The sequence below is a fragment of the Convolutriloba macropyga genome, chromosome 2 (genome assembly GCF_964194025.1).
Source record: "Convolutriloba macropyga chromosome 2, txConMacr16.3, whole genome shotgun sequence".
Lineage (NCBI taxonomy): Eukaryota > Metazoa > Xenacoelomorpha > Acoela > Convolutidae > Convolutriloba > Convolutriloba macropyga.
The window spans coordinates 44,913,281-45,050,461 of NC_134469.1; the positions used below are offsets into that span (position 1 = coordinate 44,913,281).

The 137,181-nt window shown below is 36.1% G+C and overlaps 3 protein-coding genes across 4 annotated transcripts in view; 2 read left to right on the forward strand and 1 right to left on the reverse strand.

Moving 5' to 3' along the window:
• Positions 1-15,617: 15,617 nt before the first annotated feature.
• LOC142335305 (small ribosomal subunit protein uS19-like) lies at positions 15,618-16,532 on the forward strand. The gene is made up of 2 exons (XM_075383749.1): positions 15,618-15,978; positions 16,262-16,532. Exons 1-2 carry the CDS (start codon positions 15,661-15,663, stop codon positions 16,385-16,387), a joined length of 444 nt encoding a protein of 147 aa, XP_075239864.1. The 5' UTR covers positions 15,618-15,660; the 3' UTR covers positions 16,388-16,532.
• Positions 16,533-34,259: 17,727 nt separating this feature from the next.
• Positions 34,260-76,774, forward strand: LOC142335306 (ADP-ribose glycohydrolase MACROD1-like). Its single transcript, XM_075383751.1, has 5 exons — positions 34,260-34,567; positions 42,065-42,205; positions 56,670-56,759; positions 59,414-59,769; positions 76,165-76,774. Exons 1-5 carry the CDS (start codon positions 34,483-34,485, stop codon positions 76,558-76,560), a joined length of 1,068 nt encoding a protein of 355 aa, XP_075239866.1. The 5' UTR covers positions 34,260-34,482; the 3' UTR covers positions 76,561-76,774.
• Positions 76,775-102,287: 25,513 nt separating this feature from the next.
• The window catches only part of LOC142335307 (4-galactosyl-N-acetylglucosaminide 3-alpha-L-fucosyltransferase 9-like), a 39,589-nt gene continuing 4,695 nt past the window's right edge, over positions 102,288-137,181 (reverse strand). The window contains exons 2-4 of one of the 2 annotated variants that reach the window (XM_075383752.1): positions 129,504-129,854; positions 106,842-107,677; positions 102,288-102,781 (exon numbers count right to left, since the gene is read on the reverse strand). In XM_075383752.1, the coding sequence (XP_075239867.1) occupies positions 102,516-102,781; positions 106,842-107,677; positions 129,504-129,685 (1,284 nt within the window). In that variant the 5' untranslated portion in view covers positions 129,686-129,854 and the 3' untranslated portion in view covers positions 102,288-102,515. The remainder of the gene's footprint in view (positions 102,782-106,841; positions 107,678-129,503; positions 129,855-137,181) is intronic. The other variant, XM_075383753.1, reaches the window with a different exon arrangement.

Sequence of the window (137,181 nt, forward strand, 5' to 3'; positions counted from 1 at the left end):
AAGGTGAGACTGCATAACAAGGATAATAAAACAACAGTAAGCTTAACACAACATCAACATCACTATAAAACAAAAGAAGTTTAACAAAATTAGCAATGAAGTCCTGTCTCACCAGTTTGAGTACTAAAGTTTGTAGGTCTCTTACTCGGCCAGCCGATTCACTAGAGCTTTAAGTTTGTCATAGATCTTGTTGACGGTGTTTTTATGGGGATTTCTACCCAGTTTTTCACGAATGGTTGCCGAAATCTGCTGCTTATTCGGCGTTGTCTTTATTTGAGCAAAAAGTAAAAGTAGGCCTTTCTCCTCCGCTCTCCAATTACTTCTACCAGAGAATTTGTTTGGACTAGCAATAAACTCCTTCCTCCTCCTGTCCGGGACCACACTCTGGAATTTTCTGGCGGATACAGTGGAAGAAAACACCGAGAGATTCTCATCTACGTCTGAGAAATCTTCTTGCTGCGGGTCAAATTCTTCTTCGTCGTCCTCATCCCCCCCCTCACCATCAGACCGAAGATAGTTACTCATTTCCTCTGCTTCTAGGTCGCTGTCATCTTCCATGGCGTCGACGTGTTGTTCATGGGCTTCCACCTCAAACATAGCAGTCACGTCCTCCTCATCCATATCCGACTCATTATCACTGAGGTCCTCTCTCACTTCTCTGCTAGCGCTTGGTCCAGCCTTTTGTTCGTACAAATGGGGGAAAATGGGGTCACCGGGCTCGCTACAATTGAAATAGATGGTCTCTCTGTTCATCTCGTCGAATTCTTCAGGCGTTACGTTAGAGGGGAGGGTTCTGATTCTCTCTGTTGGTATGCGAAAAAGCTTCCCATATTCTTGCAGCACCTTCCCTGTGTTAATAAGGTCCATCACGTAGTGTCTCGATTCCGTCTTGTCCTCGTGCGCAGTCTGATTTAAATGTGCTTGGTAGAGTTGTGGATTCTTTTCTTTTTGCCCATACATGTAAGTTGATAACACTCTTCTCATTGATGTCGGGTTAAAACTTTTAGTGAGGAGGGACTTCGGTGCTACTTCAGTTAACGAGTCCTTCACGAAACGTGCGATCGACTTCTCTTTTTGGTTAAGGATGGTGGGAAATATGTACAAGGGCTCCATTCCGGTCTCCTTCCTGAATGCGGAAAACATTTTCTCGAACCATGGGACCTGGGGCACGGTGAGCTCGAATTTCACAGCAAATTGAGCACCTGTCTTGTGATCTGTTGAGTACACGGGTTCGCCTCGTCGCATTGATGCCCACTGTTCGTATTTTAAGTTGAGAATTGGTCCAGGTCTGGTACCGGATAAGGAGTGAAAGTAAAAGAAGACCAGACCCTTCAGCAAGTTGTATGAATACTTATCAGGCGTCGGACTATCAAGGTGGTCCGTGACACACTTTAACATCGATGCACATTCATCTGCTGTCGGGGTCTCTTCCTTCTTCTTGTTCATCAACAAAACTTGATCTTTCTTCATTTGGTGTCTGTAATCACTTGAAATTTCGCTCAGAACATCAACCCAAATGTCATACGGAAGTCTTATCTGTTTTTGGTTTCGCTTTATGTACCTGAGGTACTTTTTGAGAACGACAATGAAAAGAACCATACTACTAGCCTTGTAGTTCCCATTCTTCTTTATTTCGTCAATAAATTTCGCTGCTTCGTCATGTCTCTTGAACTGCCCGGTGGTAACCCACAAACGATTAAGATGGTGCTGAAAAGTCTTTGTCACGCGTTTATGAACTGCGTCCGTGCTGTTATTCTTTCTGCTAGCTTTCTTCACTAGGTCACGCACAAAATACTCAAGGAGCACTCCTCCATTCACCTTTGGCTCTCTGAGTTGAGTTAACTCGTCTTGAATGAATTCAGGCATCTCTCCTGGGTCCTTGGGGTTGTTGATACGGAATATATCACTGTCAAAGTGATCACGGAGGCTGCTGCTAGTCTTCTTATTCCTCTCGTCTCCCTTCTTTTTGTGATCAGTTTGGTTCACGAATCGACGCAAGCACAGAGTGCAATCATAAACAGGATCTTTACATGACCCGGAACGATTAAAGTGCCTCCTACAATCCAAGAGATACAGTCTCACACTCTTCGTCATCCTGTAGTGGGATTTTTGGTAGTGCTGTGCCATATCGGCCAATTTCCTTCCGCACACATAACAGCGGGACTTCTTTATCACACGATGCACTCTGGGACTATCCAAATGTTGGATCTCGTCAAGATCAGAAGCCTCTGATATCGGGTCGGCTAAAAAAAAAACTCAGAATGGATACCGTATATACATATAGCTACGAAGTCTGATCTCACTAAATAAAAACTCACTGTACATCAAGCGGCCATACGGAGTTCGGTGTGCACTTATTTGCGAGTCTAGCTGGCTGTCCTTATCATGCTCCCGATTTTCACAATTCCTCGTCTTCTTCTTGGGCGTTGGTGTTGTTAGCTGGGACCGCTTTCTTTTAGTAGTGGGAGCTGACGTGCTTGGGCCAGCAACTTCGGCAGTTGTCTCAATATAATCATGGCTTTTCAAAACAATTTCATGATCCATCAAATCAACTCTGAAATATGAAATATGTATTGCACAGACGGAAACACTAAAGGTTGCCCAAAGAGAGAGGAGCCTGCTGCTAATGGGCAAAACCCTGCAAATCCTGAATTCCCAGTACGATTGATCTAAAAACGCAAAAACAGATGATATACTAGACAAGGAGTACAACACACTGACAAAAAATGGTTTCCCAACACCCAATACCGACTCAGAACCTACTTTTCAAAAAAAAATTATTTTCACGGTATGAAACGTCGAAAACAGAAAATGCCCGACTACTTAGGGTTCTGCTACACTAGACCGGATTTCCGAAACTGTGTGTATTCAGAAAATTTTTTCTGATCGTTAGAGACCAAGACTGTCATGCGAACTTCCGGTTCGGTTCACTTATGCATCTCCGTTGTTTTTTAGCATGGATGGTCTAACTATAAATTTTACCCGCGAGGATCGTCGACTACCGACCAAATCCTAGCAGCGACGTCAAACGTCTAAGTAGTAGTAGTAGTAGTAGTAGTAGTAGTAGTAGTAGTAGTAGTAGTAGTAGTAGTAGTAGTAGTAGTAGTAGTAGTAGTAGTAGTAGTAGTAGTAGTAGTAGTAGTAGTAGTAGTAGTAGTAGTAGTAGTAGTAGTAGTAGTAGTAGTAGTAGTAGTAGTAGTAGTAGTAGTAGTAGTAGTAGTAGTAGTAGTAGTAGTAGTAGTAGTAGTAGTAGTAGTAGTAGTAGTAGTAGTAGTAGTAGTAGTAGTAGTAGTAGTAGTAGTAGTAGTAGTAGTAGTAGTAGTAGTAGTAGTAGTAGTAGTAGTAGTAGTAGTAGTAGTAGTAGTAGTAGTAGTAGTAGTAGTAGTAGTAGTAGTAGTAGTAGTAGTAGTAGTAGTAGTAGTAGTAGTAGTAGTAGTAGTAGTAGTAGTAGTAGTAGTAGTAGTAGTAGTAGTAGTAGTAGTAGTAGTAGTAGTAGTAGTAGTAGTAGTAGTAGTAGTAGTAGTAGTAGTAGTAGTAGTAGTAGTAGTAGTAGTAGTAGTAGTAGTAGTAGTAGTAGTAGTAGTAGTAGTAGTAGTAGTAGTAGTAGTAGTAGTAGTAGTAGTAGTAGTAGTAGTAGTAGTAGTAGTAGTAGTAGTAGTAGTAGTAGTAGTAGTAGTAGTAGTAGTAGTAGTAGTAGTAGTAGTAGTAGTAGTAGTAGTAGTAGTAGTAATAGTAGTAGTAGTAGTAGTAGTAGTAGTAGTAGTAGTAGTAGTAGTAGTAGTAGTAGTAGTAGTAGTAGTAGTAGTAGTCTGAAGAGTTCAGCGGAGGCTGAGCTTGTGACAGTTAGCAGCGACGAGAGGTCAGTGGTTGCTGATCTAGTGTCTACGGCGAATAAAAGATCATCTGCGGTCTCTGATGACGATAGTTGTGTATGTTCAGGTTGTAAACGTCGCTTCGACACTGCAAGAGGCTGCAAAGTGCATGAAGCCAGATTCTGCAAGTCTAAGAATTCGAAGAGGGTCGAAGACAGCGCGTCAAAGTTTGTTGGGCTAGAGAAAAGCCTCACTTGTCAGAAGTGCACTAGGAAATTCGCAACTGTGAAAGGCCGACGAATTCACGAGTCACGATACTGCGGCAGAGAAAAGGCTGGAAGATCTCGCATTTTCTCCTGCAATGTCCACGATCGAGATGGAGTGGAGTTCGAAAACGTAGAAGCTTTCAAGTATCTCGGTTCTTTTGTGAGCTTGCAACATGGTGACCTAAAAAAATCAGTGTCAAGCTGGCGGAAGGGAGACAGCGATTTGCGAGCTTTCAGAAGCTTTGGAAGAGCAAACAACTTAGTATTCCCCTCAAATGCAAGTTATACAGAGCTCTCGTGTTATCAGTGGTCTTATATAGCTCTGAAACGTGGACCATGAATAAATCAACGCAACGGAAACTTGAGAGCTTTAACACCAGTTGTCTGCGAAGGATACTATGTTTTTCATATCTGGAGAGGGTGACAAATGAAGAAGTACTGGCTAGATCACGTATGTCGACACTTTCTGCAATGATCATGATTAAACGGTTGAAATGGTTTGGTGATATCCTGAGGATGAATGACGATCGTCTAGCGCTCCGAGCCTTCACCTGGGAGCCGACAGAAAAATATCGATATGCTAAACGAGCTCCAGGGGGTCAACGCAAGACGTGGATGGATCAACTTGAAGAAGATTGCTCAAGGAACAACATGAGCTACATCACCTTACGACAGAAAGCGAAAAGAGAGTCTAAATCCTGCTTCAACAGTTTTGTCGAACAAATAAACCCAGATAAGCTCAAACTTATATGCATTCTATTAACTTGTTTGTACTTATTGTCATTGTTCCTTTATTTCTTTATGGAATTTAAGTGTTCAAACAGTAGTAGTAGTAGTAGTAGTAGTAGTAGTAGTAGTAGTAGTAGTAGTAGTAGTAGTAGTAGTAGTAGTAGTAGTAGTAGTAGTAGTAGTAGTAGTAGTAGTAGTAGTAGTAGTAGTAGTAGTAGTAGTAGTAGTAGTAGTAGTAGTAGTAGTAGTAGTAGTAGTAGTAGTAGTAGTAGTAGTAGTAGTAGTAGTAGTAGTAGTAGTAGTAGTAGTAGTAGTAGTAGTAGTAGTAGTAGTAGTAGTAGTAGTAGTAGTAGTAGTAGTAGTAGTAGTAGTAGTAGTAGTAGTAGTAGTAGTAGTAGTAGTAGTAGTAGTAGTAGTAGTAGTAGTAGTAGTAGTAGTAGTAGTAGTAGTAGTAGTAGTAGTAGTAGTAGTAGTAGTAGTAGTAGTAGTAGTAGTAGTAGTAGTAGTAGTAGTAGTAGTAGTAGTAGTAGTAGTAGTAGTAGTAGTAGTAGTAGTAGTAGTAGTAGTAGTAGTAGTAGTAGTAGTAGTAGTACTAGTAGTAATAGTAGTTTAATCGTATTAGTAGAGTAGCAGCGGCAGCTGCAGCAGCAGCAGCAGTAATAGTAGTAGTAGTAGTAGTAGTAGTAGTAGTAGTAGTAGTAGTAGTAGTAGTAGTAGTAGTAGTAGTAGTAGTAGTAGTTGTAGTGGTAGTAGTAGTGGTAGTAGCAGTAGCAGTGGTTGCAGTAGTTGTAGTATTCGTAGTGGTAGTGCACGCTGTAAGATTTTTTGAAACCATTCAATCTCAGCCACATTCTGAGTTTGTGAGTTTGTTAAATATCAGTTCCCTCTTTTGATATTTCCAGTGCAAAATGAGTGAGCCGCAGTAGCATTTCGTACTCCAAGTACGCGAATCCGCCTTCCTGTAGTTCTCAACTGCATTTGCGCTCGATATAATATTGAAAAGGAATGCGGCTCTGTTGAAAAGACTGAAATTGTTTTCATAAGGTGGGTCTTTGGGACAAACAATTTGTTTCGGTCATCTTGTCGCGTGTTGTTAACAGTTGATTGAATGAAAATTATGATTTTCATGTTCTGTGGCTTCAAAGAATTGATATCAGTAAATGGATGTCGTGGAATTAAAAATATGAAAAATTAACAGAATTTTTATCTTTTTTGTTCAATTTTTATATCTGTAATTTGTATATAGTACACAATTCCTTACGTTTTCTTTAAACTTCTTATCTATTCTTAAGATGATATTATTATGGCGAGAACCAGAGGAACCGGAAACCGATGTTGGATTCAAGTAGTCGTTTAAGCACTTAATTTAGTTGTAACTGGACACAATTTGTTTGAGCTAGGTCTAATTGAATAAAGAGAGCCTACAGACTTCTTGAATCTTTTGTGAGGATTCTTAGTCTAAGACAAATTAGAATTTATTTCAAAGCCTAAATTTTGTTGACGAATTGTTATTAATTGATTACTTCTTAATTCCGCTTGGAAGGGATCTTTGAATATGCAATAGCTTTCATTTCCTTTTGTTCAATCCCATGCAATTTTACAGAGCTTCATAATGCAACGTTGGAACAGTTTTTGTTTAAAATTGTGTGGTCTGCAGAAACAGAATTGTAATGGTGCACATGAACAAAGTACAGCTGTTGTTCACTAGAGTTTTATGGAGTTCATTTGCGTAAAGATGAAAAATGTTGGGCCCAGCACAGAGCCTTTGAGAAAATCCACTACCGGTAATCATACATTTTCCGATTTTTCCTTTTCACTCTGTCATATAGTGGTCCTATTCGTGTCAGATCCATATCATTTTGGCTTGGAATCTTGCATCAGAAGCCTTTTATTCATTAATTCTCTTATTGGTAGATTGTGGGACACACAGTAAAAGCCTTTTTGACGTCTAGGTAGAAAACCGATATGTTAGATATAGCTTGTTGGGAGAGATTCTTGTTTGACTGGTAGAGATAGACTAAAAACTGCGAGACAGTAGATCTCACTTTACGAAACCCGGATTGCAATTGATGTAATTTTTTTTAAATATTTTTGTAGAGATATTCGACAAACAGTTTTTTAAAGCTTTTGTTAGGCAGTTTGATGGACTTATAAGTCGGTATTTCTTTAATTGGCTTTTATCTTGCACTCTTTAAAAATTGGGAAAACCGGGCTTATCTTTTACTGAAATGGCTAAATAACTTTAATAGTAAACGGTTGAAAGACTGAGGACAAAGATTTTGTTAGAGAGAAGAATGGTTGTTTTAGGTGTAAATTTTTGAGGCCACTATGCCAGTTGTTTTGCTGACATCTAAGTTTTTTAAATAAATTATTGATTTGCAATGCTGGTATATTCTTTTTCTTGAACATAGGTTTGGGATAAATTTTAGCACTTTCCAATTAATGAAGTCTAGATGAAATACTACAGAAAAAATCTGTTAGTCGCATTGCACATTTCTTTATCAGTTTTGTTGCATTTTTTTTCTTACCGCATTAGAAAAAGAGGCGAAGAGGGTGTACAAACTTTGTTTCAAGATATTTCTGTATAACGCTGAACTTTCCTGCTGGAAAACGTGTAGTTCAAATTTGTGTAGATGCTTTTTGGTAGCTGACTTCAATTGTGTACTGATTTGACAATTTTGAATTTTGTAATTGAATTTGGTTTTTTGATGTTTTTGCAATCAAAAATGGTTTTTTGCTTCGTTAAATGGGATATTTCAGGACTATCTAATATGGTAGAAAAAAATTTAAATTGTGTTTTTTGGGACAAACTTATCATTTTTTCAAATATCGAATCGCACCATTGCTAGAGAAGAACGTCTAAATTATCGTATTACTAAGGAATGGACTAGTCCCATTTGAAGGAAACATTGTATTCCAGTCTGTTTCCCAAAAACAATATTTGAAAACATTTTCTTTGCGTACAGCAATGATTGCGTTAGTTCAGTTTCGGTTGTATAGGCCTTTCAATTGCGGTCATGCGACGCCTTGTCATCACTTGCGTCTGATGGCAAAAAATTTTAGCTAAGGTATGAGTGATGTTTTTTGTTGGCAAAGTTGGCTGTAATTAATCAAGTTTTTTTCTATGTTCGAAGACTTGTTCAAAGTTGTGATCGATCAAGCATTACGGAATAAAACTTGTTTCCTTCAGATGTCATTGAGTTCCAGTTTGTACTTTTCATTTCAGATCTCCAGTATTTATCATATTTCATTTGATTTTCAGAAACCGGTATAATAGTTCTTAACTGTTGATCATTTTTTATTGTAGCAACTCTCAAGAAATTCATTGTATGAAATTTTATAGGGACTATAATAGATACACCACAGAATTGTCGGACTACAATTAACGCTCTACAATTTTATGTAAACATGTTCTGAGGTTGTTGGGACAACAACAAATTGATCTGTGATCGTTTTTTTAGAGCTATTAGAGTTCCACCTTGTTTTGCGTGGTACAATCTTGTTTTTTCAAAATTGCCAAGAAGGTATTATTCGCTGGCTATATTCATAGTTAGTCATGTTTAAGTGACGCAAAGACCTTGATAATATTTTGTTGTCACAGTTGCAATGGCGAGACAAGTTTGCCTGGAGATATCGAGCAAACTACAAACATTGTAAGTTTAGTTTTTTTTTAAAATTACAGATAACATTTAGTTGTTTTTGGTTTTAGCAAAATCAATCCATTTCTTACCATCTTGGTGATGTTATTTGAGGTCTCGGATTTGTAATTTAGTTGCCAGATATAGATTTTCCAGATGTTGTCTTTTTCTAATTAACAAATACTTTCGATTTTTTGAAAGTCTTCCTCCAGACTGCGCACTTTACCTAAAGTCACCTTTCGTTGAATTCCTTATGTTTGAAAAGTAATTACAGTTTCTGTCTGTGATCGCGGGAACTGAACACTCAGAGAATAAATACTCTCGCTTTTTAATCATTGTATTTGCCATGCCGTCTCAATTCTTGAATTTGATAACTGACCTGAGGATGATTATGGATTTCATGAATAAAATTTAGATCAGCTTCTGCTCTATCTCGAACGTCTTTTGCTTTAAATTCCTGTATCCCTCTAATGTGGACCCATCGTAATTTCAAGGAAACGTTTGCATTTATTTCTGGGTTTATTATTGCAAACACTCGATCAGTTTTATTTTACTTCGCCCTTTTGAATTTCAATTTTGGTTCTTCGAATGACGTTTTGAGTGAGTGTTGACTTCTTTCTATAATTTAAATTTTGCTTTCAAGTTCAGTTTGAATTTTTTGAGATTTATCAATTTTATCAGATTGACACGTTTGTTATTACATAGTCATCGCAAATAAGCGGGATATTTTGGCAAAATTTATCTAAAACAGTAAAATTTTGTTCTGAAAGCTCTTTGCTTTTTTATGTGCAATGAATTGCCACAGATAACAAAATGCCACATACTATCACGTTCATCTATTGCTTCAAGGCGGGTTTTACATTTTTTCCGGTTTCTTTTTTTGTTAACCAGAATTTCTGCTTTTTGTACTTAGTTGATTTGCTGATGCTATGTTTACTTCAAATTTTTGTAGACCAAAGTCATTTATATATTGCTCTCATAATATTTGAAAAAACTGTGAGGATTTTTGTTAGCCCAATTTTTCTTGTTCACACAATTTTGATTTTTTGAGGGCATCACAGACTAGCATATAAGCTATGAATTTAAAGTTGTCTGCATCTAGAGTTTCAATACAAAGAGGAATTTTCGTTTTTGATTTTAATGTAAGCAAATGAAAATTTGTTTTCGGAGAGAGGTAGATAGTTTGTTAATCGTTAATTGTTTTCTAATGAAAACTCAAAGAAACTACAAAAATATTTCTTAGTAAAACAAAAAAAATTAAGAGCCATTTTATTTTTAATTTATAGCAAGCATTTTGACTGAATGCATTTCATTGTACAATTGAATGACTACCAATCAGCAATGAGTCATTCTGTGATTCTTAGACTACACTTACATTTTGAGAAAGAAATCAGATAATGCTTTTTCCCATTTCTTAAATTTTGATCACCTTTTATGCCACAAATGTTTTTCTTTCTTGTATCTTTAGTTGGAAAAGCAACAAATGAGTCGCAAAGAGCCGCGCAAATACTCCGTCAGCTATAATCGAGTTCCAATTTGATATCATTTAGACTGTTTTGTGTGCAGTCTTTTCTTAGAAAACACTTCAAAAATTTAAAGATTTTGGAGTCAATTCGAAGTCAATTTTGAGGCGCCAATCACGTAATCACACTCAGGGAACAGAGGTTTAAAAAGCATTAATTTTCAGGGCGTGATTTGCTTTTTTGAGATTAGAGAGAAATCAGTTTTTCGCTGGTTTTTGTTGAACTGCCGTGCTGTGACTGCTGCTTTTAGCGTTACCCAATTTCAATATAACACTTCTTCACAACTGTTATTGAAAAGCATCAATTTATCAACTAATATTTTTCAATAGTGAGAGATGTTCTATTTTTACATATATACATACACACACACACACACACATATATATATATATATATATATATATATATGTATATATATATATATATATATATATATATATAAGCTAACAATTTTTTTTTAAATTTTGCATCGTTACATAGAAAAAAATCTCTCAAGATGTGAAGAAGAAAACTGAAAGTTTCTTTTACAAGTCGTATGTTTTTTGCTGCAAATTGGTCCTAAATTAGACGTAAATACTTTTTAATGCTTTGTTTTTTCTTTTGATAACCATAAAACAGCATGTTTTTGGATAAAATGAAATACCATTTGTTTCGAAAACAAATCAATTGCTAATTTTGCCAGCTCCTCAGCTCATCGAAGTATTTTTCTACATGTTCAACAAGCTCTTTAATTCTCCATAACGAATTATTTTACGTGGAGAACGTGTTTAGGAACTTCAGCTCAATCTGCCTACTAATTCTATTTGTTTATTTTAAATACCGATTTCATATAGTATACCCAACATATCGATCGTAATGACGTAATTTATTCTGCTTTGTCGTTACCCAAGCACTTTTTTTAGTTTTGAAATCAATTAGTTATTTAGATTTGCAACTTCTTGAAGGTTTTTCCGGTTTGAGCTTTATACCAGATTTTGTCCGATTATGTTCATTTATTTTTCAACAAGATTATTTCGTTTCACCGGATTTTGCTGCTTGTTTATACACTTGCCTAAATTCTTATTTAGCAATGTCTTTGAAAAAACGTTCCATTAGTTTAGAGGGTGTCAGACACAATTACGCTGAATAAGAATTCCTCAATTTGACTGCAGAATTGTAAAAAAGTCTAAAAATTCTCGAAGAGAAATATAAAAGCAAGAAACCTCCATCAAATTCGGGTATTATTCAAAAGAAACCAAACTGAAACGTTTCGTGATTAGTTAGAACACGTGTCAACAATACTCTTTTGAAGGTCTCTCAATCATGTTATTTGGTTCCTTTAAAACTTCAAATATTTTTCTTGTTTGTTTTTTAAACTTCAGCTAATTAACTTTAACCATTTTTGTTTATAAAAACAATGTTTGGTGTTGATGCGAAGAAAACCTAAATGAACAGTGAAGATACTTTAGTAATTACCAATTACCAAAAAGAAAAAAAATGCTTTTTTCGGTGTTCTTTGCATTTTAGTGTTGGTGTTTTTTGTGTGATATGTGTGATGTGCTTGTGTGTTATAGCGGTTTTTCTGCCTGTGGCTTTCAAATTGCACTACATCTACATTTCCTGAATGTGTTGAATAGTTTTTTGTCAGCAACATTTAAAAAGGATTTTCAATTTAAAACTTTCTTACAGACGTTTTCGAACTCTGAGTTCATCGAACTCAGGTTATAAACAATACAAAATGCTAAAATGAAAAGCCACAAAATAAAATGCAAAGCACTAAAATCAATCATTCAAGGAATTTTAAAACGAATTTTTACATATCTAAAATCGTATCTACAAAATATTTACATCTGAGTAAGAATACTTTTTCAATTTGATGTAGCAGATGCATATCGATATGTTTTTTTTATTATAAAACCTACATATATTGCTTTAAACTTACTTTGGTTTTGTTCAATTGTAAAGTTGAATTTTTCGTTTCGTAACGTGTCTTTCGAGTTGGATTATCATCTCCAAACTAAGATATCAGTGTCAATTCTCGTGTTCGGTATTCGTCGCGCGTGTTGATGGCTGGTTTCAGTGTTCTTATATAGTGCGCCTCTAGTGTCATTAACTTGGATTGGTTGCTGCATTGCTCTAATATCTTCCACTGGAAAGCTGTTTTATCACCGTTGCACTCAATTGCATGTACTCCAATCGGTGAGTCCGCCTTGGCATGCTATGCGACCCTTGTGGTAATATGTCGGCATATCTGCCCTACATAGGTGGATTTGCATCCATTAAAAGTGAGTTCATAAACCACGTGGGATTTGAGATCCTTATCAAAGCTAGACTTGAGGCTAGGTAAACAGCTCTTAAGTTTCCGAGTGATGAAAATTGTCTGTACAGGATGAACTTTGGTCAACTTCTTTACAAATTAATTAGAGATGTTGTTTCTGTACTGTAATACAAATTGTTGCTTCTCAGTTTTTTCCTGTTGTTTTACGGCTACAGCCGCATATTATCTATGTCTTTTTCTTTGTTCTTTATTTCGCAGCTGGTTAATTGTTTCCTTGACAATATATCCTACCGAATGCCTAGAATATTGATTACCTTCCCAAATTTCATTTTTTGTCAATGCTTCATGGAACAATTCCCAATTGCTGATGGCTCGGAACAAGCGGTGTTTTGTTCCCTGTATTATGCTTTTCTTATGTTGTAGGGGTGCACAGCTAGGATAGTTCAAAATTGTTCCACTATCTGATGGTTTTTGATACCATGTGCAAAAAATGTTCCCCTCCTTTTGTACGTTAATTGAGATGTCCAGAAATGGCAAACTGTTTTTATCATCTGTTGTTTCTAATGTAAAATGGAAATTTGGATGGAGGTTATTGACCTCATCTAACAGCTCTTTTATGTCACCTCTAATTGTTCTCACAATATCGTCGACATATCTTAGAAAAACTTCAGTTTTGGACGAATGGTTAATGTCAGTCTGATCATTTTCACAACAGAATGAGCACATCCAGAACTGGTTTTCCATGCTATCATATTCTGTGTTACTGATTTGCTGACATTTTGCGTGGAACCATCTATTACAAACTTCACACTCAACACACCAAAAATGTGCTGTCACACGGTGTTAGCAATTGCGACAAGTGCTGGGTTGTGTGTTGGTTTTACATTTGGGTGTCTGTAATTTCAGTTGTGTCTCTCACAATTTCATCCAAAGGTTTGCCAAAATCACCGCCAAGGACGCACACATTGCCAGCTCATCTTTCTGACAGTACCAACTTTCAGTGCATTTGAAATGGACGTTGGTGACAGCTAATTCAAGCAGATGTTTCATTGTTGTTCTAGGTATGTCTGGTTTATCGTCCCTAGCATAAAGCGATCGCAGGGCAATGTTAATGGCTTCCTTTACGGGAACGTTGGTGTATAAACTTTTTACATCTTATGATAAGATTTGTTGGTCTTTTTCAAGCTTTAATTGCTCCAGAGTCTTTAGTGCGTCATTGGTATTAGTTTCCATGTTTGCTGCTTCAATCTTTTGGAAGAAGGGTGTTAGAAACTTGTTAGGTTAATGGTAACAACTTCCCGGGACAGAGAGAACAGGTCTCAGAGGGGTTTCTTTTTTGTGTACTTTAGCTAATCCATACAACCTTGCCGGTTGCGCTCCAGTGGACCTTAAAGCTTGGTAGACCTGAACCGGTATCTTCCATTTTTTCCTCATATCCAAAAGTTCTTTGTTTAGTTCTTTTTCATTTTTCATTACGATATTATCACAACTCTTTTCAAGTTTTCTGAACTGTTTGCAAACTAAAACTTTTTCCATTTTTTCTGCGTGCGTGCTCTTTTTAAACCCTACACCCTTATCAAAAGGAACAGCAATCAGGGCGTAGTGACGCAGATATTTTTGCACTTTTGCTAATGCTCTATCTAAAGTTGTTTCTCTTATGTTTTTTGAGTACCATTTTGCTGCCGCTTCAGTTTACATTGTTCTCACGCAGATTTCTTATCAAGCTGTCTATGTCCGCCAAGAAATGCAACTCTTTAAATTTGTCCCTTTTTGGATGCTTTGGACCAAAAGCGAGCAAGTCCCTGACGAATCCCGGCAAAATGATATTATCTAGAACCGCTACAGTCTTCTCATTAGACGCTAATATCGGCTTGTTATCCCTGCAGTCTTCGTTCAGAACTAACTACATGGTTGCGAACTCCGTTGCGCAAAACAAAAATTACGGAGGGCAATAGGTGGTTATCTAAATTCTTAAGGAGAACTTTTCGACTAGCAGCTCGCTTTTGGTCACATTTATGATGCGTGTCAGCTGCTGTGGAAATTTCCGACCGTTGCTATTTTAGTTGAAAACTATGCACCGCTTTATCTGAAAAAACATCTGTTTTCGGAACACGAAATTTATTCCGGTATTATATCTGTGCTAAGGCAATTTTTAAGTAAATTTATTCTGCTTCTGCTACTTTCATTTTTGCACACATTGTTTTCATAGTCCACGTATGGTTTCCAACAGTCTCTTTTTTGCAAAGTTTTTGCACAGTTTCCTTTTCCCCCTGTTCTTTTTCAGCAGTTTCCGTAGATTAGATTGATATTTCAACACTAACCCCAGTGATTTAAGCTCAATGTCGGGGTCCTGATGTAGTTGTAACAGTACAAGTAAATTTCTCCATAGAGGTTGCTTTCGAATAATCCTAACAGTTTCGCTGATAGAATTTAAAATTTGTTGCAACCCTGAGAGTTTTGTTCAAAAGTTCTGTGCTACGGACAGACTTGGGCGAGCAGTCTTGCTTTAAAAGGGGGGCCTTTCTGGAATAAAAAAATCAATTTAACTATCTCCTGCGTGTGCTGAAAGAGAAACTTGGTATGCCTTTCACAATTAAACATAGAAGAAAGGTTATATTTATGGAGTTTACAAAAGTGAAATTTTTACGAGGTGTCGAATTGAAAATATCAAAAACAATGGTAAAAAGTTTTCAACAATTCTATTTACGTTGTTTATTGCTGCCATTTAAAGTTTTCTGTTAATTTAAAATGTATATCTTATCTTCGTAGTATCAACACCTACAATTTAGTTTGCTTATATACCGTCGAGTGTATCGTTCGGGGTCTCTCGAGCCATAAAGCTGTACTATGGAACGGAGTAAAAACCGAGGAGCATTCAAAATTGTTTTGTTTATGCTCACTGGAATACTTCGCTCGAGTTTTTTTGGCTATGTACAACGAGCCGACAGAAACTGTACACTTGGCGGATCCTGTGTGACTGCCCCAACTGCAAGGACAAACAAAGAGCAATCTGATACGTGGACGATCGGGGAGCAGTCCCTTAGACGAAATCGTCAACAGCAACAATATGCGATTCACTGAAACTCAAAAGACAGATTAATGTTTTGAATTGTGGTCCTGAGATCTTGAACCCCCCCCCCCCCCCTCATCCATCCCTCCACCTTATTCCTCCCGTAACCCCTAAACCTCGACATCCCCTACTCTGCTCACTCCTCCCCCTCAATTGAGCTTATGCTTGCCGCCTAAGCCGCAGTTAGTGGCTGTCGTTTGAAAGCAATTAGCTCAATGTTGGTTGGCTATGTTTGAATTTATTTATTTCCGTATTAATCCTGTTCTAATTCACTGGCGAAGAAACCAGGCCGCTGCCTAAATCATACTCTACTGCTAATTGGAGTTGATTGATATATTGATTTTTTTTCAGAAAAAGACTAAATAATGTCTGACGCTCCCGTTGTTCGACAAAAGCGAACCTTCCGAAAATATACCTACCGTGGCGTTGACTTGGATGCTCTCCTGCAAATGAAACCAGATCAGCTATCGCAACTGTTTGCTTATCGACAAAGGCGAAAGATGCTGAGAGGATCTAAGCAAAGACAGTATACCAGTTTGTTGAAGAAGCTAAGAAAGGCTAAGAAGAACTGTAAGCCGGACGAGAAACCAGCGGCTGTGAAGACTCACTTGAGAGACATGACAATTATCCCGGAGATGGTCGGATCTATTGTTGGTGTTTACAATGGAAAAATCTACAACCAGGTAGGCACTCACTTTGCATTGATCGCAGGCAGTTCCTCACGACGTGCAGAAGTATTTCGCTGATCATAAAAGTGAAGCGAAACTGATAAAATACCTATCGAACTTTTCAGAAGTTTCGGGACAATAAGTTACTCTCTCTTCGCATTGACATACACAACAGGGATGTTATGGGTTTCGTAAAAACCCCCAATTAATATTATGTAGGAAATAAACCCCCCAAGGAAAAATGCCCCAACGGAAACAACCAGCTAGCAAATAGCTACGGTAAGATTACGTGTTCCAGGTTGAGATCAAAGCCGAGATGATCAGCCACTATTTGGGAGAGTTCAGTATGACATACAAACCTGTCAAGCACGGCCGACCTGGTATTGGAGCTACCCACTCATCCCGATTCATTCCCCTGAAGTAGGAGGTGCTTGGGCCACAATGATATTTCACTATGCTTTATTCATTTTAACGGAGCTACATTTACTGTTGTTGACTACTGATTGTGGTGTGCCGTAAATCTTAATGGATAATTGCAGCATTTGAATTATCAAGATTTCGAGACTTAATCTTTTATACTGCAAAGGTTAATGGAACTATAACGCCCGGGAAATCTCAACGACTATATGAAATAAGTCGAAAGACTGTCTCCAAATGTTTATGATACATAACAAAGCGCCATTAGTAGACATAAATACAATTTGAGGCTGTGGCAAAACCGATAAAGCAAGGAGTTACTCTTTTTGTCATTTGTTGTGAACCTTAATCTGCTCAAAACAACAAATTACAAAGTTGGTTCCAGATGCAACTTAAGCTTTCAGTTACTTTCCTTTGGATTTCTGTTTTAGCTTTTCAGTGATTACTAAGCAAAATTATAGGTTATGTCGAGTTTTGCGAAACAGTTCAGCAAGTTTGCCTCTTGCCTCGCAACAGTTCAGGCTAATCCCGTGCTAAACTCCTTAAACGCTATTAAAATGTTTTTTTTTTTTAATTTTCATTGTGTAATACTTAGGGAGCAATTGGTATATATGCCAAGTTTGTATGCAATGTCAGATTTCTGTTCGTAAAATGACATTTTAAAATAAATATCGAAGCGTCAATCTGTATTTTGACAGAATGTATGATGTAGAAAAATCAATTTGTATTCGCCCTTAGTGTTCCGACTCCTCTCATCCAAAAATTTTAAAACAAAAGAACGATATATTTAACGTTGGAATACTGAAGGTGATAGGCTAACACGGAAGAAATGCAGACAAAAGTGGAAAATTCAAATAAGTGTGAGAAAAATGTCAAGCCATTAAAACCATTAGCAATTCACTGAAAGTTGATTTTTTTCAGTTGTATCTGTTTTTAATGCAATTTTGACCTATCGTTATTTTGGTAATGTTACGACATATCAGAAAAGATCCACAAATACAAACAGTTATCCCCAAACTTCACAAAATTGTCATGAAAATTGTAAGGGAATCGTATAATCATTATTTAAAAAAAACTGCGTCTTCACGGGACCTTGGTTAGTTAGACTGAGCTGCAAGTTGACAATAATAAAATTAAAACTGGGGCAAAGTTTTGATTTATCGGACTAGGACTACAGAAGAGTAAAGAATGCAGGCAAAACTCAAAATTTCATTAAAATTTACAAAAACAAGAGGTTGATGCCATGAGAACTGTTCACAGTGAACAAAATGTTTGTGCATCAGTAATTGATAGAATCTTGATATGAAAAATGACTCCTCTCTAATTGAAATGATAAAAAAGCAACGATTGTGCAAAATATTTAAAAGGCGGCCCAATACAGTTTGCTCACCTTTGATTGTAAAAACCCACAAGAACAGAACTAGCCTATCATTCGCTGTACGTCTATTAACAACACGCATGTGTATCACATCTTTGCGTAATACATAATACATAACAACTATCTGTTCCAAAAAATATTAATTACGTTAAAATGAACAAAATCACTTCGAAGTATCAAATTTTTGCACGAAGAATTTCATGTTAGATAACTACTCGAATTAAAAATGAAATAAAAATTGTTATAAAGTTCTACGTTGGAGGCTTTTTTCTATTGATACCACTCACAACTCTACGATACAGCGGTATAAATTAACTGAGCAAAAAAGCAAGTGAACAAATAGTTCCTACCCTCGCCACCCGAAGTTGGATTGCGAATAACTGCTTTCAGATTTGTAAAACGTTAAGCTTTTAATTAAGCTCCGGCAAAACCGACAAATCAATTGCTGGGAATTGCTATTTCTTGTTTGTTGTAAACCTTAATCTGATCAAAAATCGTCACATTAGAAAGTTAGTTTCGCACAGATGCCACTTCAGCTTTCCGTACATTCCTTTGGATTTCTTTTATAGATTCTAACTGATTACTACTGAAAATTATTGGATTTTTTGAGTTTCGCAAAACATTTGAGCAAGGGTTTTACCTCTTGCGTCTCAACAGTTCAGGCTAATACCCTGCTGAACTCCTTAAAAGCTGTTAAACTTTTTTTATTTTCAAAAGTAATACTTAGGGAGCAATTGGTATGTATTATGTACTATATTAAGTTTTTATGCAATGCCAGATTTATCTTCGTAAAATGACATTTTTAAATAAATATTGAAGCGTCAATCTGTATTTTGACAGAATGTATAATGTAGAAAAATCGATTTGTATTCGCCCTTAGTGTTCCGACTCCTCTCATCCAAAAATTTTAAAAAGAACGATAAATTTAACGTTGGAATACTGAAGGTGATAGGCTAACAAGGAAGAAATGCAGACAAGAGTGGAAAATTCTAATAAGTGTGAGTAAAATATCAAGCCATTGAAACCATTAGCAATTCACTGACAACTTCATTTTTTTTCAGTTGCCTGTTTTTAATGCCATTTCGAGCTATCGTTATTTTAGTAATGTTACGATATATAAGAAAAGATCCTCAAATACAAACAATTATCCTCAATTCCGACAAAATTGTCACGAAAGGTTGTAAGTGAATCGTATAATCATTTTTGAAAACACAAACTGCCTAACAGACTTCACGAGAAAGACAATGGGACCTCTGGTTAATGAGACTGAGCTGAGAGTTGAGTAATAAAATTTAAACTTGGGCAAAATTTTGATTACAGACTATGAACTCAGAATATTAACCAATGCAGGGAAAACTCAAAAATTCATAAAAGTTCACAGCAACACGATGTCGATGCCATGGGACAATCACTGTAAACAAAATATATTTGCATCAGTAATTGATGGAGTCTTGATATGAAAAATGACTCTTCTGTAATTGACATGACAAAAATGCTTTAATTGTGAAAATTGTTCAAAAGGCGGCCCAATACATTTTGCACACCTTTGATTGTAAAAACTCTCAAGAACAGAACTAGCCTTTCTATTGCTGAACGTCTATTAAAAACACGCATGTGTATCATCTTTGCGTATTAAATAATACATAACGACTATGTGATCCAAAAATGTTAATTACGTTAGAATTGAACAAAATTACTCAAAGTATCAAATTTTCGCACGAAGAAATTCAATTTAGATAACTACACGAAATAAAAACGAAGTAAAAATTGTTTTGAAGTTCTACGCTGGAGGCTATCTTCTATTGATATTATTGATACCACTCGCAACTCTACGATAAAGCGGCTTAAAATGACAGCCATAAAGCAATTGAACAAGTAGTTCCTACCGCCGCCACCACCTAAGGTGGATTGCGAAATTCTTTTTGAGATGTGTAAAACGTTAAGCTTTTAATTAAGCTCCGGCAAAACCGAATAGTTGGGAGCTTTTGTTTGTTATTTGTTGTGAACCTTAATCTCACGAAAAAACGTCAACTTACGAAGTTAGTTTCACACAGGTGCATCTTCAGCTTTCCGTACATTCCTTTGGATCTGTTATAGATTCTAAATGATTACTACTCAAAATTATTGGACTTTTCACGTTTCGCAAAACTTTTGAGCAAGGGTTTTACCTCTTGCCTCTCAACAGTTCAGGCTAATTCCGTGCTGAACTCCTTAAACGATATTAGACGGTTTTGTTTAATTTTCAAAATAATAATTAGGGAGCAATTGGTATATATTATGCCTATTTTGTATGCAATGTCAGATTTCTCTTCGTAAATTGACGTTTTAAAATGAATATTGAAGCAGCAATCTGTATTTTTCCTAAATGCATAATGTGGAAAAATCAATGGGTATTCGCACTTAGTGTTCAGAATCTTCTCATCCCAAATTTTAAAACGAGAACGATATATTTAACGTTGGAATACTGAAGGTGATAGGCTAATAAGGAACAAATGCATTCAAAAATAGAAAATTCAAATAAGTCTGAGAAAAATATCAAGCCATTAAAACCATTAGCAATTCACTGAAAGTTGATTTTTTTCAGTTGTATCTGTTTTTAATGCAATTTTGACCTATCGTTATTTTGGTAATGTTACGACATATCAGAAAAGATCCTCAAATACAAACAATTATCCTCAATTTTGACAAAACTGTCATGAAAAGTTGTAAGTAAATCGTATCTTTTTTGAAAACACAGACTGCCTAACAGACTTCACGAGAAAGACTATAGGACCTTTGGTTAGTGAGACTGAGCTGCAAGTGGACAGTAATAAAATTTAAACTTGGGCAAAATTTTGATTTATCAGACTATGACTCAGAATAGTAACCAATGCAGGGAAAACTCAAAAAATTCATAAAAGTTCACAGCAACACGATGTCGATGCCATGGGACAATCACTGTAAACAAAATGTGTTTGCATCAGTAATTGATGGAGTCTTGATATGAAAAATGACTCCTCTGTAATTGACATGACAAAAATGCATCAATTGTGAAAATTGTTCAAAAGGCGGCCCAATACATTTTGCACACCTTTGATTGTAAAAACTCTCAGGAACAGAACTAGCCTCTCTATTGCTGAACGTCTATTAAAAACACGCATGTGTATCATATCTTTGCGTATTACATAATACATAACGACTATCTGATCCAAAAATCTTAATAACGTTAGAGTTGAACAAAATTACGTCAAAGTATCAAATTTTTGCACGAAGAAATTCAACTTAGATAACTACACGGAATAAAAACGAAATAAAAACTGTTTTGAACTACGCTGGAGGCTATCTTCTATTGATACCACTCACAACTCTACGATAAAGCGGCTTAAAATGACAGCGAAAAGGCAATTGAACAAGTAGTTCCTACCGCCGCCACCACCTAAGGTGGATTGCGAAAAATTCTTTTTGAGATGTGTAAAACGTTAAGCTTTTAATTAAGCTACGGCAAAACCGAAAAATTGGGAGGTTTTGTTTGTTATTTGTTGTGAACCTTAATCTCACGAAAAATCGTCAACTTACGAAGTTAGTTTCACACAGGTGCATCTTCAGCTCTCCGTACATTCCTTTGGATCTCTGTTATAGATTCTAAATGATTACTACTCAAAATTATTGGACTTTGCAGGTTTCGCAAAACATTTGAGCAAGGGTTTTACCTCTTGCCTCTCAACAGTTCAGGCTAATCCCGTGCTAAACTCCCTAAACGATATTAGAGTTTTTGTTTAATTTTCAAAATAATAATTAGGGCGCAATTGGTATATATTATGCCTAGTTTGTATGCAATGTCAGATTTCTCTTCGTAAAATGAAATTTTAAAATAAAATAAAACATTTTAAGAATGACATTTTAAAATATTGAAGCAGCAATCTGTATTTTGACGAAATGCATGATGTGGAAAAATCAACGGGTATTCGCACTTAGTGTTCCGACTCCTCTCATCCAAAAATTTTAAAACAAAAGAACGATATATTCAACGTTGGAATAGTGAAAGTGATAGGCTAATAAGGAGCAAATGCAGCCAAAAATGGAAATATCAAATAAGTGTGAGAAAAGTGTCAAGCCATTAAAACCATTAGCATTTCATTGACAACTTCATTTTTTTCAGTTGCTTGTTTTTAATGCCATTTTGACTTGCCTTTTTTTGGTAATGTTACGAGGCATCAGAAAAGATCCACAAATACAAACAATTATCCCCAAACTTCACAAAATTGTCATGAAAAGTTGTAAGGGAATCTTGTAATCATTATTTACAAAAAAAAACTGCTGAAGAGACTTCACGAGGAAGACAATGGGACCTTGGTTAGTCAGACTGAGCTGCAAGTTGATAGTAATAAATTTTAAACTGGGGCAAAGTTTTGAGTTTTCGGACTAGGACTACAGAAGAGTAACAAATGCAGGCCAAACTCAAAAATTCAAAAAAATTTATAAAAACACGATGTCGATGCCATGAGAACCATGGGACATTCACTCTAAACAAAATGTATGTGCATCAGTATTTGTTGGAATCTTGATATGAAAATTGACTCATCTGTAATTTACTTAAAAAAGCAACACTTTTTTTCAAAGGCGTTCCAATACAATTTGCACAACTTTGATTTTGAAAATCCACTAGAACAGATCTATTACAGCGCAAAACATTTATCTGATTAACAATTATCTGATCCAATAAATCTTAATTACGTTTAAATTTAACAAAATTACAAAATATTAAATTTTTGCACAAAGAAATTCAACCTAGATAACTACTCGAATTTAAACGAAATACAAATTGCTTTAATGTATTACGCTGGAGGCTTTCTTCTATTGATACCACTCACAACTCTACGATAAAGCGGCCTAAATTGAATGAACAAAAAAGCAATTGAACAAATAGTTGCTACCCCCGCGAGCTCTAACGTGGATTGCGAAAAAATAAATTCCGATTAGTAAAACGTTAAGCTCTGGCAAAACCGACAAAGCAATTGCTGGGAGTTGCTAGATTTGTTATTTGTTGTTTATCTTAATCTGATTTAAAAAAACGTTATCACAAAGTTAGTTTAAATCAGATGCAAATCCAGCTTGCCGTACATTCCTTTGGATTTCTGTTTTAGATTCCAAATGATTACTACTGAAATTTATTGGAGTTTTCAGGTTTTACAAAATATTTGAGCAAGGATTTTTCCTCTTGCCTCACAACATTTAAATCTAATCCCGTGCTAAACTCCTTAAACGCTGTTAAAAGGTTTTTTATTTTTTCAAAGTATAATATTTAGGGAGCAATTGGTATATATTATGCCAAGTTTGTATGCAATGTGAGATTTTTGTTCGTATGACATTTTTAGATGAATATTGAAGCGTCAATCTGTATTTTGCCAGAATGTATGATGTAGAAAAATCAATTTATATTCGCCCTTAGTGTTCCGACTCCTCTCATCCAAAAATTTTAAAACAAAAGAACGATATATATCGCGTTGAAATACTGAAGTTGATAGGCTAATAAGGAACAAATACCGGCAAAGAGAGAAATTTCAAGTTTGAGAGAAATGTCTAGCCATTAAAACCATTAGCATTTCACTGACAACTTATATTTCAATTGCGTCTCTTTTCAATACCATCTTGACCTGTCGGCATGGTAATGTTACAAGACATAAGAAAAGATCCACAAATACAAACAATTATCCCCAAACTTCACAAAATTGTCATGAAAAGTTGTAAGGGATTCGTATAATCATTATCAAAGAAACTGCTTAAGAGACTTCACGAGGAAGACATTGGAACCTTGGTTAGTGAGACTGAGCTGCAAGGTGACAATAATAAAATTAAAAAACTGGGGCAAAGTTTTGATTTATCGGACTAAGACTACAGAAGAGTAGAAAATGCAGGCAAAACTCAAAAATTCATAAAAATTTACAAAAACACGATGTCGATGACATGAGAACCATGGGACATTCACTCTAAACAAAATGTATGTGCATCAGTATTTGATGGAATCTTGATATGAAAATTCTCATCAGTAATTTGCTTTAAAAAGCAGCACTATTTTTCAAAGGCGTTCCAATACAATTTGCGCAACTTTGATTGTAAAAACCCACTAGAACAGATATAGCATTTCTATTACAGCGCTTCAATTGAAAGCACGCATTTGTATCACATCTTTGCGTCTTACATAATACTTAACAATTATCTGATCCAATAAATCTTAATTACGTTTAAATTGAACAAAATCAAATCAATATCAATTTTTTGCACAATGAAGTTCAACCTAGATAACTACTCGAAGTGAAAACGAAATACAAATTGTTTTAATGTTCTACGCTGGAGGCTTTCTTCTATTGATACCACTCACAACTCTACGATAAAGCGGCCTAAATTGAATGAACAAAAAAGCAATTGAACAAATAGTTGCTACCCCCGCCACCTCTAACGTGGATTGCGAAAAAATAAATTCGGATTAGTAAATCGTTAAGCTCTGGCAAAACCGACAAAGCAATTGCTGGGAGTTGCTATGTTGTTATTTGTTGTTTATCTTAATCTGATTAAAAAAAAACGTTATCACAAAGTTAGTTTAAAAGATGCAAATCCAGCTTGCCGTACATTCCTTTGGATTTCTGTTTTAGATTCCAAATGATTACTACTGAAATTTATTGGAGTTTTCAGGTTTTACAAAATATTTGAGCAAGGGTTTTTCCTCTTGCCTCACAACATTTAAATCTAATCCCGTGTTAAACTCCTTATACGCTGTTAAAAGGTTTTTTTTTATTTTTTCAAAGTGTAATACTTTTGGTATATATTATGCCAAGTTGGTATGCAATGTGAGATTTTTGTTCGTATAATGACATTTTTAGATGAATATTGAAGCGTCAATCTGTATTTTGCCAGAATGTATGATGTAGAAAAATCAATTTGTATTCGCCCTTAGTGTTCCGACTCCTCTCATCCAAAAAATTTAAAACAAAAGAACGATATATATCGCGTTGAAATACTGAAGTTGATAGGCTAATAAGGAACAAATACCGGCAAAGAGAGAAATTTCAGTTAAGTTTGAGAGAAATGTCAAGCCATTAAAACCATTAGCATTTCACTGACAACTTTATATATTTCAATTGCGTCTCTTTTCAATACCATCTTGACCTGTCGGTATTTTGGTAATGTTACAAGACATCAACAAAGATCCACAAATACAAACATTTATCCCCATACTTCACAAAATTGTCATGGAAAGTTGTAAGGGATTCGTATAATCATTATTAAAAAAACTGCTTAAGAGACTTCACGAGGAAGACATTGGAACCTTGGTTAGTGAGACTGAGCTGCAAGTTGACAATAATAAAATTAAAACTGGGGCAAAGTTTTGATTTATCGGACTAGGACTACAGAAGAGTAGAAAATGCAGGCAAAGTTCAAAAATTCATAAAAATTTACAAAAACACGATGCTGATGCCATGAGAACCATGTGACATTCACAGTAAACAAAATGTGATAAAACAAAACAACCTCTATAATTGAACTGATAAAAAAGCAACGATTGTGCAAAATATTTAAAAGGCGGCCCAATACAGTTTGCACGCCTTTGATTGTTAAAACCCACAAGAACAGAACTAGCCTATCTTTCGCTGTACGTCTATTAAGATCACGCATGTGTATCACATCTTTGCGTAATACATAGTACATAACAACTATCTGATCCAAAAATTCTTAATTGCGTTAAAATTGAACAAAATCACTTCAAAGTATCACATTTTTGCACGAAAAATTTCATGTTAGATAGCTACTCGAAATAACAACGAAATGAAAATTGCTATAAAGTTCTACGCTGGAGGCTTTGTTTTATTGATACCACTCACAACTCAACGACAAAGCGGCATAAATTAACTGAGCAAAAAGTAATTGAACAAATAGTTCCTACCCCGCCACTCCGAAGTTGGATTGCGAAAAAATGTTTTCAGATGTGTAAAACGTTAAGCTTTCAAATAAGCTCTAGCAAAACCGACAAAGCAAGTGCTGGGAGTTGCTATTTTTTGTTGGTTATCTGATGGAGAAACGTCAATTTAGAAAGTTAGTTTCACACAGTTGCATCTTCAGCTTTCCGTACATTCCTTTGGATCTCTGTTATAGATTCTAAATGATTACTACTCAAAATTATTGGACTTTGCAGGTTTCGCAAAACATTTGAGCAAGGGTTTTACCTCTTGCCTCTCAACAGTTCAGGCTAATCCCGTGCTAATATTAAAAGCTATTAAACCTTTTTTTAATTTTCATAAAGTAATACTTAGGGAGCAATTAGTATATATTATGCCAAGTTTTTATGCAATGCCAGATTTATCTTTGTAAAATGACATTTTTAAATAATTATTGAAGCACCAATCTGTATTTTGCGAGATTTCATGATATAGAAAAATCAATGTGTATTCGCACTTATTGTTCCGTATCGTCTCATCCAAAAATTTTAAAACAAAAGAACGATATTTTTAACGTTGGAATACTGATGGTGATAGGCTAACAAGGAGCAAATGCCGGCAAAAAGGGAAATTTCTATTAATTTTGAGAGAAATGTCAAGCCATTAAAACCATTAGCATTTCACTGACAACTTTATATATTTCAATTGCGTCTCTTTTCAGTACCCTCTTGACCTGTCGGTATTTTGATAATGTTACAAGGCATCCGAAAAGATCCTCAAATACAAACAATTATCCTCAAATTTCACGAAAATGTCATGAAAAGTTGTAAGGGAGTCGTATCATTATTTAAAACAAAACTGCTGAACAGACTTTACGAGAAAGATAATGGGACCTTTGGTTAGTGAGACTGAGCTTCAAATTGACGGTAATAATATTAAAACTGGGGCAATTTTTTTTTTTATTTGACTAGAAGAGTAACCAATGCAGGCAAAACTCAAAAATTCTTAAAAGTTTACAAAAACACGATGTCTATGCCATGAGATTCATCGAACGTTCACTGTAAACGAAATGTATGTGCATCAGTAATTGATGGAATATTGGTATGAAAAATGACTCCTCTGTAATTGACAGAAAAAAGCAAAAATTGTGAATTTTTTTTAAAAGGCGGCCTAATACAATTTGCAAACCTTTGGTTGTAAAACCCACAAAGACAGAACTAGCCTTTCTTTCGCTGCACGTCTATTAAAAACATGCGTGATCGAAAAAATCTTCATTCCGTTAAAATTGATCAAAATCAGTTAAAATTATCAAATTTTTTCACGAAGAATTTAATGTTAGATAACTACTTGAAATAAAAACGAAATAAAAATTGTTATAAAGTTCTACGCTGGAGGCTTTCTTCTATTGATTCCACTCACAACTCTACGATAAAGCGGCATAAATTAACTGAGCAAAAGATCAGTTGAACAAATAGTTTCTACCCCCGCCACCGGAAGTTGGATTGCGAAAAACTGTTTTCAGATTTGTAAAACGTTAAGCTTTTATTTGAGCTCCGGAAAAACCGACAAAGCAATTGCTAGGAGTTGCTATTTTTTGTTTGTTGTTAACCTTAATCTGATCAAAAAACGTCACATTAGAAAGTTAGTTTCGCACAGATGCCACTTCAGCTTTCCGAACATTCCTTTGGATTTCTTTTATAGATTGTAACTGATTGCTACTCAAATTTTTTGTATTTTTGAGGTTTCGTAAAACATTTGAGCCACGGTTTTATCTCTTGCCTCTCTACAGATCAAGCTAATCCCTTGCGAAGTTCATATAACGTAAGGTTTTAAATTTTCAAAGTGTATTAGTTAGGGACTAATTGGTTTCTATGAGGCCAAGTTTCTATGCAATGCCAGAGTTCTCTTAAAGACATTCTTAGTAAATATTGAAGCACAAATCTGTAATCTGTTGTAATGTTTAAGAGCTCTGGAGCAGCATGGTTAAGAAGACAGATCGTAAGAGGTCAATGGACGAAAAATTTGCTCTCTTAGAAGGTAATTGTCCGAAAACGTGGAATCTGTAGAAGAGTCACTGACCAAAATGCCTTCAGAGTCAATGACCGAAAAGTGCAGATGCCAAAAGGTTCACGCGCCGAATAAACAGGGATGCAAGAGATGTCCCAACAGTGACTGAAAGGATTTGCCAAAATTGGAAATAGATGCAAAAAGAGCGTAGTGCCCAAAGAAGTTCTGATGGAAAACGATGCTTTAAAAAGCGCGGGTTCCTCTTCCTTTTTTAAATGGATGGCTGCGATAGTGATTGCTGAGCGGAACTAATACTGGTCTGTGCCTTTTTTTTTCGTCTACAAGATGTTTGTGGCGACCATATGATGTTACACTCCTATTTCTAGGCTTTTGCGGAGTACTTTTCGTTGGATTAGGGAGTTAAACAATTTTAATGATTAATTGTTTAATTACTTTCCAAATTTTTCATGCATTTTTGCTTGGCGGATCTGGATTTTCAATATACTTGTTTGCCTTGGAATTCTGGGTTTTACGTGTTCTAAATTGTGCCCTCCTGAAAATTTTGAAGCGCTCGAAACGGTTTTTTACTTTTGAAAGAAGTAAAAATTGAACCAAGCTTAAAAAATGTTATTAGTTGTTTATGTTGTTTATTGGAGGTTTTGATATTGGTTTAAGTTGATTGGCGATGTTTATGGCTTACCTCCAAGGAAGGTTTCAATTAGCTCCCTACTTCCTTTCGAGGTAATTCTTTCGAATGTATGTCGGCTGTTTTGCGCATCTAGAACATTATTTGACTTCTCACGTGAGTTTTTCACGCTTTCGCTCTTCATTGTTGAGTGATCTGTATCGGTAATATAAATTTGATTTTAGCAAAATAAAAGTAATGGCTTGATAGCCGAGTGGATAGTGCAGCTATTTATGGAGCGGGAGGTCAGTGGTTCAAATCCAGGCGGGGTCGAATGTGTTCCCACCAGCCTGTTGTTCAACAACTATCTGATCCAAAAAATCCTATTTCAGTTAAACTCGAACAAAATCACCAAATTATTAAATTTTCGCACGAAGAATTTAATGTTAGGTAATTACTCGAAATAAAAACGAAATAAGAATTGTTATAACGTTGTACGCTGGAGGCGTTCTATTGATACCACTGACAACTCTACGATAAAGCGGCATAAATTAACTGAGCAAAAAATCAATTGAACAAATAGTTCCTGCCCCCGCCACCCGAAGTTGGATTGCGAAAAACTGTTTTCAGATGTGTAAAACGTTAAGCTTTTTAAGCTTCGGCAAAACCGACGAAGAAATTGCTAGGAGATGCTATTTTTTGTTTGTTGTAAACCTTAATGTGATCAAAAACGTCACATTAAAAAGTTAGTTTCGCACAGATGCAACTTCAGCCTTCCGTACATTCCTTTGGATTTCTTTTATAGATTCTAACTGATTGCTACTCAAATTTTATGTATTTTTGAGGTTTCGTAAAATATTTGAGCCACGGTTTTATCTCTTGCCTCTCTACAGATCAGGCTAATCCTTTGTGAAGTTCATATAACGTAACGTTTCAAATTTTCAAAGTGTATTACTTGGGGAGCAATTGGTTTATATGATGCCAAGATTCTATGCAATGTCAGAGTTCTCGTAAAGACATTCTTAATAAATTTTGAAGCACAAATCTGTAATCTTCTGTATTGTTTAAGAGCTCTGGAGCAGCATGGTTAAGAAGACAGATCGTAAGAGGTCAATTGATGAAAAATTTGCTCTCTTAGAAGGTAATTGTCCGAAAACGTGGAATCTGTAGAAGAGTCACTGACCAAAATGCCTTAAGAGTCAATGACCGAAAAATGCAGATGCCAAAAGGTTCGCGCGCCGAATAAACAGGGATGCAAGAGAAGTCCCAACAGTGGCTGAAAAGATTTGACAAAATTGTAAATAGATTCAAAAAGAGCGTAGTGCCCAAAGAAGTTCTGTTGGAAAACGTTGCTTTAAAAAGCGCGGGTTCCTCTTCCTTTTTTTATGGATAGCTGCGATAGTGATTGCTGAGCGGAACTAATATTTGTCTCTACCATGTTTTTGTTTTGTCTACAAGATGTTTGTGGCGACGACCATATGATGTTACACTCCTATTTCTAGGCTTTTGCGGAGTACTTTTCGTTGGATTAGGGAGTTAAACAGTTTTAATGATTTATTGTTTAATTACTTTCCAAATTTTTCATGCATTTTTGCTTGACGGATCTGGATTTTCAATAGACTTGTTTGCCTTGTTTTACGTGATCTAAATTGTGCCCTCCTGAAGGTTTTGAAGCACTCGAAACGGTTTTTTACTTTTGAAAGTGAAGTAAAAATTGAACCAAGCTTACAAAATGTTATTAGTTGTTTATTGGAGGTTTTGATATTGCTTTAAGTTGATTGGAGATATTTATGGCTTACCGCCAAGGAAGGTTTCAATTTGCTCCCTGCTTCCTTTCGAGGTAATTTTTTCGGATGAATTTGTGTTGAATTTTTTCAATTAATTCAGGATCGTTTTCAAATAATAATAATCAGTTTTTAATTGCTCTTGAACGAAGTTTATAGCAATTATTATGAACGTGTTGATCTTTTTTAATCAAATTTTTTGCTTGAGCTTTTTGCGCTTCTAGAACATTATTTGACTTCTCACGTGAGTTTTTCACGCTTTCGTTCTTCATTTTTGAGTGATCTCTATCGTTCTCACTAAATTTTGTTGCTAATATAAATTCGATTGCAGCAAAATAAAAGTAATGGAAAAGTAATGGCCTGATAGCCGAGTGGACAGTGCAGCTGTTTATGGAGCGGGAGGTCAGTGGTTCAAATGCAGGCGGGGTCGAATGTTTTTCCACCAGCCTGTTGTTCGAGAGCAATTCATCCGACATCAGTTGGTTTATGTTGAGTAAATGCTTCATTGAAATTAATTTTGGGATGCGGACATATGTTCTTCCAAAGGTTTGTGAAAGTTTTAAAATGAAATTCGTTTTGCTTGCTTTTACGGACCTGCTAATTCGCATTTAATGCCGCAACTCCGCTCATTCAAAAACTTTTGAAACCATGGAACGATATATTTAACGTTGGATTTTCAGATTTTAGCGTATTTTCCGAAGAACTAAGAAATCAGCTTCGAGAAATTGCCTCCCTGAAAATAATTTTTTAATCTGTTAATTTAATTTTGCGAAATTTGTTGGTATCCATAAGTATATATGAAAGTAACCCTGAGAGTTAGAAAGTAACTTATGATCGAACATTAGATTGCGAAAGAATTGTTACTTGGTGAAAAATTCACTCAGTTGAAAATTCGCACACATGCGGTTCTGTAAAAGGTTAGTCCAAAGGAAAATCCCTCTCTAGAATTCCGCAATAATTGCGACATAGAAATTTTTAATATTCTTTGAAAAAATTTGAAGTAAAAAGCGATATGAAAGTAAACTAGATTTGTTTAGCCCTCTTTTATAATTAGGTATATAAATAATTGTTTTGGAAACTTAAGCATCTGAAATTATGCCGATAGAGTGAAATTCAAAGTGAACAATTAATTTTTTAGGGTGCAATTATAATTTGTGAATTGAAACGCCACTTCCAAAACGACAGTTGTTCTAATTGCCTCCTAAGTACCGTTGAACAATGTACAGCGAATAAATCTTTCTATTATGTTGGTCACAATTCAGTAGTGTCAATTTGAAATCAATATCTTCAAAGTGGAATCTAAGTTCCTTTATCTCGTCAATTTTCTCAGTATCAGCAGATCCAATTGTCCGTCACTGGTCGTTGGTAAGACTAGCGTATAAGACCGGAGAACAACAAATACCAAACAATCTCAAAAATTCACACAATTTACGAAACAAAATATTTAAAATCATTCACTGATTACTGAAGAGTTTTTATGGTCATTTGGGCCCCAAAATCAAAAGCTCCTCGATTTGAAGGGTTTATGTGAAAAGACACAAATGCCACAAATATTGACCAGTATCAAAAATTAATTTTAGGAAACAGTTTCCAAACAATAAAATATCCGTTGAATCATAAAACCAATAGAGGTTAATTGTATTACAAAAATTTTTTAGAAGTTGCAAGCTGACAAAGAGAATTAGTAGGACAAATTAAGATTTACTCTGAGCTTTTAAAACAAAAAAAACCAATGTGGCCTGTCATAAGTCAGACATTAAGTCTTGAGAATACAAAAGGAGAAAAATGCAAGGACATTTCATGAAAACTTGTAACGGATTTTCATGAAAACTTGTAACGGAATTTTCATGAAAACTTGTAACGGAATCGTATAACAATTATTTAAAACTTAAAACTGCTGAACAGAATTCCCGAGAAAGGTAATGGGACCGTGACCTTTGATTAGTGAGACTGAACTGCAAGTTGACAGTAATAAGATTAAACGGGGGCAAATTTTTGATAAATTAGACTAAGCCATAAGACTACAGAAAAGTACCAAATCCAGGAAGAGCCCAAAATTCCGTCAAAGTTTGCAAAAACACGATGTCGAAGCAAGGAGAACCATGGGACATTCTCTGAAAACAAAATATTTTTGCATCAGTATTTGATGGAATCTTGATATGAGAAATCACTCCTCTGTAATTGACAAAAATTGTGAAAGTATTTAAAATGACTGCCCAATACAACTCGAACACTTTTGATTGTAACCGTCGGCGAAAAGAACAGAATTAGCCATTCTATTGCTGTACGTCTATTAAAACACACATTTGTATCAAATCTGTGTGTAATACGTAATTTAAAGCAACTACTTGATTCAAAAAAATTTTAATTACATTAAAATTGAACAAAATCACGTTAAAATATGAAATATTCACATAAAGACTTTCAACTTAGATAACTACTCGAAACAAAAACGAAATAAAAAATGGTTTGAAGTTCTACGCTGGAGAGGCTTTCTATTGATACCACTAACAACTCTACGATGAGACGGCCTAAATTGACTTAGCAAAAAACAAACATATATTTTCTACACCCTTCACGCCACCCACTAAGGTGGGTTCGGAACAATCATTTTTCAGACGTGTAAAACGTTAAGCTTTCAACCCTTCCTTATTGATATTACATCCAAAAAATTTTGTATTCTCCAAGTAGTCCAATATGATTTGATTAACAAAGAGAAAATGGTATCTTCTCCGCTGTGTTTTCTACTTTTTGGCACGCACTTCTCAATCTTCTTGTGTGTCGATGACTTCAATCCGGATCCTTTCCGTTTGTTCTCAAATTTTTGTTTATGGTCAACAGATGCGTTCAGGATTTAAAAAAATTAGCGGGACTGAGAAATAGCAGTGATTATTTGCCCAATTATTCTATTTCCCTATATTGATATTAACGAAGACAAAGCTCTGCAATTAAATATATGTATGTCCAAATTTATCAACACTAAAGTGTTTTGAAAACGATTTTTCAGTGTTATCAAAAAATTTCGTGCTTCGAATGTTTTCACTTTTCTCCGTTATGTTCGTGAAAAGTCTTCTTGACGTCTAACTGTGTGTAAGAGCCATTTAATCAAAAATTTGCAGTATTACTGCAATGGTGTGCTTCACATTAGAACTCTCGAAAATTTTGTTTCATATTAATCATTTCGAACTGCGCTGTTTCCCTCTTTTGTCTTGATCCACTTTCCTGTTATGAAAAATAGGAAATACTTGCGTTTTGGAGACAGACCCGCACAAACTTTTGTCTTCACAATGCCATATAGTTTTCCTCGGTTATTTTTGTTGAAGTATACTGATAAAGACGTGAAAGTCAGCATTTCGTCAAAAGGGGGCGTTAGCGTTGATTGCAGCCGTTAAGTATCAATTTCTTGAGACAATAGTCAAAAAGTTACAATTTTCACGTTAAGAATGTTGAAAGCTTTTCGGTTTCGAATGTTGAAAACTATATCGCGTTAAGAATGTTGAAAACTATATCGAAAAAGCTTGTTTTTTGTTTCTTGTTCAATGCTTGTTCTTCCTGTTGTTATGGAATCAAAACTTTTCAAAAAGCGCGCTAATTCAGCCCGTGGAAGGTTGGAACTATTTGTGCCGTTCAGAGGAGGCACGATTTGTCTGTTAATGAATATTACCTGACGGATTTTATCGCTACCGAGAAATTGTTCAACTAACTTGCGATGAAGACGAAGTGCTGAATAGCTTCAAGAGGTCGGCAGCGACCATTTGACCTATTTTTAATAATCTCTGTAATGACAAAAACAGTTCAATATCATCAATTCCTCACATTATTCCTTCGTACTTAAAAAGGGTGCTGAGCCACCCTTTTCTCGCCTCAGGGCATATAAAAAAATTGCAGTCAGTATGCAATTGAAATTTTCTAGCATTCAACGTGTGTAAACAATCTCATTGAAAAGTTATCCAACTGTTGGTTAAATGGCTTAGTCCAGTGTCCTTGTTACGCTGCAGATCGAATTTTTAAAATGCTGAATTTTGGTTACTCGCATGTTTTTTGTATGGTTTAGCAGATGTCTGCATGGCTAATAGAGTGTTTAAGACCTGGAAGGCATTTGTTCTGGATGAACTTTTTATGCATTTGTTCTGGATGAACTTTTTATCTGTCTAAGCAGATCTTTTTTCAGGTATTTTGAGCTATGTATCCGCCGGCTGCTGTGGCTAAAGTACAAATTGGTGTATCATAGTGGTTGAGATATTGCCCTTCGTCTATGATCAGTCAATTTTTGCGGGGATCGAGTAGGAGAAACGTCTTAACTGCGTTCAAAATGCCTGGTGGAGAGAATGTAACCAAAAAGGCGGCAGTGCTGGCGGTGGTTCCAGTTGGAAAGGCCCGAAGCAACAAAATGTGGCAATGAGCCGCAATGCAACTATGCCTACTCCGCAGTCGAAACAGCACACGACTCGATCGAGAGTCGAAATGACGAGAGGATACTCAGGTTAGTTGCGAAAGTCCACCGAATCTTTTGTATCCCTGAAAAGTACGTGTCTTTTGATGTGATGACACTCCTGAAAGACAGGACTATTTAGCAAATCGACAAACCATCGAATACCTTACGCTTTTTTAATCAATTAAAGTCAATTTAATGGAGCAGTAACATCGAACGAATTATAAGAGTCCACTAAAATGTTGACAGCATTGAGAAGCAATAGTTTTATTCCCTAATTCACGTCACTAGTAGAACAGCTGCTTAAGTTTACAAGTATAGAATCGTATTTAATTGTGTATTTTTTACGGTATTGCTATTCATTTTTGAAGGTTCCGTGTTCCGTTAACAATAAGAATAACTTCAGAAGTGCTATTTATCGAAAGCCACAAGTTGGAGTAGCTGAAGCAGATGGTGTTTTGACATTCGCTAATAAGTTAAATGGCAATTTTTAATTGCCCTCAAACAAAGTTTGTAGCAATTATATTAGACCTGCGGTCTTTTTTTGTGTGGCTTTTCGTTGAGCGACTGTGCCTACGCCTCGCTATTCCCAAGTATGCGATTCACGGAAACTGTTTTGAGGAGACAATTTCTTGTCCAGCCTTCCCTACCCCCCCCCCCCCCCCCTCAGCACTTGACCCCCCCCCCCCCCATCCGCTCACCCCACACTTCGCGTGTAACCCCCCCCCCCCCATGTTAACATCCCAAAAGCCAGATCTATTCTATTTTGGCCCCCCAATGTTTTGTACGCCCCCCCCCCCCCCCCCCCAGTTACAAATTATATGTTGTTAAATAGCACGTTACTATGTAAGAGAATAGCACGTGCTCCTGGGGGGCGTAAAAAATATAAGCTCAATAAGGTGGGGGGGGGGGGGGGGGGGGCAAAACAGAATAGATCCCAAAAGCCTCAGTTGCTGGCACTGGTCGTTTGAAAGCAATTCGCTCGACATTAGTCGTTTGTTTATTTCCTTATTTCAAACAGGGAATTTAATCCACCTCTAAATAGTTTTTTGCTTGTTATTAATAGGAGGATTACTTGATTTTAGTTTTTCAATTTGTTCTCGCCCGAACATTTTCACCCAGGAAAATGTTCGCATACTGCTTGCTTTTAGTTAAAAAGCTTTTATCTTTTAGAACCACTCATTTGAGTGATTACCAGTTCATTACCAGATATATCAGGTTTCAATAGAAGATCCACTGACCTCTAATTTATTTCTTATATGACAGCTTATATGACTTCACCAGTTCATCATCCCCAGATTAATCGTTGTATGGCGGAAATTTAAATTTTTGAAATTTCTTTCATTGAATCTTGAACGAGAGAGAGAGAAAAAAAAACTAAGGTACAAAAATCTGTTTTAGGGGTTGTTGCATGAAGTATAAGAAAAATTGAATTGATTTCCTTAGCTTTACCATTTTTGATAAATTTTTTATAAAGTTCAATATGAAAACTTGAATTGGAATCAGTAATAGTTCTTAAATATCTGCACTAATTTTTTTTTGCTTTTATTAGTTTTATTTTGAAAAATACCTAACCAAAAGCTTCATTTCTTCTCAAAATGAAAAAATTTTTTGTTCAAATTCCATGTTGGTTTTTTTGTTTTTTGTCGCTCCTTAATTTTGCCAATAAATCGAACGCTTTTTTTTATGTCGCCAATGTTCTTCTTAAAATATTCGACGTAGAGACGAAAAACTTTTGAAAATATTTGACGCTGAGATAAAGAATGAGGTTCTCTAAAACCGTACCGTTTCCTGTGGAACGCAAGTTTTGAATATTTTTTGTTCGCTAGCAAAACTATAAGCAAAAACTAAGCAAGTTTTTGATTTAATTGGAAAATTAACGCGGAGGTTTTTTTGCCATATTGTGGAAGTTACCGAAATTTCAAAAAATATTGTACGCGCTGAACCAATTTTTAAACATATGTTGACGATTAGTATTTTGAAATCCAAATTAAGTATAGGTCTTTGATTAAATCGACCTTGAGTGGGCAGAGTTACTTAAATTGTATTTCATTTTTTTGAATTTAAACTCATCCTTTGTTGTAGACTGGAATGACAAGGAAATTTTAAATTGTTTTGGAAAAGCATTTTCAGTAATGCAATGTTTTGTACGGATCCTAAGTGGTCACCCTTAGAATATTGGGCGGCCAAATTGCCAAAGCATTGAAAACCGGAGCCGGAGATACTGCTACCCTAAATTAGGTAAAAGTTTAGGTGCCTTTTCACGACGAGGGAGGTTAATGCACACCCTTTACCTGCTCAGTCGTTTGTAATAAATTTAGCTAGCTGATCAGTTGGAAATTGCGAAACTTGCTGTTATATATAAAACTTACCATAACTTTTTAGAACCATTAGACTTGCTAACGCTTTTTGTATCACTATGATCAGCTTAGAGCCCATAGTAAATAAAAGTGAAAAACTTATACAAAAAAGTTAGAGTCAAAATTTTGCGTTTCGACTGCATTTTTTGTACCAGCTTTTTGACCTGAAGGAAAAATCTGTGTTTTTAACAATTCCTATGGAGATATTTCAAAAAAATTTTGGGTATCATCGAACAATTCCTTGACCAAGAGGTTCTAACATATCTATGAAATGCGCCCGGCTTTTCAAGAAAAATTCGACCAAGTTGCGAAACTTGAAGTTATATTACTTTCCGTAAAGTTCTTTAAAACACAGTTAAAGTTAGACTAACACACGCCTGTTGAATCTTTTGGATCTGGCTAGATCCGATAGTAAAGGTATAAAACTAATTATTATATGAAATACTCCATATTTAAGGGTTTCCAACCAACACTTTTTTAAGTATCAACGTTTTAGCTCAACTGTTGAGCTAAAGAGAAAATCCCTTGAAATTTTACAACCCTTATGGAAAGAAGATATTGCAAGAAAAAGCTGAGGCTTATTGAACAACTCCATTGTCCAGAGAGTGAAAACTTATTTTTAAAGTAGGACCTGCTTTTTTCGACATATTTTACGAAATTGCGAAACTCAGGTAAATATAACTTATCGTAACATCTTTTTACCAAATTCCACGTTGGCCTAAGCAACGCCTTTTCTATGGGTTCGACCATCTTAGAACTTATAGTAAATAAAAACGACAAACTGTCGTATAAAAAGATAATAGTCGAAATCTTGCGTTTCGAACTGCACTTTTCATGTATCAGCTTTTAAGGTATTGACCCGAAACAAAACCTGGTATTTTACAATCGTTATGGGAAATCGCAAACCTTGATACATCACATCAACCGCAAAGTTATATCATGTATCGTAAAGTTCTCTAAAACAGCCAAATTTAGCCTAACGCTCTTGTTTGTATCTGTTTATCTGCCTAAATTCGATGGTAAAGATATCAAACGAATTATATAAAATAGTCGAGATTTTTGGATTTCTGGGTTTCTGGCACCCTTTTTTCATGTATTCAACTGAAGGAAAAATCTCTGGGAGCTTTACAAAATCTATGGAAAGATTGTAGGAGCAATTTATTAGCCACATTGAACTCCTTTATCTGGACATTAAAACTCCTTTTTAATGTACGACCTGCTTTTTGAAACTTTTCACAAAATTGCGAAACCTACAGGTATATATAACGCGGCTAGGTTTTTTAGTACCATATTTCAGGTTAGCGTAACTAACTCTCACTGTTTTGCTTAGATCAGCTTAGCTCCTATATTAAACAAAATTAACTTAAATATAAGAAATGTTGAACTGAAAGAAAATTCTCCTGTTTTTTTTACAATGGGTAGGAGATACTTCGTTAAATTTATGTTACAACTCCTTGACCCAGCGGTTTCTATTATATTTTTTGGAATGCGACCGGCTTTCCGAGAAACATTTGGCGAAATTTCGAAACTTGAAGTTATATCATCTTCTGTAAAGTTCTATAAAAGATAACCAAAGTTAACCTAACACACGCTTGTTGCATCCTTTTGTTCTGCCTAGACCCAATGTAATTGAATTTTTGTATTTTTTGTTTAAATTTTATTTCAATTAGGTTAGTGTTTTATGTTCTTCGATGCTCACTGTCATCAGAAACGAGTTGTTCGACAGGCTGCTTTTTGGCAAAGATATCTTTGAGTCCTTTCCGGAATTCTTCCGGCTGTTTTTTGAAGATATGTTCACACATTTTCATGAGTTTGGAAGTCAAATTGAAGCGATGATTTTGGTCACGCCGAAGTGGAGCGAAAAAGTGAGTGGTTTTGCGGAGTGAACTTTTTTCATTCTAATTTTTAAGTAGAGTGAGAAAACGGTATGAAATTTGTTTAGTCAATGAAAATTCTTCGAAATGAAGGTCAGGACTTGTCCTTCTGTTGTTTTTTAATTCGCTTTAACTTTTGATTACGTTTTTCTTTTTACGATTTTTACGCTTGACTTCTGATCTACCTCACTCACTGTTTCAGCTGAATAGGATTTTAAATTTCTTTCATGCATTGAATTAGCAATGTATTGAATACAGTCAAAGACAAAAGAGCCAAATCAAAAGAAAGATCATGCCCGGTCAGTAAGTCATAGTGCATTAGGTTAACAAAGTTCATAGCAATTGATAGCTCACATTTTTATTAAGCTTAATAGCTTTCATCTTAGAAGCTGAATAACGTATAGTTTTAGAATCTAACTGAAACTGCACACCGAATAAGATCTGTTTCAATCCCGATGTGCGTCCATAGCGTCAACGGCAGCTATTTTGCGGCAATCTGGCGGCTGTTTTAAGGCTACGGGTACAATTGCAAAATAACCAGCTAAAATTGTCAAGTTTTTAACTACTCAAACGGACATTTTCTTTTCAGTGTACTAAATAAATTAATTGAAGAAATCGCTATTCGGACGTCCACTTTGATATGGAGAAATTTTCAAAATTTGCTCACAACAGACCAGCAAATGCAAGGATTTGTTTTTAACATACAATGAGGTCAATTTTGTACAATAATTTAGGTAGAAAGAATGAGGGCGTTTTATTTAGAATGATTTTGTTGCTAGTCAATTTGGGCAACTTTCAATCTTTACACCTAAGAAATGCTGTAACGGTTTTTGTTCACAATACCACGTAACGATCGAAATTGAGCACTATCACCTGAATTGCTCTCCAACTATGATCAAACGAAGAAAAGAGACTCAAAAAGTAAAAAAAAAGGTCTTGCACCCTCCAGGCAAAATTAAAGGGGTCTGGTTTACCCACAAATTTTTGAATTCAGTTTCAAAATTGCTTATTTGTTTACAATAGATTGTCTTTGTTTTCACATAAATTGAGCTCAATTTTTGTGATAAAGTTTAGATAGAACGAAAATTGTTGATTCATTTATGGTGGAGTTGGGCAGCTTTTAACCTTTAAAATGCTGTAATGGTTTTTAAAGCCCTCGATGTGATAAAGTTTTATGCTTTGGTTGTAGAATGTGTCCTTGCAAAAGACATGAGGCCCGATTTACCCCAGCCCTTCCAAATAGGTTGCCGAAGCTCTTGTTTGGTAACAGCGCAGATTACAGAGGAACTGTTGGGATACAACAGATCAGTGTATGCAATAGGCAGGCCTTGTTTTTCTGCTTAAAAAACTTTCAGCTTCAAAAAACATTTATTGCATGACGCATTTTACTCAAATGCCAGAAAACGTCAATGAGTGTCTTCAATGTAAAACCCTGGCTAGTTTGGAGTATCAAGTTCCATATTAGAACAAAGCTGGTTGTTAACAAGCACTTAACATTTTTCTTGCTTTTCAAAGTTTTGGCTTCTCCATAGAGTAATGCAAATAATCGCCGACTGAAGCTCAGATTTCTTAAGACTGCTGAATAAGTAATTTCAAAAATACCATGTATTTTCAGCTTTTAGTTTTTTTAAAATGTTTTCCAATGTTTGTTTCACTATTGTTAAGAAATATTTTGCTTTCAATATTTTTTTCACTAGTTTAAAAACTTTTTTACGATGTTTTTTCTCTGTTGTTTTGCTCTTTGTGTTGTTCTTTCTATTTTTTAGAACTTCCCTTGTAATGTGAATTATTGGGTCAACGCGGGATTTTTTATAGCTGCAAAGCTGTAAGCTGAGCGTAGCTATGTTGCGGTGCTCTTGGTTTTTGCGACTCGAAGAGGAGTATTTAGATTCTGCCGGATTTTTTTTTAGCTGACGCAAGTTCGTTCGTGACTTGGACTTTTGACTTTTATTGTCGAACTTTTGACTTCTGTTTCAGAACATTGACTTCGGATCTCTTCTGTTTCGGCCCCCAGTGTTTTTTGTGACCCCCAGTTACAAATTATATGTTGTTATATAGCACGTTACTATGTAAGAAAATAGCACGCGCGCCTGGGGGTCATAAAAAAATTATGCTTACTAAGCTGGGGGGGGGGCGAAACAGAATAGATCCGAAATTTTCTCAGCAGTCCCCTTTCCCTATTCAAACTGCAGACAACCCCACCTACCCCCATTCCCCGCATCCCCCCAATTAAGCCCTCACTCCAATTACCCCCTCCCACATACCTCCCCCATCTCCCCACCCCCACCCAATAGTCACCTCCACACCACCTTCCATCACCCTCATTTTTTTCAAAAACATTGCCTGTAGTTTCATTAGGCTATTAATTTTTTCGTCATTTCTTTTATTTGATTTCTTGTTTCAGGTAAGGTTAGGTTAGTAATTATATTGCACAACTCTTCGAGTCCTTTCCGTGTTCTACCGGTTATGTTCTTGTTTCGTCGTCTGACGCTCTTTTTCGTTTTACATTTGTTCTAGAATATTTTTTGCTATGACTTTTCACGCTTGATTTCTTGCTTTTACTTTGACCAAAATTGCGTGCATTTAGAAAGGATCTATTCTGCCCCCCCCCAGCTTAGTGAGCATAAATCTTTGATGACTCCCAGGTGCACGTGCTATTTTCTTACATAGTAACGTGCTGTATAACAAATAATATGTAACTGGGGGTCATAAAAAACACTGGGGGGGGGGGGGGGTGGGGGTGGCAGAATTTCAGAAATTATGTCTCTTGTTAAAACAAAGTTGATTGTAAGATAAGTGGTAACAAGGACCTGGAAGCCGAGTGGTTATGCTTCCGACGCTTACGCCAGGTATTGGAGTTCGAACCTCTCAGTTGTCAATGTTTTTGCACCCAAAAATGTTCTTAACGATGGAATTAAAGTTTTGATATTTTCCGTTTGTCCCCCCCCCCAGCTTAGTGGGTGCATATTATTTGCACCCCCAAACGCACGTGCCATATTTTTACATAATGATTTATTATGTAATGGTATGTGCTCTATAACTGGGGGAGCATAACGTACCGGGGGGGGGGCACAAACGGAAAAGATCCAATTTTTTTTTTCAGGTTGCACGCAAGTCTATTTTGTAGCTATTCTGGCAGTGTACCGGCTATGTGTTGTAGTAGAGTACTCCCATCAAATTTTGTATTTCGATAGCCTTTTTTCTATTTTTTTGGTATTTAAGGTGAGTAAAGTATTTGCTTTTTTTTCACTACATCTACTGTGTTTCTTATTGCACCTCAGTTTACATGTATGAAAACTTAATATTCCTTTCAGATCATCCGGGAATAATAGAGGATCCCTCGTCTTTGCCACAGGAAGAAAGACGCAAGTACTACGCATGTGGATCAAAATTCATTCAACCTGATCAGCTCACCAGGTGGAACACCCATTTAGAATCCATGAACAAATTGCCTCGTAAGTAATTGCCATCGAGTGCGAAGTTTGACTTGTTGAAACAAAAGTTGAACCATTTGTCGGTCCTTTATGTATGCTGATTATTTTGCTATGACTCCTATGGTGGACAAATATCATTGGCCTTTTAAATGCATGTGAATTGTTAATGTATACTCAACAGCGAAAGGAAGTTAGCACCCCTTATTTTTACGGAGTAAAATTCAATTTTTGAGGTAACATTGATCGAACTTATTATCAAATTTCGAAAACAATTTTTACACCATTGATCCTCTACTTTAGTCTTCTCACTCACCTATGAAGTTCACATGAAACAGAATATCACCTTCTGAAAATTTTCTTTTCAGTGTGAAGCTCGAATGAAGTTCATCAACTTTAGATTGGGATTTCTGGTAAAAGAACGTCGCGTTTTATGTGAATTTCATAGGTATGTGAGAGTACTAGTGTAGAGGATCATTGTAAATTTATTTAAGTTGGAGTAATATTGCCTTAAAAATTGATTTTTTTTACTTCATAAAACTAGGGGGCGCTAACTTACTTTTGTCGTTTAGTATAAATCAAACAGCAGTAGCGTTGATCTGGTTGCTTTTGACGTGAACATTTTTCGACGCGGTTTGAGGAGGCATACAACGTGCTAATTAATTGCTTCCATGCAAAGTTCGTAGCATCCTGCTGTCTTAACCCGATTTGTAGCTTGATCGCTTCTTTCGTCTGACGCTTTCAATTTTTCGTCCTCAAAAACGGCATGAACTGCTGAAGACTCGAGGGCTTTATGCGGCTGAGCAGCCCAATTAGAGGTTTACGCCTTGCTAGTCTCTAAATATGCGATTCACCGAAAAGGTCGAGGAGGCGAATTAATTGGTGAAGGGTAGTTCTTAATATTGGAGTTTGACACCCCCCCCCCCCCCCCCCTCAGTCACCAACCCTCCCTTAAATACAGAAGACAATCGCTCGCCATTCTTTTTTGAGCAATTCGGACGACGTTTGTCGGTTACGTTTCATAACTGTATCGAATCAAAAAGACACCTTGCCTGCATGTCAAATTGTGTTAAAATCGCAGCGAAGCTCTATCGTCCTTTAAGGAAGGTGTGCGTACGAACAGCAGGAGAAATGTGATATTTTCTTTAAATTTATCGAGTGTAAGTGAAACACGATGTAGAAGTGAATGTTAAACAAAAATTTTGTATTCTGTTTTTATAGTTGAACAAATGCAGAAGACGTAAATAAGAGTGGTTTTTGATTCGTTCGGCTTTATTCAATGAGCCTTTAAAGTAGGCGTGACAAATTTTTTCTATCGAGCAGAAACTTTAGTGCAACTGTGCCATTCTCAAAGCAGTTTTTAGTTCTAACTTAAGGTTTTTGTCATTACACGATGACTGTATGTATTATAGGGTTCTGTGATGTTTTGAAAGTTTTTAATGTTTTTATAACTTAAGTGCATTTTTTATTGTCAAGTCTTTTTAAGGTGTTTCTATTTTTGGCGGTTTTCATGACTTATTTTTTATTGACTGCTCTCTAACGAAGTTTGAAGCCGTTATTGTAAACTTATGTCTTCTTTTCAGCAAACATTTGTGTCTTAGCCGTTTTTGTTCTAGAACATTATTTCGATTTCACTTCGAGTGAATTTCTCACGCTTGACTTGAGCTTTGCGTGAGCTAAACTGCTGTTACCCAGAATTTAAGTCTGTTGCTAAAACAAACGCAATCCTAAGATAAAACAGCACAAGGCCATAGTAAACTGATTCTTTTCCTTGGCGTCTTTTTGGGTCTTTTTTTATTAGTATTTGGAGACTGCATGTCTAGAAAATAATCGCTGCGCTGTTTCGTCAATTTGCCAGCTATGTCAAGTAATCCGCAAAGTGATGAAGTTAAGAGTTGCGTACTTGTTATTTTGTAGTCCTGAATTATAATAGCCCGAACCCCACGGCCGTTGTTTTAGTTGTCCAAGGGACTAAAATAGATCCCTAGGTATTTTAACGTCTTTTTATAGATAAAGAAGGAAAAAATGAAAATCGAACTTAGATTGTCAGATTGTCGTAAGGGAACAAATCTCGAAAAAAATTCCACATTGTTTCTCACTTGAAAGCAATGCGCTCACAATTCATTCTTTAGACATTCGTTTTTCTTCGGCATAATTTAAGTGAACAGCCGCCATTTAATTCCAAAATGTGTGAAGGCATCTGCCAAGTGAATTTCGGAAAGATTCGGAGTAGAAAATTAAATAAATTCACATTCTTCAAAAGATCTTTTTGAGCATTTGTTTTCGCTCTCTATCTCTGTCTTTCTCTCTCTCTCTCTCTCTCTCTCTCTCTCTCTCTCTCGAAGCAGTTAAAACAAAACAAAATAGCATTTATTTTCTCTTTGCTCTTCTACTTTGGAGCAGGTTTTTATTCTGCGTAAGATGTAATTCGGAGTTATCAATCGTAAAAAAAGCTAAACTAATACTCTTTTAATTCTTCAGAAAAAAGCTCCGCAATACGGATGAATTTCTTTGAATTTAGAAATGCTCCTTCAATGAAATTTTAGATGCCGCTGATTTCAGCTAATTAATTGATCTTGAATTATGTTTAAAGTAATTGTAGTTGTCAGTGTCGTTATTAATTGCTCTCAAACGAAGTTTGTAGCAATTATATTAGTCCTGTTGGTCATTTTTTATATGATTTTTCGCTTGACCGATTTGTCGTCAGACCCATTTGACTTTTCGTCCTTAAAAACGGGAGAAACAGGTAGCGCCCAGCGGGCATCAACTTTCATTAGAGTCCCTTAGTCGCGTTTAGTAGTCCAGTCCATCAAGTGCTTAGTGTGGTGCAGCTACAGGGAAGGCCGTAGTTTAAGGTTAAAATGTCATGTTTAGGAGGTTTTCCAGCCCAAAAGGTTGCAATATTTCGTGTTTTTTTGTCATCTTTCGAATTTTTTTTTGTTGGACCAGTCTAAAATTGAGACTGTTTAAAGTTGAAAATGGTCTTTTGCAAGACATAAGTATTTTTATGGACACTTTAAGAGCTATATGTTTTGATACTCCAAACAAAAACACGCTAATTTACACATTTTTTTTTTCAAGTTTTCTGAAAAAATTTTGTCGATTTTTGAGTTTCTTCAGCCCTAGGTGTCAGGAAACCTCCTCTAGGGTTTGATAATAGGTTAATGCATAGTTTCTAGTGGTAATGAAATGCATTTCAACATTTTAACATCACGAATCTAAGCATTTTTTGACAATATTTTTTCGTTTTTGGACATTTTTTCACTCCAATTTTGAAGTTCAGTGAGAAAACATTGAGAACAAAAATTTGGTAGTGTTTTTTTTGCACCCATGCGGCATTTTACTTTGATTTTTACTAGTTTTTTGATTTTTTGGATCGGATTTTCTAAATAATTTCTCAATTCATTCATTGTTCATTCTGTCACTACTGTTTTTATTCGAACCAAATTTTCCTTTGTTGCTAGTGATTTTCAGCCTTAGGTGTCAAAAAGATCTCCTCTGGGGTTTGATAATGGGTTACTGCATAGTTTCTAGTTGTAATGGAATGGATTTCAGAATTTTAACATCACGGATTTAAGCATTTTTTTGACAATACTTTTTCATTTTTTTGACATTTTTTCACTCTAATTTTAAAGTTCACTTGAAAGCAATGCGCTCACAATTCATTCTTTAGACATTCGTTTTTCTTTTTCGGCATAATTTAAGTGAACAGCCGCCATTTAATTCCAAAATGTGTGAAGGCATCTGCCAAGTGAATTTCGGACAGATTAGGAGTAGAAAATTAAATAAATTCACATCCTTCAAAAGATCTTTTTGGAGCATTTGTTTTCGCTCTCTATCTCTGTCTTTCTCTCTCTCTCTCTCGAAGCAGTTAAAACAAAACAAAATAGCATTTATTTTCTCTTGGCTCTTCCACTTTGGAGCAGGTTTTTATTCTGCGTAAGATGTAATTCGGAGTTATCAATCGTAAAAAAAGCTGAACTAATACTCTTTTATTTCTTCAGAAAAAAGCTCCGCAATACGGATGAATTTCTTTGAATTTAGAAATGCTCCTTCAATGAAATTTTAGATGCCGCTGATTTCAGCTAATTAATTGATCTTTAATTATGTTTAAAGTAATTGTAGTCGTCAGTGTCGTTATTAATTGCTCTCAAACGAAGTTTATAGCAATTATATTAGTCCTGTTGGTCTTTTTTATGATTTTTCGCTTGACCGATTTGTCGTCAGACCCATTTGACTTTTCGTCCTTAAAAACGGGAGAAACAGGTAGCGCCCAGCGGGCATCAACTTTCATTAGAGTCCCTTAGTCGCGTTTAGTAGTCCATCAAGTGCTTAGTGTGGTGCAGCTACAGGGAAGGCCGTAGTTGAAGGTTAAAATGTCATGTTTAGGAGGTTTTCCAGCCCAAAAGGTTGCAATATTTTGTGTTTTTTTGTCATCTTTCGAATTTTTTTTGTTGGACCAGTCTAAAATTGACTGTTTAAAGTTGAAAATGGTCTTTTGCAAGACATAAGTATTTTTATGGACACTTTAAGAGCTATATGTTTTGATACTCCAAACAAAAACACGCTAATTTACACATTTTTTTATTCAAGTTTTCTGAAAAAATTTTGTCAATTTTTGAGTTTCTTCAGCCCTAGGTGTCAAGAAACCTCCTCTAGGGTTTGATAATAGGTTAATGCATAGTTTCTAGTGGTATTTAAATGGATTTCAACATTTTAACATCACGAATCTAAGCATTTTTTGACAATACTTTTTCAGTTTTGGACATTTTTTCACTCCAATTTTAAAGTTCAGTGAGAAAACATTGAGAACAAAAATTTGGTAGTGTTTTTTTTGCACCCATGCGGCATTTTACTTTGATTTTTACTAGTTTTTTGATTTTTTGGATCGGCTTTTCTAAATAATTTCTCAATTCATTTATTGTTCATTCTGTCCCTGCTGTTTTTATTCGAACCAAATTTTCCTTTGTTGCTAGTGATTTTCAGCCTTAGGTGTCAAAAAATCTCCTCTGGGGTTTGATAATGGGTTACTGCATAGTTTCTAGTTGTAATGGAATGGATTTCAGAATTTTAACATCACGAATTTAAGCATTTTTTTGACAATACTTTTTCATTTTTTTGACTTTTTCCAGTCTAATTTTAAAGTTCAGTGAGAAAACAGTGAGAACAAAAATTTGGTAGTGGTTTTTTGCTCCCATGCGGCATTTTACCTTGATTTTTTACTAGTTTTTCGATTTCTTGGATCGGATTTTCTTTGGTTTCTCAATTCATTCATAGTCCATTCTTGGCCTACTGTTTTTATTCGAACCTAATTTCCCTTTGCCGCTATTGATTTTCAGCCTTAAGTGTCAAAAAATCTCCCCTAGGGTTTGATAATGGTTACTGCATAGTTTCTAGTGGTGAATGGATTTCCGATTTTTAATATCACGAATTTAAGCATTTTTGACAACTTTTTCTTTTTTTTGACTTTTTGTCTGTTGTTAGGTTTCCTCAGCCTCAGGTGCCATGGAACATTCTCTAGGGTTTGAAATTAGGTTTTAGCATAGTTTTTAGGTGTAAAGGATGTTTTTCAAGATTTTAGCGTCACGAGTTTTAGCATTTTTTGAAATTTTGCGTTTTATTTTTTATTATTGTCATTATTCAGTTTTTTCAGCCTCAGTGTTCAGAAAACCTTAAGGATTTAATAATAAGTTAGTGCAATTTTGTCTGGCCATGGCATAGTTTTCAACTTTTTAGTATCACAAGTTTTAGCAATTTTTTCAAACAAACTTGCAGCTTTTTGCAATTATCTGAAATTTTTTAGGTTTCTCCTGCCTAAAAAGCCAAAGAACCTCATCTAGGGTTTGCAGTTTACTGCAGTTTTTTTGATGTAATGAAATATTTTCCAAGATTTTAATATCACGAGTTTGAGCAATTTTTTGAGTTTTGAGTATTTTTGATTTTTGCTTTTCTCCGACACCAGGGACCTCCTCCATGGTTTGTTGGTAAGCTGTTTCATAGTCTCCAGAGTTTGTAGAATGGTTATCCATATTTTAATGGCTCGATTTTAGCACTTTTTGATAAATTCATATTTTCAAGGTTTCGGAAAATTATAATTGTTCCGAGTTTATGAGCTAGTGAAACTATTTAACGCATGAAATAGAGATGCCGGACAGTCTCCCGAGACAATGAAATGGTTCTGAAGATGTTATAATTACCATTTTTTGCAAGATTTTAAATTTTTAAATTTTTTTATGATTTTTCGCTTGACCGATTTGTCGTCAGACCCATTTGACTTTTCGTCCTTAAAAACGGGAGAAACAGGTAGCGCCCAGCGGGCATCAACTTTCATTAGAGTCCCTTAGTCGCGTTTAGTAGTCCATCAAGTGCTTAGTGTGGTGCAGCTACAGGGAAGGCCGTAGTTGAAGGTTAAAATGTCATGTTTAGGAGGTTTTCCAGCCCAAAAGGTTGCAATATTTCGTGTTTTTTTGTCATCTTTCGAATTTTTTTTGTTGGACCAGTCTAAAATTGAGACTGTTTAAAGTTGAAAATGGTCTTTTGCAAGACATAAGTATTTTTATGGACACTTTAAGAGCTATATGTTTTGATACTCCAAACAAAAACACGCTAATTTACACAGTTTTTTATTCAAGTTTTCTGAAAAAATTTTGTCAATTTTTGAGTTTCTTCAGCCCTAGGTGTCAAGAAACCTCCTCTAGGGTTTGATAATAGGTTAATGCATAGTTTCTAGTGGTAATTAAATGGATTTCAACATTTTAACATCACGAATCTAAGCATTTTTTGACAATACTTTTTCAGTTTTGGACATTTTTTCACTCCAATTTTAAAGTTCAGTGAGAAAACATTGAGAACAAAAATTTGGTAGTGTTTTTTTTTGCACCCATGCGGCATTTTACTTTGATTTTTACTAGTTTTTTGATTTTTTGGATCGGCTTTTCTAAATAATTTCTCAATTCATTTATTGTTCATTCTGTCCCTGCTGTTTTTATTCGAACCAAATTTTCCTTTGTTGCTAGTGATTTTCAGCCTTAGGTGTCAAAAAATCTCCTCTGGCGTTTGATAATGGGTTACTGCATAGTTTCTAGTTGTAATGGAATGGATTTCAGAATTTTAACATCACGAATTTAAGCATTTTTTTGACAATACTTTTTCATTTTTTTGACTTTTTCCAGTCTAATTTTAAAGTTCAGTGAGAAAACAGTGAGAACAAAAATTTGGTAGTGGTTTTTTGCTCCCATGCGGCATTTTACCTTGATTTTTTACTAGTTTTTCGATTTTTTGGATCGGATTTTCTTTGGTTTCTCAATTCATTCATAGTCCATTCTTGGCCTACTGTTTTTATTCAAACCTAATTTCCCTTTGCCGCTATTGATTTTCAGCCTTAAGTGTCAAAAAATCTCCTCTAGGGTTTGATAATGGTTACTGCATAGTTTCTAGTGGTAAGTGAATGGATTTCCGATTTTTAATATCACGAATTTAAGCATTTTTGACAACTTTTTCTTTTTTTTGACTTTTTGTCTGTTGTTAGGTTTCCTCAGCCTCAGGAGCCATGGAACATTCTCTAGGGTTTGAAATTAGGTTTTAGCATAGTTTTTAGGTGTAAAGGATGTTTTTCAAGATTTTAGCGTCACGAGTTTTAGCATTTTTTGAAATTTTGCGTTTTATTTTTTATTATTGTCATTATTCAGTTTTTTCAGCCTCAGTGTTCAGAAAACCTTAAGGATTTAATAATAAGTTAGTGCAATTTTGTCTGGCCATGGAATAGTTTTCAACTTTTTAGTATCACAAGTTTTAGCAATTTTTTCAAATAAACTTGCAGCTTTTTGCAATTATCTGAAATTTTTTAGGTTTCTCCTGCCTAAAAAGCCAAAGAACCTCATCTAGGGTTTGCAGTTTACTGCAGTTTTTTTGATGTAATGAAATATTTTCCAAGATTTTAATATCACGAGTTTGAGCAATTTTTTGAGTTTTGAGTATTTTTGATTTTTGCTTTTCTCCGACACCAGGGACCTCCTCCATGGTTTGTTGGTAAGCTGTTTCATAGTCTCCAGAGTTAGTAGAATGGTTATCCATATTTTAATGGCTCGATTTTAGCACTTTTTGATAAATTCATATTTTCAAGGTTTCGGAAAATTATAATTGTTCCGAGTTTATGAGCTAGTGAAACTATTTAACGCATGAAATAGAGATGCCGGACAGTCTCCCGAGACAATGAAATGGTTCTGAAGATGTTATAATTACCATTTTTGCAAGATTTTAAATTTGCAGTTATTTTGAGTGTTTGTCCCTTTCTGAGTTTAACGATCCTTGCTGACCAACGGAACCTCTTAGGTCGATGGGCTACATGGCAGAAATCCAGAGACAAAAATGGTTTTGAACTTTTTTTTACTGCGATCTGGAAACTTCTTTTAAGTTATGCACTTACCATTTTTTTGTTATATGATTTAATTACTAACTAGGCTCGAAAACTAAAATTTGCAGAGGCAAATCTCATTACAGAAGATGTTCCTAACTCTCTCTCTCTCTCTCTGTGTGTTGGTTGGGGTTTCTTTCCTCTTTATTGTTCAAGTTCTATCTCTCACGCCCTCTCTCTCTCTCTCTCTCTCTTTCCCTGACTCTTTTGTTGATGGCGCACATCAGCTGCTCTTATGCGGCGTGATGTCACCATCTATTACCCTCATTAACGCTGAATTGTAATAGATATGTTTTTTTTTCATAAATGACTTAACTAGCGTATTTTAGGAAATGATTGTTAATTGCTCTCAAACGAAGTTTGTAGCAGTTATAATATTGCTGGGTTTTTTAATGCGATTTTTGGCTTGACCGATTTTTTGTCTGATCCATTAGATTTATCGTTCTCAGAAACGGACAAAAAGGCAGCACCCAGTAGATAGTAAGTTCTCTTTCAGCCCACTAGTCTCCAAGTGTGCGATTTGCAGAAACTGGTTTGGAGACTTTACTTATGGTGTGTTCTTAGAAATTAAACTGCCCACTCCAACCCCTCCCCCCCCCCACATCGCCCCCAATCCCCACCCCTGCACGTTCTGACCGTAAGGGCGCATGAGGCCAAAGGTCCCCCTCCCATCGTTGCCCCCAAGCCCCTGTTGCACCCTCCTCCCCTCTGCACGCTGCGCTCACCTCACGACCCTTCAATTAAGCTGAAGCTAGGCTCACTAAACTGGCTAGCTACTGATGAAGCCAACTGCTCGTCGGTCGTTTGAGAGCAATTCGCCTGTTCGAAAAATGTTTTCTTCACCTTCTGACTCCTCGAGTTACTTTAATCACTCTTGGCTTTTGATTTCGCGATTTTAGTTGCTCTCGTGAACAGTTGCTGAACTTAAATTTCAATTAATTTTGACCTATATGAGCCCTAATTACGTCATCTGAAAGCCCCTTGCTAAAGATCTTACCCCACTACTACCGCCGTCTCGAGGATTCTACAATCAACACCCCCCCCCCCCCCGTCAATCTTTGGACAGCCATTGGGCCGTAAGTAGTTTCTTTTTAATAACCGGAACATTTTGTTGTGATACCCTTTTTACAATGATCAATATTTTTCTGCAGATTTTTTTTCAACTTTAGACTTAGACAAGTTGCTTAGCCTATTATGACTTGCCCGTTGTTTTGCGAGCTTTTCATTGCTCTAATTGCAAAGGAAATTTATTCGTCTTTATGTTTTCTTATACTATTAGAAAAAGTCATTAAGTTTTTCTAGTTTGAAGTTCTAGTAAGTATGGGCAATTTTCTCCTTCGAGTCGTTTCCGAAAGTCTTCCGGCTATCTTTTTTTAAAGATCTGTTCACACATTTTCATGATTTTTTCTAGGTCTAGTGGACGTGTCCTGCTATGTTTTTTTATTTCGTCGTCAAGATTTTTGTTACAACCGCAGCAACTTTTTGTTCATTCTTTCATGCAATTTCAACTAAAACGCGCTTCAGTGGGATTTGAATAGAAGCCTTTTACCTGAAGAATTTTCAGATACCAATTGGCTATTGTTCTTGGTATAAATCATTCTTTCTTAGGAAAATTGACAGAAAAATTGAGAAATTTAAAACCTTTTTTATTTTTTTGCAGATTTTTTTAAACCTCAGACTTAGACAAGTTGCATAGCCTATTGTGACTTGCCCATTGTTTTGCGAGCTTTTCATTGCTCTAATTGCAAAGGAAATTTATTCGGCTTTATGTTTTCTTATACTATTAGAAAAAGTCATTAAGTTTTTCTAGTTTGAAGTTCTAGTAAGTATGGGCAATTTTCTCCTTCGAGTCGTTTCCGAAAGTCTTCCGGCTATGTTTTTTTAAGATCTGTTCACACATTTTCATGATTTTTTTAGGTCTAGTGGACGTGTCCTGCTATGTTTTTTTATTTCAAGATTTTTGTTACAACCGCAGCAACTTTTTGTTCATTCTTTCATGCAATTTCAACTAAAACGCGCTTCAGTGGGATTTGAATAGAAGCCTTTTACCTGAAGAATTTTCAGATACCAATTGGCTATTGTTCTTGGTATAAATCATTCTTTCTTAGGAAAATTGACAGAAAAATTGAGAAATTTAAAACCTTTTTTATTTTTTTGCAGATTTTTTTAAACCTCAGACTTAGACAAGTTGCATAGCCTATTGTGACTTGCCCATTGTTTTGCGAGCTTTTCATTGCTCTAATTGCAAAGGAAATTTATTCGGCTTTATGTTTTCTTATACTATTAGAAAAAGTCATTAAGTTTTTCTAGTTTGAAGTTCTAGTAAGTATGGGCAATTTTCTCCTTCGAGTCGTTTCCGAAAGTCTTCCGGCTATGTTTTTTTAAGATCTGTTCACACATTTTCATGATTTTTTTAGGTCTAGTGGACGTGTCCTGCTATGTTTTTTTATTTCAAGATTTTTGTTACAACCGCAGCAACTTTTTGTTCATTCTTTCATGCAATTTCAACTAAAACGCGCTTCAGTGGGATTTGAATAGAAGCCTTTCACTTGAAGAATTTTCAGATACCAATTGGCTAAAGTGTTCTTGGTATAAATCATTCTTTCTTAGGAAAATTGACAGAAAAATTGGGAAATTTTAAACCATTTTTATTTTTTTGCAGATTTTTTTTAACCTCAGACTTAGACAAGTTGCATAGCCTATTATGACTTGCCCATTGTTTTGCGAGCTTTTCATTGCTCTAATTGCAAAGGGACTTTATTCGGCTTTGTGTTTTCTTGTACTAATAAAAAAACGTCATTAAGTTTTTGTTTTTTTTTCAATTTGTTTTTGAATGCCGTTTCTGTTCTTCCTCAAATTTTTTATGGAATTTGTGGAGTTTCAGGGTTCACAAGAGTTGTTGTAGTTGTTTAGTCGTAAGTATGGGCAATTTTCTCCTGCGAGTCGTTTCCGAAAGTCTTCCGGCTATGTTTTTTTAAGATCTGTTCCCACATTTTCATGATTTTTGAATTCAAATTGGAGTAGTGATTTTAGTCACGCCGAAACAGGAAGTGGAGCAAAAAAGGAGTGGTTTTGCGGCGCGAATTTTTTTTGCTTAAATTTTTAAGTAGAGTGAGAAAACGGTGTTTGAACAAAAATTCGCTTTCTCGCTTGTGAATTTTTGTTCACATGCGGCAATTTCACTTTAATTTTTACTGTTTTTTTTTTTTCAATTTTTTGGATTGAATTTTTTTCTAAATGGTTTTCCCCATCCATTCATGGTTCATTGTAGGCCAAGTTTTTTGTTTGAACCGAGTTTCGATTTCTCGCTAGTGGTTTTTTGTTCACATGCGGCATTTTGACATTGATTTTGTTTTTTTTTATTTTTCTTTATCTTATTAATAGCCGCGTCAGCAATTCCGGGCGGCTATTGTTGCGTTCTTTTTTTATCGTCTACCAGTTTTTTGCTTTGTCTTGCGCTGACTTTTTGGAATTTACTTTTTCAATGACCTCGGTGACTTTACTGCTTTGCAGTTAAAATTGGTGTTCGTGACGTCATTTCTGCTTTTAGGTAAATTGTGTGACTTACCGCACTCAAAAAAGGGTTTCTGAACTCGCTTATGGAACTTTAAGTTTCATGAAAATTTACTAATCAAAGCTCAATAGTGTGCATCTAAGTAGTGCCAAACTTGTATGCCCTAATTTCTGAGTAATAGCGTCTTGAGTTTTAATATCAAATGTTATTTTTGAAAAAGCTCCATTAGTGCTTTTTCCTTGTTGAGCAAATTTGTCGCATAAAAATGACAGTCCGAATCTAACCCAAAAAGCCAGTTTTCGATTTGTCAATCTTATTTCTTTAGTTGTTTCAATTCATGGTAGGCCACAAGCGTCTATCGCGGCTGTTTTCCGGCAATCTGCCGGCTATGTTTTTTTTTCAGAAAACGTTTTCCCAATTCATAGTCCGTTCTAGGTCGGGTTGTTTGTTTGAAAATTCTTTGAATTGTACGTTAGGACTTGTCCTGCTATGTATTTTTCTTTCGTCGTCAAGATTTTTGTTACAACCGCAGCCACTTTTTGTTCATTCGTTCATGCAATTTCAACTGAAACGCGTGCGTGACATCATTTTTCGCTCTTGGTGGAGCTAGTTTTTTGTTCCTTCTTATGATTAAATTTTTGGTCACACGTGACTTACCTCACTTTCAAAGACTTCATTTTGAAATTGACTTTTATTTACTTTAATTCAAAGAGATAAGGTCAGGTGAATGTGTCACTCTAAATTAAGGTTATTTAAGAGCCGCTGATAGAGGCAGCAATAACTTGTACTGATTCTTAATCAAAATATAACATCTCAGCCTTCAAAGAGAAGACTATATTTTGGTCTGTCTTTTTTTTACTTTTTTTGTGACTGCAGATCTACGAAGCTATTGCGGCTATTTTCTGGCAATCTGCCAGCTATGTTATTCTTTATGTAGCGCCTATGACACCGTTAGTTATGCAGGTTACAAATTTAATACTTCGTCGCAGCAAAATTTGTTCTTGGAAACCTGAAAACAGACAATACCAGAGTGATAAACGCTATTAGTAGTTTATCGTTTGAACCCTGATAAAACTATTTGTCAAAGACTAAAGGGAGTAGGCTAAAAATCAAGAAAGTGAAAATTGATGATATTGTAGTCTAATCAGATGAGAAGATTGCAACTCTTGTAGTTGAACATTTATCAATATCAGCTGAAGTAAATTGGATAACCAGTAGATGCTTCCATGAGCTACGCAAGCTAAATAACATAGAGATATCCTTCTTAGGACACCAGGACAAAATTTTTTCTTTGAGCAGTATTTTTCACGACTAGAGTAATGAATTTCTTCTCTACTGAGAATAAGTAAAGCCGAAATACAAAAACTTCAAAGAGTGCAAAATGCAGCCTGTAGAATTATAGTTATGAAAAAGGTTTGATTTTTGCATAGGATATTCTTACAATCTTCTTTGGATACCAATACAGTTATCCAATTTGAAGTTGTTACCTTAACTCGTCAGGTTACTTTAACCTGCACTCCCTAAGACTTCCCTTATATCTTCAAGATTTGGTTCAGCTTCAACCTCAGAACCACAATTAAAGCCCATGTTCAAAATCAAGCTATTTAGAGCTATGAAATCGTTTTGAAACAATTCCGCTAAAATTTGGAACCAGCTACCCATAAGCTAATTAAAGAACGAAATTTGGCTAACTTCATGCCAAAATTGAAGGCACGGTTTTCTCTCAGCTTTTAATTTGTCGCCATAAATCTCAGGAATATGGGCATTATTTGATTCACGATATGAATGTTGCGTAGATCCCGAAACGCTGAAATATTGAAAACGACCGCATTGGAAGATCACTTCTCCATTGTTTCTACGGAAAATGCTGACTGTATTCGTGGCTCATACTAACTTTTCGGTGCTCTTGTTGAATACGATAACCATTTCATGTCCTGAAGGCTGCATTTCAGCTTTATGTAGCCCCAGAATTTTTGGTGAAAACGTTATTGTAATGGCAGGAATGAATAACATATTTGATCGAAAAAGTTTACTCATGGGGCCGTTGAAACAGCTGAGATATTTTATCTAGTGCGAAAGTTGAAATTTGAATATTCAAAGGCCGGCAAAGTGGAATTTTTCCCCTGCGCAATCGGGAAGAACTCAATCTTGAGCTAATCGCTGCTCCGAGGGGTTGCTCGCGAACTTGAGGTGCCTTTTTATGAACAAAGAAAGTTTAAAATTAAGCGTTTGAGCAAAGATGGAATCCATGAACTTAAGATTTACAATGGCAGTAAAGTGTGTCAAATGGTAGAAGTACACGACAAACTGTAGGAAAATCCATCTCCCGATTTTAATTAATTTTAGGGACATTTTCTAATGCCAGCTTAGGATTGAAGAATTTTTGTTCAAATTTGCTACCTTAATGGTGCCCAGGAGTATTCGAAAACAGATAAGATAATCCATGCTCGGTTAGAGCTGAAAAACTACATTGATAATTCGTAATGTGGCCGGTTAGGTCTGAAGAGTTGCTGAAATATATTACTGTGAATATACTGTGAAGATATTTTATTTCCTTTCAGGAAAAACAGCTGAAGACGGGATGAACGAAAGACTCTGTTTGTTCAAAGGGGACATCACCTATCTAGAAGTAGATGCAATTGTAAATGCAGGTACTTCATTCAATCTTCTTCTATCATTTATTTGAATTGGGATACTAAAATCCATAACTGCCAAATTTAATAGGCACCCTACTGGTCTTTTATTATAGCTGCGAAGCTGTAAGCTGAGCGTAGCTATATTGCGGTGCTCTTGGTTTTTTTACGACTCGAAGAGGAGTATTGGTTTTCTCTCGGTCTTTTTTTTTACAGGAAGTAGATTTGTTCACGCGGCATTTTGACCTAAAAGCGAAAGTGAGAAAAGCTGCCTTGATGAACAGATTTTCGCTAAGCGAGAGAAGTTTTTTGATCATGCGCTGCGTTTAGTGAATGACTTTTTGACTTTGAAAAGTAGTTTTTGACTGAATGGCACATATAGATAACCGTTTTTAGCTGTTTTTTGGGTAAGTGGTCCGATTTTTTTTGCTTTTATTTTGGTTTCTTGTAGAAATTAATTTTTATTTGATACTATATTGAAATGCCAACCTCGGAAATTGAAGCCACAGTGTTTTGCAGAGCCTGAAAATGCGTTTCAATTGGAAAATTGGTGCATATTTCTTGATTTTTTAGTTAATTTTTGGCTTTTTTTCTTTTAATTTTTTCTTTTTTGGATCTTTTAACCATCTTTTTGTCAAAAATCAGTTAATATGGCAACTTCTCTTTGATAATTCATATAATCAAGGCCTCTTTCTACCTCGATGTAATTTTGTTTTATAAAATTGTAAATACTCTAATCCGATTTTGATAGTTTTTTCCGATTTTCGTCAGTTTTTTGTTTGTATTTTGGTTGTAATTGCTGGAAATAGTCTTTTTGTGCAACATGAGGGACTTTAAATTCGTTTCAATAAAAATTCAATCATTTTTGGCGTTAAGTTTTTGAAAAACAGTAAAAACGTCTTCATAAATGCAGTCTTAAAAGTTTTTTGACCATTTTTTTGCAAAATGTTTCAATGTTTCGTATTTATGAATTCTGCTTTTTGTTATCTTCAGGAGGATAGATCTTTGTATCGGATGACTAGTTATCCTTTCTATTACTTGATTGCTGAACAATGAAATGTATTCATTTTTCTTGAATATTTTAAATTGATTTTTAACTTTCTAAAATCAAGAATGTCTTTTTTTAACGGTGTTGCTTACATTGTACCAATATTTTTCGCATTCTGGTTAGTATCGTTCTAGCTTCGGCCTGGCATCTACATTTATTTTCGGTATATTGATTTTTTTAGTTTAAAAAATGAATGATTTCAGCTTTTTCTTAGATTTTCGTCATTTCTATGGTTTGCAATTGATTTCTTTCAACATGAGAGCAGGACTGAAAATTTGATTGCAAGCCTTTTCCAAAGTTTCCATTTATGATTATTTACTGCAATTTTCTTCCGGTCTTGGTATTAATTCAAACGATTTTTTGCTTTTGGTTATTCTTCTGCTGCTTATGTCTTTTCTATGATCAATTTAATTTTTGAATTAGTATGAAATCATGTTGTCTAGAATATGTACAACAAGGACAAGTGTGTGTTGTTTTTTGTCTTAATTGCAATGACTAGAAGTGTCATTATAGATGTTATAGGTGCCATTATAGGTGTTTTCTGATTCTTAAATTTGAGCTTTCTTTTTTGAAAAGATTCAATTTAGTTTTTAAGATTATTATCTGCCGTTTGCTTTCGCAAAATTTTTGAGAATAGAATCATGAATTATGTGAGGGCAATTGATAACGTTGTCAGTTTTTAAAGATTATCAGTTTTCTGACCACCTCAATTATTTCCGATTTTTTAACGTTACCAAACGTTTTCAATAATGTAAAATTTTGCTGCATTTTAATTCTCTTGGTTACAGTGGTTTAAGTTTCACCAATTTTTAGAGCAGACCTGGAGAGTTATTGAGTTAATGGTTTTATAAAAGAGGCAGTGGCTTCCGCTGCAATTACGGTTTTGTTAGTGAAGTTCTGACGCTTCGAGTCGCTTCCGGATTTCTTCGGGCTATGTTTTTTGTTTCGTCGTCTGACGCTCTTTTTTCGTTTTACATTTCACACAGCAAAGCTGATAAAGTCAAATTTTCTGAATGACTTCTTCCTCTCACTAACGGCATTTGCGCGCGTGACGTCATTTCTCACTCTTTTAAGCAAAGATTTAGGTTATTTGCGTGATTAGATTTTGATCATACGTGACTTACCTCACTCAATAAAATGACTTTTGCACTTTAAAACTTAGGTTTAATTTGAATTTGTTTAAGGTCAAAGGAACTCATATGTGCAGTAAAGGTTCCTAATAAGAGGCTGCTGTGGAATGAATTTTTAAAACCTTCATTGATTTATCGCTGAATGTTTTTTAGCCTAGTTTTTTGAGCGGCGTCGATTTTTTTTTCAATTTAGATCTGTATCTGTTTCTATCTCTATTATATGGCACGCAGGTCTATTCTTTCGCAGCTATTCCGGCAATCTGCCGGCTATGTTAATGAAAGGTAATGGATTAAATATGGAAACTATTCCCCGAACACAAAATTAAAATTTTGATGATGACTTATGACCAAACCACCATAAGTTTTGCGATGACATGACTTGAACAGCCTACTAAGACATTTAAAAGACCTTTCAATTTATATTTAGTACCTTACCATTTGTATATCTATAAAACAACTGTAAAACGTTGTTATGTAGTTGGTTGTGGTTGTAGCTAATGAGCGCTTAATGGGAGGCGGAGGTGTGGATGGTTCCATTCATAGAGCAGCTGGACAGAGGTTAAAGGATGAGTGCCGCAACATCGGATTCTGTCCCACTGGGAAAGCAGTGGTCACTAAAGGCTACTTCCTTCCAGCAAACTATATAATCCACACAGTAGGCCCAATCGGTCATCACAGACAGTTGTTGTACAGTTGCTACCAGGAGTGCTTCGATCGAATGCTTGAACAGGGGCTGAGGACTATTGCATTCTGCTGCATCTCCACAGGGATCTACGGCTTCCCCAATGAAGACGCAGCCAACATTGCGTTGGACGTTACAAGAGGTTACCTAGAAAATTATCCCAATCAGGTAAATTCGTTTAAAAATTGGATGCATCTTAAAATTTTAGAAAGTAAATGATTTTTGTGACTAATCAATATCTTGGACAAAATTGAAATATGCAGAAATTGCAAAATACTTAAATGAAGAGAACTTATAAGAAGTGCATTTGTCATAAGCAGCGCTTTTCAACTAGTTGACAAGTGTTGTGAAAATGTGTAATTCATATTATTGGCTCACCGATTTCCGGGTAAAAAAGAATCAAACTGATCGTGGAGTCATCATAGATTGATGAAAATTTTGACCTTATCCAAAAAGTTGACTTTCAGGGATCTTAGATAAAAAAGATCTAAGTCAGCGACATCAAAGAATACAAATAGCTCAACCCGGAGTCAAGAAGAAGCACTCAGAAGACGTAAAAACAAAAACAAGAAGTTCAAATGCAGTTCAAAGTATGTGCAAATCGGCAAATCTCCGCGAATTTTTCTATTGAATTTTGTGCGTGACGTCTTACTTATTGGAACGGGTTTTTTGTTCGTTCGTTTGAATAATTTTTAATACCTCGTGATTTACCTCATTCTCAAATTGACTTGTTTTCTCTCGAATCGACTTTTGCTTACTTTGAAAAGATGGTTTGAAATTAAATAGGTGTATTCTAATTAAAGGTTATTTGAAGGCAACTTTGCAGGACGCCCTCTAAGTGAATTAGAGACATCACCATAATTTGTCGATTAACCGTTTTTTCTTAGTTTTTAGGTCTTTATCGGTACTGTTAGACCTCAGGTCAACGAAGCTATTGCAGCTATTTCATGGCAATATACCCGTTATGTTTTTTTTGGTCTGACGCTTCGACATTTTGTCTTCAAAAACCGGATGAGCCCCTGACATGTTCAGTGCTGTTTGTTAGAGTTCTAAGTCGTTTTTGGGCCGAAACCTTAAAATGCAAAAGGATGCTCCAATTGGTATAAAAGCTCTGCTTGATTGAAATATTAGCCGATGTGAAGTTACTATAACTATAATCCAAATGCAAAAATGTAGAACTTTAACCGCAAATTTCTCGTCTGCTCAATTTACGAGCTTCATAGCAGAAAGCTGACGAGTTAAAGGCCCTTTTGTTTGTTCGAATATTGCTCGAGCTATAAACTGATACACCTTTAGTTAGCAACAATAAATTGTACAAATCCTAGTTTCGTTTTTAACAGCCGCTGAGCGATAGCTGGGGCTATTCTTGGTCTTCTGGTTTTTTAAATTTCTACAAGATTTTTAGGATCTATTCTTGTTTTTACCCCCCCCCCCCCAGTTACATATTATGTTTTTATATAGCTCGTTACTAGTTACTATGTAACAAAAATAGCACGTGAAACGGGGGGGGGGGGGGGGGCGTAAAAATTATAAGCCCACTAAGCTGGAGGGGGCGGCAAAACAGAATAGATCCGATTTTTGTTACGAGTGACGTTGTTTTAGGTGCAATTCGCATGTAATTGTGGCGGGATACAGGCGCTTATTGCCGTTTTAACTGGTACCCTAGTTGCATTTGTATCATAATATTAAAGAGATATATTAGTAGTAGTGTGTGACTGCCTATCCACATTTTGCTTGTGGTACGGCGCTTTTCATGCATCTACGCCATGGTGATTGACATGCGGTCCCCGGGTTAGGGGGCGGGGGCAGGAGGGGTTTTGTCAACATCAGGGGAAAGGGGCAAGGAAGGCGGATTATTCTGTGCAGTGTGGTAGTGTAGGACTGCTGGTATTAAGTCCAGCCATTTGGATACCTCTACTGGTCTTTCCCACGGGCCAATCACTTTCAAGTCCGGGTTGTTCTTAGTGCAGTTGAAAATGTGGTTTACGTCATGTGGTGCTGCATCACATTTGGGACAGCGTTTACCAACATTGTCAAAGATCCTATTGAAGTAATAGTTTAGCAGGGACAGTATCCAGTTCTCAGTTGTGCTAATCGAATATCTGCAATTCGTGGCAGCGTTTGTGCTTCTCCGGCTATCTGTAGTGGAAGTTTACCTAGTTGCTTGCTGTCTTTGTTCAACTGAGTATAGATCGTGTTTCGGTGGATATTTTTGAGCGCATTTTTAATCTTTGCGATTTAATTGCTCTTTATTGTTTGTGTGTTTTACGCGGTTCTTATAAGTTTCATTTATTGTCGGTCTCAGGACGAAAACGGGTTGAAGAGGTTGTTTATGATCAGCACGATGGCTCTGATAACTGCCGGCTAGAAATTGCTGATAACATTTCTTTGTGAGCTTTAACAGGCAGCTTTTCACCCTCATTGTGTAAGTCATTGATGTCAGAAATTTTTACGTAGCCAGTAAAAGAAATTTTTACGTAGCCAGTAATTGTCCGAAAAATAATGTTTTGTTGCGTTTGCAGGTGGTTCCAGTTTTTATTGCTGGTTCTGGAAAACCAAATCGGAGCACCGTTGTTCAGGGCGCCCCGACCGTTAGCTTTGTAAGTCACTGAGAGTGTCTTTTTTGTGCAGCCTCAGTCGCTACCAGCAATTTTTTTCAGTGTTTTTGCGCGTTTGTAAGTTTTTTTGGTGCTCCTTATATGTTCTCCAAAATTGAGCATGCTACCGAAGTTAACACGCAGTACTTTGTCTTTGGACTTTACTGGTATTGGTCAATTGTTGATTACGAGTTGTAGGTCAAACTGGCCTCCTTGCTCCAGGTTGTGAACACAGTTGGACTTGATTTTTAACTGATAAGCTGATAACTTAAGTTTTCTTGATTCTAGCCAGTCGTGTAATGTTTTTAGGTATGGAGTTATCATGTCACGTTATTTTTCAACCTGTGGGTGAGATGTAGTAACAGTTATATCATCAGCGCAAGACGCGATGTTTTTTTCTTTCGGGGTGGAGGCAGCTTACTCATGTAGATGTTGAAAAGCATTGGCTATATTAAGCCACCTTGGGGGACACACTGTTTAACTTTTCCACTTTATTTTTTTTTCTTCCAAGAAGAAAACCTGCCCTGTCAGTATGAAGCGACTCGTTTTTTGGTGCTATTCGGTAGTTGTGCCTCGAATATTCCTCTTATAAGTAGGTTGTTGTCAACCGTGTCGAAAACGGCGGTGAGGTCTAAGGCTACTACCAGATTACGATTGCCGAGTTTCTTTTTCTTAAGGCCTCTTTGTATATTGTTGGTGACAATATTGAGTGCTGTTGTTGTTGAGTGCTGAGGTCTAAAGCCATACTGATGCTCGTTTATTGGATATTCTATCAAGTTATTTAGTAAGAGTTTTTCTGTTAGTTTTTCAATAGGGGAGAAGAGGGCAATTGTTTTGAACTTTTAGATTGGTTTATGGGTTTTCCTGGCTTGTGTAGGTGTATAAACAGGTCAACTTTCCAGATTTTTGGGATTTTTAGACTGTTTACAGCAAGGTTTATGGTGTCAGTGAGGTATCTCAGTGTTATTGGGCCTGGTGATGATGGATGGTTAAAGTGGATTGGCGCTATTCGTTGTGCCCAGGGCCTTACATTTCTTTGTCTCTTTTATAGCTTCTTTCACTCTGTTATACTTAAACTTTGTGGCCCCTATTTTTAGTTTCCTTTTTCTTAGTGTATCTTTTCTGTTTTTCATTTTTCCTGCGGAGTGGAATGTATTGTTGCTTAAAATTGTTGGCGCATTTCCTTGGATGACGGTGAGGAGTAGTTTGTTTTCTTAGCGTCAAACTATATGGCTCTGTTTTCAGGTGGTTTACGTTACTGGACGAAAATCCGTTTACTGTGCTCCACAGTTTAGAGCAGTTACCTCTGTGAGTAAGTGCTTGTACAATTTGGATCCACCTTTCTTGCTTTTGACCTTGAGCAAGTGTGTTTATTTCATGGTTTAGTTGCGTTATTTTGGGGTCCCCTGGATGTTTTCTTTTAATTTCATCTCTTTTCAGAAAGCGTTACTGCTTCGCTGGGAAAATTGGCAACAACTGTTTCAACTCTTTATTGTGGGATATGCCTGTCAGCCTCTGCATTTATGGCTTTCCTTAAGATATTTTCGTCGTGGTAGACATGTGATGGCCTTTGTTGTTTTTTCAGTTTTAGTTCAATGTCTTCTTCAAAATGGCCCAGTCAGCTTTGCGCAAGTTGATGGAGGTTTTTTGTGGTGTTGTGTGTGTGTGATGAGGTCACAGGTGGTGGATAGAACAATTGGTGAATCGTGTGAGCCTAATGTGTACTCCGTGTGCCACTCGATGTTCCTTGCTATGCTCCAGCAGGCGAGACTGATGTACGGGGAGCTTTTACAAGAATAAGTTACTCTTGTGCTGGCTTTTTTTGTTGAGTGCTACATGATTAGAGAGGTCTATTTCACTTGCAATATTGTTTCATCATGTCTGCTGTTAATTTCTAGTGCCATAGAGGGCTATAATTTTTGAAATCACCGTCAATAATGCAGTCATAAAACTCAAGTTGTTTACTGATTGATGTCTTGTTTCCTGCATCACAGCTAGGTGAAGGTAATATGTAGATGTTCAATAGTTTGATATTACCACCTGTTGTGAATTCTATTGCTTGGAGTCCTAGGTGTTTGTCAGACGGCTTAAGTTTAAGTTCTTGAAACAGAGTTATGTCCCTAATGATAAAAGCTACCCCTCCACCTTTGCCTCCTTCTTTGGGTCTTTTTTCTTGGATAACGCAGTAGCCAGGTGGGCTTTTGAGGGTGGGTTTTCCTTTTAGGTTGGTCTCCTGGATGGCAGCTATTTGGATGTTTTTTCTCCATCCAGTCTATAATGTTTAGTTTTTGTTTGAGACCATTACAGTTCAGTTGAGGTGTGTCTTCTCGTGATTGGGGAACTTTGCCTTGTATTTGCTTCTATTATCGTGCACCAAGAGCAGCGCTTACAGTCGAATTTGTTGTTCCATTCCTCTATGGACTTTAAGTTGGTGCATTTCAAGTGTAGTCATCTTCCGCGGCCGCACCAGGTGCCGTATTGATTCCATTTGCTACGATGACAAATAGCACAAGGCGTTTACGAGTGACCTCGCAATCTTTTTCAAATCTGTTTTTTTGTTAACTGCTCGCAAACGAAGTTTTTTGCAATTAGATTTACGGTGTTAGTGAGGTATCTCAGTGCTATGGGGCCTAGATGGTGAAAGTGGATTGGCACTATTCTATGTATGCACAGCGCCTTACTTTTCTTCATCGTATAGCTTCTTTCACTCTGTGACACTTCCCTCTATTTCTGCCCGTTATTTCTTTTTTTCTTATTGTTCTTAGTGTAATTCTTTTCTGTTTTTCATTTTTCTTGGGCAGTGGAGTGTTATGTTGATAGAAATTGTTGGCGCATTTCGTTGGATCACGGCGAGGAGTAATCTTCTTAGCGTCAAAATATATGACTCTGTTTGCAGGTGGTTTAGCGTTACTTGACGAAAATCATTTTACTGTGCTCCACAGTTTATAGCAGTTACCTCTGTAAGTGTTTGTTCAAACTATCCATTTTTTGCGCTTTTGACTGTGAACAAATTTATTTATTTTGTGGTTTAGTTGCTTTATTATGGGGTCCCTTGGATGTTTTCTTTGAATTTCATCTTTTTTTGGAAAGCTTTATTGCTTCGCTGGAGAAATGGGCAGCCACTGTTTAATTCTTCGTTGTGAGATATGCGGCCAGCCGCTGCATTTATGGCTTTCCTTAAAATCTTTTCCGCGTGGCAGACGTGTTGGCTTTTGTTTTTTCAGTTTTAGTTTAGTGTCGTCTTTAATACTTGCCTAGTCAGCTTTGCTGAAGTTGATTAAAGTTCTTTGTGGTGTTGTGTGTGTGATGAGGTCACAGGTGGTGGATAGAACTATTGGTGAATGCTTTGAGCCCAATGCTTACTCCATGCGCCAGTCGATGTTCCTTGCTATGCTCGAGCAGGCGAGACTGATGTCCGGGGAGCTTTTACAAGAATAATTTACTCTTGTGCTGGCTTTTTTTTGTTGAGTGCTACATGATTAGAGAGGTCTATTTCACTTGCAATATTGTTTCATCATGTCTGCTGAGGTCACAGGTGGTGGTTAGAACTTTTGATGAATGGTCTGAGCCCAATGCTTTTTTGTTGAGTGTTACATGATTAGAGAGGTCTATTTCACTTGCGATATTGTTTCCTCTTGTCTGGTAATTTCGAGTGCCATAGAGGGCTATGATTATTGAAATCGCCAAATATAATGCAATCTTATAAATCAAGTAGTTTACTGATTGATGTCTTGTATCCTGCATCACAGCTAGACGAAAGTGGTGTGTAGGTGTTCTTTAGTTTGATTTTATTACCACCTGCGGTGAGTTCTGTGGCCTGGACTTCTAGGTGTTTGTCAGAAGGCTTAATTTAAGTTCTTGAAACAGAATTGTGTCCTTAATGATAAAAGCTACCCCCACTGCCTTTGCCTCTTTCTTTGGACCTATTTTCGTGGACTGTGAGGTAGCCAGGTGGGCTTCTGTGGTTGGATTTTCCGTTGAGGTTGGTCTCCTGGATGGCAGCTATATGGATGTTTTCTTTCTGCATCCAGTCTATGATGTTTAGTTTTTGTTTGCGACCATTACCGTTCAGTTGAAGAATGTTGAGGTGTGTCTTCTCGTGATTGGGGAACTTTGCCTTGTATTTGCTTCTATTATCGTGCACCAAGAGCAGCGCTTGCAGTCGAATTTGTTGTTCCATTCCTCTATGGACTGTAAGTTGGTGCATTTCAAGTGTAGTCATCCTCCGCGGCCGCACCAGGTGCCGTATTGATTCCATTTGCTACGCTGACAAATAGCACAAATAGCGTTTAAGAGTGACCTCGCAATCTTTTTCAAATCTGTTTTTTGATAACTGCTCGCAAACGAAGTTTTTTTGCAATTAGATTTATGGTGTTAGTGAGGTATCTCAGTGCTATGGGGCCTAGATGGTGAAAGTGGATTGGCACTATTCTATGTATGCACAGCGCCTTACTTTTCTTCATCGTATAGCTTCTTTCACTCTGTGACACTTCCCTCTATTTCTGCCCGTTATTTCCTTTTTTTCTTATTGTTCTTAGTGTAATTCTTTTCTGTTTTTCGTTTTTCTTGGGCAGTGGAGTGTTATGTTGATAGAAATTGTTGGCGCATTTCGTTGGATCACGGCGAGGAGTAACCTTCTTAGCGTCAAAATATATTACTCTGTTTGCAGGTGGTTTAGCGTTACTTGACGAAAATCATTTTACTGTGCTCCACAGTTTAGAGCAGTTACCTCTGTAAGTGTTTGTTCAAAATCTATCCATTTTTTGCGCTTTTGACTGTGAACAAATTAATTTATTTCGTGGTTTAGTTGCGTTATTATGGGGTCCCTTGGATGTTTTCTTTGAATTTCATCTTTTTTTAGAAATCTTTATTCCTTCGCTGGAGAAATGGGCAGCCACTGTTTAATTATTCTTTGTGAGATATGCGGCCAGCCGCGGCATTTAGGGCTTTCCTCAAAATCTTTTCCTTGAGGCAGACATGTGTTGGCCTTTGTCGTTTTTTCTGTTTTAGTTCAGTGTAGTCTTTTAAACTTGCCCAGTCAGCTTTGCTGAAGTTGATCAAAAGTCTTAGTGGTGTTTGTGATGAGGTCACAGGTGGTGGATAGAACTAATGGTGAATGATCTGGGCCCAATGCTTTTTTGTTGAGTGTTACATGATGAGAAAGGTCTATTTCACTTGCAATATTGTTTCCTCTTGTCTGGTAATTTCGAGTGCCTGAGAGGGCTATGATTATTGAAATCGCCAACAATAATGCAATCTTATAAATCAAGTAGCTTACTGATTGATGTCTCGTATCCTGCATCACTGCTAGACGAAAGTGGTGTGTAGGTGTTATCTAGTTTGATTTTATTACCACCTGCGGTGAGTTCTGTGGCTTGGACTTCTAGGTGTTTGTCAGAAGGCTTAAGTTTAAGTTGTTGAAACAGAATTGCGTCCTTAATGATAAAAGCTAACCCCTCCGCCTTTGCCTCTCTCTTTGGACCTTTTTTCCTGGACTGAGGTAGCCAGGTGGGCTTTTGAGGTTGGATTTTCCGTTGAGGTTGGTCTCCTGGATGGCAGCTATTTGGGTGTTTTTTTTTGCATCCAGTCTATGATGTTTAGTTTTTGTTTGAGACCATTACCGTTCAGTTGAAGAATGTTGAGGTGTGTCTTCTCGTGATTGGGGAACTTTGCCTTGTATTTGCTTCTATTATCTTGCAACAAGAGCAGCGCTTATATTCGAATTTGTTGTTCCATTGCTCTATGGACTGTAAGTTGGTGCATTTCAAGTGTAGTCATCCTCCGCGGCCGCACCAGGTGCCTTATTGATTCCATTTACGCTGACAAATAGCACAAGGCGTTTACGAGTGACCTCGCAATCTTTTTCAAATCTGTTTTTTGTTAATTGCTCGCAAACGAAGTTTTTGCAATTAGATTTATGGTGTTAGTAAGTTATCTCAGTGCTATGGGGCCTAGATGGTGAAAGTGGATTGGCACTATTCTATGTATGCACAGCGCCTTACTTTTCTTCATCGTATAGCTTCTTTCACTCTGTAACACTTCACTCTATTTCTGCCCGCTATTTCCATTTTGCTTATTGTTCTTAATGTAATTCTTTTCTGTTTTTCATTTTCCTGGGCGTTTTAGATTTTTTTTTCGTTATTGCTTCGCTGGAGAAATGGGCAGCCACTGTTTAATTCTTCTTTGTGAGATATGCGGCCAGCCGCTGCATTTATGGCTTTCCTTAAAATCTTTTCCTTGTGGCAGACATGTGTTGGCCTTTGTTGATTTTTCAGTTTCAGTTCAGTGTCGTCTTTAAAACTTGCCCAGTCATTTTTGCTGAAGTTGATCAAAAGTCTTTGTGGTGTTGTGTGTGATGAGGTCACAGGTGGTGGATAGAACTATTGGTGAATGGTCTGAGCCCAATGCTTTTTTGTTACATGATGAGAGAGGTCTATTTCACTTGAAATTTTGTTTCCTCTTGTCTGGTAATTTCGAGTGCCATAGAGGGCTATGATTACTGAAATCGCCAACAATAATGCAATCTTATAAATTAAGTAGTTTACTGATTGATGTCTTGTATCCTGCATCACAGGTAGACGAAAGTGGTGTGTAGGTGTTATTTAGTTTGATTTCATTACCACCTGCGGTGAGTTATGTGGCTTGGACTTCTAGGTGTTTGTCAGAAGGCTTAAGTTTAAGTTCTTGAAACAGAATTGTGTCCTTAATGATAAAAGCTACCCCCTCTGCCTTTGCCTCTTTCTTTGGACATTTTTGGGTGGACTGTTAGGTAGCCAGATGGGGTTTTGAGGGTGGGTTTTCCTTTGAGGTTGGTCTCCCGGATGGCAGCTATTTGGATGTTTTTTTCTGCATCCAGTCTATGATGTTTAGTTTTTGTTTGAGACCATTACAGTTCAGTTGAAGAATGTTGTGGTGTGTCTTCTCGTGATTGGTGAACTTTGCCTTGTATTTGCTTCTATTATCCTGCAACAAGAGCAGCGCTTACAGTCGAATTTGTTCCATTGCTCTATGGACTGTAAGTTGGTGCATTTCAAGTGTAGTCATCCTCCGCGGCCGCACCAGGTGCCGTATTGATTGCAGTTGCTACGCTGACAAATAGCTCAAGCGTTTATGAGTGACGTCCCAATTTTTTCAAATCTATTTTCTGTTTATTGCCTGCAAACGAAGTTTTTGGCAATTGGATTGGTCCCTGTGGTCTGTTTTCTGCAATTTTTTGATGCTGCCCTTTTAACTTATCGTCCTAAAAACGGGATAAGCAGGTAAAGCACGGAGGCCAATTGGTAGCTGCAGCTCTCTTAGAGCCTTACTAGTCTTTAAGTATGCAATTCACCGAATGTTTTAAGAAGATTTCATGTTGTGAAGGGTGGTTCCTAATATTAAGAGTTTGACTCCCTCAGTCCCCCTTTTTGTGGCTTTTCGCTTGACCGATTTTGCGTCTGACCATTTAAATTTTCCTTCCTCAAAAATGAGATAAGCAGATGAATTTCTGAGGGCAATAAATGGCTGAGCAGCACTCGTCATAAAGCCTTACGCTTTACTGGTCTTCAACTATACGATTGAGCGAAACTGTTTTGAGACAAATTTATTGTCTGAAGGGCAGTTCTTATTCTTAAAAGATTGACCTCCCTTAAACATCCCCTCCCCTCAATCATCCCCCCCCAGCTCCGATCACCCCCCCCCCCCAGCTCCGATCACCCCCCCCCCCCCGGCCAACAATACTAGCATCCCTATGACCTGCTACCGAAATGGCTACTACCGAAGACAACCACTTAACAGTCCTCTGAGTGCAGTTCGACCGACGTTTGTTGGTTGTTTCGTTCGTACATGACTGAATTGCATGCATGGAGTTATTTTTCACTCTTTGTGGAGCGAGTTTTTTTTGTTCATTTGCTTGATCAAGTGTTTTGTCACATGTCACTTTACCTCATTCTCAAAAATGACTTCTTCAGTCTCAAATTGACCTTTTCTTTACCTTAATGCAAGGAGATAAGTTAAAGAGAGTTTGGGTCGCTCTAATTGTAGTTTTGTAGTTTTTAATGGCTCTTGAACGATGTTCATTGCAATTATTTTAAACGTGGTCTTTTTTGCAAATTTTTTTGCTTGGTCATTTTTGCGCTTTTCTTCTAGAACATTCTTTGACTTCTCAAGTGACTTTTTCACGCTTGCGTTCTTCATTTTTGACTGATCCTATTGCTCTCACTCCGAAGTAAACGGCGGGGTCAAAAGTATCACGGCGGGGTCAAATATTTTTCTACCCGCCTGTCGTTCGAGAGCAATTCTTCCGACATTAGTCGGTTTATGTTTTTAAGAGCAGCTAATAGATGCAGTAAAAAGTTATCGAGATTTCTAATCCAAAAATAACAGCGCAGCATTAATGAAAAGAAAAATTTGTCTATTTTTACTAGCTTTTTTGAGACTGCAGATCTACAAAGCTATCGCGGCTGTATGGCAATTTGCCAGCATTGTTAATAGTTTTACTGCTTTGTTTCGATTTGTCTTCCTTGAATTCACCTGCTACAATTTGTCCTTTCTTAAAAGCTGTAAACATGCATTTTTTCAGTGCTGTTACTATTTAAACGCAGATTTGAAGCAATTTATTTGAGAGTTAATTTTTTTAAATTTGCCGTTCAACATTTTTCTTGTACTCTAGTCACTTTCTGACTTACCTCACTCGATTTAAAGCTATGTGTAATTTCAGTCAAGCCTAGAAGTAACGAAAAACGGGATAAGCTTAGGAAAACAGGATGTTCTCGGTCATTGAGACCTTTACCTCGAGGTCTTTAAGTTCAGTGGCGGCAAATTTTAGTTAGCTTTAATACAACGCTTATCAGGTTATTTAGAAGCTGAATTGAACATAAATAACAAATACCAGCAACTATGATCTCCTAAAAAACTTTTCTGACAGTTTTATTAAGTTCAATGGATTACATCATGTATCCTTGAATCTTGGGCCGTTTTACTTGAGAAACGTGTTTAATAGCTGCGATTGATAGCTGATTAAAGCTATTATTGGCCTTCTCGTGATTTTCTGATTTCGTTTATCAAGACTTTTAATATGACCATAAGAACGTAACGCTCACATCAATTCTGCTTTTTGTTCATTCTTCCATTCAATTCCGACTGATCTATATGTGCATGAAGTCATTTTTAACTCTAGTTAGATTTTTCATTCGAGCGAAGAGTGTTTTGGTTGCCCGTTACCTCACTCTCAAAACGAACCCCCACTTGACCCCCCACCCCCACTATTCCCCCCCACCACCCCGCACCACGCTTTTGCCCCCATTTTTTTTTTACTTATTGTCATTATTCAGGTTTTTCAGCCTAACAGAAAATCTCCGTTAGGGTCTCATATTAGGTTACTGGAAAATAATTTTTGCCAATGGATTAGTTTTCAACTTTTATTATCACAATTTTTAGCAGTTTTTTTAAAAATGTTTAGCCGTTTTTTTTTCAAAATTTTTGATTTTTTGTCTTTTTTTTTAGGTTTTTCCAGCCTCAAGAGACACATAACCTCTTCTAGGGTTTGATTGTAGGTTACTGCATAGCTTTTAGATGTAATGGAATGTTTTTCAGGATTTTAGTTTGAACAGTTTTTTAAAGTAATTGCAATTTTTTCAAGTTTTTTGAATCTTTTTTTGACTTTATCATTTTTTTCCGGCACCAGGATCCTAGGGACCTCCTCCAAGGCTTGATTGTAAGCTGTTGCAGAGTTTCTAGATTTAATGGAATGGTTATCAATATTTTAATGACTCCAGCTTTATCAATTTTTTGATAAAATTTAATTTTTCAAATTTTCGGAAAATTATTATTGTTTCAAGTTTATGGATCTTTGAGCCCGTGAAACTATTCAAAGCTTGAAATATGGATACTAGATAGTCTCTTGAAACAATGAAATGGTTTTGAAAATTTTAATATCTTGAAATTTAGCAAGATTTTGTTAAACTTTACGCTTTTTTTGAAAATTTTTGAATGTTTTTGTCCTTTTCTGAGTTACTGGCCAACAAAGCTTTTCAAGTCTCGCAAATTGGTTACTTGAAATAACTCCAGAGACAAAAATAGTTTTGAAAATTTTCACTGCGAAATTCGGAAGCTTTTAAATTTAGCAATATTTTACAAATTTTTAAAATATCAGTTTTTTTTTATTTATTTACTAACAAGGCTGGAAAGCAAGAAGTTGCATCGTCGAATCAAGCTAAAGCTAGCCTCACTAAAATGTGGCTAGCTACTGATGGAGCCAACCGCTCGTCGGTCGTTTGAGAGCAATTTGCCCAACGTTAGTCGGTCATGTTTTAATCGATGAGCCCTATTTTTAGAGCATGTGTTTGAAAAGTCAAATGCCGCACGTGAAAAAGAGTATAAGTCAATCTGTTGAACTAAAGTCAAACGGAAAGAGAATTCAGAGTGGTTTTATTCGTTCATTATTCTGAGAGAGAGCGAGAAAAGTGGGTTTGATAAAATCGTGCCAAGCAAGCAATTTTGACCATGTGAGGCTTAATCGAAGCAGTCTTTTCAGTTTCAACTCAACGTTGTCAAATAAAGGTGTTTCTTTCAATTATTCATGCCGGTATTAGTGTGTTTCGGTAATTTTTGACCATATGGGCGCAATTTTGAGCTATTTTATCCTATTGGACTTTTCAGCAGTTTTTTGTGCAGTTCTTTTTTCATTTCACCCATGGTGTTTTTTTGGTTGAAATCAGTTGATTAAGGGGTTTAAGTGATTTTTTGATTTGATTGAGTTCAATTTGATAACAAAAATGGGGTAATTTTAATTAAATTTGGGCCAGTTTTCGTCTCTTAAGCGTTTTGCCCTTTTTTTCTGAATTTAAGGTTATTCGTTATAGTTTTTCTTGTTCACTTTTTAATCTTGAGCTTTTATTTAGGTACTGCACTAACAGATTACATTTCAAGGCAATTACAAGATTATAAATATGTATCTTTCCAGTTTTTCATTGTTTGCATTTTTTGATTATTGATAAGCGTTTTTCTGACTGGCATCAGATAGGACTGACAGATCGAGAAGAATAATTTCTTAAAAAATTGTCGGAATAATTATCGGGAAGTAGCATTTTCATTTTTAAAAAAAATTTGTAATACTTTTTCCTTTTTTCTGTTTTTCTCTATGTTCCGTTTCTGTTGTTAATATTAGACGACAGTCAGGTACTGGTTGATTACTTTTGCAAGTTGTTTTCGCCAATAGTTGTTTCGGAATCGCAATTTGTGAAGAACTTTTCTCATAATTTTCCAGATATCAATTTAAGCTTTTCTCATGTTATTTTACCTCTGTCATTTCAATAGTTAATTAATTAATGGGTGCATTTTTGGAGTGCTTGGCTGGGGACTAACTGAATGTATGCTTTGATTCGGTTCCCGAGTCTTTCGGCTGTGTTTTTTAGTTTTTCGTCGAATAAAAGTTTTTTCGCTTTACCTCATTTTGCCGCTTATTTGACCTTTTGCATGAAATTTTTGACTTCTCGAGGCTAGTGTCATTCTTTGTTCGTTCTGCTCAAAGTGCTCTAATCAGTAGTTGCTCAGAAAGGTAATCTGAAATGAACGGATTTTTGTATCAAAAAAACAATCAAAAATAGAAACGGGATAAACCCATGAAGCCCTGTTTTAAATGCACGCTACTTGAAATTTGTTCCTATAATTCTTAGTTGTCATTGCTAATGCATATTATATTTTGTATATTGTATATTTGTATATTGTATTTGTATATTGTATTTGTGTATTGTATTGCTATTGCACGTTGGCTATGAGCTAAATCCCTGTATCCTCTAATTAAGAAACCGGAGTATGTCTATCTACAAAGTCTGGTCAAAATAACACTCAAAAATATTTTGTGAAGTAACCTTTCTTTTCTTTCAGTCCCAGCCTGGGTTCTGGGAATAAATGGTGGCTGTTTTCCTGCAATCTGCCGGGTATCGTTCTCCTTTCTATTGCAATTTTTTTTTGTGCCGTATAAAACTTTAATTGCTCTCGAACGAAATTTGAGGCAATTATTATAAACGTGAGATTCTTATGCGAAATTTTCGCTTGACCGTTTTCTTAACATTCTTTTGATTTCTCTTTTTGAGTGTCTTTTTCACTAGATCTTTTAAAGTTTTTTTGAGTGATTGGAATTGAGTGCATTCAAAAGTTAAGTGTATTGCTAAAATAAAACTGATTGTGAGCGGTGATCGTTTATAGGGGGTGTAGCGTAGCGAAAAATGGCCCCGACTCTCATCCTCGACTCTCATGGCCCCGATACGTCGCGGACTCGAACTCTTAGCAAGTCAGAAGTTTTTGCATCATAAAGGTTCCTATAGTCTATGCGCCTTCTGACTTTGCTTCGCCAGTCGCTCAAGTGCAATTTGTCCGACCTCAGTCCGTTTATTTGTTATTAATAGCCGCGTCCTCAATTCTAGGTGGCTATTATAGCGCTCCTAATTTTTTTACAATTCAAAGAATTTGAATTGTATTGGGACGCTGTCTTTTTTTTAAGATCTGTTCACAAATTTTCATGATTTTTGAAGTCAAATTGGAGTAGTGAGTTTGGTCACGCCGAAACAGGAAAAGGAGCGAAAAAGCGAGTGGTTTTGCGGCGTGAATTTTCTTTGCTCTAATTTTAAAGTAGAGTGAAAAAATGGTATTTGAACAAAAATTCGGTTTCTCGGTAGTGGTTTTTTATTCACATGCGGCAATTTCACTCTGATTTTTACTGTTTTTTCGATTTTTTGGATCAAATTTTTTTCTAAATGGTTTTCCCAATCCATTCACAGCTCATTCTAGGACTTTTTTTTGTTTGAATTGAATTTTCATTTCTCGCTAGTGGATGTTTTGTTCACATGCGGCATTTTGACATTGATTTTCTGTTTTTTTATTTTTTGATCTTTTTTTTAAAATGGTTTTCTGAATTCACTCATTGTCCATTCTTGGTCTAGTTTTTCTGTTTAGTCAATGAAATTCTTTGAACTGTACGTCAGGACTTACTTGTCCTGCTATGTTTTTTTACTTCGTCTAACAGATTTTTGTTTCGTCTTACCGTGACTTCTTGGAATTGACTTTTTCAATGACTTACCGCACTCAAAGAAATGACTTCTGAGCTCACTTATGAAACTTTAAATTTTATGAACATTTATTTATTAAAGGTCAATAGTGTGCATCTAAGTAGTGCCAAAGATATGACCTAATTCTTGAATATTAGAGTCTTGAGTTCTTGATTTTGAATATTAATTTTGGGATCTTTTCCGTTTGTGCCCCCCCCCAAATATTGCACGTGCATCTGGGGGGTGCAAATAATATGCGCCCACTAAGCTGAGGGGGCACACACGGAAAAGATCCTAATTTTAAAAAGCCCTATTAGGGCTTTCTCCTTATAGAGCTTATGTGTCTCATAAAAATGACAGTCCGAAGCTAGCCCAAAAAGTCTAGTGGTCTATTAAAGGACTGGTGGTCGATCTGTCTATTTTTATTTCTATAGTTGTTTGAATTCATGTAACGCCACAAGCGTCTATCGCGGCTATTTTCCGGCATTATGCAGGCTATGTTTATTATCGTTTAAATTTGATTTTCGGCGTTTCTTTTCTGACTGTAACTGTACGTTGCTACTTCTTACTATTAAAATTTCTCGTTTAAAGAAGCGTTACCCAATTTCAACTTTAATCTTGATACTGAAAAATCTCCATAACATTAGCCTTATTCAAATAAACTAAACGTTCTATATAGATCTTGAAAATAGCTTTTAGCAAGTCTTTATGAAAACGGAAAGTTTTAGAACCTCTCAACAATACAGTACGAAAAATCGCGTTTAGTAAGTTTGTTAAACGTTTCTTTTTGATGTTCGAATAGTTCAAAGTCTGTTGGATAAATTTGGTGCATAAAGCGAGAGGATAATGATCGGGGAATACACATTGTGTGCATTAGGGGTCTGAACAAAATTATACAGCTATACTAAAATTGTTTGTATTTTGAGTACGTTATGTTTTAGATCGACCTTGTAATATTTTGTTGCTTCCTACAAAAAGATGTGGAAATATACGAGCGTTTGATGAAGACACATTATTTCCCGTTTCATGGAGTTCCAGCCACTGGTAGAAAAGATTCAGTAAATAGAGACAGAAAACAGTCTCGTAGTAAGTCAAACGACATTCGAAAACTTGAAGAATCGAATTCGAAAGCAGTCAAACAACCATCACCTGACGCATCTTCATCAGATGGAAAAGCAGAATTTTCACCGAATTGTGATGCAGAAGTAAGTCAGTCCAGTGAAAGACCTCAGAAGTCGAAAAAAGTTACAGAAGAGGATAATGATGGTGATACAGCTGGTAACGACAATAGTGAGGAAAGTGGTTCTTGTTCCAGAGAATTGGATAAGACTGAATAATATACTATAAACATTTGGCGAATTGTTGCAATGAGACTTGAATGATTAATCTTTGTTGCTGACTCATCCCATGTATCTTGATGTGCGATGTTTTAGATTTTACATTTTTATCATTCTATGCTGCCTATACTAAGATTGTATTTTTGTGGACGATTCAATCACTGTAATTGCCTGTATAGATTATGGAAATCAATTTTAACCTTAGTCGCTTGTAGGTTCAGCAGTTCTTCCAACAGAAGTCCTACAATGACAGCGAGAATATTAATTGTTCTCAAACCCAGTTTGTAGCATTTATGTTAGTCCTGCCCCCCCCCCCCCCCCCCCCACAAACGTTCACCCTCCTCCATTTTGAACCCTCCAATTTGAACCCCCTCTCGGTCATCCCTCTCAACCCTACCCTACCCCCATCGCGTGACCCCCTTAATGATAGCATGCCTAAGCCCCAGCTGGCTACTGCCAAACTTAGCCGGTCGTTTGAGAGCAATTCGCTAGACGTTAGTCAGTTATGTTTGCTGATCTTTTGAGTTGTAATCTCTCGAAGATGGAAAGACTTGTATGACATTTGAAGCAGTTCGACATTGTTGTAGTCGTATGTGTGTCTTTTTGTGTGTCTTTAGTATGTTTTTTTCGGGTTATAGTCTTCGTCTCTCCGAGGCACTTCTACGTCACTTCTACGTCTGAACTATCCTCTCATTCACACTTTCAAGCTACTGAAAAAGTAGTGACAGTTTGCTACTGGACGTCAAATGAAAACACTGATTAATTGCTCTCAAACGAAGTTTGTAGCAATTATATTAGTCCTGTCGGTCTTTTTTATGCGATTTTTCGCTTGACCGATTTTTCGTCTGACCCATTTGACTTCTCGTCCTCAAAAACAGGATAAACAGGTAGCAATTATTAAGCCTTTCAGCTCTGTTTCTGCTCAAACTGTTTTGGAGACTTATACTTATGGTGCGAGGGGCGGTTCTTAAAGGTTGAAGACACCCCCACTGTTGACCCCCCGCACTATTGCCCCCAACCCCCCACCGCGCTGTTGCCCCCCCCCCCCCCCCCGACTAGCTACTGACGAACAACCGCTCGCTAAAAACACGCAAACATATACTAATTTTCAAGTTTTTTCGAGCTTTGTTTTGAGTTTTATCAGCCCTAGGTGTCAAGGAACCTCCTCTAGTGTTTAATAGTAGGTTACTGCATAGTTTCTAGTGGTATTGGAATGGTTTCAACATTTTAACATCACGAATTTTAGCATTTTTTGACAAACCGTGCAATTTTTTGATTTTTTTCATTATTCTCGTCTTTCCAGACGCAGGGGCTAGAAAACCTCCTTAAGGGTTTGATAAAAAAAGTTACTGAAAAGTTTTTATTTGCCATGGAATAGTTTTTGCAACTTTTGAATCTCAAATTTTAGCAATTTCTTGAAAACTTTTGAAAATTTTTTTTGAAAATGTTTGTCATTTTGTAGGTTTCTCCAGCCCCGAGAGCCAAGGAACATACCAGAGGGTTTGACAGTAGGTTGCTGTATAGTTTCTAGATGTAATGGAATGTTTCTCAAGATTTTAGCATAACGCATTTCAGCATTTTTTTGGACAAAACTCAATTTTTTTAAAAAAATTTTTTTTTTCTCATTATTCAGGTTTTTTCCAACCTCAGGGGTCAGAAAACCTACGTTAGGGTTAGATAATAAGTTACTGGAATTTTTTCAGCCATGAATTATTTTTTAATTTTTATCACAAATTTTAGCAGTTTTTATAAAACTTGCAATTTCTCTCAGGTTTTTTGAAGTTCTGTTGTGTCATTTTTTTAGGTTCTCCAGCCTCAAGAGCCACATAGCCTCATCTAGGGTTTGCTAATAGCTTACTGCATAATTTCTAGATGTACTGGAACATTTTTCAAGATTTTAATATCACGAATGTAAGCAATTTTTTAAACGAGTATTTGCAGATCTAAGTTTGATTTTTTTTTATTTTTTTTCCGGCACCAGGGTCTTAGGGACCCCCTCCAAGGTTTGATTATAAGCTATTGCATATTTTCTAGATTGATGAGAATGGATTTCAATATTTTAATGACTTAACTTTTAGCAATTTTTTGATAAAATTTAATTTTTTTTTCTAATTTGAAAATTATTACCCTGTTCCAAGTTTATGGATCTTTATGAGCCAGTGAAACTATTTAAAGCTTGAAATAGGGAAACTGCATTAAATGGTTATATTCTAATATCTTGAATTTTAGCAAGATTTTGTTTAGCGATCATTGAGTTTAGCGATCGTTACTGGCCACCGAACTTTTTAAGTCTGCAGATGGGTTGCTTGACAGAACTTCAGAGACAGAAAATGGTTATGAACATTTTTTTTACTGCAAAATCTGGAAACTTTTTTTTAAAATTTGCAATATTTTGCAAGTTGTTAAAATATCAGTTTTCTTTTTGATATATTTACTAACAAGGCTAGAGAACTAAAAGTGGCATTGTCGAATCAAGCTAAAGCTAGCCTCACTAAAATGTGACTAGCTACTGATGGAGCCAACCACTCGCTGGTCGTTTGAGAGTGATTTGCCCGACGTTAGTCGGTTATGTTATTGTTTTCATTTGCACTTTAAAAACTACTTGTGGGCTGTGAAAGCTTGAATAACATAATTTGAAGCCCCTTGATAAGTCAGCTTCACCACCGGCAGGTAAGTACGATACTATAGAATCGAGCCCAGTCGTCTCAGAGCAATTTGTTCACTATTAGCCGATTGCTTATCATCTGTTCAATTTGAATATTGATTCGAAACAACTTTACATTTAATGATGTTTAAGATCTACTTCACGCTAATCTAGAATTAGTTAAATAGTTGGCAACTACCATTATGCTATTCTGATATTGAACACAAGGCGGTCCAATAAAATTTGATCAGAGAATATTGGAGTTATTACTGAGGGAACATAGTGCCAATGTTAATGACCAACTTAATATAAAAACACTGCGATATGTCAACAAATGAGTACACAAAAAGTTCATTTTTCAAGGAACCATAAGCTAAGATAGTACCGCCGTTTCAATTTCAATTTAATCTAATAAGAGAGAAAATTACAGATATCACCGTCAAACTTGAGACAGTCCGAACTTTACTAATCGATGTGTAGATCAGCGTGTTGCGTGTCTGGCTATGAACATAAATGAATGAGAAAGGTCAAGGAAAAATTAACACGAAAAGACATTTTTCTGCATTTTTTTTGCATCAAAACCTATCAATGAGTCGGGTACATTGCTGACTGTCGCAGAGCTCCCCCTAGTCCTGCACTACTTTAACTTTTTTGTTGTTGTGGAATTTTTGTTAAACAGGTTAACGTGATGAGTGATCCGTGGAAAACTTTGGGTTTTTAAATTCATCGGAAATTTGGGTTATCAGGAACAGAATAAGACCAAGCAACATTGAAGTGCTTGTACTTATCGTTTGATGTACATCTAATTCTCAGTTAAAGTAGTTTTTGCGAGAAAAGAATCTTAATCCTCAATTTTTTTAATATCCTACCTCATCGCAGCCGGTTATTAAAGCGGCCTTTTCTTACATTTCAAAGATTTTGAATCAATGAATGAGCCGTGTTTGAATCTATTTAATCCTTCCTCTTGTAAGTCAACTGTTCTCATGACTCTGAAATGACTTCTTTTGAAAACTATTGGTGATTTTTTGGAGTTTTCCCATTTTCGCAATTGTTTTTATTGTTTTTTCCCATTCTTATTTATGAGAAAATTCATTTGTTTTGTAAGATGAAGTTCATTTATTGGTTTCAGTTTTTCTGCTAATAGCAATTTTGACTTCGAAAACATTGTATCTAACTTTGTCCTCTTACCTTGTCTATCAGTGGTTCTCTATCAAGTTTTTGTTTGCTGTCTAGACTGCCATTAAGTAATTGTTTTTGGATTTTGACGTTATTGGTCTTAATAAGTTCAAAAACTTTGTTTTTCGAAAAATAGAGATGAGAAATTTAAATAATTTTTGAAGCGTCCCCTTTATTTTCGTTGGTGTCTTGTTAAATGAATAGATTATTATCCGAGGTTTGTATGTTTAAGCACTCTGACTGATGTTTTCAATTTGTTCAACTCTTTAAGTTTTTGCTTGAATTGTTTCTGATTTCTGCAGGCTATTTTTCTCAGATCAGCTGGCTCTCAAAGCTTTCAAACAGCTAAGCCTTTAAAATGAACAGAGTTATCAAAACGAAATCGAGAATAAAGATGAGATAAACCCATAAAGCCTAATTTCAGGTGCTACTTGAAATCTGTTTTTATAAGTCCTAGTTACCATCTATAATTTTTTTTGGCGTGATGGTAGTTCTTATCTCTCCCCATTAGGAGACAAGTGAATTTCTAATTACGGTATGGCACCAAAATAAATCGCACTCCAAAAATACCCTACAATTTTCTTTGCTTTCAGTACCAACCGGTGTTACGAGAAAGAATGGCGGCAACTTTCTTTCAATCTGCCGCGTTTTAGGAGAGTTTGGTTTTTCTCATCCAATTAATTTGGCGCCACCTAAAAGCAAGCAAAAATTTTAGAGCTGTGGTCCCTCCAAGTTTTCTTACTGCTAAAGTATTGAAAAAACTAAAACAATTATCAAATTTACCAAATAAGAACACTTTATTCTTTTTGAAACACTTAATTGCTGTTGAGCGAATTTTGAAGCAATTATTGTACATCTGTTGGTTTTTTTATGCAAAATTTTTGCTCGAGTGACTGCTCGAATGTTTACGCCCCTAATTTTTTGTTTTACGTGATTTAAATTTCACTCGCATTACAAGTGTCGTCGTAAGCTAGCTGAACTCAAGTGGCGGCAGTTTACTACTAAATGTCAACTGAAAATGGCGCCGAAATTAAAATAAAAATTTTCAACTTTAAACGTTTTTGAATCCGCTCTACGATGAGTTCCAACCTATACGTAACTGTTCCTACCTATATACCTTCCTTTAACTACATAAATATGACGGACGTGTTTCTGTAGTGGACTTATTCAAATCGTAATTTAATTGTCGTAAATCATTTATGTTGATTCTCTGTAACGATGAATTGTCTGCTGAAAATGGAGGTATGTTACTGTACAGAAACCTAACTTAATTTGAGACCCCGGCAGATGTTTTCACCATATACAGTCTTCTTTTGCACTGACCGAACTGCTTTATCCGAAAGTGGTTAAGCTTATAATAATTTTACTAGAGGCCACTTAAGGCTTCAACTTTAAAACTCAGATTTATTCTACGCCATTTAGAGGGTTTCTGTTGGTTAGGGAGATACTCTCCAACGAATCGGTTCCAAAATTTGGGCTAAACTATGTGAGATCTTTCTCGATTTAGCGACTGTTACTTTGCTTATTGAGCAGACTCCTGGAGGGAGATCGACCGGGGGACTACCCAAAAGAAATAAATTGGCGTTAAAGGGAGTGGATGGTTTATGTCGCCTGAAACACTCGTTGACGGTCGCCAATTCATGTTAGACTCCATTTGAAGAATGAATGTCGACAGCGTTTTGTCTGTTAACGTTTTGAGCCAATGACTTTGCAGAGGGAGAGTTCGAAAACTCGGACTAAACTTTCAATGAGCTACTGCCCAAATAAGGAGCGAAAGGAGGGTTGAATTTCCAATCGACTTCTATGTCTAAGATGTTGAGCTTAAATTCAAGTACGTACGAGGATTTGAGAGCGTCTAATCATTTTTTCTCAATTTGACACAAGATCTTACGATAGATTTTCCGCTATCGGATTAAAAAATTTTTTTACGGCGGCTAAGTAGTCTTCGGAAACAACTAATTGTAGAGTCTCTTGAAAGACCTTCAGAAATTTCCAATTGAACGGCTCTTACGCGTGAGCATATAAATAGAAGGATATAATGGATTGCAAGTTTTAGACACAGTTTTATGAAGGGTCCCAAGAACTGAAGGCCAGTTAAAGAAAACACCAGGTAGTTTTGAAGCAGTAAGCGTTCACTGGGCAGATATACTTTCTGAGAAGGGTTAACTTCTTGAACCATTCTTTGGCTGGGAATGTAATGACCGTTCTTCTAACAGCTCAGAATTTCAGAGCCCATTAGTCTTCTGTTAGAAAGCAGTGTGTATGTTCAACAAACGTGACTTCATTACGTGGCAGTTTTCTGTAAGGAGCTTAACAGTTGGGTGAACTCCGTCTAGAATTAACAGATGGCAAGAAGTTTTCAAGACTGTTGTCTTAGACAACCGACTATGGCAGGGAATTTTTTGTAAAGACAAAATTTCGTCTCTAAAATTCTGACAATGCGCGACTACAATGTTTTTATACGTCCATGAGAAATGTGCGACCGAGAAGTGGTTGCTCTGTCTTTTCAAACAATCGCAAAAGAAGCAGCATGCTGCATTTCCAACCAGCAGATTCCAGTTGCTGAAACTTGTTATATCAATAGGACGTTGGATGCGGATTAGTTTGCAACGCATGAAGAGAACGGAGTTTTGTGCTTTAAAGGTGCCCTGACTTGTCCAGCTATTTTCGTCACCTACAGAGTTGATCTGTTTCATTTCATAGCCTCTTGAGCCATAATCGACAGGATTGTGAGCTGGGGTTATTTCATTCCAGCCATATGCTGCTGATACATCAAGTAGTTTTTCAAGGTGTTCTTAACAAATATGTGATTACGTATATCTGGTGTTTTGAGTCAATGAAGAACTGTTATACTAATGGAGCAGAAAATACTTATTGGATCTGAATATCATGCTTTTTTGACGAATTGTACACGCTTAGCTGCGTAGACAACCACATGAAACTTGATATTTAGGATTGTTATTCTTTTGATTAGAGCTACAAGGGCTTTTCACAGGACCAATTTCACTCAAACAGTTTTGTCGATGTATTCAATCCTACGATACGAAGCTGCTGAGATTGCAAACCTATCGCGCTTGAGAATGCAAGGAGGCATCTTTGTTTAATTATTTCGTTAGCGAATAAACAGTGAGTGATTGAAATTTTCTGGGGTCCTTTTGCTCAGGAGTTAGATCTGCCATTTCTTTAAAGTTCAATGGTTTTTCCCGCTTGCGGTCCATGATTCCAGGCGGCCTGCAAATTATTACGCACTCAAATGGTAACCGGTGCTATAATGCCTACAGGGTCAAGAAGGGATGCGGCTAGCCGCAGAAATTTTTGTTGCGTTACAATTTGTGGTCAAAGGTAATATTTTTAAAAACATTTTTCTTGATTGCATAAGTATCGTACTTTGTTTTTCACGGTTATCCGAGCACTTTTGAGTTTGAGGTGAAGCTGTCTTTGTGTTCAAATGTTGATGGCTTCTGGCTTAATGCGGAATGTAAGTTGAGCTAGAATACCGTTTGCTGAGGGTAAACCCCCCAAGAAAAAGGCACGTTTTAGTGCTGCTGGTTCTGTGTACAGCCTTGTCAACGTCTTCGCAAGAAATCTACAATTTTTCTGTGTAAATATTGCTTTCAACAATATGGGAAACCTCAGGAAGCTTTTTCTGATTATCATTCGCAGAGTGACGTAGAGCGTACAATGCAATGCAAGGTGATTGTGTTGCAACAAATATGCAAATATGTTGTCTTATTGTTCTATTTTGACGTTGTGTTCCCACAAAAAATAAATATATGAACGATGTGAGGTAGCAACGTTGACGCGTAAACAGTTGCTGCATGTCGGCAGATACTGTGACGTGATTTCCTTTGAAACGGAAAATAATCCCTGCAGGGTTAACTAGCAAGTGCTGATCTTCTAACAGATTTGAGTTTAGTGAAACCTCAAGAAGCTGTTTCTGATTATCTTTAGCAGAGTGACGTAGAGCGTACAATGCAATGCAAGGTGGTCGCGTTGCAACAAATATATTGTCTTATTGTTCTATTTTGACGTTGTGTTCCCAAAAAAACGAAGATATGAACGATCTGAGGGAGCAACGTTGACGCGTAAACAGTTGCTGCATGTCGGCAGATACTTTGACTTGGTTTCCTTGGAAACGAAAGTTAATCCCAACAGGGTTAACTAGCAAGTGCTGGTCTTCTAACAGATTTGAGTTTAGTGATTGGCCTTAAAATATACTGTGTGCGTTGATCAACTGTCGATTTTTTCCGGGCTTATTTTTTTTCGAGACTGGATGATGAAGTAGATAGGAAACCGACTTTGTGCTCTCAGTACAAGGATCTATTCATACATGTCTCTTTTGCAAAACTTTGTTTAAAGTTTCCATGTGGTTTGCTTTTATTACTAGATTTGTGGAAAGCTTTGCTTTGAGCTGTGTCAACTATTTCTTTGCCAGCCAACAGTTATTCGGCAGTTTTGCGTTCTCTTTGCACAAGAGGCTAACGTCATAATTACCGTCCATTAATGTGGCTGTGGATTGCAAGATTTCCAAAGACTTTTGAGCTTATTTGAACAAGTTTTTCTTTCTTGATGCAATGCCCTTGTTTTCGATCTTCGTCCAAACCTGAACTTTGGTGAAAATTTTTTTATATAAGTTACCTTGGGAACAAATTAAGGTTTGGAAAACTTGTTTTTGCTCATTTGAAAAGATGTTGGTTTGTTCGGCACTATTCCAGAGTAATGGTGTCTGCGTAGCTCAGGGAGTGTGTTTTGCGGGCCTTTAAATGTCCTGCTGTAGTAGATTAGCTCAAAGGTATCAATTCGAATGATTAAGAACACTTGGTTTTGATGGCCGTCTAAAAAAGGGATGTGTTTAAGGTGATCAGTTTTACTACAAAGTTTGTTTAACCCGCACGTTTTAACTGATGTCATATTGATATCTTGTACTGCTAACACATTGATCAAAACTACTGGGCTATTTGGAGTCTTGTATGGCTTGATTTGGACGAAAACTTGAGAAACGTCTATTTCTATGTTTTTATGGTAGCCACTGATGGTTTATTTAGCGACTGTGTTCCTTTCAATGTCCAGTTCTGATAGTTCAGATTTAAGCATGAATCTTAGACAACTTCCGTTGTCGAGGTACGCATAAGTGTCGATGGTTTTTGCATAATGAGAGAGTTCAATTGGATGAAGAGGTTCTGATCCTGCCGATGAGGGCTTCATTTTCTGATGATTTCCTCCAAAGCTCTCATGGAGCACACTATGATGCTTTCGGCTGCAATTTCCAGTTCGACCATTTTTTTTGGTTTGAAATGCTGCAAAATATGACGACCAGAGTAATTGAAGCAATGAGCTAGGCTTCCCGCATGTACTCTCCTATCGGATCGAGAGAGGCTCTGAAATTGAGAACATTTGTAGAGATTTTGACATGTCTCGTTATTAGGGTAAACAACAGTTCTGGAGGTGTCTTGTTTGTTACCGTCGGAACACGAGCCTCGTTCCGCTGGCGGTCTCTGAGATAAATGAAATTGTTTATGAGTTTTCTGAATCCATGGTTTTAATATTTCGTTGGCGGGCATTGTTGAAGCTGTTGGGGCTGGCAGATCTCTACAAGTCTTTGCGTAGATTGATAACCAATCAGAAAAATCGTTGAGAGGAGGCTGTAATAGAAGTGTTTTGAGGACATACTTGTTCCAATCCTGGCCGACTGGTGTCGAGCGTTTTTTACTGCTTGATTTAGATTTGTTGAAGAATGGATGTTGTGACTGAAGCCAATTTGTCGAAATGTATGAACTGAGGGCTGAATATTGAGTGTTTCTTGCATGGACAGTGGAACATGGCGGCTTAAACTGCGAGAGTTTGTCAAGGCTGGTATTTACAATCCAATAAGGGTTTCCGAAGTGTGCCTTAATACAACTCAATCAAGGGTCATACAAACTGCCGTATCCATCAATTGAAGATTTTCCCTCTCCAGTTGGTAACAACTGAAGTTGGATTATCTTCTGATATTGACATAGGCGAAAGAAAAATATTGTGGCTTGAATTATGCTGAACAACTTCATCCAGTTAATCGGGTTGCAATCGAATTTATTGCTTGCAATTTTGGCACAAATTTTTTGAAAAAAATGCTGACATAAAAACGGTGTTCTGCAGCAAATTCGATTGAAGCAGACGCTGACGAATCTGTAATTTGTTGATTTGGAGGGAATCTAAATGATAGATTATTGTTCGAAGATAGAGTAGCAGTTGAAAAACTAACGTTAAATTCCACATTATCAGGTGGCAAATTGGAGATGGATTTAGTTCTGCTAACGTATGCTGAAGAGTCCTATTAAATAATTTGATTTCAGTTTTTGCTCCCAGGAGATGCTGAGAAAAATGTGGAGGTCCTGGTAGTATTAAGAACTTCTGGGTTACTGCTGCTATCAAGTGTTAACCTTCAATAGCCCAATAAAACCCACTTTTGCTCTGAACAATGGCCTTCTTTTCTGTGTTTGTGAAAAGCCGTGGTTGTTTTCCTAATCTTGAATTAAGTTTGCTAAGGTGAGAACAGAGTGTTTTGGCAGCTGATGGCGAAATGTCCCCAATCTCTTGGACAGAGGTGACCAGTATATCTTGCGGACTCTTGTTTTGCTCAATGTAGCCTATTTTTCAGTGTCCTGTACGGAACCGATTCTTGATAAGAAAAATTCAATGCAAGGTTTTGTTTTAATATCAAACCATATGTTCAGATTTTTGATGTGTTTCAAGTTAAAATTAACAGAGGGTTCTTCATTTTCATCCGTTGCTGGTCTGTGCAAACTTGCAGTGTTTTTGTATTGTTTTTCACTTGGTTCGAGTAAGAACCATTAAATCTCTGTTTGCTCGAAGAGAACTAGGGCTTTGATTTTGTTTGGTCATCTGTTAGTAAATAGTTTGAACATTCTATATCAGCAGGTCAAAAATTTCCTACTTAATATAGGTTGACAAATACCTACCAACTCTGTTGAACCAAAAAGTACCCAACCTTACTGAACCTTAGCAGACCATACGGCATCTTACCAGACCATACCGAGTTTAAGCAAACCCTACCGATTCCTACAAAACCTTACCTGTTATTACCGAACCTTGTCGGGCCTCATCGAATCTTACCCAACCATACCAATCCTTATCAATACCACGCCAATCCTTACCACATTTTACCGAAAAAATGCCACCAACTGCCAATACCATAACAAGTATCTCAATATCTACCATTTGACCCCAGTTAAATTTGGACTAAAAACCGAGTTTTTTTATGTCTGAGGGATAAATACAAATGATTGAATTCTCACTCGGGAGTGAAATTTGTTTTCTCTTCCGGACAAAATTCTTTATGTGCAAGTAAAAGCGCTTGGGAAATGATGGCGAATCTCCAGTGTCAACGGAAATTAAATTAATGTAATCAAAGAAGTCCCATACATAAACATCTCTTTAAGTTGGGAGTTACTGGGTTGAGTGGGGCTTGTTTGGTTGGAATGAAGCTTTTGTGTATAACTTTTTTTTTGTACCCTGATTACAAGAAAAATTTTCCGGAAAGAAATTTCAGCTATCCATGCTTTCGTTGGGTGTCAGAATGTTAATTTGGCCGCCTTAGAACGCTTTGGGAAAATGATTTCATTGCATTGGTCTGTTATAAATGATCGGTTTTGAGTTTCAGTTTTCGTGAGATCGACAGTTCTTTTTGATTTGTGCTGTTGTTTTTGCTGCAAAATGGCTTGACTTTTTCTTTAATTATGTCGACTAAGCATAGGGCTGAGATACAAAATAGTGCTCCTTTGGAAAATAATAAACTGGGCATCAATGGTGATGACATCATTTGGGGCCCCCTTAGTGGTTCTAAGTTCTTCACCCCATTTAAAGCAGACTGAATTAGATTGCAGCTGCCAATAGATGTTCGAGAACAATTCCTACGACGGGTAGCAGTTTTGTTTTATTTGCTGAGAAAAATGTGGAGGTCCTGGTAGTATTAAGAACTTCTGGGTTACTGCTGCTATCAAGTGTTACCCTTCAATAGCCCAATAAAATGCACTTTTGCTCTGAACAATGGCCTTCTTTTCTGTGTTTGTGAAAAGCCGTGGTTGTTTTCCTAATCTTGAATTAAGTTTGCTAAGGTGAGAACAGTGTTTTGGCATCTGATGGCGCAATGTCCCAAATACAAAATAGTGCTCCTTTGGAAAATAATAAACTGGGCATCAATGGTGATGACATCATTTGGGGCCCCCTTAGGTGTTTTAAGTTCTTCACCCCATTTAAAGCAGACTGAATTAGATTGCAGCTGCCAATAGATGTTCGAGAACAATTCCTACGACGGGTAGCAGGTTTGTTTTATTGCATATCAAGAATTAGAATCATTTTAGAAGAAAAACCAAACAAGTAATACCAAATAATATAAGTTTTTGCTCGTATAATTGCAAGTATAAAAATTTATAATCGTCGCCTTTAGAGTACCATACATGCCAACGAATAGAGAAGTAAAACCTAAATACTGTATCACCTCAATGATATTGGCAAAAGGCAATTTTTCTACTAGAAATCAAAAAACTTAGCAGTACAAAAAGGTACAAAAATGGAGAAGAAGGCTCATCGAACTAGTTTCTATACATAAGATTGCTAACATTAACCCAAGCAAAATTGTTTAAAATTTGAATCGAGAAAGTGGAAAACCACTAAACGTAGATCTTGGAAAAAGGGGAGGAGATACTTAAAGACAAGTGTTTTGCTCATCAATCGGGTTGCAATCGAATTAATTGCTTGCAATTTTGGCACAAATTTTTTGAAAAAAATGCTGACATAAAAACGGTGTTCTGCAGCAAATTCGATTGAAGCAGACGCTGACGAATCTGTAATTTGTTGATTTGGAGGGAATCTAAATGATAGATTATTGTTCGAAGATAGAGTAGCAGTTGAAAAACTAACGTTAAATTCCACATTATCAGGTGGCAAATTGGAGATGGATTTAGTTCTGCTAACGTATGCTGAAGAGTCCTATTAAAAAATTTGATTTCAGCTTTTGCTCCCAGGAGATGCTGAGAAAAATGTGGAGGTCCTGGTAGTATTAAGAACTTCTGGGTTACTGCTGCTATCAAGTGTTACCCTTCAATAGCCCAATAAAACGCACTTTTGCTATGAACAATGGCCTTCTTTTCTGTGTTTGTGAAAAGCCGTGGTTGTTTTCCTAATCTTGAATTAAGTTTGCTAAGTTGAGAACAGAGTGTTTTGGCATCTGATGGCGCAATGTCCCAAATCTCTTGGACAGAGGTGACCAGTATATCTTGCGGACTTTTGTTTTGCTCAATGTAGCCTATTTTTCAGTGTCCTGTACAGAACCGATTCTTGATAAGAAAAATTCAATGCAAGGTTTTGTTTTAATATCAAACCGTATGTTTAGATTTTTGATGTGTTTCAAGTTAAAATTAATAGAGGGTTCTTCATTTTCATCCGTTGCTGGTCTTTGCAAACTTGCAGTGTTTTTGTATTGTTTTTCACTTGGTTCGAGTAAGAACCATTAAATCTCTGTTTGCTCGAAGAGAACTAGGTCTTTGAATTTATTTGGTCATCTGTTAGTAAATAGTTTGAACATTCTATATCAGCAGGTCAAAAATTTCCTACGTAATATAGGTTGACAAATACCTACCAACTCTGTTGAACCAAAAAGTACCCAACCTTACTGAACCTTAGCAGACCATACGGCATCTTACCAGACCTTACCGAGTTTAAGCAAGCCCTACCGATTCCTACAAAACCGTACCTGTTATTACCGAACCTTGTCGGGCCTCATCGAATCTTACCTAACCATACCAATCCTTATCAATACCACGCCAATCCTTACCAAATTTTACCGAAAAAATGCCACCAACTGCCAATAGCATAACAAGTATCTCAATATCTACCATTTGACCCCAGTTAAGTTTGGACTAAAAACCGAGTTTTTTTATGTCTGAGGGATAAATACAAATGATTGAATTCTCACTCGGGAGTGAAATTTGTTTTCTCTTCCGGACAAAGTTTTTTATGTGCAAGTAAAAGCGCTTGGGAAATGATGGCGAATCTCCAGTGTCAACGGAAATTATATTAATGTAATCAAAGAAGTCCCATACATAAACATCTTTTTAGGTTGGGAGTTACTGGGTTGCGTGGGGCTTGTTTGGTTGGAATGAAGCTTTTGTGTATAACTTTATTTTGTTTTCTGATTACAAGAAAAATTTTCCGGAAAGAAATTTCAGCTATCCATGCTTTCGTTGGGTGTCAGAATGTTAATTTGGCCGCCTTAGAAAGCTTTGGGAAAATGATTTCATTGCATTGGTCTGTTGTAAATAATCGGTTTTGAGTTTCAGTTTTCGTGAGATCGACAGTTCTTTTTGATTTGTGCTGTTGTTTTTGCTGCAAAATGGCTTGACTTTTTCTTTAATTATGTCGACTAAGCATAGGGCTGAGATACAAAATAGTGCTCCTTTGGAAAATAATGAACTGGGCATCAATGGTGATGACATCATTTGGGGCCCCCTTAGTGGTTTTAAGTTCTTCACCCCATTTAAAGCAGACTGGATTAGATTGCAGCTGCCAATAGATGATCGAGAACAATTCCTACGACGGGTAGCAGGTTTGTTTTATTTGCTGAGAAAAATGTGGAGGTCCTGGTAGTATTAAGAACTTCTGGGTTACTGCTGCTATCAAGTGTTACCCTTCAATAGCCCAATAAAACGCACTTTTGCTCTGAACAATGGCCTTCTTTTCTGTGTTTGTGAAAAGCCGTGGTTGTTTTCCTAATCTTCAATTAAGTTTGCTAAGCTGAGAACAGAGTGTTTTGGCATCTGATGGCGCAATGTCCCAAATACAAAATAGTGCTCCTTTGGAAAATAATAAACTGGGCATCAATGGTGATGACATCAATTGGGGCCCCCTTAGTGGTTTTAAGTTCTTCACCCCATTTAAAGCAGACTGAATTAGATTGCAGCTGCCAATAGATGTTCGAGAACAATTCCTACGACGGGTAGCAGGTTTGTTTTAATCAACGAGTAAAGTTAGCAAAAAAACGGCAAAATTTTAATTACGGAGCACTCGCAACGGAAATTGAATTAAAAATATCCCTCCTTTGAGTCTACAAAGATTGCGATAGTGGTGTTTGGGTGTGTACTTTCTGCAAATTTAATCAAAAGGGGCCAAAGAAACTGATTTCGTGCTGTTTTTGATGAAAAAAGCTGGATTTTGAAGTATTGAGTCAACATTTGTTACAAAAATTTAAAAAAACCAACATTTTTTCTGTTTTTAAAATTGAAATCCACAAAACTTTCTGAGAAAGCTTAACAAATTTTAGCAAAATTAGCAAAATTTCAGTCAAAAATACCGCAAAGTGTGAATAAAATCAACGAAACAAAAAAAAAATCTTTTTAGTTCCCTATTCTACGCTGGACGAGCTTTCTAAAGATACCAGTCTCAACTCACTAAAATTAATATATCGATCAGCAAAAATTTTCTGAAAAAAAAGAAACCATTTGATGATATAGTTCCTTCCCCCTCAAGAGGGGTCGGAACAGTTATGAAATTACAATTATCTGAAAATTATACTTGAAAAGAGTAAAAAATTAGAACTAGAAAGTATAATTAAAGCTTTTGAAGTGTTCCTGAGAAACGTAAAAATAAATGATTTGCTCATATTCTGTAGTTTCCTATGTACGTTTGTGTGTGCGTGTGCATGTGTGTATGTGTGTGTATGTATGTGTCTGTTTATGTATGAGTGTGCGTGTGTGGGGGGTGGAGGGATGTTTGTATGTGTTTATGGTGATATGGGAGACATTGCAAAAAGGGAAAAATATACTTCAAGAGGGGTCGGAACAATTAGTTTTCACAAGTTCACAATCTTCAATTCAAGTTGCTAAGTTTTGCCAACCAAGCTACATGAACTACCTTTTAGTCGTTTAAAAACTTCAAAAATATCAGTTTTTTCTGCTTAAGAGTAGTGCCCCACGCGCATGCTTAGGGTTTTATCAAAAAAGACTTTATTCATTTTACTCATAGGAAAAATTATTTAATGTACTTTTTCATTTTTATCTTATCGCTAAGGGGAGTTCCACATTCAAGTTCCTCTATTGACAATTATGGCCTATTCAACCGCAAACGAGGTTCTAACTAAAAACCTAGCTTTGACGTTTGGGGCCATGTTCTTTGATTTTGTTCTTATTATGGTCAAATCGATATCTACCTAAATATAGACACAACCTACATTTATCTCTACCAAACTCAAAACATGTTATTTGTTTATAACTTTTACACACCTTGGATGATATGTAAAAGTCAGGATTACTATAATGTTTACACATATGTTCATATCTATCTTTTATGCTAATCATATCATAAAATATGAAACATTCATTTAGCTGTAATCTACATTTATCACAACCGACACGGAAAGGTATATTTTTACAATTATCGCGCTTATGGGGCATTTTATAAAATTTTGATTTTCATTTTTAAATATTTTGGCGGCTGTGGTTTTTTTGAGTTTCTCGGTATAAAAATTATATAAATATGTTTTTGAACCAACTAAAGCAGCTATTGCTTCATATTTGAACCTACCACCAGATCTAAGAGTTATCTTAACTTATATTATTGCAATGGATGTTTTTACCGGTTTACCTCTTCAGCTAAATATAATAATATAATAATCATGCATGCGCTTATTTATTTAAACCCAAGATTTTTTAACCTAAAATGAAACATATTCGTTTCACAAATGAACACAAAAGACAGGGCATACAAAATAGAATATCTGCTTATATATAAAACTGCATTGTTAGTATCTCACCGGAAAAACCTACCCATTCGCTCTTCCGCATAGATAACAGCCGAACATATACCAATAAACGTAGGCTATATGTTTAATGGGAATTTCAAATACCGCAATTTTCTAGACTGTATGAAAGGATTTGCTATTGATTTATCAACTTTTGAAACTAATAACATTAACTTTTATTGAACAAAAGATATTTACTGATGAAGATAAATGATATCATGATACAAACAACACGTGTCATAATTGTAATAATACTTGCATAAACAAAAAAGAAATCATTGTCACCAGACAGGGAAATATAAAAGACCAGCATGTAGGATTTGCAATCTAAGATATTGACAACAAAACTTATTTCCTGTTATATTCCATAATGGTTGTGGTTATGATTTTAATCTAATATATAGTGAACTATTTAAAGAAAACAGTGGTTAGATAAATGTCACATTCTTACCAAACGGTGTTGACAAATCCAAGATGTTCGGTGTCGGATGTCTTAAATTCTTCGATAGCTATAACTACCTAACAATGTCTCTAGATCGAATGGCAGAGATATGCGGATGTAAAGCTCAGACCCTATATCCATATGAATACTTTACTTTAGAAAACTATCAAGACGTTATAGGCAATCTGAAAATAGGGGACTTCAAATGATCTCTATGTAACAAATTACCCACACAACGTGAAGTCGATAAGTTTATTAGAGAAAATAGAAACAAAACTGGCAAGGAACTAACCATAGAGGATTTACAAATTGATGTGGAAATAATAAATTATTGCATTAGTGAATAGTTGATGTGAGAATGAGAGAGTTTAATCTTAATCCACTTCACTATGTAAGTCTCCCGGGTTATAGTTACGGTTGCTGGTTAATGTCTAGTGGTATAGTATATATGAAACTATACAAGGTGAGCAGATGTAGCAATTATCAGAAATCTATCCGGTATATAGGCGCAGACAATCTCTACGGTCCAGCACTTATGCAAAATTTACCATATAAAGACTTTGAATTTACTAATAATACTACTTTTGATAATATTAAATACTGATGATGATTCTGACCATGGTTACTGGGTAGTTTGCGATTTTGTATATGGCATAGAGCTAGCTCCTCTCTTTAATAATTGTAAACATAAAACGGAAGAACTAGCTCTAATGCCATATTAAAGAAAAAACAACATTGAATTGGGTTATAGACAAAGTGAAAAAGGCTCTTTAAAAAATAGAAATTTATCTCAGATCAAAATATTAAAACAGAATATGTGGCGTTTTATTGGATGTTAAAGTTTTATATTAGAAGGATTAATAGTTTTAGATTTAGAATTAAAAGTAACTGAAGTGGATAGAGTTACTAATTTCAAGCTAGATTACATATATATATATATATATATATATATATATATATATATATATATATATATATATTTATATATATATACATATACATATATATATATATATATATACAGATAGAGAGAGAGAGAGAGAGATTATATACAAAGCAATAACAACAAGCGAGCCACAGCTAAAACAGAAGCAGAAAAAGATGTAAGGAAACCAACGAACAATTCATTATATGGTAGAAACTGTGAGAAACCAGCTTATTTCTCTCAATAAGTTCTTAACTAATTTATTCTAGGTTCTTGCATGATAACGAAAAGATAATGAAAAGTGTAGGCAAATCTGCTTTTAAGAAAACAACAAGATATGATTACTATGCCTATATGGAATACACATATGTATCAACTCTATTATGATATTCTGCAATTATCACTCCACCAAGGTTTGCAATTACACTATATGGACTCTAATTGTGTTATATTAAGCTTTACTCGTAGCAGTCTCTCAGATGAAGGCATGGACCTAAGCAAACTTGATAACCCAATTACAACTAATGAAAAGGTTCCAGGTAAATTTAAACATGAACTCGGGAGAAGGGTAGCAATAAAACCCAAGACATATAGTTTTATTACTAAGATCAGAGCTCCCATACTAAAGAGAGAGGAAGAAAGAAAGATAACAAAGACAAACTTGTAGACTTCTATCATGTCCTAAGGTATTATAAAGAAGGAACAGTAGATGAATGTAGAGTACAAAAAGTAGATAAGATGGCTACTAAGACTAGTCTAAACTCCTGCGACTATAAAAAGTTTTTTATTAATAAAATTAAAACTTATGCTCATGATATTAGTATATATCTATTCAGTGTAGATTTAATAAATAAAAATAGTACTTCTTCAGTAGAACAATTAACAAAATTAGATCTAGACAAATAGAAAGATCAAGTGATTAATATTATTATAGAGTTAACTGTTAATGATGATCTTGAACTAATTGATGCTGCTGTCAGTCTTCATAATAAATTGTAATTTTTGTTTAGCTTATCTCTAATCATAGTTTTATCTCTTGGTCTAGCCCTAGATCTAGCTTCTTATCTAGGCTGAGTTTTATCTCTATTCCTAGTTTTCACAGTTTAAGAATCTCCATCCTTTCTCATATTCATCAGCAACGCTGCTTGGTGGATCCTCTTCTTCCGTTTTAACATGTTTCCTTGTTTAAAAATGATCAAATTCTAATTATAGTTATAGATGTTTCGCAATTTGGCCATTTGTATCTGGCAACCAATTTCTCCAATTTCCCCCCATCAGCGAAATTGCATCGCCGATTAGTGAAACTGCTTCGCCGATCAGTGAACCTGTTCCGCCGATCAATCACAAGATCTCCATTTAAAATTCTATTATTGATCTTATATATTTCTGAATGTGAATTAAATTTACCCTCATTATCTAAGTATTTATCACAAATATCACAATATTAATATTCTGCTAGATATGGATCTTCTTTAATTATTCTCATCTCAATTTCTTCGGAAGTAATCTTATTAATTGCCTCACGTATAATTCTTAGCCTCATCTTAGTAGTTTTTTCTATTTTTTGCAGATTTTGCAAGTCTATTATAATTTTTACTTTCTATTACAAAATTATTACAAATGTAGATCACATTAACATGAATATTTTATGTTATGATGTGATTAGCACAAAAGATAGATACGAAGATATAAGTAAACATTATAATAAACATGATTTATTTGTATATATATATATATATATATATATATATATATATATATATATGTATATATATATATATATATATATATATATATATATATATATATATATCATGCAATATGTGTAAAAGTTATAAACATACAACATGTTTTAGATTTGGTAGGGTTAAATGTAGGTTGTGTGTTTATTTATATAGATATAGATTTGGCCATACTAAGAACCAGTTCAATGAACATGTTCTTAAATATTATATTACTTAGTCGCGCACCCCGCGTCAGCTATGTTTTTTGTTAGAAACTCGTTTTGCGGTTGAATAAGCCTTATTTGTCAATAGATTAAAAAAAGAAAAACGGATAAAAAAAGAAAATAAAGAAAAGTATTCTTTCTATGAGTCAAAAAAATTTACACTCAGTATAGCCATGGGTTTGGGTTTATTCAAGTCAAAATTTGTTGATAAAACCCTAAGCATGCGCGTGGGGGCACTAATCTTGATTAGTGGCTGGTTAGTATCCCCCTTTTTCCACTACTTCAGTTCAGCACTGTCCGAAAAGGTTATTCTTTAAAACGTTGTCAGAAGTTGCGCAAAAAATAGTATAACAATAATTTTTTTTGATCATTAACAGTTCATAATTGATCTCTAGCTTCGTGGTCGTTAACGGCCGTAACCAAATCGAATTAGAAAGTACACTCGAATAAATTAGCGAAAGGAGATGACCATTAATTTTAAAGTCACATCCGACTTTTCGAGAAATTTGTTAGAGTGTTTTTTGAATTAAATTGAACGGTGTAGCTAAGTAATCAACCAAATTTTAATTATTAATAATTTAAATTCAATTTGCAGACTCTTTGTAGTTGTTACTTCTTGTGTTTCCTACTTCTCGGTTTGATTGGAAGTTGTCTTAATGTGATGCGATTTTTTTCAGAACAACTTGTTCTTTTGAAAAGTTGAAAAATTTTGTTACCGAATTTATTTAAGATAGGCTTGTTGAATAATCAGGAGCTGGCTTCCAAATGAAGAAAAAACTGATAGTTTTGAAGTTTTTAAACGACTAAAAGGTAGTTCATGTAGCTTGGTTGGCAAAACTTAGCAACTTGATTTGAAGATTGTGAACTTATGAAAACTAATTGTTCCGACCCCTCTTGAAGTATATTTTTCCCTTTTTGCAATGTCTCCCATATCACCATGAACACATACAAACATCCCTCCACCCCCCACACACGCACACTCATACATAAACAGACACATACATACACACACATACACACATGCACACGCACACACGAACGTACATAAGAAACTACAGAATATGAGCAAATCATTTATTTTTAAGTTTCTCAGGAACACTTCAAAAGCTTTAATTATACTTTCTAGTTCTAATTGGTAACTCTTTTCAAGTATAATTTTCAGATAATTGTAAATTAATAACTGTTCCGACCCCTCTTGAGGGGGAAGGAACTATATAATCAAATGGTTTCTTTTTTTTCAGAAAATTTTTGCCGATCGATATTTTAATTTTAGTGAGTTGAGACTGGTATCTTTAGAAAGCTCGTCCAGCGTAGAATAGGGAACTAAAAAGATTTTTTTTATTTTTCTTTCGTTGATTTTATTCACACTTTGCGGTTTTTTTGACTGAAATTTTTCTAATTTTGCTAAAATTTGTTAAGCTTTTTCAGAAAGTTTTGTGGATTTCAATTTTAAAAACAGAAAAAATGTTGGTTTTTTTAAATTTTTGTAACAAATGTTGACTCAATACTTCAAAATTCAGCTTTTTTTTCATTAAAGCCAGCACGAAATCAGTTTCTTTGGCCCCTTTTGATTAAATTTGCAGAAAGTACACACCCAAAAACCACTATCGCAATCTTTGTAGACTCAAAGGAGGGATATTTTTACTTCAATTTCCGTTGCGAGTGCTCCGTAATTAAAATTTTGCCGTTTTTTTGCTAACTTTACTTGTTGATTATCAAAAACGCAGCATTTATCTTTTATTTTTCTTTACTAACAAAATATCTATATGTATAACAAAAAATTAAGTGTCCTTAATAGACGAACATTATTAGCAGAGCTAGTTTTGGACCAATCTTAGACTGTTAGAGTTCAAAAAAAATTTGGATAGCTGTCAGTCGGTCTTTTTTATAATAAAATCTCGATCTTTTTTTACATATTAAATAATTAACATAAAATTTCAAATCAAAGCTCTTTAGTGTTAAGTCCAATTCGCTTTCGAATTAGCTCCAAATTATTGTATCGAGTTTATTACTTGAAAGCTTATGGTCGTTTTGACTTTTATAAAGATTTAATTTTAGCTTCTTCTTTTTTACTGAATTCAAATTCAACTTTAATTGCTGTTTTACGCCTTAAGTTATGGTTCTCTGTCTTCGATACTACTAGATTTCACTTTTTTTTTACTTCAGGTATTTGCCAATTTTTCACGTTTTCTAGTTTTGTCAGATTATCACGTTATTGACAGTTCATATATCACATTATTGGCGTTCAAAATAAGGCGCAATTAATAATAATAAAATCCTTAAGGATATAGACCCTTGTTCTAACGGCTTCGACAATAAATTCTCGAAGAATTTAATTGAATTTTTTAATTTTGTCTTTAACTGTTGTTTATACTTTGTCTTTTTAGTCGTATGAAAATTCCTGTACAATTAACCGGTTTCATTTGTTTTTTTAGACGAAAAGATGGCCCGATATTTTGATGTTAGTAAATAGCTGATGACTTTCATGAATTTGAATACAATTGTTTTACCAAATAAAAAAATTTTTTTTTTTAATTTCGCGATTTTGTTCCTTTTATTGTCTCTTTGTTACCTAGTCTTTTTAATTACAGGCCAAATATGACAAAATTGTTGTCAAGGGAAGTTGTTAAACGGATTGTTGTCACAAAATCTAATGTTTTGAATGGATTCGTTATGACTTTACTGGCTTCGACACGGGTTTCTCACAATAATAAGTAAATTAATTTTTGGTTTTGTCATATTTTACGTTCTTTTTGTAGACGTAAGATATATTCTGGATAATTGCAGGTATCAATGGCTTCCTTTGAAAGAGTAGACGAACCTGTTTAATTATTTCATTTTGTAATTAATTGCTTTCATGTCTTTGGAAATATTTCTTTTTCGAACAGAAACAAGTATCACTTAATTTTGCCTTTTTTTCTTTTTGTCTACTTGTTACCTGGTTTCATAAATGAGAGGTCACATAATGCATTATTGGTCTTCGAACAAATTACAATCAAAAGTATTTTGAGGGCCAAGTATGGCTTTACGGCTTCGAAAGGTTTTTCTGGCAAAATTTAGCTGATTTTTTGTTTGTTGTCTAGTTGTTGTTCTTTTTGTAACCGCAGAAAAATTGAATACCGACATTTCTTAATTCTTGTCTTTAGAAGCACTGGGAGTTGTAAACCTCTGGGATCTTCAGGTTGATTTCTAATGGTTTTCATTTCTTTGAAATTACCTGTTTTAAATAAAAACCTAAGCGAATTTTTCAAATTTACTGTTTTTGTTCTTTAGTGTCTAATTGTTACCAAGCTTTATAATGGACTGGTCTCATATCTTTTCTGGTGAATTACAAGTTATTTTGTTCAGTTTCTGTTTTATCTGACGCTATTTTGACTTAGTTATTAAGTTTTGTGTTTTAAAACGGACATAAATTTTTTGATGTAATTAATGTTTGCTGTTGTTGTTGATTGATTTTGCTGTTCGTCTTGACTCGCTTTCTTAATATTGACATGCTTCATGAATCTAATGTGTCTTTTTTTATTCCATAGATGTATTTGCTTTGGAGGCTATCGTTTCGTTCATACACCAATTTTTTTTTGAAAAATACTTGAATTTTTTGTTGTTTTTCTATCTGTTCCTCATTTGGTAGACAATTATGCTAAAATTGTGGATGAGCGGGGTCGGAACCTTATCTGTGATTGCACATTACCGAGCCCCCTTGTTGTTTATGTTGTCACTGATGAAAAACAATGTTGAAGAGCAGAGCGAAAAGGGTTGTTTCTGTTCCTGCCAAATTTATGATAGAGAGCGTTGAAGGAAAATGTAGGAAATTAATTGTCACTAAGCGAGAGAACTTTCCGTTCCATTACAGCATTTTCAAAGTGGTTTTTAAAATAAAATTTGAATCCTTTTTCGGAAGAGAGTTGATATCATTGCGTAGATTGTTATCGTCGCATTGTGTTGTCAAAGTTTGTGTTTAAATTGAGTAGTTTGCGGGCGTTTTGCGTTTTGCACTTTTTTGTAATTTGGCTGCTATCCTCGTTTTGAAGCAACTTAAAATTCATGAGCCAAACTTCAATGCTTCACTGTTTGGATTAGGCAACAAAAAATTTGAAACAAATAAAGGGACACTGTTTATTTCTCATAATAATGCAAACAAGATGGTCATACTTTTGTGGTGTTAATTAACTTGCGCATTGCCGAATTGCTAATGTTGAATTTATAGCTAAAATGGCTGGTTTTGCAGACTTTCTGCAGTTTGTTTGCAAAATTTTGTGTCTTTTTAACCAATAGCGTAGGATCAGTGAGTACCAGGTTTTTTAAAGCTACTAAGAAGCAGAAAATTTCCTTGTACGTTGGACACTTTTATACGCAAATCTGATTTTGAAACAGTTTTTGTTTTTAGGGACGTTTCATTTTGCCATATTTCAGTTTGTTCGGCGTCTGGCTTTGATGCTTGCCACCAATTTTTATTAACTGTTGGATGAAGACTTATTGAAATTGAGAAATTTCGGCATCTTGTTTGTAAATTGATTTTTATAGAGATTTTGAAATCAAAAGTTTGTAGAGTTATATTTTGTTTTTTTTAGTATCTTATTCAAATTGTTTCCCAGAAAGTTGGAAGATTTATTTCTTGATAACAATTGAGGTTTGCGGTAAGGCACATTTGCTGGGAAACTAGAGAGAAAGTCTGTTGTGATTTTTGGTTTTTTTCAATGTGCTGGCTCGATGTGCTGTTTAAAGGTAAATCATTCGAGGCTAAGTTATAGATTAAGTTTTATTGGGAGTTTCTCAAAAAAATTCACCCCTTTCCAATTTAGCCCCTTTCTGCTGCTGAACAGAGGAACGATTTTTAATGTTGGCTGTTTTTTTAAAAACTCACACGAAGAACTTGTTAAGCATTTTTTTCATCAGTAGTTTTGTTTGAGTGTGTTTAATACATGAAATGATGAATGTGAAAACTGAATCTTTCAGTCAGATATAAGTAACTAAATTTTTGTAAACTGTTTTCTGCTAATTAGACGGAGACAGATATGTATTTTTTGTGACCAATTTTTTTTTCAAAAAGTAGTTTGTTTTTTTTTTCTACTGTTTTGGCCAAAATAAAGCAACAACACTTGCAATTTTTGGGCATTGCTTGAGGAAAGACGTCAGCATAATAGACAAACAATAGTAAAAATTGACTTTTCTCATCAACAGTTGTGGTTTTTGCAAATAAATGGCCGAAATTTATTTCGAATTCAAATTCTGACATCAAAGAATATTTTTTTTTTCAAAAACTTCATCCAGTTTTTGCGTCTGTTGAAAAAGGCCCCGGTTTAGACGATGTTGAACGTTAACGTCGACTTTTAATTTTTTCAAATCAGAATTTGTAGTTGGCACCCCAATTCGTGTTATTTCCGCAACTCTCACGGCTATGTTTTATAAAGATTTGTTCAAACAGTTGGATGACGTACCAAATTCATGGGGCTATTTTGGCCACGGCGATGCAAGCAGTGAGAAAAAGCTAATGTTTTTGTGACGTGAATTTTTAAGTAGACACACAGAAGACAAGCAGTGTTGACTTTGTGTTTTTTATCCTATGTTTTTTAAATCTTATATTCGTGTCTTTTTAATCCTATGCGGCACTCTGACTTATGTTTAAAGTGTGTTTTTTAGTTATTGATTTTCTCTAAATGGTTCTTCAAATCCATTTGTAGTCATTCATATATTTAATTTTTGTCGAGTTAATGAAAACATTTGATTTTTTTGTTCAGGATTTTTCCTGTCATAATTTTTCTTTGTTCCCACGATCACGCGATAATTACAAAATCAGAATTTAGATAAAAGAATTTAAATTTAATCAGCTGGTCAATTCTATATACTGTATACGCGTGATTAAAAATTGAGAAACTATTAGAATCAATCTAAACAATCTAAACTTAACAATCAGTTTTTGAATATGATTTAAAATTTTTAGATTCGTTTTCAGTAGAAAAAATGCTAAATATAATTCACGGCAGTTAATTGAGATAGCAATCCAGCACTTGGTCTCGTTACGGTTTTCTAAACGCACGGTTGCATTTGCTTCAAACTTGAAGCTAGGTTAGTGTAAAAGCTCGTGTTCACATTTCCGCCAGCAATTCTCTGTTTCTCCAAATGTGAAAGTTTTTGGCACATCTGGCAATTAGCTTCTAGTCCAATATAGTCAACCTGTTTCGTCTTCCTCCAATTGTGGTACTGCATCAATGCTGTTCTGTTCTCCAAAAGATAGTTCACGTGTTCGGCTAAGTGTTCCATAGACTTGAAGTCCGATGTGTGAATGAATCCTCCTGCATAGTTGGATCTGTTTCCCTTCGCTAATATTTTTTAAATCGTTTATTGCTTCTGGCACCATTATGAAAATAAGGATTGTTTGTATTCATAAAAAAATGACGCAAAGTTCAGAAACCGAACTTTAGCATCACGACAGAGGTTATTTCACAGTTGGTGTCTTATAAATTTGCTGCTTGCTAAAAAAAACTAAGGGAAAAACTTTCTCTAGCAACCTCAAAAAATATTAATCTAACAGCAAAGCAAGTTTAAAACTTGAAAGTGTGAAAACATATCTGCACCTTTTATTAATAAGCATGTGAATCACATTTTTGAACGTAACAATTTGTGTCAATTTCATAATTTATCGGCTTTATTATATATCGGCTTTATCGTTTTATTATAATATAATAAAACTAATGAAATTGATGTTAATAATCTTATAAATACTTTAATATTTTTGAGAACAAATGATCGATACAATTTCACGAGACAAAGGAACAAAAAATAGGGGGAACTATGAGTAACTATCCAAAAGTTATTGACCTTTGAACTTTTTTTCATAGATTTGTTGCATCAAATTCAAAAAGCCATAAATTAAAACAAAACAACCCGGGTCGAATGTCCTCCCTAAAATCCTCCCATTTTGATGTAAGAGTGGGGGGGGGGGTAATTTGTCTATGGGGGTAAAATGATGTAAGAGTGTCGGGGTAATTTGTTCAGAGGGGGTAAAATGATGTAAGAGTTGGGCTGCAATGGGAGGATTTTTGAGGAATTACCCCCTGACTGAAATCGCCATGTAGGAGTGGGCTGCAATGGCCTGCAATGGGAGGACTTTTCAGGAATTACCCCCTGATTGAAATTGCCATGTAAGAATGGGCTGCAATGGCCTGCAATGGGAGGACTTTTCAGGAATTACCCACCTGACTGTAATTGCCATGAAAGAATGGGCTGCAATGGGAGGACTTTTCAGGAATTACCCCCTGACTGAAATTGGTGAACAGAATAGCTTTTGTTTCCTTAGAAAGCTTGTGACATGTAATGAAAAGCAAAACAAAGGGGCAAAGATCAAGATCAAGCTCAGGTTTTTGAAAAAAAAGTCAAGATTGATTAAACTAAATAGTTCCAAATGAGATCTCTTGTTAATTATTACAAGTCATACTACCTCAAATAGAAAAACAAATAAATGCTTAAGTAAAACTTTCACCAATATTTTGACAAAAAAACAGTTTTGAAGCCGTAAAAACCAAAAAATTATCAGCGAAAAATATAATTTAACCCCCCGCAATGGCACAGGACATTATTTTTTGATTTGACAGGAAATGAGAGAAAAGTAATAATTACGAAAATTACGGGCACACATCCAAAACTCTTGAACTCTCTTGAAACTTGTTGTATCTTAGTCATAAAATCAAACGTGAGAACAAAAAACACTTGGCAAACTCTGTTTGGGCTTTTGGAAAAAAATATGACCAGTGTGTTTTCACTGAGACCAATTAAAAAGTTGAAGAAAAAAGGACAATAGCGTGAAATTGAAAAACTGAATTTTTTGAAAACAGCTTTTTTCAAAAACGTTACAAAAATTAGCTTTGAATTGAGGGCAATTATTCGGTTCATTTTTTCTGTAGGAAGCCAAAGAAACCTGCCGTTGATCTTCGCAGTTCATATAATTACAAAATGACAGCAAATACATCCAAAAACCAAAATTTCACAACAATTTTCAGAAAAAACTTCCGAAACCAAAAAACCAATAAAATATGCGGGCGAAAATCCAAATGTATTTAATTGCTCCTGCTCGCAGCTTCAACGGGATCTGTCAATTTTGTCATTGTGTGGTAAACGGCAAGTATGGCCCAATTATAAGGAACATAAAGTTTTTATGAAAACGTGTAGCGTCATAGTTATAAAAGCGACAATTAAAACCTAAAACAGCTAGACATATTACTTTTTTCTTCAAATAAAAAGAAGATGGGACCTGTGATATTGAGATTATCCCACAAGTTGACATATATACAAAACTGTTGGCAAAACTCAAACTTCACTGATATTTTTGGAAATCAATTTATTAAAAGTCAATGGAGCCATTAGTTGTTAACTGAAACTATCAGATTGGTTCACTTAAAATTCGTTAGAAAGCCAATTGGACCTATGATCAGTGAAACTACGTCATGAGACTTCAAAGAGAAAACCAATTGAAAAAAAAATCAAAAGAAGATAGCATCCCAATACAATCTGAATCTTTTGATTGTAAATAGCCACGATGAGATAAAATTTAGCTTTACTATCGTTGGGCGGTACACTTGGGAAACAAAGTTTTTCCAAATTTTAGCGTAATAAATTATCTGGTCTAAACAATTCTTAAATTGAACCAAATCGCATCTGATATCAAATTAAATCTAAAAAAAACGAAAATCAAAAAAATTAAATTATATCTTCTACGCTTATCGGGGTTCCGAATGATATCATTCACAAATTTCTGGGATTAACATATCGATTGGCCTCAATTGACTGAAAAAAAAACTAATTGATCATATAATCCCACCCCCACTAGTTTTGTGTCGGAACAATAAGGGAAATCTTTTTTCGAAGCGGGGCTGATCAAAGCATGAATGGAAAGAAAAAACAACAATCCAAAAGCAGAGGTGAATTAGTTTAAAATTGATGTTAAGAAGACGCAACAACAGCATGTAGCGAAGTCAGCACACTTATATCATCCAATGAATCCTCAATTCAGATCCTTCTATAATGCAAAAAAACAGTTCGTTGATCAATTTAAATTCATGCCATTTCAAAGCACTGTTGGGTGATTTAAAAGATTTTTATTTTAAACTTACTAATTCTTAGCAGGACATTAATCGAAGGCTTCAAATATTGATTAAATTTAGTGTTAAATTTTGATGTTGAGTTTCACAAAAATGGCACCAATTTCTTAGAGATTTCTTAGAGACCTTTCAGGAGACATTGTCTTTGGAAAATTGGTGTTTTTGGAAAATTTGTCAGGAGAAAGTTAATTCTATCTAAAAAAATTAGAAAACAAAGTTCAAGAAAGCGGACTAGTGCACTTTTTGTGAAGTTGCTTTTATTACTGCAAACATTTGGTTCTTTGTTGACTGATTTTAATTACAAAGAAAATTTCTAATCAGGATCGTTGACAGCTTTTACTTCAAATTCTGTTATTGATATGTCAGCGTTGATGATTTTTTTTGATTTTTCATTTTCACTTGTTTTTTTGGGGACTATTTTATATGGTGTTCAAGGTCGAAAGAACTTTCAAGGTCTCAATAAAATTGTAACCAAGAATTACGTGCCCTAACAAAGTCACAAGAATTGGAACTTTCACAACGACAAGTTTGTTTCCGTTTGGATTCAAAAAGCTATACATAAGCAAAAAAAGCGTTGAAGCAGAGCTTCATTAGTAATCAAAAATATTAAAATGAACTTGTATTCATTTGGGTTGAATTTACCGTTTGAGACACTTCTTTAATCTAAAACATGATTTTCATGCCCTTCCAAAACTGTGATTTCCTTAGTTGTGAAAATATCCCGACTTTGAGGCGGCTTTTCAACTTACATTCCCATTTGATTTCGAATATCCAAAGTTTGTTAGAGTTTGTCAGAAATCCTACTAAATTATTACTGGGAACATTTTTCTGGCAAGAATTTTGCAGCGGAATATCGGTTGTTATAACCTCTGACTTAAAACTTGCAACAACTTAGTTTTCGTTCCAATAATATAGAATCTTGCAAGGCCACCTCGTAAGGACTATCATATTCAAATTCTTACAAGATGAATATACTGGAACGATTGGGTTGTCATGGTACGTGAAGCAATGGTGCAAAAAAATAAGCAGGTCCCACTGACCATGAATTAAGGCTTTGCGGAAAAATTTCCGAAAAAGCTTAATAATAACGAGGAGTGGTTAATTTGCTGCTGAAAAATCTAGTGCATTTAACTGATCTAAAATAATCTGAATTGTGATGTGCAAAACAAACCACTACCTTGATTACATAAATTTGCTGCCATTTGCTCAGTGCAACTTACAAAACCTGACTTCTAGAATGAAAGAAACAGATCCTTGCCAGGAAGTACTTCTTCGTACGAATCTCTCCAGCCATTCACAATTGGAACAGCACCAACTTTTAGAGCATTCACAAATTTCTCCGTGATGTATTCCGCACATATTGAATTCTCAAAAGCAATGTAAAATTTGCAGTCGCTGATAATTTTCTGTTGCGGAGTGTGCAGATCATTTGACATTCTGTTCACAGGCCCGTGATTGATCACATTGGTGCGAACTGATGACAGACAACTGTTAGCTGCCATACCCCATAAGTGGGCCTTGTTTTTCAAAGCTGCGATGAGTTTTCTGCCCATAACGGTTCTATGTGCCATATCGGCGTAACAGTTGCTAACAATCCAACAAACGCTTTTTGCTTTCTTGTCAAGACTTACTTCTTTTTCCAGAGATTCGTAATCGGACGCTATTCTTTTTGGACGTATATAGAAATAAGGTCTGTTAATTGTAGCTTGTGGAGATGCAAAAATGGTCCAATTGAACGAGTTTTCTAGAACAGGTTGATTTAGATCAGCAAAGATACCCGGGTTCCTTGCCGACTCAAGAACCCAATATCCCCACACCTGGTTCACGGGCCTTTTTGTAACAAAATTTTGCAGGTTTACTGTTTTAATTAACAGTTGAATGCCATGACGTATGCCAGTAACTAGCGCATCATAACTAGAAAGGTTGAACAAATTTTTGGAGTCGTAAGCCGAGTAAAATGAACAGTTGAAGTCTAAGTTGCATTGTTCGCGGACGTTGCCTGTGAAGAAAATATCGGTTTGACCGTTGGCGCGATTGTTATTTTGGGGAAAAATGAGAATTCTCTTGTCACTCAGCTTCACTGACTCGGTTACTCTAAAACATGACAAATCCGACTCCAGAGAGGCACGCTGAAAGCATTTGATTGTTTCAAGTGAAACATTTTGGCTAAGAACTTTTTGGAAGGACTGAAATCATGGTTACAATCATTAATTATACACTGAAAGAAAATTTCTAAAGCGTCCTTAAATCAAAGTAACGCGGTTTGAAAACTAACTTCCAAGAAACTAAATGACCTCTTAGAAACCAAAAACTATGATCTAAGAAAATGACACATCAATATTTAAAAAATGAACTTCAAGGCGTTAATTAAAGCTGCAACGAACCATTATTCAGATGCCAAATTTCAAGTTCTAGCCGAGTACTGATGATAGTAGGGTCTAGGAAATAATCCCCGCAGAACGAAAAACCCATTCTGGCGTTTAAAAGATTCCGCGTCGAGATGTGAATGGGTGTGACCAAAAATTTTTGTACGAAATGCGCTGAATTTGCTGAAAATTTGAGGGGGATATAATGAATGCATTAAAAGTTTAGTTTTTCGCGCTGAATGTACAGAAGAAAAAAATTTTCAGCACTTGTCAACACATTTCATACAAAATTTCAGCACATTTTTCAGCACATCTGTTACATAATTTCAGCACTTCAAGAAATCTCGGAATCAGCATTTTCAGCTAATTGCTTACACAAAATCAGCACATTTCTTACAAAAATGCTGCACATCTTTCAACACATAAGTTACATAATCTCAACCCCTCAAAATTTCAGCCAAATTCTGACATAATTTTGGCACTTCGGGAAAACAGAAATTCAGCGCTTTCAACATATTCCTTACATAAATTCAGCACCTTTCTGACAAAATTGCAGCACATAATTTGTCATAATTTTCTACAAAATTAAAAACACTTAAAAATTTCAGTTCCAGTTTCCCCTAAATTTAGCGCTTCAGAATAAAACACATTTTCAGCAATTTCAGCGCATTCCTTACTTAAAGACTTTGCGTGCTGTTTTATTGCGCACTATTGTTTATAACGTGGTCATTATGTACTCTCGTTCAGTTTTTTAAAATATCTGAAGAGCCCCTCATTAAAGAAAAATCTCCGTTGTTTCTTAAAACAATTCATAATTTTGAAAAGAACAAATTAAATGCATCACATTTTCATCAAGACTAATGGAAGAAAGACAATTATACTTAAGCCACCTGGTTTCAATCAAGTTTTGTGGCAATATACTCAGGCTGCGATCACTGCTTTATCTTTAAAATTGTCAAGTTTCTTAAGTCTTGAGGCGATTTTCTAACTGTTTCTTAAATTGAAACACTGAAAAATATTGCAAAAATGTGGAGATGGCTGCTGAAATTCAGCGGATAAATGTTATATAACTGCCCGCCTAATTTGTTGACAGTTGAATCTTAAACTGTCTCGTGCGTTACGCATTCTTACTTTTTGAACTATAAACATAAAAATGAGGTCTCCCGTTTTTCCTATTTATCAACCCCACATCTGTTCCTGATTCATTCACCCTCTATCATTTTACTCCCCTATCATTTAACTCCTCTATCAATTAACACCACCGTCATTTAACCTTTCTATCATTTGATCAGTTGACGTCCTCTGAAAATTAACTAGGCTAACAGTGAGGGTATTCTGTTGCTCTGACGATCGATCAACTAAAAAAGGAAAGGTTTTTATTTGGTGAAGCAAGCGCTATCTTGTTACTCTGCTAGTTACCCTCTTCAATTTTTGTTAATTGTTGTATCTATGATTGCCTCGAAATCAAATAATGCTCAATAAACCCCGTAATATTATTTCTAGTTCTATGTATAACAGAGGTGAGAGAAATACTCTCATATTACTGGAAAAACAAGTAAGACAATTTATAATAGTAATCAAAATAGTAATAACACAATATCCGAGATTCACTTCCCAAATTAAGTCTACCAAAATGGTCACAGCATCCCAGTTGGTCTGGCAATTACAAATCTTTCCCAAATTTTAAAGTCATTGAAATAAACGTTGCCTAGCTTTTCCTCCAGGATTCATGTTTTCATGATAATTAACACTAGTCCTGATCAAAAGCCCTCTGTTATCCTTCTTTGTCGATCACAACAACCCATTTTACAATATCTCTTTCTGCTTTATAAAATAGTTTTTATATTTCAGTAGTCGCATCAGACCGGCTGCTCTTGAACTCAATTTGTTTCTCTTGCAAAACAAACTTCGCTATCAAAACTCTAACCACTTCGTCTCCACATGTGTTGCTTTAATTTAAAACCAACCTACACGCTCTTATCTTAAACAAAAAGCCTTATCTCCTAGGTAAATATTGCAATTTGTACTCAAAATCTGTCACATTCTAAAGGATTCTGACACGTTCTGTTTACTACTCAAGCAAATCAATGTCAAAATACGCTGTGTTATTGAACTGCTGTCAGCAATTGTTCAGCATGTTTTTATCTTAAGCAAACTGGACCTTTGGACTCTTAACTAAACAAATACGCTTAGATTTTCAATACTATGCACTTGACATATCAATCTCTATTTGCTCAATAAACAATGAACATTACTCTGAAAAATTCGTTTTGTTCTTCTTCCGTCCCAAAACCAGCCAAATGTAATCAATCTCTGTCAAAAAGCAATGCGTTAAGTCGTCAACTAATTTTTACCCGAAATTCAGGTATAGATTTTGCTCCCATTTTCAAACCCTTTCAAGCTATTTCTTGCCAATAGTTATGCAAGAAAACTCAATTCTTTTAAGACCCCAAAAACTGATCTCAAGGGGTTGTTAAGGGGTCACACGTACAAGATGAGGTGTCAATTTGCTATAAACACATGTTTTTGCTAAAAGCCAATCACAGGTGCACCTGAACGCAAATTTCAATGACCTCACTTTTGATAGGACCTCACTTTTGAATGTGCAATGACCTCACTTTTGAATGTGCATGATTCGTGGGTCAAAGTTAAAAAAATTATATTTCGTGTCATAAAGCTTTGGAAACTGTAGGGTGCCAACTGATTGCAAAATTTTTGTCCTTGCGTTATCCTTTTCAAGTCGTCTCTGTTCTTAATTTTACTTAAGAATTCGTGAGAGTTGAAAACTGAAAATTATCAAAATTGACCGGGGTAGTTTTTTTTGTCACCAGTTGTCTCAGCAAATCAAATTATCAAAATTTCAAACTCATCCGGCTGCTCAAAACGCCCAATTAAAAATTTTCCGCAATCTGGTTATCTTGAAGCAGTGACTTTCAGTCACAACCCGATGCGCAAATAGCATCATTAGAAGGCCTCTAAAACGTTACAATAACCCTCCAAAGTAATAATGCTACAACCAATACTCTGACAACAATTCAAACCCTACATGTAGTCTGTCCTTCATTTTTTTTGTTCAACTTATATTCAAATTTTTGGGGATTTAATGTTTCAGCTCAGGTGAAAAGTACCTTTTTGCAAATATTGCCTGTTTAAATTGAAATTTCCAATAACAGATTCTAGCATCATTGACATCCGATGCGTTAATCTACACGTAATTTTAATTGCAATTGTTCTATATCCCTGTATTGCACTTAAAAAGCTACTTTTTTCATTCAAAAGATCAAAAATTTTAAATAAGACAACTACTCTCAGAGATAATATGACGGAGGTGGGGGTCGGATTCACCCCAAATTTATAGCAGCCCGCGAGGAACTTTTGGGTTATTTGCGTTTAAAATTTAGTTAACATCCGGCCGGCTATTATGACCACACATGGGCCAGGCGTGCAGGGGGATGGATGGTGTATTTCTCAAGATTGATTTAACGCGCTTCTCATTGATAAAACCTAATTTTTCAGTTTTAAATCAGTTTTAAACTTCAGTTTTAATTCAAATTCTAATTATCTTCAGAATAACAAATTTACTTTCAAAAAATTTTAATAAAAATTTTTGTTTCAGGCGCTTCTCTGAAAACAATGAAAACTGGAATATTTCAGCTGATTAAAACCCCTTGTAGACAGCGAGGATAACTGTACCAACTTTTCAAAAGCTACGAAAAATTATATCAGGAGAAAAAAATTGATGATTTAGAAAATTTTTGAACATCGCTATGACCGACCGTTATAACCATTTATAAAGAAGTCTTTAATTTTGTTTCAGTTTGCAAAAATTCCAAATAGTTGGCAGCAAATGAAAGTTTTTGCCAACTGCAGCCTGATTCGTCAAGGTTTTTGTATCCTATGATTCTTTGTTAGATTAAAATCTCGTATTACAAAAAATAGATTGTGAAAAAGTGCGCTTTAGCCTACAAAAAATGGATGAAAAATTGATGAACTAGCTCGTTATTCTTTCTAATGCGAATGTTCATACCACCAGTTTTTGGTGGACTGCCTGTAGCTTTTTTTCGGAATAAAACTGAAATCGCCTTCTATTTGTCAGAAATCTATTCACAACGTATTCGCAACCAGAGCTTTGATGAAAAACGGGCTTTGTTTTTCATTTCGTTGGTTTTTCCTACTTTAGAGAATTTGCCCAAAATCTGCGATAATGCAAAAATCACCAACCAAATCGCCAGCTATTCCTCGTTGCTAATCTCAGCAACGAATTCTAGTGACAATAACACTGCAAAAATTGGCGACCAATCCCTCCAAAAATCAAAGGAACAATAGATTTGGCGACGAGCTCAAAGGATTAGAATCAATCACACTTGTCACTAGTAAAATGCGAAAACCTGCGACCTATATTCTAAAGTTTTAGGATGTCGCACCATTTCGCGCTCGCTAACTTTTCTGACCGTAATACATATACTTAAAATACATGAATAAAACAGTGACGATCGGCGTATACATACTCTAGCAAATGTTCTTTTTGCAATGTAATTGATTGAACTGAGTCATAACAATGTACAAATTGTCCAAAGCTATTTTTTGTCAAATGAGTTTGTCAATTGGGCTTTGCTAATGGTACACTGCCACGTGGAAAATTGTTTATACGAAGTTATATGAAGTTTATATACGTTGTGCAGTGAATTTTCCGAATAAAATTACGAATAAGAATTCAACATTCAACCTTGTTGTCAGGTTGAGAAAAAAAAGTGTCACCAAATTTAAGCAACAAAAAATTATCTACGAGATAGTTTGTTCTTCTGTGACCTTAAGTAGTTTACTTAAATGGCGGAGGTGAACATGAACGCAAGAGAGTGTGGGGAACGCACGCAAGACTGATTAACGCAAGAAAGTCTGGACATGAGCCCACCAAAGTCTGGTGGACGAATGACGGTCCGGACATAAATACACAACAGTTTTGTGAACGCAAGAAAGTCTTGACAACAAGAGTTTAGTGGACGCCAGAAAGTCTGGACATAAACGCACGAAAGTTTGGTGAACGCACAATGTTCCGAACATAAACGCACAAAAGTTTGGCGAATGCAAAAAAAGTCAGGACATGAACATGAAATCTTTCCGTCTGGACATTACATAATCCCTCCTGTGATGACAACTGCTCGGAATGCACGACTGCAGTGGTAATCAAACTGTCACAAACAGTTCAAACTGAATGATTTGTGCAGTTCAGCGAGAGCGACAAATCGTTTTTCCCCAAGAGCGGCACAACTGAAATTTTTTAATGTCGCAACGCTAAACCGAGTTCTAGTAACAACATTAAAAAATTGGTCATCTCAATCCCTATTTTGCAGAACTTTACAGTAAATCAAACGGCAACGCATCACAGTCTCTATCGACAGTGTTGGATATCGAATGAAAATTTGCTCGAAGGAATATATTCGAGTCATGTCACTATTATTCCTAAACGTCTTTCAAGGGTAAGGTTATGGGCTTGTGTGGATATTTGTCTCAGGAAACAAATTAGGTCAAATTTGAATTCCCTCTTGAAATTTCGATAACACTTTTCCACGGTGCACACTTTGCAGCATTCATGGATAGACAATTGAGATACAGAATTTTTTGCTGCCAAGTTACGTAGCAAAAATGGATATGGCTCGAGCCGACTGATTCTTGTTAAAAACTAACTAAAATAACTTAATTGTTTGAAAAGATAGAGACTTATTGTGCGTATTTATGGTACAGTAGTACATTTCATTCTGGAGCTAATAATTTGGTATAGCAAATCAAGTTATGTTAGTTAAATTTAATTTAGTTCACTTTCCTTCGCCATTTAATTTAATCATAATTTGAGTTCTTGTTTGAAGATAAAATCTTGAGTTTTCACGTTTTAACAATTTGTTTATATCCTATGTCTGATAACTTTGTCTGTTCATATTGTTCATGTCGTCTCGTGATCTTGAGTTACCGCAATTGGAATTCAATTGTCGTGATCAAATTGTTGATCAATTTTAGTTATTTTAATTTTATTTCATTCTGCTAATTTTCCTAATTCAAATTAGTTGTCTCTCTCTTAAACTAGATTTTGCTCCGCCAAAGTAATAAAATGTATCAGATGATTTTGAGTCCTATTTCGCTAAGCAAAACACCATTCTAATAATAGAACTAAGTTTCGCTCTGCCAAATCTACGCATATTCTGTATTCAGAATATTGAATCGTTCAGCTACAAAATTAATAGTGAATTCGCTCCGCGAATTAACCAATTAATTTGGAATAATAAACTTAATATTTCGGCACCGCGAATCAACCCAGATTACAGATTACGAATCTGTATGACATGGCGCAGTCAGCTCGTGAATCTAGAAAGACACCATTGTCGATAGAGTCATTTTGGGAACGCCCAACGTCGGACCCACCAATCAGATGGGAGAAATGGCGGATTCAAGTAAAGCTTGCGATTCTCGCGCGCGAGAATATCACACTGGACACGCTACTGCAACCGAAACCAACGATGGTCCGATTACCAGCTGAACCAAAGTACGAGATGCTAATTGAAGATGCAACAAATGAAACGGAGAGAGACCGTCAGATACGAAACAGCCAATTGAAATTGCAATGGGACTTAAATTGTCAAAAAATAACAGAAGCGGGAGTACTATGCGGGGAACGACCATGGCATCTTTGAGATCAAAAACGTGTGTCTCTTTTGTACCTCAGCATCGGTACAGAGGGAAGACGCTTTTTAACACAAAAATTCCTTCATGACAATATTTATGACCTGACTACACTCAAAATTTGGGAGATGATGGAGATAGCTTGTATCCACCAAAAAATATCACATTCGATCGGTATGTATTCTTCTCACGGAAGCAGAAAAAGGGTGAAACGGTAGAACAATTCTTCAGCATTTTGATAGAATTGAAGGAAAATTGTGATTTTGAAAATCGAGAGGAAGTGATCATCAGGGACATTTTTATCACAAACATGTTGGATGATGATATTCAACGCAAACTTCTCCGCGACACAGTTGACCCCGAAAGAGCACTTAGTATTGCAGTCAATATGGAAATGGGCCATCAGAATCAGCAAATAATATCATCAAATAACGGCGCAACTGGCAATACGGTGAATGTAATACAATCAATTAATCGATTTCGCGGCGCGGGTGCACGCGGAAATTAGTCAGGCAGAGTAGCAGCTAACCGTGCATCAGTCAATGTAGAGGTTGTGGTCAGGCTTGGACAACAACCCACCGCCAGGTTTGCCCTGCTATGGGTAAGAAATGCAATCATTGTGGTTTGCTCAACTGTTTTGCCAAGGTATGTCGGAAAAAACATAATAATGCACAAAATTCACGTCAAAATAATTGTATTAACAATGTAGAAACTGCGAAACTAAAGATCAAAATACAAGCCAGGAAAATCAAAACGTCAAATATATTAATTATAATGAACAATTTATTTTTGAATATCATTTTTTGGACGACAATTACGTTGCGACAGTAGAAAACGTTAGATCACCGCCAATAGCGTTGCAAAATATGAAGATAACGATCGGCAACACAGATTTTCACTTGCTCCTCAATTCCGGTAGCTGTTTTACGATCATCAATATGTCGCTCGCCAGAGAAATAATCTTTAACTGGGCGCAATCACAATGGTCGGAGAAAACAACCACTAGAATTAAAGTCTTTTTCTAATGATATTGTCGAAACTCTAGGCACTTTAAAAACGCCAGTTCGGTGTCATGATTGGAAAACTCAGAAAGCAAAAATCACGGTCGTAGCTGATGGTTTTCGACCAATTCTCGGACGAGACCTCTTCGATAAATTAGGCATAACAATATCACAAAACCTTGCCCGAATACGGAAGTCAATAATATAGAACCACCTTATGCAATTAAAAAATCGTTTGCAAAGGAATTTCCAGAAATAATCTCCCTAATAGGAAAATCTAAACATCACACGGTCGACTCAAAATTCCACAAAAATTATCAAATTACACATCAAAAAGGAAGCAAAGTGCCAATTCATCTCCAACCAAAAATGAAAACCGAAATTGAAAAATTGCTAAACGAAGGAATTATTGAAACACTAACTAACTGCTCTGATCAATTTTTTATTTCTCCAATAGTCATTACGGTCAAAAAGGATCAATCAATCAAAATAGAATTAGATTCCAAAATCCCGAATAAACCTATTCACAAAAACAAGTATCAAATGCCGAACATAGACTCGCTAATTCAAACGATTTCTCAAACACTGTCAACCGCGCCGCAAGAGACGGCTTATTTTACGACTCTTGATTTGCAGTACGCGTACAGCCAACTCAATTTACACAGTGATACGGCCCGCCATTGTAACTTCAACCTCGTAAGCGGATATATGACCGGCACAAATCGTTTTAAAACTGGATTTTACGGCCTCACGGATATGCCGGCTGAATTTCAAAAAGCAATCGATTGTATTCTCGCAGGCCTGGATAATACCTTCTGTTTTTTGGACGATATATTAATAGTGAGCAGAGGAGGCATAGAAAAAGATCTCGATTTAGTACGAAAAAGTCTGATAAAGTTAGATCAAGAAAATCTCCGAATAAATCTTGCCAAATGTCATTTCGTAAAGGATAAAATCCAGTGGCTCGGACATTATATTACACAAACAGGTATAACACCATTGTCAAATAAAACAGATGCAATCGGAAAATTATCAGCACCTGCCAATCTCAAAAAACTCAGATCCTTTATGGGTTCAGTTCATCACTAAGGAAAATTCATTCCGAACTTGTCGCAATTATGTTACCCACTTCGACCTCTGCTTAAGAAAAATACAAAATTTATTTGGACGGATGAACATGAAAAACAGTTCACATTAATTAAAGAGAAGATTGCAGAAACAACCGAAAATAAATATTTTAACCCGGACTTAGAAACACGTATGAAATGCAACGCTTCACGTAAAGGTTTGGGGTGTGCATTAGAACAACGAACCCCAAATGGTTGGCATACTGTGGCATTCGCATCGCGATTTTTGAATTCTGTGGAGGACAGATATAGCATTAGTGAGCTCGAACTGTTGGGTGTTGTTTGGTCTGTTGAACATTTTAAATATTATTTATACGGCAATCCATTTACCGTTATAACTGACCATAGGGCTCTTCTTTCAATCATGAGAGAAAATAGAGCTAACAAATCCTACAATAGTCGATTGACACGTTGGGTAGATCAATTACTGCCATTTGATTTTACAATTGATCATCTCCTTGGCTCAAAAATGGGATTAGTAGATTATATATCTCGCGACCCGCAACAAAAAGCTGTTAATATATCTTCATATGGCGAGCAGTTTATAGTAGCAAATTTGGATGTGATTAAACGCAGTGCGAAACGCTTCTTATTGAATTCCGAAAATTACGTCCATTTCACAGCGCGAAATCCACTTACAAAACAAGCCTCAAATACTCCAAATTCCAAAAACAAATTATGCAGTGAAATCGCACCGCGAAATCCAGAATATTCTTCAATTACGGACAGTGATAACTCAATTAACAAATTAACACCAAATAACTCAAATTCTAATATCCAAATCGAGACAGCTAGCCTTCCTCACTCGCTTTTTGCCTTAAATTGCCCTATCGATCAGTTGCTACCCCAATTGAACAATTGTCAACGAAGTGCCAATAAATTTAAAACAGTCTACATGATGTCACACTCGAACTCAGATGAAGAAACTTTGCTGCAAATCAAACAATCGACGCCCTCCAAAGTGAGATTTCCGGACAAGGCAGGACCATTGACAGCTACAGCGGTACCAGCAATGCCAGTCATTCCTAATACAGACACAACAACAGTAACGTCAACCTCAGTAGACGACCTCTACTTGGATACATTTAACTTCGCCCTTTCGAAGATCTTTTCTAGCACGCTATTGGCCTGTCTCACCACCAAAGATGCGATATTAAAGGAGATACGAGACTTCATCTTAACTGAAAATGAAGATCGCTGCAAACAAATATCGCCGTACATACACTCATTCTGGAAAGACCTTCATGTCAAGAATGGATGTGTCTGCATCGACGACAGGATAGCCCTCCCGCATGCAATCAAAGATGCCTACGTCGAAGCCATACATGCCACTCACCTTGGAACAGGTGGATGACAGATATGGCAACCCACGCATGGTGGCCGTACATGCACAGGGACATAGTCACAAAGACAGCAAAGTGCAATCCCTGTGTAAAAATTGGTAAAAATTTAAATTCTATTATTCCTGCAAAAATTGGGCACCATTAAAGTTATGCAAAGTTCCAAATGAAGAAATTCAAATTGATTTTGGAGGACCAATTTATAATGAAAAAAATCAAGAAATTTACATTCTGGCATGTATAGATCGATTTTCAAAATTTCCAACAGCAGAAGTATTTGATAGAGTTAATGCAGATAATATTTTGAAATTCCTTCAAGAGTATGTTTTGCTACACGGAATACCCCGTTCAATTAGATTAGATCAAGCTCGATGACAAACGGGACAACAAATTAAAGCATTTTGTAGTCAAAATAATATACAGTTAATTGAAGCGCCAATACACAATCACAGAGCAATTGGCTTAGCTGAGAGGCTAATACAAACAATCAAGAATTGCCTAGCTTGTATTAAAACGGCGGCGCGAAATCAATTTAATGTGAAAGCATCAATAAAATCAATCATTTACCAACTACGAATATGCCGTCAAAAGACTATTAATGTATCACCATTTGAAGCACTTTTCGGTTGAAAGGCTAATACTCCATTAAGTAATATATCGACTAAACCTGACCCAAGTAGTCTGACATATAAAAATATTTTAGACAAATATTTAGACTTGGAGACAATCAGATGGGAGGAACTAATTTCCGAAGAAAACTGGGACAACGAGGAAAGGAGTGACACAGAACTCAAATTGAACAGAGATAGATTAAACAAGGACGCAGGAAAACGGAAAAATGAGGACCCAAACAAAGAATCCAGAGTGATCCCTCATCCAGAAGTTGGTCTGTCGGTGCCACGAACTGAAGCCTCCCTGGAATTTAAGCTCGCCAAAAAGAGACCACGAACGAAACGCTCCAAGAAAAGCCTGGACGGGTTATATGATGTAATAGCGCCCTGTTCTTCGGTGGTGAAGACAGATAAATTTACATCAGTGATAAAGGAGCCTAGAAAAAGAGATGTGACCATTCGTAATTCAGATTTGGCTAAATTTGGCACAAAGGCCGAACGCCAAACTCAATTACAATTAAATGTGAATCGACGACCGAAAACACCAACGGGAAAGATTACTGAAGATCTTATTAGTCATCATGCAAAATAGTCCAGAAGAAAAATAGAAAAAGGCAAACGAATGAAACACCGGAAAAAAGCAGACGATATCAGTGCGGTCTCCTCGATACATTCAAATGTAACTCGAGCTCTTCGAGTACGAATGCCCACAAAACCAAAACGAACATTTTTAACAGCGCCACCAAAGCCACCAGCAGAAGTAACAAGTGATTTCACGGTGCCAATGGAGATGCCGTCGTCATCCATTGAAATCGCGGAGCCCTCTAGTAGACCGAAACGGAAAGCTGCTACCAAGGCTTCAGCGGCACTGTAACCATCAAAAAGACAACGTTCAACGCCTTCGGTAACTGCATCAGATGAATGAATTGCATCCGTGCAAATTTGTCTATCCACAGCTTCAAGTTCCAATGCACACTCGCGAAACAAAAGGAGACAAGTTATTAAGCAAACACAGATCCAAAACAGGTCAATCATTTCAGCTATAAAGACGGCCGCAGCTCAGAGTCAGCACGACGAATCAGATTTTACAGTCGGCCCATGCTCCCCTGCAAAATCTTACCCCACACAGTACTATATTTCGCCTAACTACGAGGGACCAGAGGCATCAATGACGGTTGGCGAGGTGGAAAGATTTTATGAGAGTGACAGTTATTAAAACTTGCCGAACGATAAACTGCTTTAACTAAAACTTTCTGAAATAAAAACATTTTAGTAGTTATTATAGTAACTAGTACATATGTTATTAATTTTATGATAAATAACTTCCCCATTTATTTTGTTGAGGGGGAAATGTGGTACAGTAGTATATTTCATTCTGGGGCTAATGATTTTTTATAGCAAATCAAGTTATGTTAGTTAAATTTAATTTAGTTCACTTTCCTTCGCCATTTAATTTAATCATAATTTGAGTTCTTGTTTGAAGATCAAATCTTGAGTTTTCACGTTTTAACAATTTGTTTATATCCTATCTCTGATAACTTTGTCTGTTCATATTGTTCATGTTGTCTCGTGATCTTGAGTTGCCGCAATTGGAATTCAATTGTCGTGATCCAATTGTTGATCAATTTTAGTTATTTTAATTTTATTTCTGCTCATTTTCTTAATTCAAATTAGTTGTCTCTCTCTCTCTCTCTCTCTTAAACTAGATTTTGCTCCTCCAAAGCATTAAACTGTATCAGATAATTTTGAGTCCTATTTCGCTAAGCGAAACACCAGTCTAATAATAGAACTAAATTTCGCTCCACCAAATCTACGCATATTCTGTATTCAGAATATAGAACCGTTCAGCTGCAAAATTAATAATGAATTCGCTCCGCGAAATAAACAACTAATTTGGAATGATAAACTGAATATTTCGGCACCGCGAATCAACCCAGATTACAGATTACGAATCTGTATGACAGTATTATTTGAAATATTGGGCTGTGAATATCAAATAAATATAAATGAAAATATCAATTAGAAGTCACAGCAACTGGGGAAATGCAAAGAGTTTTGAAAAACAAAGATCGAATAGCAACGCTAAGCAGGACCGCGCATGATTAAAATTTAAAGAATGAACATCGCAAGTGCGAAGCTTCTGCTATTCTCAGTGGAACTGAGTTGATGGACAGCTCATCAGCACGCTTTCCCCGGGCCGAGGTGTCAACGCTAAAAACGCAAAAACATGCAAGATTGGCGGTGAATGCGTTGAAGTTATGTAAGGTCAACGCTTGTGCGTAGATTATACATAAATTCAACGCATTCACAGCAAACATACATGATTTTGCATTGAATTTAGCGTAGATCTTACAAAATGTGGGATGAACTTATCGTAGATATAATTCAATTTTTGGTTGAAATAAGCTTAGATCTTACCTTAATTCAAGCATTCAATGCCAATCTTACATAATTTTCTGTTGAGTTTGGCGTAGATGTTACACATTGTTGCTAAAATAAGCGTTGATCTTACGTAAAATCAACTCGTTCACCACCAATCTTACATACGTGTGCGTTGTTTATTGTAGATCTTAGATAACTTAGCATTTAGTTTAGCGTAGATCTTACATAAGTTCGGGTTGAAATTAGCGTAGACTTTACATAATTTTTGGGTTGAAATTAGCGTATATCTTAGATAACATTGCGCTGAATTCGGAGTGGATCTTACACATTTTTTTGTCGAAATTAGCAGAGATCTATAAATTTAACGCATTCACCATATATCGTACATAATTTTGCGTTGAATTTAGCCTAAATCTTAAATAAATTTGCGTGGAAATTAGCGTGTTTATATAAATTCAACGCATTCACCACAAATCTTAAAAAAATTTTGCGTTTTTAAGCATAGATCTTACACAAATTCGCGTTGAATTTAGCTTAGATCTGACTTAAATCTGCGTTGAAATATGTATGGATCTTAGACAATTTTTTGTTGAATTTAGCTTAGATCTTACGTAATTTCAACACGTCCATCGCCAATCTTATGTAATTTTGCGTTTTTAAGCCTAAATCTTACACAGTTTTGCGTTGAGTTTATGTGAGATCTACGCTGAAATCAAAGCAAAATCACGTAAGATATACGCTAAATTAGACGCAATGTTTTATTAAATCAACACTTAAAAACACAAAACTATGTAAGATTAGAGGTGAATACGTTGAATTTATGTAGGATCTACGGTAAAATGAACGCAAGATTACGTAGGATAAACGCTAAATCCAGCGCAAAATTATGTGAGGTCTACACTAAATTCAACCCAAAAAATTATGTATTGTCACTGCCAGAGTCAACACTAATTTATATAACATCAACGCTGAGTTCCTTGGGGTGTAGGATCTTGTTAAGGACGTGGGGGGGGGTGTTAGGTGTTGGGTGGTAGTTGGGTACGTGGTCGATTGTTGTGTACGTGGGGAAGGGGTGTTTGTTTGGTGCGTAGAGGGAGGTGAGGTTAGGATTAGTTTACTGATTCTAGAGTCCCAACATTGACACCAAAAACTCGTTTCAAACTCAACTTTTAATTTATTGAAACTCAAAAATTGTCTTAAGAACCCCAAAATTTTGCTACTTGCAACTAAAAAGTCCTGAATAATTGCATAATACGATTAGAAACGCAAAATTATTTGAATTATTGTAAGAAGTACGCTTAGAAACGCAAAATTATTTGAAATATGCTCTTAGAAACGGCAAAACTATGTAAAATTTACGCTTAGAAAGCCAAAAAATATGTGAAACGTGATGTTTCGGTCCAATTTATAAAAAATTCGGTTCTTAAGCAAACTAAGGTTCTGTGGCACAGTGGTAGAAGAGAAAACATTCAAGCAGCAGGTCAGTGGTTCGAGTCCCAATCGCAAAGTTCAAAGCGTTTATTTGATATAATATCAATTCAAAATTATGTAAGATCTAGGCGAAATTCATCGCAAAATTTTGTTAAGATCTACGCTAAATTCAACGTAAAATTGTGTAAGATAAGCAGTAACTAGCGTTGACTTGTCGCAAATATCACCGCAATTTTGTTACATATTTTTGCGTTGCATGCGTTAATTTTCTGTATAAATTCATCGCATTCAGCGCAAAATTATGTATAAAAATTGCGGTGAATTTTCCGACTTGTCAACGCTAGTTGCTGCTTATCCTGCGCAATTTTGGGAAACTTCCTCGGCCGGGATTGCCAAAATGACAAACTGAGCCAGCTGCCAATTAACAGACGATCTACAAAGGCGAAGAGACTAGTTCCAAGTTCATCACCGTCCGGAAATACTGTGGATGGTGACAATAAACAAAGTTTGAAGGTTTCTGGTTCCGTCGTCTCCTCAACAGAAACACTTCCTGTCAAATTTTTTTAATAGAACGTGCATGCTCAATTGCGCCATAGGTTGCCATTAAGCAAGATATAAAAGATTCTCATAACAAAACTTGCTGTTAACGAGTTGGAAGTGACAGATAAAAGAAACACTGTACACAAAGATACATTGCCTCTTAAAAACAACAACAGCTTCATTACAGATCCTTTCCCACAGCCGTGCTGTTTAGTATGATACCTCAAATAAACGCGCCGATTACCGGGCGTCCGTTGTCTCAAATCACCAAAAAAATTGACGGTCTGCAGTTCGACGATCAACTCGCTTCAAGGTAAAGCAAACCAAGGCACTTAAATTTGTAAACCATTAGGTTTGTTCTTTCCTCCATATTCCCATAACCGGCAATTAAGTACTTTTCTCTCTTCATTCTGTACGGCCTTTCATTGCCATCAATCATACCACAAAAAATCATCAATACAGCAGCCAATGATAATAAATTAAATCATCCATCCCCTCTAGCAAACATCGCTCTTTCAGCAAACAAATTGTACCTCAAGTAAATTGAACCCAATTTCTGCAGCAGATGGTGTTTCCCCAACTCTTTCGAATCTAATTTAATTTAGAATACTTATTTTGTGAACAATTTACAAGCACCGTTTACCTCCAACAACTTAGTTGCCCTTCAGTCATGAACACTGCAAGTTGTCCAATGAAATAACCATACCATCTTTGTTTAGAGTATTGATTCAAGTCGGAGAAGCGGATTCGCCATCAGATTCTTCTATTACTGCAACCAAATTTTGCACCAACCTTTAAAGCGTCACGAATACTTGCGTTGTATGGGCACGAACAGTCCTTGTTCCCTTGTGCTGGTGTGGCCCGCCATTTTCCACTTCACGTGGTTCGTCATCGAAAAGTTTTAGTTTTATTGGAAATTACGCTGACACTATAGCAGGCAAATAGTTTGAACCCGTGGCGGAACGGAATTTGTCGCAGTACAGTGGCAACACTTTGCAGTGGCACGAAGCGTGTATGCGTTTTCAAAAAAGATCATTGCTGGATGACGTCCAGCTAAAGTACGTCAGAAAACTGGTCACTTTGAAATATTTGCTATACAAAGGCCGAATGTACATATAAGAACACAGGACACTGAATAAAAAAGAAGGTCAAATACGCAATTGTAAATGCACAATTGGAGAAACACAACAACTTTCCCCCTTAATGGTGCATAATACTCATCATAGATTAAAGATAAACAATTCAGTTACTAATGTAGGTGTTGTTGGGATCTATATGTCAGTTTTATTTGATTCTGTTATAATGAGAGCCTCCCATCTTAAGATATATACGCACTAGCTGCCATCCAAAAGCAAACAGCCAAGATCGATTGTCATAACTAAGACACACGTTTGAGATGACAGTTTTTGACTTCATCGACTGCTTGCATGTGAAAACCGAGGAACCTGACTCGATAAAACTATCGTCAAGAAAAACAAAAACCAACAAGAACAACTTGTAACCAAAAACAAAACTGATTAATAAACAGTTGCTGCCAAAACACATAAAAGACACACAAAAACCAGATCCCAAAAAATGAAACCCCCTCTACTCACTCCATTGCCTTCAATAATAATCCACTCCTTCAAGTATGGCGCCTTTTCAAGGACATTCCCATCAAGCCGGCAAATGTGGTGGCGAATGTAAAGCTGTGCAACTCAAAATTGCAAAAAACATGCGTACTGTTAGTGCTTGACTGCAAAGAAAAGCAGGAAGAGCGGCTGCTACCTTACCTGTGACACACCTCTCCATGGACATGAGCAATCAATTTTAAATAACAACAATTGCAACGCTGGTATTACTGCACGTCAAAGTAAGGACCTACACTGTCAGTTGGTTAACCCAACAGGAAAAAGTACCACGCCTTTTTTTTACTGTGTGAAACTTTGGTAATAAATCTTGGGTGTCGAATGACCCTGCAAATTGACTTGGTCTAAACAGTACGGTATTGAAATTAACGGTGAAGAGTGGACATCGGGGAAGTTATGAATACTAGGATGATTGAATTGACTGCTGCAACAACGGTCAACATGGAATTCAAGTCAGTCGAAGAGAGACTTTCGTGAAAGATAACTTGAATTTGGATTTAGGCATCATCAATAATAAAACAATAAAAGCAATTTAGCTTCATTTAGCAAATTTAAATCCTGCACCTTTTGCCAATGAAACTTCACACCTGTGAGCAAGTTTATATAGGATGTGTACAAGCAATCCAAATCAAAACCAACCAAAAATGCTTGTCATAGGTTGGGTTCTAAATAACCTTCTACCGTCGTCTACTTTTTAAGGCTCGACATTTTGGAAAATGTTTCTGAACCGACCATTCAATTGAGATTTTGACACAATATAGTGGTAAGTGGAAACAATTAGATGCCTTCGGGCGCACTAAGCAGTAGATAATCGTTTCCGCAACACTGTTGAGAACACCACATTGCTCAATTGAATAGGGTATGTTAACGCATAGAGTATGCGCAATATGGGCCAAGACCACTTCAAATTACCCAATAATTTTTTTCCTCATTGTATTATTAAAAACCACTAGGAAAATTGTTTACCAAAGACCAAAGCATAACAGAAAAATATAGGAATACCAATAAAGGGAATTGGAAAAAGATTACGTTGGAACGGCGTAAGGCGGGATGTTGATCAGAGCCTGAGTGCCGCTTTCAACACCACCGTGTTGTTAACCCACAGTAAATCAGGCATAGTCCACAGGTTACTCAATGGGACAGAAAAATTCCACGATGCGTTCTAGAGGAAGTCATTACTTAACTGCCCTGACTTTACCTTTAGCGTTCAGATAACATCCATTCATTGGATTGCGAGAAATTGAAGGGATTTTCCTCCATTTCGAAGTGTTAACCTGTAAACACAGAACTCTCCGTTTTCCTGTGGGGATAGATCCTCAAATAAAATTTTATGATAGGTCATCATAAGCATAGTTTTTGGAGCCATCAACTTTCCCATGAACAAGGCACTACCAATAGTAGTACTGAAAAACAGCCAGATATGAAAAAACCGTTCATTGGACTGTTTCTATATGTACAAAAGCTTCGATTCAGTGGAATTGCCCAAAATTCATTTTAGAAGCTCGTTCAAATTTGAAAGATATTTGAAGTGTCAATGGACAAAGCTAGGATGAAAAAAATCGAAAGACACAGTTGATAGATTCTCTGCTTTGAGGTTCTCAGATGCTGTGGAACGCTTCATTACACTATAACAAGCGGCTATTTTTCAGCAATGTTAAAACGTCTTGAATTTCCTTTCTTTTAAGACAGCTCTGAAAACGCATTTAGTGCTGTGGCTGTTCATAGGGCTCATGTGATTTCATCTATGAAGAAAGCCGGGTATTCGTCAAGGAAAAGTTCCATGTTCCAGCAATGAGGGAAACAACTATCTCAAATTTGCAACCTAAAGCCCTTCTCCTTATGCCAAGCTTGAAACGGGAAAAGGTGTCCACTAAAAATTTGCAGGCTAAATTTTTGGTGAGGGCGTCTAAATTGTTAAAATTTGAACAAATGCTTTTTCTCGGTCTTTTCGGTTTGAGATTCAGTGTGTACATGTTTTCTGCTTGCCATTTGAACCCACAGACGTTCTTGCCTTTTTTAAATAACATTTTACTATGTATTGGCATGTGCCATGTTTTTGGGGTTGCATAACGTTCAAGGGGAGTAAACGGGAAAGGTCCGTTTCTCCTCCCAAGTACTTAGGTGGTCGATAACGTCAAGACTGCCGCTATAACAAAAATGATGATCTTACCTATTCATATTTAACAGCTTCCACAGACAGATATGGCTCAAATTACATTAGGCTACAAAAAATACAAAGAATCTTGTTCGTAAACTCAGTTCTCACCAAAAATTTTGGTGTCACAGCATATTTGATCAAGAATGATTTTATCATCCACAGAAGCATAATAATGGACGACATTGTTGAACTTGATGAAGCCGACAAATGTCATCTCTCCTGTCTTTTTGATGGAGAGTCTTCGGATTTTGAAGCAAAGATGTCCTGGACATCAAGCAACTCAAGTGAACTGCCTGCATTGTACCCTTTTGGTGGCTTTATTGATCCAATGGTCTAATACGTTCCTCTCATCCAATTAAGCAATTATTTGAAAACAAAAGTAAAACGAAATATCCAATTGCGTTCGTCCAAAATCAAAATATCAAAAATTGTTACTTTCGTATAATCTATTCATTAGAGCATTCTATTATGCGGTCAAAACAACAGGGGCGAGGGCAATCTTGAACTGCGTTCCGCGTTAGATCCCATCATTTCACTCTGTGTCATGTACAGCAAGTTCTCTTTGGCAACCGTTCACTCAACTTTGGTTGAGTTTTCATAGCATCAGTTTGTGTATCAGTCTTCACACATTCATACAAAAACAGCGCTGCCTAATAGATTGGCTTATTTATAATAGCTTTGGCGTGAGAACAGAGAAGAGGTGTGCATTTCTCTTCACATTTTTGAATACTCGTTCTGTCAGTGTTGAACCCAATTCTTCAAAAGTCTCTAGTTCCAGTGCAGTGGGAATAGGGCGATTTGTCTCCCGAAGATCTGCGCTGGCCAGGATTTGATCAAACAAACAATAGTTTTCATCGGAGCAAAAGCTGCTTCGTGGAGCATTGAAAAGCGTATTGTTGTTAACATCGCCCCATAATTTGCCCACCAAAATGTTAAGTGGAATTTCAGTCCCCTATACACCACAACAAGGTAGCATTTGAAAAGATTGGTTTGTAGTTTCAGGAGATTACTACACACCATAATCAGTACGCGGCGCCCTTTATATGATTTTTCTGGATGCCACATTTTGCCAAATACGCGTTTGGCACATGTCCACCAAAGCCGGTAATCGCCAACCCAACCACTTGAGTTGCAATGACGAATAGCCACCGGACAACCGGAATTGGGTCATCGGTTGTCGTTGACAAATTCGATTGTCGTAGGCATTACGATCGCAAGCATCTGGATGCCGATTCAATTTCATCGTGCTGGCTCAAAGATTTTATAACTTTTGTGAACTGTAGAATAAAATGGAGACGAGCAACATCATCACCGGTAACTTAGTTTGGATATTCGAAACAAACAACCGTAACAGCTACTAACCTACTTCTTGAATCGACCGATGGAGTACAATTCCGTGAGCTTTGCACTCTCATTCTTCTTGCACAACTCCTAGCTAGTTCTTGGGCTGGTTAAGATCTTTCCGGTTCTACTAATATATTTTTTTCTGACGCGAAGATGTCACGATGTTAATGAAATTACGAATCCATATCACTAGATGTATATGACCTACCCAAATGATATGAAAACGGTCAGTTAGTTTTTCGGCTCTAAGTTTCCATTATGTTTTTCTGAGAAACGCCACAGCCACTAAAATCAATGATTAGCAAAGTAAATATTGGTTTTTTGATCGACTTAGACTAAAGCGGGTCTTAGGAGCTAGAAAAAACCTGCAAACGTATATCAAAAGTTTTTGTGCTGTAATGTGCGCTTTTTTCCTGTTGATTTGATATTCAGAGTGTCAAGTCGAAACCTATGAAATTCATTGAAGCCTACGAAAGACTATTTCATCAGCTTTAACTCAAATTAGTCACCCCCTTTTTAACTACCATGTTTTACGATTAAAGTTATATGCGGGTGGACATTTGGGTCATTGAGCAATTTTAATTCAATTCTGCCTCTGGTTGGAAAACACCCGTCACAATGAACACACTACGCAATATCGAGCAAACGTTGACATTAGCATTTCGTCACTGTTTTTCACACCATTCCCCTCATTACACTTGATTGTCAAGACCGTTGCTGTTGAGTGGTTACTCGCGAAATAATCAGCAGCATTAAATCGGCCGAAATGAAATAAAACCTGATTAATTATTGAAATTCTTTCTCCGCAATTTAAAAACTACCCATATCACAGCAGTTGCTACGGAATTCGCAACCACAAGTGAAGAAAGCTATATTTTTTCCGTCGCATTTTTCAAATGAGTAGCTTTTTCATTGTAATTAACAAAGATGTTACAAGCAAATTTATGATAAAATATCACTGTTGTCCTCGATTGGCCAAAACAGGCACAAAATTATCAAATTGCACTTTTGCGACATAATGCAAATTCACAAATTCAAGATTTTCATACAATTAATAAGCTTTTTGTTCTTTGTATAATATGACAACTTTTCGAAATCTAATGAGATTTTGTCAGAAACGCAAAAACATCACTTATGTTTGACATTTCATTAATACCTGCCAGAAAAAATTGATGACTGCAAGTGGTTACGATGCTTTTACTATTAATTTTTATGAAATTTTTCCATTTTTTAATCAAATTCTTGAACTTTTTTTGGTAATTAATGATCAGATACCAAATAAACAGATCAATTTACTTTATAAAGTATACCAATACAAACCTGTTAGTTGAATCTACATACTCCGTGTCCATTTTTGATTCTCCCTCGATATGTTTATACTTGAATAAATTTTGACAACTTTTTAATCTGAGGGGACTGAAGGACGCAGTAAACAAAAAAAGACATAAGAGAAGTAACATAAGTATGTTCACAGGTTTCAACGTGGTAGCTTTTTGCAGCATTGTGATAGTTAAGTTGGTCACACGGTAAACAACCTCACAATTGGTCAAATAGAAAAGCAATAAGCAGCAGCGCTTTTGAATCCTGAATTATTAAGGACGCTCGCTTGAGGACGCTTGATAGTAGGAATATAAGGACGCTTGATAGTAAAAGTGGAATCTAGCTTAAGTCCTATTGCACGTGCCTCGTGCTCGTAATTAAATATGATGCATCTTATATTGGAAAACTCGGATCAACGCAAGTAAATTTTAGATTGTTTATTGAAGTTGCTTTGAGTACATTTAAAAAACTTAAACCAAAAATGCAACAAATAAAACAATAAGCAAAACAGAAGAATTGATAAAAGTGATTCTAATAAAGACTAACCGATCAAAAAATCCAACTTAAGATAGAAGTTAAATGTATGTTGAGGCTACGCTTAACTGATAAACAAATCAATTTAAGGTCAAACTAAGCAGTGAAGTTAGAAAAGCATGACAAGCGAAACTTAATGATACATTCTATCGAAGCCAAATTGACTTGTTTTTCTTTGTTCAACATTCATAATAATATTTATTATTATAGCGTGATTATCATACATGCTGCGAAACCCAAACTCAAACTAACTCAATGTGAGCAAATGATCAACGCCCCTCATTCTTGAATTACGAAATCGAATCTATTTTCACGGCAAATTGACCTCAAAAGAAGGACAAAAGATACCGAAATTGTTATGCGAATTTCAGTGGAATTTGCAATTGTCGCACATTTCAGAGAGTGCGAGGCGCCGTATTTAAGGTATCCGGAACCCCTAATTCAGTGTACTCAGGGCAATTTACGCTATTGTTATCTCTATCCAATCAACAGTTCAGAATTAACATGTATATTAGTATAAAGAGCTTTAAAACTACCAAAATTAATTGGTTGCTAACAGTTGAATTCGCAAATTTTGTTATAATATTTTGTAATTTTGCTTGTATTTGTAGATCATCTTAGTGATTGTACAGTTTATCTTAGCTTTGACTTGAGAAAAGAGAACTAATTTGGATATTCTCAATTTTTCTTCCTCAGGACAAAATTCCTAAGTGAGACAAACTTTCTGCAAGGCATGAAAATCAGTTTTCTTACTGGCTTTACCGAAGCCTAGCCTAGTTTCACTGATTGCGTTACCGAGAAATTGAGTGTATGAAAGCACAAGGTGCAAATATTGTTTTAAATTTTTCAACAATGGTTATCTCGAAAAGCACCCCAAAACCATTTCCACGTCGGAGAAAAATTTGTTTTGACCTTACCATTAGCTAGGACAATTACTAGAGTTGAACATATAGCTTTTTGCAATTTCGAAATATCAATTGGGTTATTAACGAAAACTCACTGCGATATTTTCAATTTGAAATATTTTGCACTCTGAGCGAAAGATGTTTGGTAAAAAGCAAAGCTGAGTGATTAAATATTGAGACTAATTAAGCAACAAGTAATGCAGCAATTGTTTACAGTATAGTGGATAAAGCATTTGACAAATCTTAACTGCGAATACATAATATCAAGACAGATTTAAAACCGCTGAAACGAACTGGGTGGTGGTTCTCTTTGTCGTTGATAGGACAGCAGCTGCTGCCATTGATCCACCAACCGGACAGTGGAACACAGACTACTGTCGCATATGATAAATAGAATGCCAAAAGTATAAACCAGCAAAAATCAAAAAAATCCTGATCGCAAAACCAATAAGGCGAAAAGAAAAGTGCTATTCAATAGAGAAATTGAAGTGCAAATCCTGCTTAAACGAAATAATCATAGCAACAGAGAACAGAAACCATGCATTTCAAGCTTACTGAACAGATTGTCCGCAGTACCCTCAGAGTATTTGCCAGGACACATCCCAAAAACAAGAAGCTTCAGGCTTTAGTAGAAAAAAGTAACACTAAACAAAGGCTTGGCTAAAAAATAATCGAAGATTCAAATCAACCCAACAAACTAAAGGTCCTCTATCAACAGACTGTTCCACTTCTGTTCAATTTCTGTTCAACATAAAGAACATTGCACTTTACCCAACAAAATCGCTGAAGAACATCTGAAAAAAGCAAGGAAGTGCAAAGCAAATTTGGAATACCATTGGCTTTCATATTTAAGCAAAGACAGGCAAACAACAATGAATGGAGGGCAAAGAAGCCCGATTCGAACAGTGAACGAAACCGAGAGTATGAAAATTTATCCAAGGGACAACCCAGTTGCTCAAACAGTACAAAATGGAGAAATAGCAAGCGTGCAAGGTTCGGAAAATGTCTCGGAAACATCTTCATCGAAGCAAAGGCTCTGAAAACGGATGAAGAAATTCGATATTGGATTCAAAACCAAGTTGTATTTAGAACAGGCACGGTCTGAAAGTAGAACACGGGAGCTGGAAATGCACATTAAAAAAACCGAAATAAATCAACAACTAGTGGAAAACGAGCGTGAGCTGCAACGCAAACTAAAAAGAACAGCATTAGAAAGTGATGATGTTCGTCCTCAATAAACCAGTGGTGGAGAAAAATCACACTCCACACGAAATTCAAAAAAAAGAATTATCTCGGATTAGGCCGGTAGAATTGACGACAGGTCAGTCAACAATTCGCTTTGTTGCAACTCCTGGAGTAAACAAGCATAGAAACTTCTCACATTATTGAAGTTCAAGCGATCGTTCATCAAGCATCCAAGATCGAGATTATTTTCCTAGATATTGTTTACGATACAACAGTGATTACTCTAGTAGCAGTCACCTATTAATGTTGAGGTTGAACAACTCCGAGAGAATGGCCAGAAACCCCCGCCCCCGAATGGCCTGAGTATTCTACTATTTTCATTGCTACAGGGGATCAGAAAGAAAAACCAGACAAGTTAGTAACCTGCTATCAAGCTTGACATTCTGTATATCAGTAGACAATCGACCTCAATTTCTCAAAGAAGAGTGGTGGATTTACGATAAAGATGAAGACTGGCCGGATTATGTTTGAAAAATGGCTGTCTAGATTGGTTGTCATGCATGAACGGTTTGCAGCTCTCAAAGGAGAATAAAAAAGATGACCCAACACAGATTGGGACAAGCGGTTCTGGAAAAAAATCAAACTTCAGTGCTAGTTCGAACGTGAAAGAAACAAAGCAAAAGCAAGGTAATCACTGTCCGCTAGATTAGAAAAATTTGAAATTCTCCATTTTGCAGAAATATGAGTGTGAAAGATCGGTACGCAGCAGTGAGGAGGCAACGCTTTTGTCATGGATCTGTAAGCCAAGCACATGCAAAAAAAACTCTAAAGTCAAAAGGTAAGGCATAAAATGAAATACATAGCAGCGCAATTGATTGCTTTATTCAGAAAATCAACTGGATGAGGGCAAGCGAGCAGTCAACTTAAGCGCAGCAACAATCAACCAATGTAACGAAGTTAAAATACTTTTTCATGTAGTTCCAGTATCATTACTGAGTGATTGAAAGTAGCTGAATGCATATGCTTTTGTCGGTAGCGGATCAATGGCTTAACTCCTCAATCAAAGTGTGCAGGAGAAGTTAGGATTCCAGGGAACCAATGCTACGCTCACCATAGATGAGGTATACAAGGAACGAAGGATTCGAAGAACGGAAAGGTTCCTCTGAAAGCAAAAAAGACTACATTCAAAGGCGCATGCGATCAAAGCATTTGCACATCCGTTAACTTTTTGAGAAACACAAATACGACTATTACAAGCTAAAGCAAAGCTCCATTCATTTGAGTCGTCTAGCCAACAGAAATTTTAACGTGATGGAAGTTGGCATCATCCTTTGTCAGGATGCTTACAAGCTACAACGCACATGGGATCACTGGATCACAAAATGAATCCTTAGTTGTTCGAACAGAGCTAGGATGGGTAATCAGTTGGCCTACGACGGGCGAAAGAAGCTTTTTAAAAAAAGTTTTTGTAATTTTGCCTTAATAGAAAAAGTGAAATTGACTAGGTTTATTCACAATTGGTTGGTTATAAAAACTTGCCCCTTCACATCAAGCGTCGTTAGTTACTCAAAGAAAGAACTGCAGGAAGAAAAGATGCCAGAGAATACGACAAAGTTTACAAGCGACCGGTACAATGTGGGAACGCTATTGAGTTAACCGGAGCCAAACCTATCAATCAACTGCGGCTCAGCTGTTTGTCAGATTTACTCACTGGAGCGAAGACTCCGAATCAACCCAAATCTGATCAACAGTCAATGGATACAGGTTTAGAAATAGGAGTCGTAAAAATATTGGAGGGGACCGAAATGTAAGGCACCATCGGAAACGATTGGTATTTGCCACACTTTTGAAGGCAAAATCCAAACACTACTGACAAAAAGATACCTGTCTGTAATGCTGCATCGAAATAAACACACGTATGCCTAATACAAAACTACTAACAGGACCTTATCTGCTACAAGGTTTGATTGGAAATATAATCAGATTTTTAAAAGAACAATAGCCTTGACAGCTAATATTAAACCAATTTTTCTACAAGTGCAAGTGCCTGAACAGTATAAGAGTTGCTTGAAATTTCCATGGCGTTCAAGAACTAACGAACTTGTGCAAAAATAAGACAGGCACGGTCTGAAAGGGGAAACTATAGGGCTAGAAATGCACATGGAAGAACTCAAAACAAAACATCAACTAGTGGAAAAGGACTTTGAGCTAGAGCGCCAAGTAAAGAGTACAACATTAGAAATTGATGATGTTCCTTCCCAACGAACGAGTGCTGGAGACAAATCACTCCCCAAAAGGAAAATGATAAAGAAAATTGTCTCGGATTAGGCCGGTAGAAACAACAACCTTCTAACAGCAGGTCAACCAACAACTTGCTTCGAAACAACTCACGATGTTAACAGGCATAGTCACTCTCACGATCACGAAAATCACGCGATCCTTCACCAAGCATTGAAGACCAAGACGTTTCCCCCAGAGCTGGTTTACAGTAAAACAGTGGTTGTTCAGGCAGCAGTAACCTATTAAAACTGATGTTGAACAACTGCCACTCGAATGGCCAGAGCGGTCTATTATGTTCATTGCTACAGTGGTTCAAAAAAATACCAGACTCAGATAAGATGAGCTATCTAAGGACTCTACTGACAGGCAAGGCAAAGAAAGTTATCTCTGGAACGGGATACTCTGGACAGTTCTACGGTGCTGCTTGGAGCATTTCGGAGAAAAAAATTCTGAAACGCCTGATGTGATCACCGATGCACAAATGCATTGTCTCCGCAAAGCAAGTCAAATGAAGCCTAACAATTCATCTGATCTGAAAACATTTTTGTAATTTGTTTGTACTTTCTGAATGTAATCAAAGTGTTCAACGGCTCCGAACGTGACCAACCAAATACGGCTCAGCTGTTTGCTAGCTTTACTCACTGGAGCGAAGACTCCAAAACGACCCAAATCTGATCAACAGTCAATCGATAAAGGTTTAGAAAAAGGATTCGTAAATATGTTGGACGGGTCCGAAATGAAAAGCACCATTGGAAACGAATGCTATTCGCCACAACTTTGAACGCAAAACCCAATCAATTCTGGCAAAAGTATACGTGTCCGTAATGCTGAATCAAAATTAAAAGAACTATGCCTAAAAAATACTAGCAGGACCTTATCTGCAACAAAGTTTGGTTGCAAGTATAATCAGATTTTTCGAAAGACCAATAGCCCTGACAGCGAAAAATAAACTGATTTTTCTACAAGTGCAAATTTGCGAACAGTATAAGAGTTTTTTGAGGTTTCTATGGCGTCAAAGAACAAACGAATTGTTCAAATATTTGAACATCAGTGTCATGTGTTTGGAGCTAAAAGTTTTCCAACTTCCGCAAGTTGTACTCTCAGGCGCAGTAAAGGCAATACAAAACAACTTCTACATAGAAAATTTCGTCAAACTAGCAAAACCCCCCTGAAGAAATAATTGAAGTGTTCAATCAACTGAAACCTACTCTCTCTCACAATATGGATTTGAACTGAAGAAATGATAAAGCAACAACGGTGAAGTGTCCACTTGAGTCCCAGAAGTTATGAAGTCCACCAACAACCCGAAGCAAATCTTAAAATTCTCATCATTTGTGACCCTTGTTGGCTGACAAAGAATAAATTCCTGACAAATACTGAAGGGACAAAGCCAATTGGACATCATGTAAGAAACATGGTTCAGCAGAGGATGTGGATCCTAGGCATACGAAATGCCTTTCGATCAACCTAGAACATGTGGGTTACCAGCAGAAAAAGCAGAGCTCGAACAATAACACCAGTAATGGCCAATTTACCCGAAAAGAGGTCAGATTCTTCAAGAACAGTTAAATGGTTGGATTTTTTTTACTGTTAAGATTGGGAAGAGAAACAAAAGCAACGATGTTGTCTGTTCACATGACTCACTATGAGAGCAGTGCGTATGGGAGTGGTATACAAGTTGTACACAGATAGTTGTCTCAATGCAATTTTGCATGAAGGGGCAAACTGACAACGAGTTAAACTTTTTTGGAGGTGAACGAAAGTTTTCAGAGTACGCTTTGTCATGGAAAAAAGAAGGAACCGAAAGGCACCTAATTCATCAAGGAATTAGGTGGAATTTCAACCCACCCGCAGCATCATACTTTAGAGTACGGGAATTGGTTGTTCAGTAGTTGCAAGAGAGCAAACTATGCAGTGATGGGGAACAGATCATTCACTGAAGATGTTCTTCCAAAAACGATATGTTGACCAAACGTTGAACGCGAGACTGTTGACTCCAGTCAGTTCAGACGGTAATTTCTTAGATGCAATGGCTCCAATCACTTCCTGCAACTAAATTCTTTTGCTTAACTTACCTACCAGGTGCAGAACTGTTTGTCAATTGTCAATTTATCGTCCAACATATGTACGCTTGTAAAATCTCATGCAGGAAAATGATATCGTTTGTTTGATCAATGACTGCAAAAATTGAAGATATTAAAACTTGGATCACGTCACGGAGACAATCAATGGGTCCGACGGTGTGATTCGATCAGCGATAGTTTGCGTAAACGACGGAGTCTACAAGAGACCAGTAGAAAAACTTGCTCCTGTGCTACCAGGAAGAGACGTTTTTGCAACGGAAAACAGGACCGGCGATGTAGAGGCTACGCTTAACTACTTAAAAAAATTCATTTTAATTTCAAGCCAAGCAGTGATGTAAGAATACCATAACATGCTATTATTAGCACCATAAGCAAATACCATAACAGACGCTACATTAAGTTGAAGCCAAATTGATTTGTTTATTTTTTTCAGTATTTATATTATTAACTATGATTAGTACGTGATTATCATGGATGAAGTGAAACCCAAATGCAAACTGTTACAAGTTCAGCAAATCATCAGCGCCACGTTTTCTTGAATAACGAAATGGAATCTTTTATCACAACAGATTGGGCTCAAATGGAGGACGAGATACCAATTTTGGTATGCCGATTCAAGTGAATTTAGCAGTATTCGCACAAATTCAGATATTGCAGGGCACCGTATCAGGCAAACCAAATCTGGTCCTC

Excerpts from the sequence above, each read along its gene's own strand:
- LOC142335305 (XM_075383749.1), top strand. The coding sequence starts at position 15,661 with ATGTCTGACGCTCCCGTTGTTCGACAAAAGCGAACCTTCCGAAAATAT. Across the intron at positions 15,979-16,261 it reads ATGGAAAAATCTACAACCAG|GTTGAGATCAAAGCCGAGAT; the intron begins GTAGGCACTCAC and ends TACGTGTTCCAG.
- LOC142335306 (XM_075383751.1), top strand. The coding sequence starts at position 34,483 with ATGAGCCGCAATGCAACTATGCCTACTCCGCAGTCGAAACAGCACACG. Across the intron at positions 56,760-59,413 it reads AGATGCAATTGTAAATGCAG|CTAATGAGCGCTTAATGGGA; the intron begins GTACTTCATTCA and ends TTGTGGTTGTAG. Across the intron at positions 59,770-76,164 it reads TAGAAAATTATCCCAATCAG|ATCGACCTTGTAATATTTTG; the intron begins GTAAATTCGTTT and ends GTTATGTTTTAG.